A 113188-nucleotide genomic window follows, 5' to 3' on the forward strand; every position below is an offset into this window, starting at 1 on the left:
ATTTACAGACGACGTACACTGACAAGATCGTAGCTTAAGTTGAACAACTTTGTGTAATTAACAATGCTAAAATAACCTTAGTTTATTTGACTAATCGAATGCAATAGTCGTTGATTCTGCTTGAGAACAAAATGAGAAAGTTAAAGAGGAAGAAACAGAAGAAAGAGGGTAGGGTGGTTGGTTTAAATGAAATACTGCCAGTGCCCATTCTTTCACTGAGCCCTGATTGGGAGTGCTGAATATCACATGTTTACAGAATTCTGGATGGGAATAGTTATTAGTAGTTGGATGTGACTGTCACAGGCTATCAAACTGTTTTGTCATTTGAACAAGAGCGGTCACAGACTGCTATATCCCCCGCCTCATGGGGCATTTTTTGTAACGAAAGCCAATCAATGGTAAGGGTAGTTTCTCAGGAACATAAGAAATGCGTAAAATTAAGAAAGGGCAATAACTCTTTCAAAAAAGGTCAAATTGCAAAAGTGCTGCTTCACTTTATGATCATCAGTCTGTGAAAGTTTGGTAGAAATCGCATGAAAAACGTAAGAGGAGTTGCGAAGAAACCAATTTTAAATGTAAAATAAGCAAAGGGCAATAACTCTTTCAAAAATGGTCAAATCTGGAAAGCCCGACAATATGCGCTGCTTCACTTTATGATCATCAATCTGTGAAAGTTTGGTAGAAATCGCATGAAAAACGTAAAAGCAGTTGCGAAGAAATCAATTTTAAATGTAAAATAAGCAAAGGGCAATAACTCTTTCAAAAATGGTCGAATCGGGAAAGCCCGACAATAGGCGCTGCTTCACTTTATGATAATCAATCTGTGAAAGTGTGGTAGAAATCGCATGAAAAAACGTAAGAGGAGTTGCGAAGAAACCAATTTCAAATGTAAAAATAAACAAATGGCTATAACTCTTTCAAAAATGGTTGAATCACAAAAGCCCGACAATATGCACTGCGTCACTATATAGTCATTAATCTGTGAAAGTTTGGTAGAAATCGCACGAAAAACGTAAGAGGAGTTGCGAAGAAACCAATTTTAAATGTAAAATAATCAAAGGGCAATAACTCTTTCAAAAACTCTGCTTCACTTTATGATCATCAATCTGTGAAAGTTTGGTAGAAATCGCATGAAAAACGTAAGAGGAGTTGCGAAGAAACCAATTTTAAATGTGAAATAAGCAAAGGGCAATAACTCTTTCAAAAATGGTCAAATCAGGAAAGCCCAACAATATGCGCTGCATCACTTTATGATCATCAATCTGTGAAAGTTTGGTAGAAATCGCATGAAAAACGTAAGAGGAGTTGCGAAGAAACCAATTTAAAATATAAAATAAGCAAAGGGCAAAAACTCTTTCAAAAATGGTCAAATCAGGAAAGCCCAACAATATGCGCTGCATCACTTTATGATCATCAATCTGTGAAAGTTTGGTAGAAATCGCATGAAAAACGTAAGAGGAGTTGCGAAGAAACCAATTTAAAATATAAAATAAGCAAAGGGCAAAAACTCTTTCAAAAATGGTCGAATCGGGAAAGCCCGACAATAGGTGCTGCTTCACTTTATGATAATCAATCTGTAAAAGTTTGGTAGAAATCGCATGAGAACGTAAGAGGAGTTGCGAAGAAACCAATTTTAAATGTAAAATAAGCAAAGGGCAATAACTCTTTCAAAAATGGTCAAATCAGGAAAGCCCGACAATATGCGCTGCTTCACTTTATGATCATCAGTCTGTGAAAGTTTGGTAGAAATCGCATGAAAAACGTAAGAGGAGTTGCGAAGAAACCAATTTTAAATGTAAAATAAGCAAAGGCCAATAACTCTTTCAAAAATGGTCGAATCGGGAAAGCCCGACAATATGCGCTGCTTCACTTTATGATCATCAATCTGTGAAAGTTTGGTTTAAATCGCATGAGAAATGTAAGAGGAGATGCAAAGAAATGAATGTGGGCCGGACGGACGCACACACACACACACTCACACACACACACACACACACACACACGGAATCGCGCCTACCATTACCATAAAAAGGTAATGAACTGCATCGAACAAAGTTTATCTGTCTGGGCAATATCACAGTATAGTAAATTGCGAAGCGTAACGTCAGTCAAAGCTTCCACAGACTTGAACATAATTCTCCTATGGTTAGTATAAAGAGGACAGATAAGAAGATAATGATACGTTGTCTCCTGAATTCAACACGAAGAGATATGCATTCGTTCCGTAAGCGAGTGTCAATGACCTCTAAGCGGCATTTTGGTTTTGACAAATCCGATAAAAAGTAAGCTTTAAGTAGAAACAGTGTCAACACATCGACGTGTGTGTTCGAAGGCTAGAGATATTGGATGCGTTTCTATGTGATATTGTTGATGCTTTACCGACTGTCTGAGGAACCAAATTTGAAAGATAATCAGGAGAGAGACCATTGTTTACTCTTCTACAAAATGAGAATCTTTGATATATTGCTTTTCAAATTGGATGCTCTTATCTCATCCACTTTGTTAATCGGCAGGAACATAAAATGATTTCTGTTCTGTTTTTGATAGCTCATGTTGCTTGGTAAACATTTTATGAAAGTAATACAACAAGTTCATGCTTATTATTCATAATGAATGGCCTACGATGCTGCATCACGCGTCAACGTAACTATTCCCATTAACCTTCTTGAATCTTCATTAAAAGGTTCTCAATATAATTTAATTTTGAATCATGCAATATATATATAATCAAGTGTCTTAATACTTCTTATGTCACTACAATATACCTTCCTGAGTACTTAAACATTGTTAAACACTTAAACATTGTTAAACAGTGTTCGACTTTCACATGTGCATGATGTTAACCTTAAGATATTATCTGAATATCCTGCACCAATTATTTCAAAGAGTCTTTTTCCAAATAAAGTTCCGAAATTAATCTAATAAATCAGTGTTTTACTAATGTCGATAATTAATTACTGGTCCATATGACGACATAGTTCACAGCTGATGAGTAAATAATTGAATATTTCCCACACGATGACTACATAAGACCCAAACCTGATTACTTTTATATATGGTACTTGAAAGATAACAAAGAGCACACCTAAACATATTCATTTGATTTTAAGAATGACACAATAAGATTATGTTTGAACTATAAGATATGTAAGTAGCACAATGAAAGTAATACTTATTTTTCTACTCGTGACTCGCGTGTCAGCCGATTTTCCCTGCATGTGTTGCCAGATGTTGGATGTATACTCTGGGGTAAATATTTTTTTATTACTGACAAAACGACATGATAAAACGCGCATATGTCTAAGCTATTCGTTGGTAGGATACCGAGTTTTATTTTATGCCAATGCATAGACAGTCTCTCATTGGTCCAGACAGCCCTCGACAAAGCATATACGATAATATTCGGTGGGGAGTTTATTAATCGTTATCTAAATATAGAATGCTATTCCGTTAATAAATTCAATGTGTAGTTTTCCGTTTTTATTCTTAGTTTTCCATTTATTTGTTTGACTAATTTTTGTTGTTAATAAAATTACATCATTTGTTAAATTGATGGGAGAGGAAATTAAGAGGTGAGAGTGGTCTAGTGGTATAGGTGTCCGCCTCTCACCCAAGAGGTTGTGGGTTCGATCCCCACTAGGGGTACTTTCTCATGGCCTCTCAAAAAGGACACAGTACTGGTTTCTGCCCAGGAAACGGACTCGAGAGTGATCTTATAAGCTATCAGCTTTCGTCTCAATCGAGCTAAAATAAATTAGTATAAACCAAATTGATGGGACCTAAATTACGGAGTGACGTAATGATATAAGATTATACTAGCATACAATATATTTAATTTAATAGGATATAATACGAGCCTGTAAGAGTTGGCATTGTTAAAATGAATTGTCATATAACACTTGTTTACTAGTGACACTTGTATATGATCTGACAGACACTGGTTGTTAGTCAAATGGCACGCTAGTCATAATTATTATAGAGTATTATCAGCACTTGTGTTTATAAACTATTTTACGAACCTAGAACCTACTTCGTTTACCTGATATTTATTGAGATTGCTCTATTGAGATTGCTAAACTTATATATAACTTATCCTTAGTGAAAATTGGAATTACTTGATTTTGCTTTATGTGATATAACGACAATAGTAAGCCCGATTTAAATGAGATTTCTTGTAAATGTCTTTAGCCGTCGAGAGAGGGAAAGGTCTTGGGAAGGCTTTGTGACATTGGAATCGATCTGGAATGCAAACCATTGGTGAATGTAACGGTAAACCAATGGACTGCTATTTTATATCAACTGCAGGTAATCTTAAATATTTTCGTCATTATATTCCTTTTTGTTCCCATAAAGAAACGATCATGCTCTTTTTTGAGTAGTTGTTTAGTTTAAGATCAGTAATAACACACAGGTGGTGTTAGATAGTTGGAATATAAGATCGATAATCAAATCGAAATGAATAACCTTAAGATACCAAGTAAATCGAACGTGTGTTTCCATACTAAATACTTGTATTGAAAGTGCATTAATGTTTATTTCAACAATCTTTATGACTAATGTTTTACACAATTGACTCAACATATTCAATGACATAATTTTATATTCAAATTAAACATTTGTAGCATCAATTTGGATTTAAAATTGTATGACTTAACATTTTGTAAATGATAATATACACGTGCATTTAATGTTTTTAAGTATTTGCTTTTTAAGTCCGATGAAATTGATCAGAAATGATCACTTTTGATTAACTTCGATGTTAAACGTAGTCTTACATAAAGTTATATGGTGGTATTAAAACATAACGTGTATTACCATTCAATAGTTAATCGTCTACACATACTTAAATCCAGGTTGCCTATATTCAAGACCAGGTGGGTGTAAAGCAAAGGGACTGCACCGTAATTCCAAAGCTTGGCGAAACATGTACGTCTTCAAACTTATCTTTGTAATCTTAATTAGATCATAAAATACTTTCAAACTGTATATTAAAGTAAATTTAATCAATTTCTTTGACACAAGCCTATTTTAAAAATTCAACATGGCCTACTGCTTCCTCAAAAATAGGGAATGCATATGTCCTATCTCGTATTCTACGTGTTCACGTTAATGCATTACGTTCCTTGGATGTAAGCCGATTAGAGACGCCTAGCGGACGAGTGCCCGTAACAACATTATTGTTAGTTTTAAATAAGACAATAAAAGGCAAAATCTAGTACGCATTTTTGTAGTCATCAATATCTTCAATTCATGTACAACTAGCCTGTAAACAGTAAAATCTCGTTTTTGAATGACGAGGTTTTATATAACTGAACATTTGAAAACCTTTTTTTTCATCATTGTCCGAATTACAGAATTACGCACGTTTCAACACTTTCATGCTTAATCATAGTATGAAACCTTTTGCGATAATAATAATTAATTGATCAACGTTAGTTTATTGACTTTTTGTTTGACTCATGTTTTAAACATTTTTAACGTATACTATGATCAGAGGAATAACGTTCTATTCGGCTTTTCATACATCTACGGTCGAAATTGAAGTAACGACAAGTCTAGCAATACATCAATCAGCAACGACTTCCTCCAGTAAACGTAAGCTGACAACTACAACCACAGCAAGCACAATAGCAACATCAATTACCTTGCCAACGACAACAATGCAATCATTGACAACAACGGCGAGTTCTTCTACAGCTCAAACTGCCTGTAAGTGTATCAATTGTGAAGTTTGAAATGTTTATGTGTACTCTGGCTCTATAGAAAACCATGAACATCACTGTTTCGTATTGCTACGTACTGACGTTAAGTATGTGAGTTGAATCGATAAATGTTGAACCTTCGATTCGGCGCCCATTGAATCTCTTTGAATGTATTTTTAAGATAGCAGAGCAGCAGGTCCGTCATTTATTGAAAATCAATAAAATAAAAGTATAGTAAATGTGGGAAGTCTTGATTTGTGTGTATACTGTGCCACTTGGATTTTTATTATAACTCCTGAAAACAAGAACACGTTTGGTAGCTGCTTTTTCTTGTCTGTAATTTGAGACACAATCAATCATTACAAAATGAGTGATACAGGCTTGGACAATAATACCGACGGAATATAATTATTTACAGTTTTTGTTTTACTAAGTGTTTGTCTACGTTTAATAGCCACGATATAACACAAAATACGTCTGCTGTAGTACCAGAAAATATTATTTTGGAATAGTGATCTCTAAAACACGTAATTCATTGTTTCCGGTTTAAATAGCCAAGACAACATAAGTACCCTTTATGAAATGACCAATGCAACAAAATACCCTTTAAATATCACACATTGTTTGTTTTACACATGTGAACTATCGTATTTCACTTCAATAGTGTCATAAAAATCCAATCATTTCACAATTGGCGAGGTCAGGAGTAAAATATTAGTTCCCTTATGACCACGAGTGAAATAAAAAAAACAATCATACGCTGAAATAAACATTTCTTTGTTTCGTTTGTGCTTATTTTCAAAGATAGAATGGTATTTAACTGACTTTTCTAAATTCGCACTTAATACACAATTTGACTCGCCGATGATTAAACTGTCGTATCAACACCGATGTGGAGAAAAAATTCTCCAAATTGCTTTTAAAACTTTATAATTTTCTCGTGTTTGAGTGCATTCTTTATAAACCTTCATCAATAAACTTTAAGCAATGCATTTATGTCCCTAATAATAAAAGTTTAAACGTTTGTCACTTTCTGTTTAAATCCGCAAATTACGTATTGCTAAATTTTGACGTCATATAACCACATGTGACGTCACCATTCATAAGAAACGAAATTTTAGTATAAGGTTGTGTGTATGTTGTGATTCTTACTAGAGATCATCTCAGCATTAATTTTACTTATGAACCAAATTTAAAGGATCGGATATAATTTGGCCCGCTTACTTGTACATTTTCTGAACTCGTTCAATAAACGACTCGTAGTAGATAATATATATTGTTTTCCTTATTACTGTAATGTCTATGTCTACTTTAACATAGTATCAAGGCGATTGGCGAAGGTGACACTTGTAAAGTCTATGTGAATGCTTATTTTGTGTATGTAGTATTTCATAGTATCATATATATTTAACATATTAAAGCTTTCATGAAACAGGTATTATTGTTCTTCAATTGCACAAAATTGTACGAAATGTGTACAACGTATCGTCATATGTGTTTTAAACAACATACTTGATCTTAATCAGATACATGTACATTACCAGAGAAAACATACTATTCGAGTCTTCACTAAAAATGTTCAAGATGAAAACAAGTATGACTTTTTTTCAGATGCGTACCATTGTTTGGCAACACATGCATCGCATGAAAATGGGACCCTGTTCACGGTCGGTAGAACATGCTACTAGATCGTTCATATACATCACACCTGGTCATATGCGGAATCTGACTGTAAACAGAGAGGCGGGCACCTTGCGCACATATCCGACGGTTATCACCAAACTGCCGTTTACAACGTCGTCAAGCAATACCATGGGGGTAATGTCTGGATCGGTCTACACGACAGAAATCATGAGGAGCATTTTGAATGGATATCAGGTCATTCATACATATAAACTGTTTTTCCAATCTCCTTCATTATTCGTTTGCATGTCTATAAAGGAACTTGGTAGCAATGTAAATGAGCACTAATTCTCAACACATCTTCACAACTAGCAAGTTTTCGCTATTTACATGTCTCTCAAAGTGTCAAAGTGTGACCCATGTCACCCTGTCGGCTTTCTTACTCCTGTATTGTCTCATCCAGTTTGCATATTGCATTTATGGCTTGTTTAGTTACGAAATGTATACATTTTACCACTTGGACCATGTTTTTACCCACAACATTTTGTCATTTATCATCAAACCTTGTTTCAAAGTTTGTGTGTATGGTATTTCCACTCAGAAATCTCGTTTATCCAATTTGAAAACGGTAGGTTCGGTTTTTGTGCAGACAATATATGGAAGTTATCTTCCAGTCATATTTAAGGTCATCTTGCCGTAGTCAATTTAATTGTGACATATTTGATCGTTTCTTTAAAGGAACTGAAACCTTTTCAATGTTTGATATAGGATGACAATGACATGCCTTTGAAATGAGCATGTACAACTGCTTTTTTATTCTAAATATCATTTCTGTGCCTTTCTTCTTATTTCCCAAACAATTTTATGGCAAATAATTCATTTATAGTTTTCATAGGTAATAAAATACTAAATAGCGTTTCTAATTTATTTCATATAAAACCTAGTCATGCTCAAACGTTGCTTGAAGGCATTTCTAGAAATTTTCATATGCAGAAACGATATATCGTGAAGAAGGTTCCGTGTGTGTCCTTTATTCTAAGCGAACAAAATGTAACTCATATTTTTATTTATTAATAAAATGATCTCACTTCGTCGATTTTACTTCAAAGTTGATAAGGCATGACACCATTCACATATAAACATTACAAACATATATGAATGAATTTGATGCTCAAGATATTAAATCATATATAAATATCAAACATGCGCAAACATATATTCTATAGAACAGATCATTACTAACTGTCTGGATGCTTATTTCAAGGTCATCACTGTACACTTCATCAATGTACACTTAAGTTCCTTGATAACGAAATGTATAGTGCATCCTGAATCACATTCGGGTACTTTAAATTAATATTAAATCATCTTCAGTTCAACGTAGATATAGGCAGCTCAATACTTAAGTGTTAGATATTTTTATACAAATGTTATAATCTTAATGCTAGATATTTTTATATCTTTTTTCATTCTTTTTCAATTGATAAAGACCGCCCTACAATCCGACGTCATTTTCATTTCGCAGTTTTTTTTTTGTAATTTTGTATTCATTTATTCTTTATTATATATTCTGAAATGAATATTTATCTAAATTATCATTGATATTAATGTGATTAATTAATTCCAGTGCAAAGTTTACTTCTTAATATTGTAAGCATTTAACACATATCAATAGGAGATCCCGTTACCTATACCAACTGGATGCCTGCACGAAAGGACATTTTCTTCCACGGCGTAGAAGACTGTGTCAGTTCAAATTTAGGACAATATGCAGGAAGGTGGGAAGATGCAACCTGCGAACACACATATGGATACGTGTGCGAGTTTGGTAATATGCTTCATCTCTACCAGGCGTGTTGTAATTTATATATCGATTTTTTTTCTAAGTTTTGTAACGGATTGCAATATTAAATGCATTGCATAATATTACAAAAAATAACAAGTACCAGATTGCGTAATATGACAACAGCTGACCAGTATTTAAGCGTGTTGTATTATACCAGAATACAAGTTCTAGATCGCGTAATATACCACAAGTTTATGAGTACTATATTGCGTAATATCAACGTCTACTAGCTTGCATAGTATGACACAAGTTCAAGTGTATTAGATAGCGCAGTATAGCACCAGTTCGCAAGTACTAGATTGCAAAGTATTTACGACTATTGGATAGTGTAAAATGACAAAGGTTAAGCAGCACTAGATTACGTAGCATGACCCAGTTTACTTGAATTTTAAGGGACTGAGAGCTGCTTTAACATCAATGATTTAGGATATCAAAATATGCTTATCATACTTAGCCTATACGTAATTCATTGTTATATCACAGTTTTAAAAAAAATAAAAAATATAAATGAAGTGAAATGTGTTCATCATTTTCATAATTTCAAATTACATATTAAATGTAACTAGACGTATACATTTGTGTCAACAATAAAAATAAAAATCTCATATTAAAAGTCAAGGTCGCAGATTTAAGTGTATCTTAAACTTGCCTTATCGCAATTCTGTTGCTTCTCGGTTCTTGCAATTATACGAAGGCATAAATCACACTTTTATTTAAAAATATGATGTACGTATACGAATTGAAGTCTAACAGTGTTGTACATGTGCTGGTGAACTAATTTAATATTCAACAGCGTCTACTTTCATTTTTCGCCACTGATATATTGCCCTCTGCAGTTCAATTTGTTAAAGGATAATATTTTGTATGCATGTGTAGACAATTTTGGGAAATAGTGAAACGCATATCAAGTTTGTTTTTCAATGCTTGAATAAAGGTCACAAGATCATATCGAAAGTTTTAAAAGAAAAACAACCAGTCCAAGGAGTATGTTGATTAAAAATCATGCAAAAAACATTCAATATGTTTGACACAAAAGACTGGCATTTAAATTCAGGTGATTAAATCTATTCATGTATTTTGTGCAATAAGTTAATATATGTAAGTAAAATATTATTTAAAAAGAATCTGTTTTAAGTCGATTCAAAGATAGGCACCAACTAGGTGTGTTTAGAAAACAGTATTTACTTACTCATTTGCGTACCGCTCTAGAACAAACAGAATTCAATTCCGAAATAGTACCAGCATTGAGGATTGTGTCATGAAAGATTCAATACGAATATATTTTGTGATAAACATTTGATATCGATATTTTTCCAAACACCCAAAGTCCGTGATGCGGGCCACATATATATTTTAGGAAGTAAGCGTTTTTTGGACAATGATACATAAATGATAATTCAAGCAACTTATGTAAACAAAGACATGTAATACAAACAACTCTATTAAACGTTAGTGATAATATAATTCTAAAGGTTTGAATTACATGAATATAAATAATATATCATATTACAGCTGCTGTTTTGACACCTACTGACTCACATGCAACACCGGCACCGACAACGCCTTCCTTGAAAGGTCTTGAGATTAAACAAATACATATTCTTATTAATTATATTTAAGAACACCTGTAATTTCACAAGCAAATTTAAAATAATTGTATTAAGGAGGAAATTATTAATTCATGATTTTAAAATATGTAATATAATGAATATCAATACTTATTCCAAGGTTTGTAATTTTATTTTTTAGGAGATGTAAACATGTGCCCATCAAACGTCCTGTCATTATCACACCGCTATGGAACGCTATTGGCACAACATGACAGGAGCTGCTACGAACTTCTTCACAATAAAGTCACCTGGGACCACGGAGAAGCCCTATGTCAACAGGGAGGGGGACATTTAGCGAACATTAATAACGCACAGGAGCAGAATTACATACAATCATTCATGATGGCGTATAATTCAACGAAAGCCTTTTGGATCGGTTTAAATGACAGACGAACTGAGGGGCGATTTAAATGGTCTGCAGGTATTTAATGAACGTCTGTGTTGCAAAAATCGTTTAATAAACTTAACATGTAACGATCTATCATATTTTTAAGTGGTAGAATTATGTCATTCGTTTCAAATTCTGCGTGTATATATGCCAACCAGCTGAATGAAAGGCCGTTGCTAATCAGTAACTGCAAGTTGTAACAATTAATTTTGATACTAGAACTTTCATCCAACATTGCACATGTTACCAAATGATATCAATCCAATTTTATAAACATTTTGCCTAGGACATTTAAGACATTTATGATCGTGTAATGTGTTCAATTGACATGAAATACCATTGGGGAAAAATTAACCCCACCTCAAGACATGCCCAGATTGAATTGACATTGTGGGTACAACTTGCGTTTATGTTTACAAGGGTACTTCAAACAGATCTGTCCTAAGTGATATTATATGTTTAATTTTGCCATTTCATCAAAAACTATATAGGAGAAAACACTACAGAAAGAGTAGTCATACGCTTTTACGTAAACCCCGTTCAGTGACACAGGTCCAAAGCCAGAAACACAGAAAAACAACACAAACATCCACAGACCAGAGACACGGAACAACAGCACCTAACTCCACATACAACACACAACATACAGCATCTATAATTCTAGGTGTGTTTATCAAGGATTGTTGGATATCGCCTTGGGACGGGGAGCTAAATGCAAATTTACTGCAGGTTTTACCTAGTTGGTGTGAACAACCTAACACTTATCCAGACAATCGCGAAAAAACGTAGAATCGTAAAAAATAACTATAACCGAAGTATGCATCATCATGAGGAAACTTAAGAATAAAACAAATAATAAAACAGAATACTAGGTAAACAAAAGTACTTCTTTGAATAGGGACGCAAACGTTATCTGTATCCAAAAGAATCCAATTCAGAGAATCTAATGCAAACTTTAAAAAATATGATGTGATCATGGAGTTTCACAATAAAAAGAAACATTGTTCTAACTCTTGGAATAATAAGATCAAAAAAACAATTCAATATTTAATAAATTCTTCGAAATGAAATGACGTATACTTTGAAACATTATGAGTGCACCAAAACGGCTGTAAATAACGGTTTTAAAGATAACACAAATCTGCGTATGTTGAAGTCTGATGGACTGAAAGCTTAAAGCCTCCTCGCTCATAGGCGAAACACCCCCGACGTCAACTTGCGTGTACTGGAGAATAGGACTTGAGTTAATTCGTTACCAAAAGTATATGTCCGTTGTACATCGTTGGTGGTGTTCGTATGGATGTGATTGTGAGCTATTGCGTCAGTTGCGATAAGTCATGTTCGGCGAAATTTTTTGAGCATGTTGAATAAAATGTGGCGATTAAAAATTTCGTCTATCATTCGTTAAAATTCGTTTCAAAACGTTAACCATTCGGAAAGTCTTCGCATAGCGTTCGTCAACTTGCATTAGGTTCGCATGTTATCAGGGCGTCATCAGCTAATTTGCATATCAAGCGATCGAGGACGATCTCATGACGAATCTTTCCGATAGTTTGCGAACTTGTACGAAATGTAGCGAATAATTACGAATTGTAGCTAACTGCATATGAAATTTCATGACAAATTAAAGCGAATTGTGATGATTGGTTGACGTTCAGAAAACGAACGGCAGACGATTGCATACGAATCATAACGAAGGGTAACAACGACCTACGAATCCACGCGAATCAAAACGCATCTAAATGTCTTGAGTAGATTTGACTATCTCAACAGTTTTGTGTACTTTTTGAATTTCATATATAAAAGGAGGAGGCTTAATATCAAGATTATTAGTTATTCCTTCGTTAAAATGGAAGATGCACAACGCCTGATTCTGCAGTACGTGGCTGCTATGGCCCACCAAGAAGTGTTCCAGCAACAACTTAACATCCACCAGTTTATCAGAGTCCGATTTAGGGGGGAGAAGAGGAGCCAGAGCACGTCGCATTTGGAGTAGACCATGGCTGCATCCCGAGAGACGGCGCCAATTTGGCATCTACGATCAGCTCATGGTTGAGCTCAGAAGAGAAGATCCTGGAACCTTCAAAAAAAATCCTCAACATGACAACTGAAATGTATGATGAACTATTCGAGAGGGTCCGCCATCGCCTCTGGAAACAGTACATCTGGTACAGGGAGCCCTTGGATCCAGGCCTCAAGTTAGCTGCCACTCTACGCCACCTGGTTTCTGGTGCCAAGTACTCATACATGCAGTACTCATGGAGGGTCACTGAGAATACCCTCTCTGAAGTAGTTAGAGAAGTCTGTCATGCTATATGTGAGGAATATGTTGATGAGGTAACGACAGCCCCTTCCACACCTGAAGAATGGAAACAACTGGCTGATGGGTTCCTCAAGAAGTTGAACTTTCCTAATTGTGTTGCTGCCATTGATGGCAAACAAAAAGCCATCAGAAAATCTGCCAGCTCTGGTTCCTTATCTTTTAATTATAAGGGTTTCTTCAGCAGCAGCTTACTGGACATTGTCGACTCAGACTACAAGTTCGTTTAGAATTGTTAACTCAAAGTATAATAAAAAATGTATCAAAATATTAAGTTCGAAATATTGATAAAGAAAAGTAAATAAATAATAACTTAAAAATGGTTTCGAAGTCAATTGTAAATAACTTCAGAACTTTGCAAAATTAATTAAATTGAGTCATATCAATAGGAAATGGGTTATATGGTGTTGCAAAAGGTGTTGACCCAGATCAGCCGCCGCGTCTTCGACAATTCCTAAAATAGGGATTGAAGACACAACTATAGTATACCCGACTTTTTGTTTTTTAAAGTATTGGGCTTAGCAAGAGAAGTAATTATACTAAGGGCGTTTTTGTTAATACCAAACCAGTTTCAGTTTTGGTGTCAATGGTCTCAGCAGTTTCGAACTCGGTTTTGATAGTTTGGCTTGAAGTAACAAATGCATGGTTTTGTGTACAGTTTAAACAACATGGCGGAGCTACTACATGTAGTCATTATTTCCAATTATAAATATAACCTTTATCATTTAGCTCATTTGCCCATTGTAAGGCATTGTTATCAAAAGGATTGAGTTTCAACAAACGTGGTTGATCACTTTCCGCCATGTTGGTTTCAAAGTAAACTAGTTTTCGGATGCAACGAACCGATGAAACCGCCTCCGGTAGGGGTTCCAATAGTTTCGAAAATCGGTTGCGGTCTTCGTTAAAAAAACGATAAAACTGGTTTTGGTTTTATTTGAAACTGTAACAACAAATGCACAGTTCGTGGAACCGAAGTAAAACCGAAACCAGTTTATAACCAACAAAAACGCCCTAAGACAAGAAATTCTATATACAAAATTTCTTTAATGAAAAAAAATTGTAATCAACATACATACAATGATACAAAAGCAACACAAACAGTGATCATATACAAAATCTCACTGACAAAGTCGTTAGGTAAAACTACGATGGTGAAAACGCGACAGTACGATGATGAAAACGCGACAATACGATAACGAAAACGCGATAATACGACAGTTCGATGATGATAATGCGATTAACTATCGTGTTTGCACCATCGTACTTTTGCGTTTTCACCATCGTAATATCGTGTTTCTCGTTTTTATCATCATACTGTCGTGTTTTCATCATCGTACTGTCGTGTTGAGCGGGCTGGCCTGTAAGTACAGAAATAATAATTGCATTCAGTTAAATGTTCATAAAATGCAATCAGCTGAATAATGAAATAAAGTATCATAATAATAAACTAGAATGTGCTGTGATAGAAAACTATCTCTGAATCCCCACCCGCGGCCTTGGCCCCAGGGGTCAGAGGCAAACATGAACCTTCTCTTGCAGAGTTCATGGTTGAAAGGAACTCACACACCAAATTTGGTTGGATTCCACCTAACCGTCTAAGAAGAGATAGATGGACAGACGCCGGACCGACAGACGGAGGCGATAACAATATCCCAACTTTTTCTTCGAAAAGGGTGGGGATGATAAATAGTGTTTATAACTCACTTTAGGAGACATGCCTCAGGGGTAGTCGATTAGTGGACTCTATTGTTGGCTGCTTCTGGGAAGTTAACTGCTTCTGAAAGGCTGGCATTATCTGCTGCTGGATATACTGCTGCATATATCTGTTATCTTGACTGTGCCAGGGAAATGCTGCTTGGGTTGGGTTTGGGACTATTCGACAATCTTGTATAGCGTCCGATAACGGCCGGATGCGGAAATACGCTTTCGGAAAGCTTCGGACGGCTTCGGAAGCATGCGCAAAGTTGATCTTTGGTTCGCATGTTTGCGTTCGTAATCGTTAACGGAAAGAACAAAGTTTGTTTGCGCGACCCAACGCATTTTAGTGAAAAACAGTAACCGTTCGTAACACTTCGTAAATCATTCGCAACAAATAGTTCCCCTACGTTTACCTTTCATTACATTTCAAATTATGTTTCAAATTATGTAACAAAATTTCAAACAGTTTCGCTCAAAATTCGCCAGAATTACCAATTTTACCTAATTCGCCAGGCTGCGTTTAATGGATTCGCCTATGTGTGAGGAGGCCTTAAACGCTAGATTTTTGAAATCAGAAGACAAGTACTCTTTGACGAGTTGACTTTATAGTGCTGTTATATCCACGGTTTAAATATTGAGTCTATCTGTCCAACCCGCTTGTGTGGGAGGACATTAAATGAGGAATTATTACAACTGTAGCATATCCGTATATTTTACAGTATTGTTTACAGTTTATAACACATGTACATAGCTCTTCTTCTGGCATTTTGTTTCAGACCAATAAATGGGTGTATTTATTTGTGTGCATAAATTGCTAACTATTTCCCCATTACAGCCTCTGACGTGTGAGATCAAGCTGGAATTAGTGTAATCTTTCGAATGTTCTTTTTAAATCAGCTTACAAATTGTGGTTAGCTATGCTGTCGAGATTCAAAAGTTCGTAGAAGGCGGAGTAATAATTTTTTTTTAGATACGAAGTATATACTTACACCAGCCAATGTTTGGACTGTGTATTGATGTTTTTTTATCAAATTAGTACATGAATGTTTATTGCGAATTCAATAAAAAACGTTTTTGTCTTATATTAGTATTACTTTATTAATTACTGTTAAGATTTACGTAACTGGGTGTATGACTTAAAGCTGCCGAGCCTTATAGCCTTGATGTTTATATAGGGTCGGCCGTAAATTTTCATTGACTATAGTTACAGCAGTCAACACAATTCATTGCGCTCGTAGCAATATGTACAGCTAATGGTTTCACATGCCCCCACTGTTATCCCTCTATCATCGTCTATACAAACCCAGATCGATGCCGATGTTCTGAGCGTCTAGGCTCTTCTTCGGCGCAAGGTTGTATCGGTTGTATCCCGTCAATGTCAAAAGCGACTCTGAACCCCGACGACGGAAAGACTAGATATCTATGAAATGACCAAACGAAAGGCAATGCTTCGAAGGTCACGCAGTGCCACTCTTTTGATGGGTGTTCACTCCGCTTGGTGTTCGCACATATTTGTGGGCCAATGACAATCGAGGATTTATCCTATTTACTGTAGCTCCATAAACTGGATTCTGGTTCCCTTACATATTTATATACAGAATATAACTATCAATTGTGATTGCTAAATCGACTAACAAATAAAGACAAAAGATGCTACTTGCATTCTATATAAAACTTATTTCAGAAATGAATAACACAATAAACAAATGCTATTGCTCATAACTAATCTCACAATATTTGTATACGTTTCACAAATAGGAACTCAGAATAAAACGAAATCAATCTAGAAAATAAACTAAAAAATAGCTACATCTTTGATTTTGTTTTATTGAGTTTTTTTTTATAAATTGTCACTTTATATTAAAAGATGCAACTGTAATAGACGGCATATACCACACCGTCTGTGAAGTGAGCTGTTGCAGTTAAGGAGATGACAGAAGAATACTGATGTTAGACGATTAAAGATATCTCTGTCTTATGAGAAAAATTAATGCTTTCACAAAAAAAGTTAATTTATTATATTTTGCCTAAGAATTGGAACTTAGAAAGGGCCTTTTCATGGTATATTGCAATTCTTAAGACGATATAACAAGAGAGTTATGTTATTTCTAGACAAAGCAAAATCAAATTGTGCTTGAACTTTATATATGTTTTAAACAAGAATTAGGTTGTCCAAATTTAAAAAAAACACGTTATTTTGGGGCGGTTACATATACAAGAATCGACCTTTTAGGTAAATAGTTCAGTGCCTTAGATGTAGAGTCAAGTCAGTCTAACAGACGACTTCTTTCTAAAATGCAACGCAATAAGTTTGTTATTCATGGGAATAATATTATTTATGTTGCATTTCCTCTGTTCCTGGAGAGTTTATGCTGTGCGTCAATTACCATTTGTTCGAAGACATTGTTACTTACCTGGTCATATTTAAGGCGACCCGGTGACGTTCACAAACTGGACACCTGGTCACAGAGACAACTTTGTGAATCACACCGTCGAGGATTGTGTGGTCGTAATACCATACAAAGGAGGAATCTGGGACGACATTCCCTGCGGATCTCAGAGCTTCGTTGGTAGTGACAATGGAGAGACCCATCTCGCCTTTTGTGAATACAGTACGTGTTTTACTTACACCTTCGTTACACAACAAACGTTTACATGATTGATCTAATCTGACACGATTGTAACACCAATAAACGTTCTAAAACTACTCTTTGTTTTGCATTATCTTTATCTTTTTCTATGTCGTCATTTAAATTTATTGCCTTATAAAGGGCAGTAATTATTATGTGTTTGCTATTTTATGACATCGGAGCCAGTGGGGGTGTGCTAGTTGGACGCTGAAGTCAAGAAACTGAAATTTCCGTGTAATTGTGCATAATACACCAATAAATAACCAAAATATCCGTTCACGTCGGATTTTCAAAACAAATGAGTCCTTGTTATGTACGTGCACATGAATAAGGAAATAATCCCTAAACAGGCCACATGTGCGTATAAAAATTACACAATTCCCTTTCAAAAGCGTACGTTTTATGCGCCTATTTTTTTCATAATTATTAAACTCATACTTCATATTGAGTGCATGGGTGCCGAGTACCCAATTTCCAGTACAGCCTTACAAAACTGTGGTTGGTAGTTGATCGGCCGCTTCTGTAAGTTGTAATTTTATGAAATCGAAATTACAAGGAGCAAAGTAGTTCTCATAATATTTCAAAGTATGCTGTATCTAAAATGATGTCAATCTAAAATAACACCGTCTTTCTTGTCAAATAAATACCTTTCATGCAACATTAAGTTGTGCATAACAGAAACGGTTTTTATGAAATTAAATTACACTGAAACTGTCCATACTCATTGTTTTCACATTCAGAAGGGGCCTATTCTTTTTTTTTGTCGAAAATTTAAATATCTACCTGAAGCATGACCATAAAACATACTTGTTAAATTTGGGTTATATCGTTTGACAATATTTTCATAAATTCTTTGATTGCTTTGTCAAAAAACAACAACAGTGCCACCTTTCTATTGATGTCATGGCCAAAGTGTTGGTTATATGTTTACTGGTTCATCCCGTATAATTTAAATGCAAATGAATGATAGCTGTGTTTGGAAAGATATCCGAACTTTCTTACTAGCGCTGTCATCCTGTATATTTCTCAGAACAGATCAGTTGTTGGAAAATAATTATTTTTTTAAAAAACAAATGAAAATATATCAGAAAGCAGAATGATTATGAATCAACTATTGCCTCTTAAATGTGTATACATGTACACTCGAGACCGCACAATGCGCGTTGTTTATGCAGTTAAAGCCAACAATCCAGCATCTATGGAGCGCATCTCAATTGAAAAAAAACCTGATAAATGCAATTCCAATTTCATACTTAGAAATCTTGAACTATCAGTGTAACGATGAACTAAACGGGGTTTACAGTGTCCGTTCAGTCAATTGAAGATCTTTGATAAGTATATGCTTTTTGAATTGGATGCACCTATCTTATCCACTTTGTTAATCGACAGGCAAATAAAATGACTTTTATTCTGTTTTTAATAGTTCATGTTGTTTTTGGTAAAATACGTTATGACAGTAATACAACAATTGCATGCTATTCATAATAAATGATCTACGATGCTGCATCACGCCTCAACGTAACTATTGTCATTAATATAACCTTCTTAAATCCCCATTAAAATTTCTTATCTTTTTTAACTATGATTCATGCAAAATAAATATCATTGATTTAAAGAGTCTTAATACTTCTAATGACACTACAATATACCTGTTCGCGAACTTAGATATTATTTAACAGTGCTCAACCTTCACATGGACATGATTTTAACCTTTAGAAATTCTCTACACAAGGTGGCATATCATCATGTAAAAAGTGTCTGAACAACCTACTCCTATCCTTTTAAAACAAATGCCGAAATTAATCTAATCAATCAGTTGTTCACCAATTAGCTGTGGAATATGTTGTTCACAACTCGGTTAATAATTAATTGTTGGTCTATATATCACAGCTAATAAGTCAATAGTTGTATATTATCAACACAATGACTATATAAGCCTCAGACCTGATTATTCTATATATAAACACTTCAAAGATAACACAAACTACAACGATACATATTCATTAAAATTTAAGAATGACAAAACTACATTATGTTTGAAACATCAGATATGTTTGATAAACAATGAGAGTGATACTTATTTTCCTACTTGTGACTCGCGTGTCAGCGGACTTTCCTTGCATGTGTTGCCAGCTACAGGTGGATGTATACTCTGGGGTAAGCAACTTTTTTTATAACTGACCAAACGACATTGTAATACGAGCATATGTCACAGATATTCAAGGGTTATACAACTTAGAACAGAACTGAAGTTGCTCCAAGTGTTACATTGCTACATGCTAATTACAGGACACTGTTGCCGCATTAGTGTTTATTGTATTTTATATAATGTACCTGACGTGAATTAAATTAAGTTTGCTTCAATCAATTTTTGTTCCTAGAACATGATTTATTTATGGCCTACGATTTGCTATAATTAAAATAAAATCAAGTAAACCTTCTAATTTTATCTATTAATCCTTATTTTTATATAGAATGCCATTCTTTTAATTTATTCAATGCTATTCCGTTTTAATCCTTGTGTTCCATTTATTTTGTGTAACTAATTATTTATTATTTCTAGTCAACGAATTATATTTGCATGATTTGTTATTCATTGAACCTAAATTATCGAGTGAAGTAATAATTTAAGAATATGATGAAGCTTACATATACTATATATTATTCTAATGGATCAACGAGGCTGTAAGAGTTGGAATCTTCAAAATGAACTGTCTTATAATAAACTACTTGTAAAATTGAGGAACTGAATATGATTTGATAAACACTAGCTAAACGTCTCATTCAATGGCTCACTAATCATAGTAATTGTAGAGAATAATCAGCACTTTTTGTGATATAAATAATTATATGTACAGTTTCAAAACAGACTGACCTAGTTTGCTTAAAACTTTGTTTTAGTGACATTTATTAGAGATTGCTCTATTAAGATTACGAAACCTATACATTTCTTATCCTCAGCGGAATTTGGAATTACTTGATTTTGCTTAATGTGATATAACGACAATGGAAAGCCCGATTTAAATGAGATTTCTTGTAACTCAACTCAACTCAATATTCTTTTATTATATCACAGTTTACATTTAAGTAAAAGCATGTGAAAACGCAATATATATATGTTAACACAGGTATAAATATGTGGGTTAATGGCGGCTACACAACAGGTTTAGAGTTTATCATTATACAAAACAAATATAATTAGTAAGTAAGGGGAATGTGGTTAGTTTAAATATTATTATTATTTATTTTTTTATAACAAAACTTTTGTAAATGCCTCTAGCCGTCGACTGAGGGAGTAGTATTAGGAAGGCTTTGCGACAATGGGATCGATCTGGAATGCAAAACATTGGTGAATGCAACTGTAAACCAATGGACTGCTATTTTATATCAACACCAGGTAATCTAAACTATTTTAGTCTGCACATTCCATTTTATTGCCATAAAGTTAATTATCGTGCTCTTATGAATATTTGTTTTGTTTAAGACCAGTTAAAACATATAATTAGATGGTGTTGGGTAATTAAAATATAAGATCGATAATTAAATCAAAATGGATAACCGTAAAATACCATCGAAGTAAATCGAACGTGTGTTTCCATGGGTTCACGTTCATTTATGTTTATTTCAACAATCTCTATGACTTATCTATTACAAATTTGACCGAGATATTAAATAACAGAGTATTATATTCAAATTTTGGCACCAATTTCTTATAATAATATGACTCAATATTTGTAAATGATAATATACAAGTGTTTCTCATGTTTTTAAATATTTTTTAAATCCGATGAAATTGATTAAAACTAATCACTATCGTTTATCTGCGATGGTAGCCGTAATTTTACATGTCAGATCCATGGTAACATAAACGTCATACCTTAAACTCCACACTATTGTCCAGGTGGCCTATATTCAAGACCAGGCGGGTGTAAAGCAAATGGACTGTTTCGCAACGCCGATGCTAGGCGAAACATGTACGTCTTCAAATTAATCTATTTCATCTTAATTAGTTTCAAACTGAAAATTAGAGTAATTTTAAAATCAATTTCTTTGACCCAATCCTATATTAAAATTCGACATTGCCTATTGCTATCTCAAAAATCTAAGGGAATGCAGATGCCCTATTTCTTAATGTACGTTTCCACGTTGTTACATTAATTTCTTTGAATGTCAGCCTATTCGAGACGGCTAGCGGGTATTCGCCCGTAACAGAATTATTGCTGATTATAAATAAGAAAATAAATGGCAAAATCTTGTATGCAGTTTTTTAATTCATCAATATCTTCAATACATGTACAATTAGCATGTTACAATAAAATTTCGTAATTGAGTGACGTTGTTTTATACATCTGAACTTTTGAAAACCTTTTATCTCACTGTACGAGTTATATAATTATGCACGTATTAACATTTTCATAATAAATTATAGTATGATACCGTTTGCGATAATAATATTTAATTGACTAAAATGAGTTCATCGATTAATTTTTTTGCTTTTTGTTGGACTCGTAGTCATTTAATAATGTATACTTTGTTAAGAGGAATAACGTTGTATTTGTTTTTTCATACATCTACCATCGAAATTGTAGTAACGACAGATCTTACAATGCATCAATCGGCAACAACTTCCTCAAGTAAACGTAAACTGACAACTGCAACCACTCCAAGCACAACAGCAACATCCATGACATTACCAACGACAACATTGCAATCATTGACAACTACGATGGAAATGACTTCTTCTACAGCCCCAACTGCCAGTAAGTGTATCAGTTGTTGATCACGAACTTATGCTTTGTACTATGACTCTATGGCAACGCCTGAACATCGCTGTTTTTGTACGTACGATTAATATATTGAACCGACAATTTTTAACCGTGAAGTAAACGCCCATTGAATCATTTTATATTTTCAATCCATCATAGAGTAGCAATATCGTTATTTATTGATAATCGATCAGAAAAAAGTTAATGTGGGAAGTTTGACTATGTGTGCGTTCTCTTTGTTCGGGTATTGTTCAGTTTGGATTCTCATAATCAACCCTGAAAACAAGAACATAGTTGATGGCTGCTTTCTATGCATTTAATCTAAGACAAAATCAATCATAAACAGACGAGTGACGCAGGTTTAGACAGTGACACTGAATGCGCATAAATATCTTGGGTGTAACTTTATGACGAAATTTGGGGCTACGTTTAATTGCTTCAATAGTTCATTACATATGTCAGATGTAGTGTCGGAATTGTTTTTTTTGAAAGAGTGATCACTATTACATGCTATAGCTTGTTTCCGGTGTTATATAAATATCACATATTGTTTGTATAAAGCATGTGTACTATCTTTTTTTTATTTCACGAGTTTCATAAAAACAACACGAGTGGCGAGGCCAGCTCCAGTACTCAATATTGATCGCATCCTTATCCTTAGACATGCCTCAGTGATTCCATTCAGCCTATTGGTCAGCTTAAAATACAGGCCAATCAAAACACTCAGTTTCTAATCTTGATTGTAAGTTTAATCTAAGTTGCTTATTGAAAACAGTCACAGGAGTGACAAATTTGTAACTCTATGATCAGAAGTGAAATGTAATACGATCCAATACTGAAATAAATATTTTTTGTTTCTTGTGTGCTTTTTTCAGAGGTTTAATGACATCTTATTTACTTTCCCCTTTATGAATACCGCTTGGCTAAAAATCTACTTGTTGGAAGCTCCTCAAGCACAGTTTTAATCGCCGATGATTAAAATATCGCATGTACACCGATGTGGATAAATAGTTTTAAAGTAATTATTTTCTAGTGTTTCAGTGCTGTTTTATAAACTTTGATCAGTAAACATTAAGTACTGCATTAATATGATTTGTGTTCCTAATAATAGCAGTTAAAATGTTTTTCACTTTCTGTATTTAAATCTGAAATGAACACATTACATAATTATGACGTCATATAACCATGTGTGACGCCCCTGTTAATAAGAAAGAACGTTTTAATATGATATAGTGTGATTGCTGTGATTCTTACTTGATATCGACTTAACAGATTGTCATTTAATTTTTGATGATTCAATCAATTTTTTTGTGCAAAATGAAAGTTAAATTGTATTAAAGGTCTTATTTTCAATCCGGAATGTCTTTATTTTCTAAAGATAGTACAACTACTTATAGCGGTGAATTTGTTTAGCTTGCACTCAAATACACATGGAACACGGGCTTGTTATAAATCTATTCAAGATATTTTACCATTATTTTCTATATGGTATTTCTGTGGTATACCAGAAAGCAACCTAAGTGACAGGGGTTTAAGAGTAATTTTGCGTAGCAGTTATGAGATGGGATTTGTCATGGAACAAATTAGTATAGAAGTTGTATATAAAACTTGGTGTATCAATACACAGAAAATGAAACGTTTCGATTGGTTTAAATTTTATGCAGAGAGGCACCAAGGTCCAAAAGTCCGTCATACGGCCCTTACACTACCAACCACGCATGTTTTGCTAAAATGTGTTGCCACTACGGGAGAGTTTGCGTCATCGCGGTTAATTGCGACGGTGCGTGTTATCACCACCTTCATCGGCTGCTACCGCGTTCGACTTTCAAAACCAAGCACGCGGAATATCCCCGCGATGTAGCTTACCGCGATATGCAGGTACTTGAACAGGTAACGTTGGTACAAACAGAAGATTCTATATTGTACCGTACTCGCAGAATGGCTTTCACACCAATGCTAGAGTTAACAACCTCATCCCCCAAACTTTATAATTTCAAAAGTTGCTGGTATATTGAGTGTTTGTTATGTAAAGGCGATGAACTTAAATGTTTATGCTAATAAACTATTGAATTGAATTGAATTGTTATAACATTAAATTGTAAAAATCTTTTAGACCAACCAGTCATTTAATATCCATGCGTTTTCAGCTATTAATTACACGGTTACACGCCCCAGTTTTATTAAAGCATGATGGTAAATGAAAAATTAATATTTTATTGACAATACAGTTTTAAATATGTCGCTGTGTAAGCAGGCAAACCAGTATAGAGAATGTAACCAATTATTAGCAAGAGTTTGCCTATGTTTGCCTTGTTATTCACAAAACAACTTCGAAGAAACAACATAAACAGAGAAAATGATCAAAATTTAAATAATTGATTTCAAACAACACCTAAAAGAGGTTTCCGTAATATTTTTTAGTATTTAGCCCAAACCAACAGAATTCATTTCAATGAAATGCCATTTTCAAAAATAGATAATTTTAAACTATGTGGTACTTCAGTTAGTAAATTTCAATGCATGGAACACATCGATACCAAGTTTGTGTCAGTGTTCGACATTTTTTTTTCGCTATTTCATCATACGGATTACAGCCCTTTTTAAGTCTTGAAATTTCAAAACTTGTTTTCCTTCATTGTCTATATGGTCAGCAACTCTTTTTTATTTCTATATCGTCAGCTAACTCGTCAGCACTTTAGTACGTGCCTATCAAAATGGCGTGCGTTTGTTATTGACACGTGGGCTATCACGTGATGTTTTAAGTTGGGGAAACTGTGCGAACATTGAGATCAAAAAAGATCATTGTGTCACGTGATTGAATGATGCGCTTTGAGTGGAAAGTAGTTCTTTGTTTTCGTTTCGATGTTCATTCATATTTGGGCGCAGTGTTACTACTTTAATATTACTTTTATTTAAGTTCAACAAATTAAATGATTAAAACAGATATTGCGTTCTGATTGCTTCTTGCTTTGTCAAATCTAGCTCGGTTATTGGAAACATAGCTTGCAATTTATATAGTCCGCACTATCTTAAACTATATTTTGGTGGTAAAGAGGCAGACGACACTTGTTACTATCAATATGCATTTGATGTTGTGAGTGTCGAGTTTGTGGCTACACTGAAAAAGGTTGAACCCCGTAAAAAAAACTGTGGGCTTTATGCTCATTGCGAAGAAAAGTGAAGATAACTTACCAAAGATAACGTCTGCGGTAAGGAAATATTGCGGCGATGAACAAAATCTGCAAAAAACGCGTCGTTGGTAGTGTATATAGATATTACAAAATATTGGTTTAATGAACATTACACTTCAGGGCGATAAATAATTGAAGCAATGAATGTAAACAACAACAATTGCAATATATATATGAACGAAGTCACAGAAAGAAATATTTTATACCCTTGTAAACATAGTGTTATTACCCTGACTTAATTTATATTATGAATGATTTCAGTCCTGCCCCTGTAACACACATTTGGTATGCCGCTAGTAATATTATCATTCTAAAGGTTTGAATCATATTAATATGATATGTCATATTACAGCTGCTGTTTTGACACCCGTTGACTCACATGCAACACCGGCACCGACAACGCCTTCCTTGAAAGGTCTTGAGATTGAAAAAATACAAATACTTATTAATTGTATTTCATAAGAACTGTAATTTTACAAGAACATTTAAAATAAATGTATTAAGGTATGCAGAGGAAATTATTAATTCAGGTTTATATGTTATTGAAAATATGTAATTTAATGATTTTCAATACTTAATCCAAGGTTTGTAATTTTATTTTTAGGAGATGTAAACATGTGCCCATCAAACGTCCTGTCATTATCACACCGCTATGGAACGCTACTGGCACAACATGACAGGAGCTGCTACGAACTGATGCACAATAAAGTTACCTGGGACCATGGAGAGGTCCTATGTCAACAGGCAGGGGGACACTTAGCGAACATTAATAACGCACAGGAGCAGAATTACATACAATCATTTATGGTGGCATATAGTCCAACAAAAGCTTTTTGGATCGGTTTACATGACAAACAATCTGAGGGAATATTTGAATGGACTGCAGGTAATTTATGTACATCTGTGTTGCAAAGGGCGCTTATTTATTTAAATATGAGACGATCTATCATATTTGAAAGAGATAAACTAAGAACATTGGTTTTCAAATTCGGCATATATATGACCCCCTCTGCCCTTTGGTTAATTTGCCCTGGGAGGTTAAAAGAACCAACGGCCTGGGGTATTTTGTTGATGCGTTTATACGGCAATAGATAAAAGTGAATAATTTGATTAAGCCATAAGTGTCTGTTGAAAACCCTATAAGTCTTACTTATAAATCTTTTAAAATGTATGATGCAAAAAGTACTGCTAAGGTTTAGTTTTTACTGTTATCCTTTATATTTACACCTCAACTTCAATTCCTTAAATAAACTGCCTTTTGGCAATGCGGTTCTCATTCGATGAACGCAGTCTCTTTGGATATGTTTGGATCGCGAATCATCGTATACCAATATACATGAACATTGTTTATTGTTTGTATTATGTTAGCAAGTCCCGTAAAGTATATCATAAAGTATTTATTTATTATATGTTGAATGTATTGTTGCCATTAGTGTTTTAAGTTAACGTTATGATTTTAAGTGGTTGATCTTTTCCCGCGTTATTGTGACATCATTTGATAAACTGTTTCCGGGTATGGTCGGGTCGTTCTATTTACAGAATGGGTGAGAAAAGATTACTGTAACGTTTTCTTAAATGAAATGAAGCATTTTTGTAACAATTCTTGAATGAAATAATGAACTATTGGCATAAATATAAGTAATGAATTGTGAAATTGATGTCTTTATCGGGGATACACAATTGTGCTAGTCGAAGTATGCGTGGAGTCGGACTCCACACACTTTAACCATCCCAACCGTCTAATCATCACCAAATTCGTCAAAATGTATACTTGCATAATACCTTGAACAAGTTCGATTACCAGCCATATCGTTTCAGTCGCTCGAGAGCAATCGCCCTTTAATTGTAGAAATTACCTAAATACGGTCTTGGTCGATCAATAACTTTAGAATCCTTTGCCCAATTATCACCAACATATTGGCCTTGTTTCGAAAGCTATTTCTTTATCAAATCTAAGGCGACCCAGTGACGTACACAAACTGGATACCTGGTCACTCAGACAACCTTGTGAGTCACAACGTCGCGGATTGTGTGGTCGTTGTACCATACAGAGGGGGGATCTGGGACGATATCCCCTGTGGATCACAGAGCATCTTTGGTGACACTGGGGAGACGCACCTCGCCTTTTGTGAATACAGTACGTTTTATTCACATTTTCCACAACAGTGATGATTCTTGCTGTAATATTCACACGATAACATTAACCAAATATAATGATAATGATAATATTAAAAAATGCTTTCTCAAATTTCTTTTGATTGCTTAACTAGTATAGTGTTTTTTTGTCTTTATTTCATCGCTTTAACCAAATGCACTGTAAAGCGCAGAAATTCGTATGTCGATTTATATATATATATATATATATATAAATCGACATACGAATTTCTGCGCTTTTTGTGCGCAATTTTGTGTGTAATTTTTCAGACATCGCGGCTAGTGGTGGTATGCTAGTTGGACGCTGAGTTCAAGACACTGCTATGTCGGTGAAGATGTGCATAATACATCAATAAATAAAAGAAATGCCATTTTTACGTCGGATTTTTAAAATGGATAAGGAAAGAGAACGATACAAATTAAATATATCTCCTCCATTACAGATATACAATTGATACCCTGCATGACTATATTTTCTGATGTCATTTGATTTCGAGGGTGCTAATTGTACGCGAATACTTCTTGTCCCTGGATTTTATTTTAATTTACTGAACGTCATGTTAAACAAACACTCAAAATGACAGAGCTTCCATTATACGTCTAAAGTAACGTCACTTCACCTTATATTTCATACGCTCGTGGTCCATTAAAATGACATAGCAAAGATATATCAGTTAAAACGACCTCCAATTTGTGTTTGCAAATCCTAGATTTCGCAAACTCAAGTACCCTTTAAATACGGTGTAATCGAATACTGGCCTATACTTTAGTTAGAAGGCTTCATTAAGGTATGATTTTGGTGTTTTTTGTTTGCGAAATGTTTTTGGAAGTTTGTCTAATTGACCCGCCAACTTCGGGCCCAGCGGGGTTTTCGCAGAAAAACACGGGGTTTTTCACTATCCCGCGGGATTTTTCTCCCGTTTTTCAAAAGCTGGGGAAAAATCCCGCGGGGTTTCAATAATACACGATTCAAGTTATTTTAGCTCAAAACAACATCTTATATCAAAAGGAGCATTATGCTTCGACACCGGAAGTGAAATAACGCGAAACAAAAAAACCCCGCTTTTCAGTACGGGGTTTTTCTCCTGCGGGATAAAACTCCAAGATTTTACCGATGATGCAAAATCCGTAAAAACCCCACTTCTAAGCTGGTATATTATTGTTATGATGTTAATTATCACTTGTTTAAGGATTTTGAAATACTTGCTTTTTATTAAAAGAACAATAGAAATTTTATGAATGTTTTTTACGGTAGAAAAACCCAGCAAAACCTGTTTTGACTATTTATGATTTAAACGCGATTTTTGCACTTCATTTAAAGCAAAAACAAATGTTACTACATATGTATCTTATATGTTTAATATAACAACCATGTTAGTTATGTAAATGATATTATTAAAGGTAATTTAACTAATTTCGAAACTTATGAAATAGTGTCATGTAACCTTTTAAAAAAATCTTCCTTTTTTAACCGTTTTTAAAAATACTGCAGGAATGAAAATTATACGTGACATTAAAGAGTTGTAGCGTTAAAACGATGATATTGCTTAAAATTGTTTAATTATTGGTACTTGAATCTGACTTTAAACCGGTTTAACACAAACATACAATTACAATAATCAATACAGTACCAGGGTACATGTATCATGCGGTGGAGGTTATATGGGAGACGTTTTCTCATTATTCAATGATAGAGGGGATTCAAAAATGGATAATGTCGTAAAATGACTTATTTGCTACATAATGGTTTAAAGCTGTATATTGGTATAAGATAACTATATGGGAAGGAGTTTTGATATATCTTGGCCGTGATTACTAATATGATTACTATATTGAAACGAAGTGTTGACTATATGGGAGTCAGTTTTGGTAAAAAAGAAAATCCTTACTATATGGGCTCCAGTTTTGGTAACTCAACGAATATATAATCATATAACATAAGACAGTTGATTAAAAGGATTCAGTGTTTGTTAAATGCAATTTATGGGTATACAATTACTATATGGGATCAAGTTTTGGCATCTTAACTGTAGGCTAGGCATTGAAAACACGTTACAATGAACAGCTGAATCAGCTGACTATATGGGAGTCAGTTTTGGTTGACTGCAATTTATGGGTATACAATTACTATAAGGGAGTCAGTTTTGGTTAAATGCAATTTATGGTTATACAATTACTATATGGGAGTCAGTTTTGGTTAACTGCAATTTATGGGTATACAATTACTATATGGGAGTCAGTTTTGGTTAAGTGCAATTTATGGGTATACAATTACTATATGGGATTCAGTTTTTGTTAAATGCAATTTATGGTTATACAATTACTATATGGGAGTCAGTTTTGGTTAACTGCAATTTATGGGTATACAATTACTATATGGGATTCAGTTTTGGTATATTGGGTTTTATGGTTTGAACATGACTATATGGGAGTCAGTTTTGGTATATTGGGTTTTATGGTTTGATCATGACTATTTGGGAGTCAGTTTTGGTATATTGGGTTTTATGGTTTGAACATGACTATATGGGAGTCAGTTTTGGTATATTGGGTTTTATGAGTTGAACATGACTATATGGGATTCAGTTTTGGTATATTGGGTTTTATGGTTTGAACATGACTATATGGGATTCAGTTTTGGTATATTGGGTTTTATGGTTTGATCATGACTATATGGGAGTCAGTTTTGGTATATTGGGTTTTATGGGTTGAACATGACTATATGGGAGTCAGTTTTGGTATATTGGGTTTTATGGGTTGAACATGACTATTTGGGAGTCAGTTTTGGTATTTTGCGTTTTATGGTTTGATCATGAATATATGGGAGTCAGTTTTGGTATATTGGGTTTTATGGTTTGAACATGACTATATGGGAGTCAGTTTTGGTATATTGGGTTTTATGGGTTGATCATGACTATATGGGAGTCAGTTTTGGTATATTGGGTTTTATGGTTTGATCATGACTATTTGGGAGTCAGTTTTGGTATATTGGGTTTTATGGTTTGAACATGACTATATGGGAGTCAGTTTTGGTATATTGGGTTTTATGGTTTGAACATGACTGTATGGGAGTCAGTTTTGGTATATTGGGTTTTATGGGTTGATCATGACTATTTGGGAGTCAGTTTTGGTATATTACGTTGTATGGGTTGAACATGACTATATGGGATTCAGTTTTGGTATATTACGTTGTATGGGTTGAACATGACTATATGGGATTCAGTTTTGGTATTTTGCGTTTTATGGTTTGATCATGAATATATGGGAGTCAGTTTTGGTATATTGGGTTTTATGGGTTGAACATGACTATTTGGGAGTCAGTTTTGGTATTTTGCGTTTTATGGTTTGATCATGAATATATGGGAGTCAGTTTTGATATATTGGGTTTTATGGATTGAACATGACTATATGGGAGTCAGTTTTGGTATATTACGTTGTATGGGTTGAACATGACTATATGGGATTCAGTTTTGGTATATTAAGTTGTATGGGTTGAACATGACTATATGGGAGTCAGTTTTGGTATATTGGGTTTTATGGCTTGAACATGACTATATGGGAGTCAGTTTTGGTATATTGGGTTTTATGGGTTGATCATGACTATTTGGGAGTCAGTTTTGATATATTGGGTTTTATGGGTTGAACATGACTATATGGGATTCAGTTTTGGTATATTGGGTTTTATGGGTTGAACATGACTATATGGGATTCAGTTTTGGTATATTAAGTTGTATGGGTTGATCATGACTATTTGGGAGTCAGTTTTGATATATTGGGTTTTATGGGTTGAACATGACTATATGGGAGTCAGTTTTGGTATTTTGCGTTTTATGGGTTGAACATGACTATATGGGATTCAGTTTTGGTATTTTGCGTTTTATGGTTTGATCATGACTATATGGGAGTCAGTTTTGATATATTGGGTTTTATGGGTTGAACATGACTATATGGGATTCAGTTTTGGTATTTTGCGTTTTATGGTTTGATCATGAATATATGGGATTCAGTTTTGGTATATTACGTTGTATGGGTTGAACATGACTATATGGGAGTCAGTTTTGGTATATTGGGTTTTATGGGTTGAACATGACTATATGGGATTCAGTTTTGGTATTTTGCGTTTTATGGGTTGATCATGACTATATGGGATTCAGTTTTGGTATATTACGTTGTATGGGTTGAACATGACTATATGGGAGTCAGTTTTGGTATATTGGGTTTTATGGCTTGAACATGACTATATGGGAGTCAGTTTTGGTATATTGGGTTTTATGGGTTGATCATGACTATTTGGGAGTCAGTTTTGATATATTGGGTTTTATGGGTTGAACATGACTATATGGGATTCAGTTTTGGTATATTAAGTTGTATGGTTTGATCATGACTATTTGGGAGTCAGTTTTGGTATATTGGGTTTTATGGGTTGATCATGACTATTTGGGAGTCAGTTTTGGTATATTACGTTGTATGGGTTGAACATGACTATATGGGAGTCAGTTTTGGTATATTGGGTTTTATGGGTTGAACATGACTATATGGGAGTCAGTTTTGGTATATTGGGTTTTATGGGTTGATCATGACTATTTGGGAGTCAGTTTTGATATATTGGGTTTTATGGGTTGATCATGACTATATGGGAGTCAGTTTTGGTATATTGGGTTTTATGGGTTGATCATGACTATTTGGGAGTCAGTTTTGGTATATTGGGTTTTATGGGTTGAACATGACTATATGGGAGTCAGTTTTGATATATTGGGTTTTATGGTTTGAACATGACTGTATGGGATTCAGTTTTGGTATATTACGTTGTATGGGTTGAACATGACTATATGGGATCCAGATTTGGTATTTTGCATTTTATGGTTTGAATATGACTATATGGGAGTCAGTTTTGGTATATTGGGTTTTATGGGTTGAACATGACTATATGGGATCCAGATTTGGTATATTACGTTGTATGGGTTGAACATGACTATATGGGAGTCAGTTTTGGTATATTGGGTTTTATTGGTTGAACATGACTATATGGGATCCGGATTTGGTATTTTGCGTTTTATGGGTTGAACATGACTATATGGGAGTCAATTTGGTATATTACGTTGTATGGGTTGAACATGACTATATGGGACCCATTTACCTACATACACTACGACGAATTTCTAATTAACCATCTAGTTTTTATCATATTTTTGGAAAAGTATTCGGAGAAAAATACAAATAAACAAATATAAGGTTAATACGATTTGATTTTGTTTCAATACTTTGTATGCCCATTGCTGCGGCAATTACATTGTCCTCATTGATATAATGTATCTGTGAAGATACTGTTTCGAATAGCTGCCCAAATGTGATGAATAACAATAGTGAGCACTCTGAGATTTGATTGCAGCGGCTTGGCACGTACCTTGCGCTTCAAAAGGTCCCACACGTGCTCGATCGGATTTAAATCCGGACTCTTTGCAGACCATTGGAGTGGTTGCACGTTGTTTGCTACAAGCATAACTTGTGTGCTTCAAGCAGCGTTAAATGGTGCGTTATCCAACATTATACCGCTATTGGCACGGATATGAGGTAGAAAAACCGGACGAATGACGTCATTTTGATATCTCATCGCGTTCATGTTGCCTTGAATGGGTACAATTGGAGTTTTTAATCCAATCAGTTTCAACCCGTGGAATTGTTAACGACTGCTTTTACGTCAATAAGAATCACGTACAGATTAATATAACCAAACATGTTTCTGTCAATATTTTGCACTTATTAACAAAATATAACACATACTGCAACTTTTATAACGACGCGTAACCTAGGCTACCTGGCGGATAGAGGTGCCGGCACAAATTATTCAGACGGATTGCACGACTCAAATCAGAATCAAATACAGTTATAACTACCACTTTGGGGAGGGATGGGTTCGGCAAACACCCCTATCACGTCCCACCATATGTATTTTGCTGGATGCATTTCATTCCCAATTTGGGACAAATTGGTTTCTATAAATATGACGAACATTGTTGACACAATGTACTAGGCTTACAAAATCATAGCGATATTAACACAACAGTACGATGATGATAACGCGACAGTACGTTATGATAACACGACAGTACGATGATAATAACACGACAGTACGGTGATGATAGCACGGCAGTACGGTGATAATAACACAACAGTACGATGATGATAACGCGACAGTACGTTATGATAACACAACAGTACGATGATAATAACACGACAGTAAGGTGATGATAGCACGACAGTACGGTGATAATAACACGACAGTACGGTGATAATAGCACGACAGTACGTTATGATAACACGACAGTACGATGATAATAACACGACAGTACGGTGATGATAGCACGACAGTACGATGATGATAACGCGACAGTACGATGATAATAACACGACAGTATGGTGATAATAGCACGACAGTACGGTGATAATAACACGATAGTACGGTGATGATAGCACGACAGTACGGTGATAATAACGAGACAGTACGATGATAATAACACGACAGTATGGTGATGATAGCACGACAGTACGGTGATAATAACGCGACAGTACGTTGATAATAACGAGACAGTACGATGATGATAACACGACAGTACGATGATAATAACACGACAGTACGATGAAAACTGAATCCCATATACCCAACGTATTTTAATGTATATATGCCTATTATTTGATTACTTATGAAAACTGAATCCCATATAACCAACGTATTTTAATGTATATATGCCTATTATTTGATTACTTATGAAAACTGAATCCCATATAACCAACGTTTTTTAATGTATATATGCCGATTATTTGATTACTTATGAAAACTGAATCCCATATAACCAACGTATTTTAATGTATATATGCCTATTATTTGATTACTTATGAAAACTGAATCCCATATAACCAACGTATTTTAATGTATACATGCCTATTATTTGATTACTTATGAAAACTGAATCCCATATAACCAACGTATTTTAATGTATATATGCCGATTATTTGATTACTTATGAAAACTGAATCCCATATAACCAACGTATTTTAATGTATATATGCCTATTATTTGATTACTTATGAAAACTGAATCCCATATAACCAACGTATTTTAATATGCCTATTATTTGATTACTTATGAAAACTGAATCCCATATAACCAACGTATTTTAATGTATATATGCCTATTATTTGATTACTTATGAAAACTGAATCCCATATAACCAACGTATTTTAATGTATATGCCTATTATATGATTACTTATGAAAACTGAATCCCATATAACCAACGTATTTTAATGTATATATGCCTATTATTTGATTACTTATGAAAACTGAATCCCATATAACCAACGTATTTTAATGTATATATGCCTATTATTTGATTACTTATGAAAACTGAATCCCATATAACCAACGTATTTTAATGTATATGCCTATTATTTGATTACTTATGAAAACTGAATCCCATATAACCAACGTAGTTTAATGTATATGCCTATTATTTGATTACTTATGAAAACTGAATCCCATATAACCAACGTATTTTAATGTATATGCCTATTATTTGGGTAACTTATGAAAACTGAATCCCATATAACCTACATATATATTTAAAATGATTGCTTATAAAAACTGGATCCCAAATAACAAACGAATTCATAAATATGTCTATATTGAGTTAAGAATGCTCAAAACTTGCTTCCATTCTACCAGGAACATATATTTGTTAAAAAAAGAAACGCACAATACCCTGAATTTTGTCGTTGTTGCTTTTGTTTTTTTATTGGGGGCGATTTTTATCAATCATAACGTAAAGCATGTAAACGTGAATACGTGTTTCATTGAAAATGTACCTGAATTCATCTTATATTATTTGTTTCCAATGTGTTTTCTTTTAAACAATAATCTAAATCATGAGAATTTACATGAAGTTCATGTTTGTTTTCAATTTCACCATTCAAAACACCCGCCATACACAACACGAGAACAATTTACGGTAATTAGAACGGTTTACAGTTTTCCAAAATAGACTCCCCTAAATACTCGATTTCGTTTCCCATATAACACTTACCGTATCATGCTGGAAAATTACGAATGTGTCAGACGAATTATTTTGTTTTTCATAGAAGATAAACAAAATCATCGAGCTTTGCAGAACGATGAATCAGAATGACTGAATGCAAAATGGATATATCCCTAACTTCCATGGTAAGTCATATATATTTTATTCTATTGCATTTTTGTGTGGCTTGTTGAATATGTTACTTTATGTATCAGCTAAGAACACAGGTAGATCTACTTGACACAAACAATTTTAATAAGAATATCTTAATACACTTATCCCATATATAAGGCGATTATTGATTATGTGACTTGCACCTGTGGCTAAGAAGTAGGACAACTCTTGGTTATGCACCAGTCAGTTGTAACTGCTCCCCCCCCCCCCAGTCCAGGGAATGGCAGGGACTTTGACTTTCGGTCCAGCTAAGCCCGGGCAAAGGCCCATTTTCCCCAGCTAACCCCGGTATACACCCAGTCTCGGGTAATCATGGCCTCCCCAGTTCCGGAGAATAGAGAGGACTTTGACTTTTTGTCCAGCCAAGCCTGGGTAAAATCCTTGTCCTACAGGGACGAATTGCCGGTAAAATCCCTGCCAAATGATCCCGTACCCCAAGGACCCTAGGTAAGGCCTCCGGTAATCACAGCCTTCCCAGGTCCGGAGAAAAGCGGGGACTTTGGCTTTCTGTCAAGCCCAGGTAAAGTCTTGTCCTGCGGGGACAAACTGCCGATAAAATCCCTGCCAAATGATCCCGTACCCCAAGTAGTCCAAATAATTGTACGTTGACAGATTTTTTTATGATTTTTGATATGGCAAATCCTTAATGTACAAATTGTTTTGTACCAAAAGTGGGTAGTTGTTCCGGGTTAAAGCATATTGCGTCCATTAAATATCATAAAAACAAGTAATATTACCAGATTATGTTATTTTATATTAGTTCCGTACACAAAAAATAAGTATCCAACGAATAATTATGAGTTTGACGGTCTATCTCGAAGCTTGTCGGATGTGGCCTACTTATTACGATTGTGTCGAGTTGTTCCGTTTGGCATAATTGTTGTCTGTGTCAGTCAACTTTCATTTTATTGGAAAGGTAAATGTGTTTTAATGCATTTAATGCTTGTTTTGTGCAAAATAATTTCTTTTACATGTATGGTAAATTATGAATATAAACCTTTATGATCAATTTCAACCATAAAATACTGCACTTAATACAATTTCAATATTTTTCAAACACCTCTGGTTTTTACACAAACCCGTTTAGACATTAGGGATTGGAAGAAACCCGTATAACACGTCTATTATTTTAGACTTGTACCCCAAGGACCCTAGGTAAGGCCTCTGGTATTCATGGCCTCCCCACTCTCCTAAAAAAACGGTGAGAAAAAACAACATTATTATTAAAAGTATTTATTCTTTTCATGAAAGTCTTTTGCCTGTAATTGCGCATTCAACATCCTAATGCAATATAAACTGTCATGATCTGCCCCCAGATTTCAGATTTAGTAAGCTTCTTATGACACAGACAACAGTTTTGCCTATATATGATCTGCAGGTTGGCGCATGATTATTATATATTAATGGCATATTTAGCTGACTGCAGTGGTCAAAATTGACACCAGCCCAAATTTTATTTAGCAGGGCTTGATAAAAAAATTAATGCCAAGCATTAGTGTTAGAAGTCGGGCTTGTACCTTCAAAAGTCTAATTGGATAACTGACTCAGTATGTGCATGTTTTGACATATTTTTGTTACTGTTTGGACTTTCTGGTAGCATAGTTGTGCTTGTTAGATGTAAATTCTTCCCTCAGAAAAAATCCATCCATGGTGTGTGTTTTTCCATGTAAATGTCATTATAACTATAACTATAGTATATGTCACTGTTATATTGGTCTAAATAACTGTTTCAAAGATGTGATTACTTTCAATGTACCTGTCCTCAGAATTATTAATTTGTAAGTTGTATACATGAATGTAATGTCTGTTCGTGAATAACTGTTCCCATGGGATGTATCTCTTCATTGTACTAAATGTCCTTATAACTCTTACTATAGTATATGTCAGTGTAATGTTCGTCCTTGAATAACTGACCCCATGGCACGTGTCTTTGTAATGTACCATACATTTTAGAATGACTATTATGATTATTACTATATATTAAAAGTCAAATGTAATGTCCGTCCCTGAATAAATGTCACTGTAGTGTCATTTTTTGTTATAAAGTACATTTTAGAATAACTATTTATACTATATTGTATGTAATTGTAATGCTTGTCCCTGAATAACTGTCCCCATGGTGAGATTCTTTGTAGGTACATTTGAGAATACCAATTTCTGGAGTGTGTGTCAATGTTATGTCCGTCCCTGAATAACTGTCACCATTGGGTGTGTCATTACAATGTACATGTCAGAATTACTATTACTATAGTATAATGTCATTTAGTCAATGTATGTTTGTCCCTGAATAACTGTCCCAATGGTTCAATTCTATGTAAAGTAAATGTCAGGATAATTATTAGTATATGGTTATTGTCAAGTGTGATGTCTGTCCATAAATAAGTCTCCTCATGGTGTGTGTCTTTGCAATGTTCATGTAAGAATAACTATAACTATAGTGTATGTCAATTAAGTCTAGTCAATGTAACATCCATCCCTGAATAACTGTCCTCATGGCGCTTGTCTTAAAATGTTAATATGTCAAAATAACTAGTACTTATAAAAGTGTATACATCAATGTAATGTCCGTCCCTGAATAACTGTCCCCATGGCATTTGTTGTTACAATGATAATGGCAGAATAACTATTCCTATAATGTATGTCAATGAAATGTCTATCCCTGAAATCCCTGTCCCCATGGTGTGTGTCTTTACAATTTTCATATCAGAATAACTATTTTTATAGTGTATGTCAATGTAATGTCCGTCCCTTATTAACTGTCCCCATGGGGTATGTCTTTGCAATGTTCATAAATTTCAGAATAACTATTTCTATATAGTGTATGTCAATTTAGTGTGACAGGCCCTGATTAACTTTCCCCATAGTGTGTGTCTTTCAGGGTTCGACACTAACAGTAGTCCGGTAGTCCGAGACTACCAGATTTATGGTCGGACTACAAGACATTTTAAGTCAATAGTCCGTCGGACTACTAGAAGAAAGTAAATATCACATCAGTTAATTGAGCATAAAATCTTTATTACGCTTAAACTTGTGTAAAACGTGATGTCAAGAAGCCGATTATCACCGGTAAACACTCATTGTAAAGCTTGCCGAAGATGGCCGAGCAGTTCCGGACAACATGGACTGTTAACCGAATTTCAAGCGCATTTCGTATAGCCTTTCGATTAATTTTTAAACCAGTCAGTAGAATGTCTTTATTTAGAAAGGGAAAAACCCTTTTCACACTCTATGATGTGTTTTAATCGTCAGACATGTGCACCTCTGCTTAAATGTCAGCAAGGTAGATTTGGGTCCAAGTGGCAGATTTTCTAAATCCCTTGCATTTTCAGTCAAGAACAATGAAAGATACGATGCAGATAAACACTTGACGGTTGTTACTATTTTTAAATTTTCTGAAAATACAACATGATTATTATGGTTTAGGGTATTGCCAAATGTCAGTGTTTATTTAAAGCAAACAGAAGGAACATTATGTCTGGCTTATGAAATCTTTTAAACTGGCTTTTAGAAGAACAGCTGATAAGTTAATCATACTGCCAAAACAGGTATAATGCAGTGTAAGTGCAGACGATGACAGAGTTGTGTGCTTTAATTTTCGCGCCAAAATGTAACATTTTATACATTGAAGCTAGGGCCAATAACAATTGACACCACGCCGATAGCGATAAGGCTACACCTACAGTGTCACATGACCTCTTAATTAAGGACCTCCGACAAATACCCAGAAGCAGACGATAATAATACAAAAGTTATAAATGACAACCAGATAAAAAATGCATGGAACATGGTAAAACATAGCAATAAAACCAAGTATAACATTAAATAAGTTCATTATTATTAATTGTATGCAATGTATAACTCAGGTAGAATAATGTCTAGACTTTAAAATATTTTTTTTCTAAATAACATCGGAATTTTGTTACAGTACAATAACAGTCTCTATTTTAAAACTCAAATAAAGGGAAACAAAACATGTATTAATTTCCTATCCGAAAATCAACAAAAAAAGATGTTTGTATAGATCCATTGTCAAAACTCAATGGATTTCGCTGTTTTTCTTCCTTTTTCGATTCAGAATCACCTGTTTTATACAAGTGTAATGCATTATTATCATTATTTATATAACTACCTTATTGTTTCTCTCAATGAATAATTTTCCGTTTTAAATGAATTGCAAAACTGTTCTAACAATCAGCATAGAAATTTTGAAACGACCATAGTCATTATACATGCAAAGGTTTTTACTTTGATTTGCGTCATTTTAAAATATGATTTTGTTTTATCTATACGTATATACTTTTTGTGACCTTAAGCTATATATCAGATATTCAATTAAATTTAATAAAAAATGTAACTCTCATAAATTGAGGTGTCTTTTTCACTAATATGTCAAACAAACTTAAATGCAAATTTATATGCCTCAGTTTTAAAACTTTTCGCACAATAAGGAGACAAATTTCAAAATCAAACTAAATCGCAAGATATCATCAATATTGTACACTAATTCTCATAATGATATTTCTTATTTTAAGGCTATTAAAACGGAAATATACGTATATTATGTACGTTTACATTAAGACATTTTGAGAATTGAATTAGTCTTACTAAACAGTCCCTTGTTATCAATTATAATTTTAGCAGCATAAAGGGAAAATGTCAGTATTTCGGATTTCTTAAACTGTCTTTACTATCTCTCAATTATGAGACATAATTTGTGTTAAATATATATAACAGCGTAATTACACTACTGTTGATATGTGAGGATTGTCGGAGGTCATGGCGGATAGCAACGGCAACTGATAAGCCCTGCCTAATCTGGACGCTAGTTTGAGTGACAGGCAGCGTCATGTTAATTGTTATCTTACTCCCATACAAAAAATAATTAATAACACTTTCGGAATTTATTTCATCATGTTTTTTTAAGTATTATATGATATGTTGTTTAGATTAACAAAGAATACTGAATAGTTGGATGCCAATAATCAAATATTGCTTATCAGTAGGATGTCTGTCATTTGTGCCATAACTTAGCAACGATCTCAGTCGAGGTGTTTTAGTGGCAAGTGATTTATTGCAACATTTTCCTGAAAGTGACAGATTATGGGGTATTTTAGCATGGTTTTTAGATTTTTAATCTGAGGTATTTTAGCATAGTTTTTAGCATTTTTTTGGTTTTAAAATTAAATTTAAAGGCCAAAAATTGTTTTGAAGAATGTGGAAATTTTAAGATTGAGACAGATAAAAATCATGACCAATCAAAGGGTTATACTGACAATGTTCTAAGAAGGCTAAGTCTCACAAAACACTGAAGGAATCCGTTGCAGGCTTGCATTTTTATGGACTACCAGAGTTTTTGCTGGACTACCCAGATTTGGGATCCAGTAGTCCGAGGGACTACCTTGTGAAAAATGTTAGTGTCTAACCCTGTCTTTGCAATGTTCATTTCAGAATTACTATTTCTATAGTGGTGTTAATGTAATGTCCGTCCCTGATTAACTGTCCCCATGTAGGGATTCTATGTAAAGTACACATCAGGATAATTAATTACTGTATTGTATATCAGTGTTATGTCTGTCCCTAATTAAGTCACCTTAAGGGTGTCTGGTGTGTGTCTTTGCAATGTTCATGTCTGAAATACTATTAGTATAGTGTATGTCAATGTAATGTCTGTCCCTTATTAACTGTCCCCATGGGGTATGTCTTTGCAATGTTCATAAATTTCAGAATAACTATTTCTTTATAGTGTATGTCAATTTAGTGTGACAGGCCCTGATTAACTTTCCCCATAGTGTGTGTCTTTGCAATGTTCATTTCAGAATTACTATTTCTATAGTGGTGTTAATGTAATGTCCGTCCCTGATTAACTGTCCCCATGTAGGGATTCTATGTAAAGTACACATCAGGATAATTAATTACTGTATTCTATATCAGTGTTATGTCTGTCCCTAATTAAGTCACCCTAAGGGTGTCTGGTGTGTGTCTTTGCAATGTTCATGTCTGAAATACTATTAGTATAGTGTATGTAAATGTAATGTCCGTCCCAGAGTATTACTGTCACCATGTAGCAATTCTGTGTAAAGTACATGTCAGGATAACTAATTACTATATAATTGTATGACAATGTTATATCCCTAAATAAGTCTCCCCATGGATGCACCAGTCAATTGTATCCACGCTCCCCCCCCCCACCCAGGTCCGGGGGTATACCGGGGATAGCCGGAGAAAAGGGCCATGTTTTTACTTTCCAGGTGGTCCCACAGGGCCGGGTGACCGCGGTGGTTTTGTCATAGGGCCAAATTAAGCCAAGATTGGGCCTTATATAGTCTCTGGGGTGCGGGGGCATTTGGCCGGGGTTTAACCATCAGTTCGTCCCCGCAGGGCGGGGATTTTACCCGGGGTCGGCTGGACCGAAAATCAAAGTCCCGGCTATTCCCCGGACCTGGGGGGGCTGTGGTTACAATTGACTGGTGAATTATAATGTCAGTCCCTAAATAAGTCTTCCCATTGGCGTGACTGTCATGGTAATGTACATGTACCGTTAATTATTACTTTAGTATATTATTTTAAAACTAACAGTAGGATGTCAAAATGACTTAATTAATTACACCATGATAAATGATAATATATCATGAGTGGATGGTAGTTACTCTGAAATTGCAGAGCTTAATATTATTTTTTTTAGTTGAAAGATTTTACTATTGTTAAAGTGACTGGTCAATAAACAGAATTTATGATGAAATGGGTTTCATTTTCCTACATGCCTTGGCGAAACAAAATAATCCGCTGAGTTCTCTCCATTCCTTGAAGCTGTCAAATAAGTTCACATTTGGATTATATTTATCTTAAATATATATGTCTAATGTCTACACTCATGCACAATATTTTGCTAAGAATTGGGCGCAAGTCCGCTAACGCGTTCACAGGGGGTACTTTGAATGACTGGGGAATAGCACAGTAGCGCCCCTAGTGTGCCTCCTTGTTTTCAGTTCCTACTGAAAGATTACTGTTGGTCAGCCTTAGAGTATTTGAGGTTGGCTGATGTAGTTTTTTCAACAGTCAGAGACTTCTGTTCAGGATTTCCACTCCTTTATTCTAAGAATAGTGTTCCTTTTAAATCAGCGATAACAAATAACACAATTGCAATTGCAAATCCAGTATGATTTAAGTCTATTTCATGTATAGTTATATGAATTTTTCATATGTGGCAGGTCTATTTTAGAAGTCTTTTGTTTATAATTGTCTCTGTGGCTGCATTTATGCCACTCTGATCCTGTTGTTGTTGAGATAATGAAGATAAAATTCTCTATTAACAAAAAGTCCACAATTAGAAAATAGTAGGAGAGAACATAATTAAACTTTTCCAAAAAAAATAATCTTAATCAAGATATGGAAAGGGCCCTTATAATAACCTAATTAAACTTAAAATTAAAAACAAAAAGTAAGACTTGTTAATTACTCTAAAATCTAGGTGTTAGATGACATTAAAGCTGCACTCTCACAGATATACCATTTTGACAACTTTTTTTTTGTTTGTCTTGGAAAGAGCAAATTTCTGCCTAGATATCTGCAAATAAATTTATGATTGCTGACAAAATCAGATCGTAGATTTTCACATTTTTCTGTTTGAAAAATTGATGTTTTTTAAGGAAAATGCATATTATATCATTTTTGGATTTTTTGTTAGTAGTTTTATTTATATAACTGGTTCCATGGATTTTTGCAAAAATTGGCTGGTTCCAAGGCAAACAATAAAAAGTTGTCAAAACGTTCAATCTGTGAGAGTGCAGCTTTAAGTGCACTGTACAAAGAAAGCTGGTAAAAATAATGAATAAACACTTAAAGCAAAATTATGTTTAAACTGGGACCAATAATATGTTATCTTACTCCCAGGTTTAAACAATTGCATATAATAACAATAATTATAGTTTTGTCTGGCTTTTCTTACACAAATAGAAACTAATTTTTTAATCAAACAAAAGACATTAAAACTGCATATCCAGAATATCCTTGAAATAATATCAAAATGCCAAAATAAAATGTACCAAAAAAAACAAAAAACATCTGAATTAAATAACAATTAGCCACTTTAGCAAAATGGAGAATTATACATTTAAGATATTCACATAAAATTCACCTCAATTTTTCCTTTCCATATGATTATATATATTTCTTATTTTTTTCCCTCTTTGCTATTAGCCTATAAATCAACATGACCATAAGCAATTATTTTAATCAATTCTGTGAAATGCTATGAAATTGAAGTTCAATTCTAAATTGACAGTCATGTATCTCTTCCAATATTATAAGGATTTATATTTTAAGCATAATTAAGGAATATGTATTTTGATCAATTAAAGTGCATAACTGCAGATTATGTTTATTATCTTAAATAAATTATAAGCCTATTCATAATCATATTTATAGCACCATTTTCAGAATAATGATTGTCACATTAACCAGGCTTTCCCTGTATAAAACTGTCATTCATAAAGAACATTAAAAGGCAATTTTAACTCAGCCAATCAGATGTCAAAAACAGTGAAAGGGGCAATGTCAAGTCCAGTGAAAGGGGCGGAGCTAAGATAAATACTGACATGAAATGTATATGGATCTTACCAACTGAGGAACTATTTTGATTTTCCTCATTTGCTTGTAATAAAAATTAAACTTTTACATTGATACAAATTTATCAATATATTATTGAATATAAAAGTGAATTATAAAAGCAAAATAATGACACCAAACATGACACATCTTGCATAAAGATTCGCATTTTGATAAACTTCCTGGAATTGTTATAATCAAAATACCTTGCACCAATATATCAAATCCTACTCCCACACAATGCAATGTAATAAAGTAAAAATATATACAGTATGCAGCAAAACTGTCTTCAAATTAAATCCTTGATTAGGCGAAACAAATATTCTTAGTTTCTACTAACATCCCCCAAAAAAGGGTAGATAGGTAGGCATTACTTTTTTTTGGACGACCATAATTTTTTAGCAAACTAACCTGTATCAGGGTATTATTTTAGGTCTCTGAAAAAAACGCATTTTGATCAAAACGCCAAAAAAAAAATAGGAAGAAAAAAATAAATTCAGATGGGTGTAAACAAAGATTTGTATAGGCCTTATTATGTCCATATTATCATATCAGTGATCAAAATAATCACAAGCCCACAAGCCCTGCAAATGTAAAGTTCTTTCTTGGCTGTCAGGGGCCCAGGGCCCACTTCAACTCTTGATTTATGGTAGGTTCTGTTGAAAGTGTTTGAAGCAAAATACTAGTTTAAAAATATTGGCTTTGAAGGTCTCCATAGTAACACTTCTAAACCTAACAAATGGAGTGAATTAGAGGGTTAATTGGGGGTAATAAAACACATCTTGATAGTGACAATTTAAGTTTTAATCTTTCAAGTGGTGGTTCAACTAAGGAGGGATATATATATATATATATATCCTGTAACATTCTAAACTTTAGCATAAAATGTTAACTTAAATTTAATAAGAAAAAATATAATTAAAATGTGAAACTTTTTTGTCATTTAAAAAAACTTGTCACAGCTTCACATTCTCTTATTTTTAAGGCCTTCGACATATTTGAGTGGGATCCTGAAACAACCTCTGACACAACAACTTAATTTACAAGAACAACCCTGCGTATAAGAACTACAATACTTCTGACAAAAACAAACAAAAGCAACTCCAGATTTATGAACAACTCTGATTACTAGAACATGAACACCAACCCCATCTTCAAGAACAACAACTTCAACCCCACAACATCAACACTTCCTGCAGGGACAACTACAAAAACATCGGCTTCAAGAACAAATTCATCCTAAACACAAACATCAGCAACAACAGCTACCCGAATAAAACTACTCGAACTACAAGAACACCAGCAACACACTCTTTAAGAACACCAGCATCATCATCTTCTTCTAGACTTGCAAATGCAACAAACACCAAAGACAAAGTTGAATGGTATGTATATATGAATGCAAAGTTTTGACATACACATGTATAAGATATAGTTATTTGTCTTATTCCATAAATATGACCTACTCATTAGAACGTCATTGATTAAATTATGTAATTGAATAAAACTAAACAATCAATTTGCTATCATGGATTCTTTAAGTCAATGAGCATATGACTTTTTTTATTGTCTTTTTATTTTGTTAATGTCTCAAAAAACATTATTGAAGTATTCAACAATATATTTTGAATAGGCTTTTTTTATTGAAGATTATGTTCTGACATGCAACATAACCTACTTTATTTGTGTGCAATGTAGCCATAAACTTAAAGGGACTAGACACCAGGTTGGCAAGTACAGTATTTCTTCAAAATAAGCCTAGAACTGTCGATGTGATCATTTAGAAGGCTGATAATACAAAAGGGTTATTAGTACTGTGTTTTGATCCGGGAGGTTGTATTTAACTTGAGTGGATTTTTGCAGATTCGGATTTCACAAGGCACAAGCCTCCCGGATCAAAACGCCATACTAATAACCCTTTTATTATATATATATACATTACTAATTTACTTGTTACATCACTTAAAAGCCACATGTTTTCATAATAAATGTCATTTTAAAGGGTCTGTCTCACAGATGATGAAATAGCGAAAAAAACAAATTGTCGAAAAATGACATAAACTTGGCATCGATGTGTACAATGCATTGAAACGTACTAATTGAAGTACCACATAGTTTACAATTTATTTAAGTTATTAGCAGTTACTTAGTATTTTTCCATTATAAAAGATTACTGGGTATGTGTTCAAGGTAGAATTCATTCAATCATGCGTGATTGGCTAGAAGGTGTTATCACGTGAAGTTGGACTTCAATTTTTGCGACGCGGGTTTGACCCGTTCTCCGACACAATCTTTTTTTTTTACATTTTGGTACTTTTTCTACAGAAAAAACTTTTTTGTGCAAATCTGTGACACAGTCCCTTTAAGGACACATTATTTTGTTTTATGACATCATTTTAACATCACGCAATGACACTTGTAAAGTTGTTATGACGTGACGTCACAAGAGTTGAAAACGGCTGTAGTGCACTAGAGTGGAATACAGACTACTTTTTTTTGCGATATGTATTACGTGTGGATAAATGATGGGTATATAATAAATAATTTTACATGATTAAAATAAACAGAGCAATCATTTGACTATCTCATTTGGGTTTCATTGTGTAAAAATAGTGAATTAAGTTTTCCAAGTTTATATTATATCCATTTATGAATACAGATAAATATACTGATGCTTTTTTAAACTTACTGGGATATTATATGTGGTAAACACACCCCAGAAAGTTTCATATCGACAATATGTGCAAAAGCTGTGAAATTATGTCTTTAAGCAATGTTATATAGCTATTAAAGTAAGATTAAAAGTTATACACTAGTACTAGTATATCAATTGTATGTAAGTTTTTGACAGTTATCTATTTTTTTGCAATTGTATCATCTGGTGTCTAGTCCCTTTAATAAACTCTGTTTGAATTAAATTCATACATTATTGAAAAAAATGACAAGCAGCAATTGTCATCACTTGATTGTTATCCTTGCCTTGGGGTTAAGTTTTGCGTTCAGGTCAGTTACATGAAAACTATCAAAGTTGTCACTTTGAAACTTGGGGAACTTGTACATCTTATACCCTTCTTCACATTATACCCTAAAGATATTGAGTCTCACCTGTTTTAAGGGTAAAAAACGTGAATTTTGGTTGATTTTGAGAAATGGACACTAAGCTAATCTTCATAGAAAATGAAAGGATTATGCCTTCAATATATCAAACTCATTTAGAAGGGAATGGGGAGGATGGGGGATATTTTAGTATTTGTGGACTATAGTCTAATTATTTTAAGTTTAATAAAATAATGTGCTTAGAAGACGGCTTACAAGCAAACTATCAGAGCTATCACTTTTAAACATTGGAATATTCACTTTCAAATGTACAATATGAAATAAATTTACAATAAAAGGATATAATCAGACGAGCGTTCAGAACCCGCAGGTGGTGCTCTTGTCATATGCCAAATGTGCTGGTATAAACAAGTGCCATTTTTGTGTGAAATTAAAATTTTCCTTTCTAAAATTGCAGGCTAACTTCAATGGAGAGGACAGAGTAATGGCAAAAAGACGATCATTTTAAAGAGAGGAGGAAGAGGGATATGTAAAGAGTGTTCTGAGGCCAGGATATCAGCAGTGCGTTCAGTCAGGCGAGCGTTTTGTATCTCTGTTGCAACGCAGCGCATATACGTTAAGCGGGAAACCAAACAGCAAACGTTCGCCGCAAACATCTTTCATCTTTACTGAACGCGTTGCAGATTCACGATTGGGGAGGGAGGGGGGGGGGGGGGGGGGGCGGTGGAACAATTTTCGAGAATTATTGACATACATGTGTATAAATATATATATATCATGGTAGGAACTGTTTGCCTTGTCAACTGTGACTTAAATATTTAGTTCTTGTGTCAGCCTGTGCTTATCTCAAATATTAAATGACATTTTTTTGGTTTGTTTGATAGACATGATAATTATATAACTATTAAATATAAATGGCAACAATTATAGATAAAACATTGTAACTCAGGTTAACTTTATAATAGATAATTAATTGTTTATATGCAATATATATTAAAGGATGCATATTTCTTTTATTCTTGAATCTATTTTTTGTGTTTTTTTTTTCATATATCGAAAATATTTTTCATGAATGTGGGTTTTTAATTCTTTGTCAGTCTCAGAAGAATTAAACAACTTGTGTTGAATTTATTTGCTAGACTGAAACTAGGCTGTTAATATTGGTCAGACTAATTGAATCAGAGAATAATATGTACAGCTAATCGGATTACTGACCAATAGAGTGAATTTGGTCAATGATGTATGACCCTAAGATTAAGATTGACTTAAAGCTGCACTCTCACAGATTGAAGTGAACTTCTTTATTTTTTGGCTTGGAAAGAGCCAATTTATGCGGAAATGCATGAACAATAGTGTCATAAGACTGCATACTTTCTTATTTAAGTTCAAGAAGTGATGTTGAATGCCATTACATTAATTTTCGAACAGAAATCTACAAATCTGCGATCTGATCTTTTGTCAGCAGTCTGATTTGCAAAAAAGAATGTAGAAATTTGCTCATTTAAGACAAAAAAATAGAACAGCTGTCAAAACCGTAAATCTGTGAGTGTGCAGCTTATTTGCATATTTTGAACTTATGTTTCTTCATTCGTTTTTTTCATTTTTAAAGTTATTATCAATTTAGATCTTAGAATATTGTTTTTATATTGATTTATAAATATATAACAGTATTATACTAATATCAAAGTAAATTTGTACTGGCCAATTTTAAATGGACAGTTAAAGCTGTACACTCACAGATATACAATTTTTACAACTCTTATATTTTTGTCTTGGAAAAAGCACATTTTTGCGTAAATATCTGTAAACCATTGATAAAAGATTGCTGCCAAAATATCAAATTGCGGACTTTCATATTTATGTTTGAAAATTAATGTTTTATTGCATAAGACATCAATTTTTGAACTGAAATATAAAGATCTACAATCTAATTTTTCAGCAGTCTTATTTAACTGTTTTCTATGGAATTTCGAAAACTATGGCTCCAAAACAAAAAATAAAAAAATTGTCAAACGTTCAATTTGTGAGAGTGCAGCTTTAATAAATGGTTAAATGTTGTTGTTTTTTAATTCTGATTTTTATAATAAGTTGATGATCGCCATGTATCATTGATAAAACATGTAAAAAAAAAAAATCTTGTTTATTTTCCAACGCTGTTTTGCATTTAAATTTGCTCTCCAAAAACTTCGGATATGTGGTTTTAAAATGTGTGTTCATCCTTTATTCAGCTAGTGGATGGAATTCATTAAACTCCTGTATTCAGTACACCATGCAGCTCTTCCAATTGTTTGAATGCAATTATTTCACAGAATCTGATAATAGAGGGACCGGACTCAAGATTCTACATTGCAAGAAAAAGTGAAATCATCAAACTGTTATGTTTCAACAGTGTACAGTGCACTGAATCTTACTTATGTAATCATATAAGTCGAAATTAACTCACTTTGTCTACCATGTAAATCGAAGTAAATTTAGAAATAGCAATCATGTATTTATCTGTATATATGTTTATGTGACCTTTACATGCTTAAAGTAGATATGATAATACTAATAAACGGGAAAATCATTATGTGCTATTGTTTAAAGATTACTTGTCTCAGAGAGAGAGACAGTGATGAAATCTTTTAAACACATTAAATGATGTAATATCAGTCTCATAATAATTGGTATTGATTCGGCTAGGCTTGTTTTGAGGTAATATTGAATATCTTGTTTTTGGATCATCTGGTGTCCAAGTCCCTTTAATGTATGTCTGGGTGGGAATCAGCCACCGGGGTCAGCCACCGGGGTCAGCCACCGGGGCTGAGTAGGCGACAATGCTAGTGCATTGTCTATCATGGGTTTAATCCCCATATTGAACAGTCCCTTATCCATACTGTTTTACCAACCCTTTAACATTCAGTATAAAACATTGTGGACACAGGGTATAGATTACAAAAGTATTACATTAGTATTAAATGGGTTGTGTCACTTGTGTGTGTGTCTATGGGGGAAAGATTTTTGTTAAGCAAAAAAAAAATTGTAGTCATTAATGGTATTTTTCCTAGACAATAAAATAATTATAGATAATTATTAAAGCTGCACTCTCACACATTGAACGTTTTGACAACTTCTTTAATTTTTGTCATGGAACCTGAAAGTGCATTCAAGACTGCTAACAAAAAAATAGTCACAGATTTTTTCTTTATAAGTTAAAATTTTATGTTTCATGCATTTTTCTTGAACCGTAAGAAACGGTTTATAGAGATAAAAGATAAGTTTTCTGACTGAAATTTAAAAATCTGCTATCATATATTTTGACAGCAGTCTTTAACCACTGGTTTCAAGATACCAATAATGGGTAATTCGAAGACAAAAAATAAAAAATCTGTTAAAACGGCAAAACTGTGAGAGTGCAGCTTTAAAATGTTAAGTGGCAGTGAAGGGGAGTGGGGTTTGGGGTTAGTTATCCATTATTTAAACGAAATTATATATCACTTGGTAGTTCTTAAATGAAATTTTAAAGTCTTAAATGAAAGTGATCATGTAGACAATAAATAAACTTGAAGATCACTGATGGCTATAACGGCTGTATATCGACGATGCCGACGGTTACAAACAACTAATTATTAAAATCTGATTTTTTTTTATTAAAAACACATGTTAACTTAATATTATTGACTCAATATAAATATGTAAAACAACTTCACTTCCTTAACAACATCCAACCGCAGGAAATTGAAATGGCTTTTGTCGGTGTTTTTTTTTTTCGTTAAATAGCATTCCTGATTTTTGCTGGGTTTTTCTCCCGTAAAATATGCATTAAATTAATAGATTTCTCAAATGAAAGAAATGACTCTAGAATAGTCATTCAAATTAGTATTTACATTAAAGTAATGTATAAAATCTCAAAAACATAAAGCTTGAATTGATTTCTTTTTTTGCTAAAATGTAGGAATTTTATCCCGCAGGAGAAAAACCCCGTACTAAAAAGCGGTTTTTTTTTGTTTCGCGTTATTTCACTTCCGGTGTCGAAGCATAATGTTTCTTTTGATATAAGATGTTGTTTTGAGCTAAAATAATTTGAATCGTGTATTATTGAAACCCCGCGGGATTTTTCCCCAGCTCTTGAAAAACGGGAGAAAAATCCTGCGGGAGTGTGAAAAACCCCGTGTTTTTCTGCGAAAACCCCGCTGGGGCCCGAAGTTGGCGGGTCAATTAGACAAACTTCCAAAAACATTTCGCAAACAAAAAACACCAAAATCACACCTTAATGAAGCCTTCTAACTAAATTATAGGTCAGTATTCGATTACAGCGTATTTAAAGGGTACTTGAGTTTGCGAAATCTAGGATTTGCAAACACAAATTGGAGGTCGTTTTAATATAAGGGTAAAATTAAAATCTCCGTCTAAAATATTCCGTGGGTTAAAACCGAAATATAACACATTTTAATGCAAGAAATCGATAACTATTTCTAATGCATTTATTGCTCTAGGGTAGGAGAGAATGCGAAACAAGATTTGTACTGCGGGTGTATACTTGTTTTTGAGTGCTTCAAAATCATGGTGTGTCTACAGTCGACAAGTTTAAATCGTCCAGCCGACATCGTCGGCACAGGACTGAATGTGAAAATGGAAAGTGATTTAACATTGTTTTAGATGTACAGTGTGGAGATTTTTTAATTTGGGAAATTAGCTCGTCGTTGGTGCTCGCAAGATAAATCTTATCTGTGTTGCTTTGCGTGTCTTCCGTTTAATGTTTGATGTTTGATGGGCCTTATACATGGTCTCCGTTCAAAGTCAGGAATTGTGGGTAAACAAGAATTGCAAATCCGAATTCAGGGTCTTGGCGCGTGTGAATTTGGTTTGTGGTCACCAAGCCGGACAGGTGTGTTTCTTACGGGTACTTCGGTTTCTCCCACACCACAAGACCACACTCTCGCGATACATCTGACCAACAAGAATGATTGATATAATGTTGTTATAAATTGTTTCACAATCGTTGTAAAATATATAATTATATAAGTTTGAACTTAATACGAACCCACAAATGCGAACGTTTCCCTTTCGGCGGCTAGGTAAAATGGTCCTATAAGAGTGAATAATAAGTGATTTCTTTTTATATTCATTTTTTTTTTAAATGTCACATAGCGTATTGAGTTACCAGTTAAATTCCGTTACCTCCGATGCTTGCGTTTTCAATCTTTTATTCCAGTGTTTGTTCAAACTTCGATATTTGGCGAATGCCGTACATGCTTGGTTGTTTCAATTTCGAAATAAGGATATATAATAACTTCATACTTTGTTTATTTTTTTAACCTTTACTGCTGAGACGTTTCGTTTATCATATCGAAAGAGCAAATAAGAATAACACGCAGATTTATAAAGTGGCAACAGAACGCTTAGTTTTTGAGAACGAAAGAAACAGGTAGAAACATTCTTATTTTTGTTTTTGCTGTATTTCGTAATTGAATGCCGCTGGTAAAATGTTCAGAAATATATCAGATGATATTAGATTTCAATGTAGAATGTCATCTAATTTCAAGAATATTGATAGAAGATATTTGTTATGACAGGAACTGAAAGGGAACACGATATTGCACCGAGACATATTTTTATAACTAGAATGGAAGAAAAAAAAGTACTCGAAATGTCAGTGATTTACCCAACATTCCTATCAAGTTTCATCAGATCATTTTCATTACATTTAGAGGTATATGCCACACGAAATATTTTGCAGGCCATGTTTGTCACGTTAAGTTCCGTAGCTATTGTTAGACAGGGTTAAAAGTAAAATTAACTGGTATTCAATATTGGCCCTAACAGGGTGTAGGTACATAAAATACAAAATGTTTCGGTCAATATTCTATAAAAAAAATTGGTACAACTATTTCAAGATTGACTGAAATTTACAGCAAATCACAGGTGCATACCATCACATACTGACCGAGCTACAAGCGTCCCCAAATTGTTTAGTTCATTGTCACACAGTCAATGACCGTAGCTATTGCTAGACATAGTAAAATGATAAACAAATCACTGGTGCACAAATATCCATGCCAATCAACGTTTCCATGATGGGTGTCGCCTATGTTTGTATCAGTGTTAATGAAGCTATTAATACATATGCTATGACATCTAATCATCTACAACAGTTTGAAACAAATTTTCTGAATGATGCAACATGACTTCGATACACACGTCTTTGCACTCCATTCGTCAATTGTCTACTCTCTTTCAGAATCGGTTTGGTTTTTGAAAGTATGCATGCCGCTTAATATTTGAATTCAATGTCCTTTTGAACAACGTCATAATGATATCAGCCAAGACACATGTTTGTAGGAATATCTTTATAGATGACAGCAGTTCTGGCGTTATCGAGTGCTTGTAAACAAATAAAGCACTGATTAATAATTTCTGATTGATCATAATTAAACTATAAATACTAACAGCGGTTTTGGTCACTATAACCGCGTTTTTATAATTAAATAAACCGTTATAAACAACTTCAACTAACACGTCCACTTTTATTCATCATCAATCATACTTTCGAACTATCTTAGGACGGTAATGTAAAATAACCACAGCCCACAACAAATCATATAGACAGATACAATTATATGCTCAACCGTCATTGTAATAACACAATCAAACGTAACAAAATTTTGAGATTAACAAACTTGTCTTGCAATGCTCGCTGATAATCAGAATCCATCTCTAAACAGGATGGCCCCTTTAGGGTCCATTAGGAAAGTAAACGAGGGGGTATAAGTGGATATTCATAATACATGCTTATAAATCACAATTAAACAACAAATTTCATTTATTGACGCTGTTCAAAACAAATTTTCTGTTTTATAGAGTCCGTCCTGTCTATTGTTGTACACGTACTTCAGGTTTAGCAATTATCGAACATTCGCTGTTGTCGTTCGAAATATCTGCGTACCCTTTATTAAAAGTCAGCGTTTAAACCAAATTTCCAGATGTATATCACGTCATGCAATAGGGGAAAGTGAATAGGTAACGTTTATACTTGATCTCATTTTAGTATACAACAGGAACAGGTGGGTTTCAAATAAATCACAAACGTCCTAAGTCTAGTTTCCCAACTGATAAACATTTATTAATTCGCACTGACATCTGCTTAGATACAGCTGGTTTTGTTTGTCATCAATGTAGACACAATCGGGTTCGGTAACATCTGACGATAATAAAATGCTCGTTTCAGCCGTGTCTATGTCGATTTTGCAAAGAACGTCTGGGTGATATCCGCAAAGATAGATGCTTCCCTTGATTATTTGCATATAAGTTGCCCTTGGGCAAGACATGATTTTGTGCAAATCAATTTCCCGCGCACTCATACAGTTGTGTTCAATAATGATAAGCTTTGGTTTCATTACTTCCGACACCAATATTCTTCCACTCCGGTCAACAGATATGTACCATGGTTGATCAAACAAAACACCAGCAGGGGTGTTTGATATCGTCCTTCTGATCTGACCGTATGTAGACATGAGTTCGATTCTACTGTTCGGGCTTCCAAACGATACGTATAGTGTGTTGTCATGAAACGCCAAACCACGACACTGCATTAGGCCAAGGAGGTCCCTGTCATATGACAACCCGCTACTGCTCAATTTCACGATTATTATTTTTCCTTCGTTGGGAACAGATACCGCAGCGGATGACTCACTTATTGCAGTCACTTCCCAGGGTTTGTCAACGGTATCGATGGGCTCACCAATCAATGTACCCGAGACGACATCAAACAACTTTATACATCTATTTGCTAGGTCAGCAGCTACAATGTTCCCACTTACAACATCAAACCCAGTTATCGATGGCTTTTCGGTATCAGATTTAGCTGTAACGATTATCTGCTTTAATTGTTTTATGTTCTCCGACGATTCACCGGTCCGTAACCTGAAACAAAGGATAAGGTATTTCTCAAACTTCCGTAACGTATGTTCTGCAAAAGGTATATTGAAGGTAACGAATAATTCAGAGTATTTAAATGAAACGCAACGGCAAAACGATTACCTGGCAGTGATTCTCTTCCTGACATTGACCGGTCTTCTAGGATAGTCTGGGGGAACAAATAACGCATTTGTTATGAGATCATTGAAAAGTGAAAAATAGCAAACACAATAATGTTATCAAATACGTACAGGGAAGTTTATCGCCCTACATAAAATTTTTTACAAGGATTATTATCCCATTACATTTACAAACACTGACAGCGATGTATATCGCCTTACACCAAACAAAATGTTTAGACAAGATTTATATTTAAACATGAGATAATAGAGAAGGTTTTAAAATGTGTTGTGCGATATGTAAACTTTGGAAGATACCTTTGCATGATGTGACCCGACATGTCAATTGGACGTTTTCATTTCCATGAATAGACTGAACCGCATTTTCGAGCGGTTTAAAAACATTTTGCATCTTTCCATTGTTAATGACAGCGGATATGTTAAATGCTTCTCTCGTATTTCTGCATATTGCTGTTACTGTAACTCCCTTTTCCTTAGAGCACTTTGCAGACACATGTGGTTGCAACTGTTTGGAGTCGTTTGTGCTACCAAACATTTCGGCTCTGTAGCATATCTGGTTAACTATAAAAATATTACAAATAAATAACCGGTAAGATTATCTTAAATTGAAACTGAGAATAGTTATTTTTGTCCAATACTTTTGGGATTTATTTAACAAAATTACACCCAACATTTTGTACGGTCGGAACATACTTTTGGCAAGTTACATTTAAGCAATTTAACGTTTTTAGTAAAATTTCTGACTCGCATTGCAGCACGTATTCAAACTTGATACTTTTATCAAACGATAGTACAGCCTACACTTGAGTTACAATGTATTTTAAATTTGTTAAAAACAGCAAAATATGAGGAATTGAGAATAATATATGTTTACTCCCCGTTGCTGTTTTTGTAGTTAAAACGTTTTTGAAAACACAAATTAAGACATCCTGCAATGATTTCCGCGAAATGTAATGCGAAAGTTCTAGCATGAAAAGATTATATATTTTATCGTATGGCCTTGTTATGATCGAATTGTGATTATAATGTGTCTTAATACATTCTAATATTGGAGTTAATGGTTTTCTCTTTTTGACATGCTTTTCTTATAATTTATGAGCTTTTTGTTTAAGTCTGTTTAATGTTAAAGTCATATGCTTAAAGATTAACAAACCAAATTTCTAAAAAGATCATTATTTTAAAGTGTCTACTTTCACTTTGATTACAGATTCATTTAGCACTGGTGTATTGAACTCTTGAGCATTCCCTTTAGGCAGACGGTATCAGGAAATCATCCCAAAACGGGTATGAGGCAGTGACGACACAGTTATATAGGTCAACACATAGAAATGGTCCAGTTGTATCTGTATATATTACGTTTTTGGACTTCCAAAATACCATACCGCTTTCTACAAAAAGAAGGAAAGTTTTTCTTACCAAGTCTGTTCATGCACCGCGTGTAGTCGTCTTTGAACAAAACCAAGCTGAGAGTAAGACTTTCCATTCCATATTTTTGCCTGAGAATTCCTTCAAGAGGTTTCAATTTCTCTGATAATTTTCCCGAAATGCATTCTTCAATCGCTTCAAAAAGACACTTGAGCGAGTTTGGCTTTAATTGCAAACGCACGCATCCCTGTCTAGCTGCAATGGCTTAAGTGAAAACAAGAGTAACTCGATAATAAACAATATCCACTTTTAAACATTAAACTAGAATCCGCGAGTCGGGTGTAAGGCCTGTTGGAAGTGCCATGTTTTCTAATGTAATTCACCATGACCTTGACCGTCAATATATTGTCCCGAACGTCAAATAATATACTAGGTATGACCAATTTGATAGCATGTTACTCTGAAAAGGCATTTAAAAGTTAATGATCCGAAACGACAGTGAACGCCGACGCCGACATGGGCGACGATAACGATAGCAGACAAATCAATTCAAATATATTTCTACCATGCTTAACATGCTACACAAAAATAAACTGGAACACTTCAAGTTCAATGCTTACCTCCAAACGATACAAACGACTGTTGGATTGCATTCCCAAAAACAAGAGGATCAGGGCTTTCTTCTGTTAGACTAATCTGGTTTATACTTGCCACTATATCATCTATCACACTTTGAGGTAATTTACCGTGTTCAAAATTGAGTTCAAAAGAGATATCTGAAAGCAATAAAGTTTTGATATAATTGCAAAGATATTCATATTTTAGATTTGTATTTTTAGAATGTATATCTCTATATTGAATTATACTCACTTGGTGGACTAAACGGATATTTATCGCTCCGTGGTGGTAAGGCCTTGTCCTGCAGATCGTATCCTTGTTGTTGCGCTAAAGGAGTAGTATAGAAAGTAGTATAGAAAACATCCAGAGACGACAAATGAGGCAAAAATATTATGGGCAATCATCTGGCTAGAGACAAAAATGTGTGACAGAACTGTCCTTACATGTATACATGGAACTGAATATTATTTACTTTCAAACACGATTAAATGTTAGACATTCAATAAAATGGCGATGATTTGATTATTCGTTTATTAATCCATCTTTACAGTTAAATTAATATCAACCTTTCCAAACAATCCTTACCTTGTTCTATATCTGTAAAGAAGTGCTGCTCCATCACACTCACTACTCGTGCTATATTCTCGTGTATTTCGTAATTTTCTGTAATGGGGTCAAATATATAAAAGTTCTTTTTTTTAAGTGTTTTGTTTTCACATTAAATGATTATTTAAAATAACCTTGCCTGTGATTGCTATTTCACTTCGTAAAATTATTTTAATGGTTATAATAGATATGATTATAAGGATTAAATTCTGTATACGTATACATGTATGAATGAATGCGTTTTGAAATTAAAACAAGTGTACACTCAAGTTTACGTTGTTCATACAAGTATTTCATACACACCTGCGGTTAACGTTTCCATTTTTTCTCGCAACCCTTTCTCTGCCTCATGATTACTAATCAGTAAAGGGAGGAAATCTGTATCCTCAATGTTCAGTGATCTTGTCCGACAACGGTCAAGTTGGTCCAAGACGTGTGCTTTCATCGTTTCATTATGAATAGATTCACAGATTTGCATTAAAAGGTTTCTCATTTCATCAATCTGGGAGTCAAACTTCGCATCGTCTATTTCCTCATCAAGTTTATAGTAGAATCTCTGTCTAAGTTCTTTAAGAGCTCTGATCGCCTCAATGATGTCATGTGGAATATATTCATTTTCACAAACATCAAGAAGAATAAACATTATCAGATATTGCTCCCATTGAGTCGAGTCAGTCCTTACGGAAAATCCGGGAAAAAGACGTTTTTCATTCTTTCTTCCCACTAATGTTGATAGAATTTTGCTTTTATTTTCAAACAAAAACTCATCTATTGTCCACTCACTTTCATAATTGGCAGGTTTGGTTTTTTCAATGTATTTTTCAAGCACTTCTAGCAAAACCTTTGAAGACAGTTGAATATAAAGGTAAGCCATAATATTCTGTTTTGTTTCTCCCGACGAAGCCATAATCAAAGGACATTGGTACAGTTTCGGCTGTTATTGTGTCATTTCCTGATATGAATCATTGCTAACACGAGCTACTCGACTTTTCAATGACATTGCTGTTTACACAAGGAAGCGAGTGATAACACTTTATAATTCGTAATTTCATACTTGTTTATTTTATGTCAATGTAAAGGAAGTACTTTAAAAGTGCTTTAAGACGACGAATAGTTGTAAACATTAAGTACACTCACATGTCAAACGATAGTTTTAAACAAAACGGCTTTAGATGCTTACGTTCAGTTCCAGGAGAGAAATTAATTATGTTTCGTATAAATCCTGATTGAATACGCTTGTAACCTGAACACAATATCAATATGAATACCGTCATACGGATTTAAATCAATATCACCCAGAATTTGTGCGTGAATTGATATTTTTTCCAATGATAGCAGTTCTAACGACATTAAAGAAGCACTGATCAATAGTTACTTAAATAACAGGTTTATATGGATTCTTCTCTGCGTCATTGACTGTTAAAATGGACTTTTATCTGCGGTATTGACTCAAATTTTGAGAATTACAATGACACTTGCAAATAAAAATAATTATGCGTATAAGTTGAAAGCTTAATTCCCAAAGAGATATTTAGTCTCCAAAGTTTACTTTCTCAAGTTGTAAACAAATATTTTCACAAAAGGAAACAATATTAAGTTAAAATGAAAACATACACATAAGATTCATTGCAATTCACAGTTCCAGTCTGAATTCACTGGTACTTGAAGTGTTGCATGTCAATGGCTTTCCTGTTGTGAAACATTGAGTGTGTTGTTGATGCTTTACAATATACACCATATACTGCAACAATTTATAAGTATTGAACATTTATTACAAAAGAAAAAAAAAACCTGTTATATGTGATTTGCAGCAATGCCATGCAAAACTTTTTTTATAATGATGTGATAGGAGATCGCAATTATTACAACTGCATCAGGCTTGCATGGATACTAATGTTGTGATATTTATAAAGAATGATTTTAAACATAAATTTTGCCCGTATGATATTAAACGGTGTTGGGGGGGGGGGGGGGGAACAGTAACTCAACGAGACTCACGATTCAACAAAAACTATTTTATAGACACTAAACTATGGTTAAATAACCAAATATATATTTATGCATTGTTGAGGCTTATGCCCTGCTGTGTTCAGTAGCCGTTCTGTAAACGTTACACCGGTTCGTAATAACTGCACACAATCTCAACCCCAAAGTAATATATAGGCATTAGTGCACCAGATTCAACTGGGCGACAATTAAATATCAGACAAAATAAACTATATCAAAATATCAATGAACCATGGAATGTAATCAACGAAAATAAATTGAGAGGTGATAATGAATACATCTAGTTAAACTGTGATAACGTACCAGGAACGATAATAATACACGAACGACCATCTGTACCCTTGATTTACAATGATATAAATTGATATTAAGATCAAACTTTTTAGCATTTTCGAGAAATTTTAAGTATATATATTTTGTAATAAAGCGTTGTGGGGGACCACATTTTCCATGTGCAGAAAAGGACCATATGTTCATGTCGAAAAAAGGCGTTTACAAGAAATTCACTTTTCTTTCACACGAAAAGCGACATGTGACTGTGTTGTATGAGAAAGGAAATCCCAATCTTTCCGAATGTGAGGAATATGATCATATTCTCCACAGATGTGAATAATTATATTAGTGAAAAGTGTGTTTCTACACAAGTTTTTGTTAATATTGCATATTTAAAATATTTTTTCCATGTGCTCGTCATGTAAAGTGTGCTAGTGATGTGTTTTGTAATTGCGACATATACGATTTTTCTTTTTAATGAGAATAATTATTGTTTTCAAAGATGTGGAAAGATACACAATAACAAACTACGACTACGGTTTAACATTTTGAAGTTCAAAATCCAGCAATATGTACAGATAAGCGATGTAAACATGCTCATATTTGGTGAAATTCATTTTGAAGTTGAAATGTAAATAATGCGATTTAAGGTCACATTAAAACCTGCATCGATCACACATTCAAAAAGAAACAAAAAATATGTGTAAAAAATATAGGGTCCTAAAAAGCATAGTATAGTCGCTTACTTCAAATTATAAAGGAAATAGCTAAATTGTCAAAAGTACAGTATAAATATGTATGATACATATATGGTCATAACACAAACCAGCCAATTCGAAAACTAGAGCAAATGCTTATCAAAATTTCAATTATGGATCAACCTTTAAATGACTTGTTCTACAAACTTATATAATGTCACAATATAACTGTCAAAATCAAGCCTCATAACGACGAATCTTCGAAAAATGGATAAACTGTCACACTACAGTATTTTAATCCTTCTGTTTTTCCAATATGCAAGAGGGGACTATAGTTGCATTTGTAATTATAGTGTTGAAAAGAAGGTCTACAGCCATGTGAGTAAATTGTAAAAACAAATTCATTCATACTAGCACAGTTTTGTAAGTTCAAGTTTATTTCATGTATACAACTAAACCATGTTTCGTTATGATGCGTGTCTATTAGGCCTACACCTTGTACCCGTATACATTGCCATCATTAATTTTTGGCAATCGTGTTATCGTGTAATTTCCATTGTATCAGTTCTCGCACTTGTATGTGTACTTATATAGGTATTGCATCTAGTAGGTACGATTTAGTTAAGTATATAAAATGTATATGTAAATGATAAGCAACGGTACCTCTTCGGTACAGACTGAGATTATCCAGTGGAAATGTTAATAACTTTATACAAGCATATCAACACATATTTTGAAGAGTCATATTTACTAGTTTACGTAAAGTAGAAATGATGTCTAATGTAATGGTTCCAAGCATATACTTCTTATCATTGTATCTTTGAGTTCGTGCATTGGCTTTATGGCTCGACTACGCTCTGACACCATTGTCACTTAAAATGTACTCCAATATCATAAGCAATTCGCAAGCACATCCAGATATAATCAGAGATGAAGGAACCGAGTAATATACGAGGAGATCCGGTAACGATTCCTAAGAGATTTGCAAAATGAAATCTTGGTTCTTTAAGAATCTCGTAAAACATCTATACTCCAAATTTCGCAGAACTACCCTTTTTTTGCACCTAACGCCAGTCAAGGTCGTTCGGTATGACGCGGCCGGGGATTGAATCCATTTCGCACCCGAAGGAATGCTCATCCACTAGGCTATCGGGGCAGCGCAAATATGTAGTTCATGTTACCTAAGCCTTCAATACATTCCTTTATTCAAATAATGGTATTATTTTTATTCTCTGTCTACTTTCCATGTTAGGCATCTGCATCCAGCAAGGAAATAGGATCGATGTACGAATTTGACTGCAAGGCGGAGGCAATGCAGTCACAAGATCCGCAATGGTTGGCCATTGAATTTGAGCATCAGGTTTGCTTACATATACCTAGTATATATTTTATGTTAGGTTATATTATTCGAATACGTTGAACTCTAAAATGTATGATGTTTGAAAGTACGTGATTGTATATAAGCACATTGGTTTAGTATATAACTTATATATACATTATATGACAAATGAATACATTTACTACATATTATCATTTCAGTACGGTTATATATTGAAAGACTCAAATATCCAGATACAGACATGCCAAGGAAACGCACCTGGGGTAGATAGAGGTAGCGTCGTAATTATAACGTTTATAGTACTAATAAAACGATTAGTGTTTGAATCGGTACTATTGTTCCGTTATCCAATCCGTACTGATACAATCAAGCTTAAATATTAACAATACAATGAAGACTTCAGGGGAAATCAAATTTATAAAAAAACTGAAAAGATTGTGTATAGATGCACAATACTCAAGGCCAAACTGACACCATACCAGAAACAGTCAACGTCACAAGAAAACAACACAGATTTCAAGTCATTAAACTAACGTTATCATTTGCGTTGGGGTTACCGCTTCGAACCTTATCAGATTTAAAATTAGTTTGTTCTTGTTCAAAACTTGTATGAATGAGTTTACCATCTTGTGTAGATGTGTATTCGATGTTTTATTACAGTTTTATTATTACTATGTATCATAGTAGTGTTATTCTACTTGTATCTCTGATGCTTCAGTTACAACTACAACTACAATTTCAACGACGACTATGACATCTATGACACCATCAACGATCACTTTATCAACAACAAAGGGAACACAAATGACCAGCACTACCACAGCAACAACTACCACAACAACATCAATGTCTTCCAATGCGACAACAATAGGTTTAACAACTTCTCAACCAGCGACCACAACAATGAAAACAACAAATAAGCAAGCAGCGGCTACCAATCCCCAAACAACAACAACTAAACAAACAGCATCGACAACAACATCAACAATACCGACAACATCAACAACACTAACAACTGCAACACCGAAGGTAACGACTGCTACAACGATAACAATGAGAACAACAACTCCATCAATATTGTCGACAACAGCATCAACAATGCCATCAACAGCTACAACAACAAGAGCAACAACAACCGCTACGCCAAAGGCAACAACTGCTATCAAGACCACAATGAGAACAACAGCGCCAACAACATCAACTTCATTTACCACTCATCAGCCTACAACGCACGCAACACATCCCCAATCTGGTTCGTGATTTGTAAATGCAATACGTACATTATGTATATTCCCATCAACCGGCGGTATTGTGTCATTTCTCTGTTTGTTACATTTAATATATAATTCAAAATATCTAAGAAGATGACAAATGTGCATACGCAATATTACTTCATTTATAGGATCATGTCGTATTAAGATGTCATCTTTGAAAGGGTCTTTCCGAGTTTACTGATAGTATCAATTCTCTAAATTTACTTCATCATTCTAGATTATATTTATTTATATTAGCTATTTTGTGATTTAAGCTCTCGAGTCAGTTTCCTGTGTAGAAACCAGTACTGGTGTCCATTTTAGAAGCCATGCGAAAGTAACCGTGTTGTTTTGACCCACAACCTTTGAAAACAAGTATTTCTATAGCTGTCTTAAACACTAAAGATGTTAAAATATTTCAGGTTCCCATGGAAATTGTCGGAATTACATGCACTACGCAGCGAGTGAACACGGAACAATATTTAGTGTGGGGGACAAATGCTACGAGCTTGTCCCAACATTACGTTCGTGGTTTGATGCGGAAAACGACTGTAGGCACAAGGGCGGGCACCTTGCACATATTGGGGATAGTAGCCACCAGCAAGCGATTAACAATGTGGTCCAGCAGTATCATGGCGACCATGGAGTATGGATTGGACTTCACGATCTACAACATGAAGAACATTTCCAATGGACTTCAGGTAAATTTAAACAAGCTTATTGTTTTTTAAGCAATCAATATGAATACTATTTACAGTTGTTTTCGTTTATATGAAGCTACTTTGAAAAGGATAAACAAAGGCAAAATGCATTTTTCTGTAAATCTTGTGATCTTAAAACAAACTTATCGTGCAATTTTACTGAGTATTGTTCTACTTTGGATGATACTTCAACATTTTAATAGTTCAATATAATGTCGACATACTTTTATCACACAGATATAGCAACTTAAACATTAGCTCATTTATTTGCTTTCACAATAAGACAACTAGTACACATTTGCAGAAATGCCACTTTCTTACTCGTTCAGACATTTGGTTTCTTTTCAGCATGGCCTGTACCTGTTTGCTTATAATATGTGACAATATAATGAAACGGTCCGCTGTAGGCGGCGGGTGTTCGTTCATAGTATAACATTCCGTTATAGACGGAAGTACGTTCAAAGTATGTATGTTTACTTGGTTGGTAATATGCAATTGAGCAAAAGCCCGGGCTCCGTGTTGATTGAGAATTTACTGTATATAAAGACCGGTCGACCCCTTCAGGGTTGAGCATGCTTTTCTCTGCAGGGATATGTTGGTGTTTGTTGGTGTCGCACGTTACAATACGCTTACACTCGGTGTTGATAATATCATTTTTTTCAGGTGACCCAGTGACCTACACTAACTGGATGCCTGGCAGGAAGAACCTATTTTTTCATGGCGTGGAAGATTGTGTAGGTCTCGGTGTCCATCAGTACCATGGGAGATGGGAAGATCTTACATGTGGACAGAAGATTGCATATATCTGCGAATTTGGTGTGTGATACTTGTATAGTCTACCTTACCATAATGTATATTTTCGCCTTAGATAACACGACAGGCAAATTCTGGAAATTATTCGATAATAAATATCATAAGGATTATATTAAATCAAGACTATTAATACTTTGACTTATTTTGGAATAGGTATATAAATCAATACATTGTTGTACAAAAAGCAAATACATTTGCAATAACAAACGTAAATATACTTGTAGGTGCTGTTATTCCTACGACCACGTCGACTCATATTGTGAACACCCCACCATCAAACGTCTTAGAAGGTAATTGAATGTTGTTTATATATTCATTATTTGATATCAGACAAAAATAGAGACTGGAGTTGATGTCAACTGTGGCTACATGTTCAAATATTGTTTTGCGATAAAAATGAGTAATTTAAAAAGCTAAGTTGATCTAATTATATAATTAGTAGTCGAAAAGGCAAGCGAAGGTCGAAGCGAATTTAGATCACTGTGTGTATACCACGTGATAAATTACGTCAAATATGCTACTTCGGAAGGCAATATTTTGCTTAAAATAAAGACTTGAAACAAAGATAACTTTTATTTTACTACACCATTTTAAATTAAACAAAGGGCAGTCTATGCCGCTTAAAGCGCCCTGCCTTCGTTTTATAACCGGAGTATAATAAGGTGATTAGTTTTATCAAACACTTCAACAAACCTATTTCCAAAGTAATGTTTTGACAGTGCTCCGTCAGACGGCCGTTTTGTGAAAAGGTTAATCGAAGTGTTTAAGAAACTAAATTCAATCAAATTCTGGTAAAAGACACAAGGGGCTCCGTAAGCGGTGTATACTGCGCTATGTTTCATTTAAAATGGTGAAGAAATAGTGAAGTTGTCTTTGTATAAAGTCTTCATTCGAAGCAAAAAGTTGCCTTCCGACGTAGCATTTATGGCGTTATTTATCACATCGTATACACACACTGTTATTTGTAGTCACAGATATATGCACAAACAGAAATAAATGTTGGTCAAATGTACCAAAGCATGACAGCATATTTCTCAATCAACTTGTTAAAAAACAATGCACAAGTATTTGTATCGGCAAGTACATTCATTCCACATATAACAAAAACATTAAACATAATAAATTCATTTCTGGCATTAGCATGGTACTATTGAAGGCAAATGTATGACATTGTTCCGTTTCAAGACCGTTGAAACTACATTTCATAGCCATTTTAACTTGGATTACCCCAAATGCTCATCATTTATCATTCACGATTGAAAACAGTCGAATGATAGTCGGGGATCTACTTCTGCGCCTTATATAGTAAACGAAATGACAATAAAATAATAGTATTCATTACACTTTTCGTTTGTAATACCGTACATATACGTACCAATTTGCACATTTACTGATATTAAAGTTCGGCTCTTTGTAAAACGCGATGTTGTTGTTATTGCGAAACCTAGGCAAAGAGTGTATTGTGAGCGATTGACAAATGGGATTGTTCATACTATACGCTCTTCAGACACCCGAAAACATTATTATTAGCTTTGACAGTGGGCACAAGTTAGTTAACATTTTCATTCTGTGTGTGTGTGTGTGTGTGTGTGTGTGTGTGTGTGTATAAATAAAGGCATTGAATCTATGTTCAAACATGTAATATATTGAAAATCTGCAGCAACACCTGGGCCCTTTTTGTGTTAAGACTGATTGCAGACACATGAGTTTTGGTGTTGGTTTTCATGCCTCTTTCCAATAAGATATTTGTGACAAATCATATATGTTTAACCTAAGTTCAAACGTTGTTTCATGCATTCATTAATAACGTTCAACATAATCAGCTATGAATACGAATTGGTACTTCACAATTATTAACTAGCAGACAAATATATTTCCAAAGACCATAAACTCACGTCACTAAAATTCCATTTTTGGGCATGAAAATGTTCACTACTAATTAGCAGGTGCGTTATAAAGTCCAATAGGCAAATCGCATTTGAATTCTATATTCAATTTTAGAGTTTTCTTTCAAATTGGTTAAATGAGAGATCGAAGGCGAATTGCGCCAAAAAACAACTTCTTTTTCATTATTTTTAGTGTAGTCAAAATTGTTGTTGTAAATAAGACTGTTTTTTTTTTACAGGAAACAGCAGGCTTTGTCCATATACGGTCCAGCAGTATGCAAGTCACTACAACACTCTCTTGGTACAGCATGGAAGAAGTTGCTACGAGCTGCTGCATAATAAAGTCACGTGGTCTCACGGGGAAAGCCTTTGTGTAAAGGCGGGAGGACACCTTGTCCACATCAACACCGCACAGGAGCAAGCCTACATCCAAGCACTTATGATGAAATACAATCCCAACTATGCAGTTTGGATTGGTCTTCACGATAAAAATGTCGAAGGGCAATTCCAATGGACAGCTGGTAAATGTTGTTTTGTTAAACGGATTTTTATTTTATTTTTAATATTGTATGGTAAGAACACTGCAGTAAAACTAACAACACACATTGCTATATATAAATAAAAGGTTTTTGAGTTGAATTGATACAACACATATAGAAAATTTTGAATTAATCACATTTTAAACGAAATCAATATTTACCTAACACTAATATCCAAATTACATTGTAGATGGATGTGTTTTGTTTTTCTCCCCAGGGGACCCGGTCACGTACACTAACTGGATAAGTAACCACACTGACAACTTTGTGAGCCATAACCTTGAGGATTGCATTGCCCTAATCCCATACAGAGGTGGCGTCTGGGATGATATTCCATGTGGAAACAGCTATTATAACCCCTTCCAAGGTGTACATGACGGAGGAGAGACGCATATAACCCTCTGCGAATATGGCAAGTATTTCGTATAACAATGTGTAACGGAGTTCGTTGCTGATAATCCAGCTATGCTTTCTTTTATTAAAACACTTAGAAATTTGCAATTTTTGCTTCAAAAATCTTAATTAAAAGAGAGTTAACTCTAGTACCGTTAAACACTTTTCGGTAATTTTACGCTTGATTTCTTTTATTTGGCGCTCACATTCATGTTAGAATATAAGTCGCGGGAACGGTCGTCTAATATTTTTGCAGCCTTTTTTTCGGCCAAAATAAAATATATTCCCGACATAATTAGATTCTTACTCTGCTAAATCTATATCGTGTACAAAATCTTTAATGTAACCCATATACAAGCAATGTACTCTTATGCATTTTGACGTTGCTTCGTTTTAACTATCAACTTCAATATGATCATACTTTTATCATCACAACGTTTGCTTTTTGCTGTAATAAGTTACCTTCCCTTCTTTTTTCTAGCTGTTGCAACGTCTACTTCGCTCATTGGGTGAACAAACGACTCCTTCAAGATTGTGTTGGACGAAATAAAATCTTTAATGGCTGTGCTTGGTTATTTCTCTCATTTACTTGAAAAGATTAACTGACCGCTGAAAACAGCGAAAAAAGTTGGTTAGTAATTAACATATTGGAATTAAGAACCAGCTCTTATTATCAAAACTATGCGGTTGGTATGCAAGTGTACATGCAATGGGATATTTTTATATTGTATAGTTACAATTTTGTATGTTATACATCCCATATTAATATGTGTATGTAAAAAAGAAAGGGAATTAACATTTGTGAAAAGTACTTTCACAAAGCATTGTGCGACACAAGAATAAAACAATTCTTCTTTGAGCTTAACAATAACGTCTGAGCAGGGTGTAATTGCAATCATTTCATATGAAATGAACAAAGCACATATTCGATTTCATACAGCGTAAAAATAGTCAATTATCAAATCATTGATTCTGTACTTGAACACCGAAGCTTTTTCTTATACTGCATCAGTACTGGTGTGAAAAACTACAAAAACAATCTCAGTAGCCAAAAGTTTAAACATAAACCACGATTTAATGGCACAGAATAAAAGCCAACAACCTAGAACACAAAAACAAAAAAATCGCAAACAAGAAACATGGAACAACAGCACAAAAATCCACAAACAGCACAGTGCATATATACTATATAAAAACCAAGTAGATAGATCTATGTTTATCAAGGATTGTTAGGTACCGCCTTAATTGGAACGGCCAGTAAAATGTTAATTATTTTCCAATTATCCATCACGCATGTACATGACCATGGGACATGAAATATAAAATTATAATCTTTAAAGAACATGGGAGCTCATTTTTGATTACAAGGAGTCAATCAGACAAATAATAGTCCAAATAATTGTACGTTGACGGATTTTTTTTTAGATTTTTGATGGCAAATCCTTCATGTACAAATTGTTTAGTATCAAAAGTGGGTAGTTGTTCCGATCAGGATTCCGGGTTAAAGCATATAGCGTCTATAAAATAACATAAAAACAAGAAATATTACCAGATAATGTTATTTTATATTAGTTCTGTACACAAAAAATAAATATCCAACTTATAATAATGAGTTTGACGGCTTTTCTTCATTTCATTCTGTCAAAACATAACAATATATACATGGAGGGCACCTGCAAGGCTTTAGGGCACAGTTTTAAATCGCTCGGAACATTTCGACCATTGGCCGAGTTGTTACGATAATAACGAGGTCTATCTCGAAGCTTTGTCGGAGGAGGCCGAGTTATTACGATTGTATCGAGTTGTTCCCCTTCGCATAATTGTTGTCTGTGTCAGTCAACTTTCGTTTTCTTGGAAAGGTAAACAACTTGTTTTAATGCATTAAATGCTTGTTCAGTGCAAAATAACAGTTCACTTACATGGTAAAATATGAATATAACTCTTTATGATCAATTTCAACCATAAAATACTTCACTTAAAACAATTTCAATATTTTTAAAACACCCCCGTTTTTGCACATTCCCGTTTAGACGTTAGGGATTGGAAGAATCCCGTATAACACGTCTATTATTTTAGACTAGACAAATAATGGACACGACTGCACAACGCTGGAACGTTCAGAGCATTTTATTGAAAAATTGGTATACTAAAAATGATAATAATTATGTATTAAAAAACCCCGTTTATTTTGTACTTCATTTTTTTCAGTAAGTTTATGGGCCAAAATTAAACTACATATATGTATTATTATCACATGCTAGTTTGTAAAAGGAACGTTGACTTTGAAAATACACCAGATGTTCCTTTGCCGTTTTGACTCTATCCTCTAAAATACTCTCCTGCAAAGAGGGGTGAAATCGAATTCCCGCCAAACTTCAAAGAAAGGAGAAAAATACATGTGGGTATTTTGATTAAAATTATAGTAGTTAGTTTCTCCTCATAATTATTTCACCGTTCAGATTTGTTCCAAATAATAGATTTTTGCAACCACAGGCGGCAGTTTCGTTGACATGTCGCTGCTGAAAGGGCAGTAACCCTAAAAGCTGCACTCTGTACAGACAGTACGTCAACATGGGTAGTTCTACGGTGGGAACTGTTGGGGTGCAGGACGAAGTGAACCATTTCACAAGTGAACCAGTTCCTTAGTGTACCATTTCAGGACCAAGTGAACCACATATGTATTATATAGTGGCTATTGTGTGATGGCACACTGCCTGAAAGGTGATAATAACTAGTAATTATCGCCATTTGAATGCAAGACTTCACACATTTGCTACACTGTTAAAGATGTTTATTTAGCTGTTAGAAATTGACTTTTAAGCTTCATGACAATTAGTATAGTAGCTATTTTATGATAGTAACATAAATACAAGAGATGCATAAACATTATGATATTTATTACTTGATGCATTCAACATTATTGGCTATTACTAAGGTGTTTAAAAATTCAGTATTTTGTTATTATTATATCATAGGCTCAGATTATCTTTAAAATGCTAGCGAAATGCAGATGGATCCAGCCGAAATGTCATGAAACACCCACACTTATTTGTTTTTGGTACATGACTGAGGTGTAAATAACAAACATAGAGAATTTTTGAACATATATGGAATAAAATTCAACAAAGTAGGATGTATTGATAATATATTCATTATAAGGATTAAATAAAAAGGTATTTTGTTTTTCGTTTTTCTTTTCCTTTTTTCAAAACATTGTTATATCAAAATACATAATTCTAATAAATAAACACTTTGATATGATTAACAATTTATCCATATCATCTATTAAATCATTTATACTCAGGAAAATAAACTCTGAAACATAATATTTCATCAAGAGAATATTCCCTATATAACATATAGATGGTTCACTTCGTCTCACCAAGTGGTTCACTTAGTCCTGGTTCACTTAGGAAGTGGTTCACTTCGTCCTACATTCGAACTGTTGAGTGTAGATTGTTTTGACAACTTTTTTATATTTTGTCTTGGAATGAGCCATGTTTAAGTTAGTGTCTTTTTTAACCAGTTGCTACAGTTTTTGACCACTGTTGTTTACAAAATCTCCTGTGTTTGTTATCCACTTAATTTTTTTCCATCTCAATGACCTTTTGCGATACAGTATCGTCACGGACCTATAAACCATGAACTGGCAACTGCCCCATATCGGTGAAACGATAAATAATAATTTACCCACAATCCTTAGCGCACGCTCGGCAAATATCATAAAATTCCGCCGAATCTCTGATCGGTGATTAACAGCGATCTTCGGTTATTTCCGCCAACTCTGCTAATAATGCCTTGTTCCTTAATGATTTAATTATAATTAATAAATGTGATTTTAATCAGATTCAATTGGACTATTATTAACTCAAATGAAAGTACCACGCATTTGAGTCAATTTGAATTAATGCTTTCCTACATGTATATATTCGGCTGATGTCGGACGTCTCGAAAATGACCACACGGTAAAATCTCGTCATGAAATCCCGCTGCACACATGAGTTTGAGATTATCGCATTAACACAGATGAGAGTTGCCAATCCATGGTTTATAGGTCCATGAGTATCGTCTATTTTCTAGACCGCTAAATGTGAAAAATTGTTGTGGTCCAGTATTCAGTATCTTTAGGTTTCTGAATGGCTTTAGTTTTAGTTTTTGGTCGTCAACGAGTGCAAAGCTTATAGGGCTTTTATATAAACAATTAGTAAGAGACCTAGCCTTTTCATTTTGGAAATTTTAGACAGTGCGTGAAATTCTGTGAAAGGGAAATTTAAGCAGGGCTTTCAATTGACCCGAGCTCCCGGGTTTTGATGCACAGAAATCGTAAACAACCTGAAATTGACGCATCATAAATTTGTAGTATACGTCAGTTTTGACCCTTGAGAATTTCAGTGTGAGAGTCGGTATCATCTGAAAGAAGCCTTAATGCATGATCTCAGTGATTTTTATGCCCCCTTTTGAAAAAAGTGGGGTATATTGTTTTGCACATGTCGGTCGGTCGGTCGGTCTGTCTGTCTGTCGGTCGGTCGGAATACCAAATGGTTTCCGATCAATAACTTGAGAACGCTTTGACCGAGGGACCTCATACTTGGTATGTGTATTGGTCATCACCAGCAGATGAACCCTATTGATTTTGAGGTCAGTGGGTCAAAGGTCAAGGTCAGTGTGACCTTTACATGAAAAACGGTTTCCGATCAATAACTTGAGAACGCTTTGACCCAGGAACCTCATACTTGGTAGGTGTATTGGTCATGACCAGCAGATGAACCCTATTGATTTTGAGGTCAGTGGGTCAAAGGTCAAGGTCAGTGTGACCTTAACATGAAAAACGGTTTCCGATCAATAACTTGAGAACGCTTTGACCCAGGGACCTCATACTAGGTAGGCTTATTGGTCATGACCAGCAGATGAACCCTATTGATTTTGAGGTCAGTGGGTCAAAGGTCAAGGTCAGTGTGACTGTAAGCTGAAAAAAGGTTTTCTGATTGTCCATATTTTATTTAAGTGTCCAAATCCTACTAACAATTTGGCTCCCAAGGGGGCATAAACGGATTTTTATTTTATTTTTAATATTGTATGGTAAGAACACTGCAGTAAAACTAACAACACACATTGCTATATATAAATAAAAGGTTTTTGAGTTGAATTGATACAACACATATAGAAAATTTTGAATTAATCACATTTTAAACGAAATCAATATTTACCTAACACTAATATCCAAATTACATTGTAGATGGATGTGTTTTGTTTTTCTCCCCAGGGGACCCGGTCACGTACACTAACTGGATAAGTAACCACACTGACAACTTTGTGAGCCATAACCTTGAGGATTGCATTGCCCTAATCCCATACAGAGGTGGCGTCTGGGATGATATTCCATGTGGAAACAGCTATTATAACCCCTTCCAAGGTGTACATGACGGAGGAGAGACGCATATAACCCTCTGCGAATATGGCAAGTATTTCGTATAACAATGTGTAACGGAGTTCGTTGCTGATAATCCAGCTATGCTTTCTTTTATTAAAACACTTAGAAATTTGCAATTTTTGCTTCAAAAATCTTAATTAAAAGAGAGTTAACTCTAGTACCGTTAAACACTTTTCGGTAATTTTACGCTTGATTTCTTTTATTTGGCGCTCACATTCATGTTAGAATATAAGTCGCGGGAACGGTCGTCTAATATTTTTGCAGCCTTTTTTTCGGCCAAAATAAAATATATTCCCGACATAATTAGATTCTTACTCTGCTAAATCTATATCGTGTACAAAATCTTTAATGTAACCCATATACAAGCAATGTACTCTTATGCATTTTGACGTTGCTTCGTTTTAACTATCAACTTCAATATGATCATACTTTTATCATCACAACGTTTGCTTTTTGCTGTAATAAGTTACCTTCCCTTCTTTTTTCTAGCTGTTGCAACGTCTACTTCGCTCATTGGGTGAACAAACGACTCCTTCAAGATTGTGTTGGACGAAATAAAATCTTTAATGGCTGTGCTTGGTTATTTCTCTCATTTACTTGAAAAGATTAACTGACCGCTGAAAACAGCGAAAAAAGTTGGTTAGTAATTAACATATTGGAATTAAGAACCAGCTCTTATTATCAAAACTATGCGGTTGGTATGCAAGTGTACATGCAATGGGATATTTTTATATTGTATAGTTACAATTTTGTATGTTATACATCCCATATTAATATGTGTATGTAAAAAAGAAAGGGAATTAACATTTGTGAAAAGTACTTTCACAAAGCATTGTGCGACACAAGAATAAAACAATTCTTCTTTGAGCTTAACAATAACGTCTGAGCAGGGTGTAATTGCAATCATTTCATATGAAATGAACAAAGCACATATTCGATTTCATACAGCGTAAAAATAGTCAATTATCAAATCATTGATTCTGTACTTGAACACCGAAGCTTTTTCTTATACTGCATCAGTACTGGTGTGAAAAACTACAAAAACAATCTCAGTAGCCAAAAGTTTAAACATAAACCACGATTTAATGGCACAGAATAAAAGCCAACAACCTAGAACACAAAAACAAAAAAATCGCAAACAAGAAACATGGAACAACAGCACAAAAATCCACAAACAGCACAGTGCATATATACTATATAAAAACCAAGTAGATAGATCTATGTTTATCAAGGATTGTTAGGTACCGCCTTAATTGGAACGGCCAGTAAAATGTTAATTATTTTCCAATTATCCATCACGCATGTACATGACCATGGGACATGAAATATAAAATTATAATCTTTAAAGAACATGGGAGCTCATTTTTGATTACAAGGAGTCAATCAGACAAATAATAGTCCAAATAATTGTACGTTGACGGATTTTTTTTTAGATTTTTGATGGCAAATCCTTCATGTACAAATTGTTTAGTATCAAAAGTGGGTAGTTGTTCCGATCAGGATTCCGGGTTAAAGCATATAGCGTCTATAAAATAACATAAAAACAAGAAATATTACCAGATAATGTTATTTTATATTAGTTCTGTACACAAAAAATAAATATCCAACTTATAATAATGAGTTTGACGGCTTTTCTTCATTTCATTCTGTCAAAACATAACGATATATACATGGAGGGCACCTGCAAGGCTTTAGGGCACAGTTTTAAATCGCTCGGAACATTTCGACCATTGGCCGAGTTGTTACGATAATAACGAGGTCTATCTCGAAGCTTTGTCGGAGGAGGCCGAGTTATTACGATTGTATCGAGTTGTTCCCCTTCGCATAATTGTTGTCTGTGTCAGTCAACTTTCGTTTTCTTGGAAAGGTAAACAACTTGTTTTAATGCATTAAATGCTTGTTCAGTGCAAAATAACAGTTCACTTACATGGTAAAATATGAATATAACTCTTTATGATCAATTTCAACCATAAAATACTTCACTTAAAACAATTTCAATATTTTTAAAACACCCCCGTTTTTGCACATTCCCGTTTAGACGTTAGGGATTGGAAGAATCCCGTATAACACGTCTATTATTTTAGACTAGACAAATAATGGACACGACTGCACAACGCTGGAACGTTCAGAGCATTTTATTGAAAAATTGGTATACTAAAAATGATAATAATTATGTATTAAAAAACCCCGTTTATTTTGTACTTCATTTTTTTCAGTAAGTTTATGGGCCAAAATTAAACTACATATATGTATTATTATCACATGCTAGTTTGTAAAAGGAACGTTGACTTTGAAAATACACCAGATGTTCCTTTGCCGTTTTGACTCTATCCTCTAAAATACTCTCCTGCAAAGAGGGGTGAAATCGAATTCCCGCCAAACTTCAAAGAAAGGAGAAAAATACATGTGGGTATTTTGATTAAAATTATAGTAGTTAGTTTCTCCTCATAATTATTTCACCGTTCAGATTTGTTCCAAATAATAGATTTTTGCAACCACAGGCGGCAGTTTCGTTGACATGTCGCTGCTGAAAGGGCAGTAACCCTAAAAGCTGCACTCTGTACAGACAGTACGTCAACATGGGTAGTTCTACGGTGGGAACTGTTGGGGTGCAGGACGAAGTGAACCATTTCACAAGTGAACCAGTTCCTTAGTGTACCATTTCAGGACCAAGTGAACCACATATGTATTATATAGTGGCTATTGTGTGATGGCACACTGCCTGAAAGGTGATAATAACTAGTAATTATCGCCATTTGAATGCAAGACTTCACACATTTGCTACACTGTTAAAGATGTTTATTTAGCTGTTAGAAATTGACTTTTAAGCTTCATGACAATTAGTATAGTAGCTATTTTATGATAGTAACATAAATACAAGAGATGCATAAACATTATGATATTTATTACTTGATGCATTCAACATTATTGGCTATTACTAAGGTGTTTAAAAATTCAGTATTTTGTTATTATTATATCATAGGCTCAGATTATCTTTAAAATGCTAGCGAAATGCAGATGGATCCAGCCGAAATGTCATGAAACACCCACACTTATTTGTTTTTGGTACATGACTGAGGTGTAAATAACAAACATAGAGAATTTTTGAACATATATGGAATAAAATTCAACAAAGTAGGATGTATTGATAATATATTCATTATAAGGATTAAATAAAAAGGTATTTTGTTTTTCGTTTTTCTTTTCCTTTTTTCAAAACATTGTTATATCAAAATACATAATTCTAATAAATAAACACTTTGATATGATTAACAATTTATCCATATCATCTATTAAATCATTTATACTCAGGAAAATAAACTCTGAAACATAATATTTCATCAAGAGAATATTCCCTATATAACATATAGATGGTTCACTTCGTCTCACCAAGTGGTTCACTTAGTCCTGGTTCACTTAGGAAGTGGTTCACTTCGTCCTACATTCGAACTGTTGAGTGTAGATTGTTTTGACAACTTTTTTATATTTTGTCTTGGAATGAGCCATGTTTAAGTTAGTGTCTTTTTTAACCAGTTGCTACAGTTTTTGACCACTGTTGTTTACAAAATCTCCTGTGTTTGTTATCCACTTAATTTTTTTCCATCTCAATGACCTTTTGCGATACAGTATCGTCACGGACCTATAAACCATGAACTGGCAACTGCCCCATATCGGTGAAACGATAAATAATAATTTACCCACAATCCTTAGCGCACGCTCGGCAAATATCATAAAATTCCGCCGAATCTCTGATCGGTGATTAACAGCGATCTTCGGTTATTTCCGCCAACTCTGCTAATAATGCCTTGTTCCTTAATGATTTAATTATAATTAATAAATGTGATTTTAATCAGATTCAATTGGACTATTATTAACTCAAATGAAAGTACCACGCATTTGAGTCAATTTGAATTAATGCTTTCCTACATGTATATATTCGGCTGATGTCGGACGTCTCGAAAATGACCACACGGTAAAATCTCGTCATGAAATCCCGCTGCACACATGAGTTTGAGATTATCGCATTAACACAGATGAGAGTTGCCAATCCATGGTTTATAGGTCCATGAGTATCGTCTATTTTCTAGACCGCTAAATGTGAAAAATTGTTGTGGTCCAGTATTCAGTATCTTTAGGTTTCTGAATGGCTTTAGTTTTAGTTTTTGGTCGTCAACGAGTGCAAAGCTTATAGGGCTTTTATATCAACAATTAGTAAGAGACCTAGCCTTTTCATTTTGGAAATTTTAGACAGTGCGTGAAATTCTGTGAAAGGGAAATTTAAGCAGGGCTTTCAATTGACCCGAGCTCCCGGGTTTTGATGCACAGAAATCGTAAACAACCTGAAATTGACGCATCATAAATTTGTAGTATACGTCAGTTTTGACCCTTGAGAATTTCAGTGTGAGAGTCGGTATCATCTGAAAGAAGCCTTAATGCATGATCTCAGTGATTTTTATGCCCCCTTTTGAAAAAAGTGGGGTATATTGTTTTGCACATGTCGGTCGGTCGGTCGGTCTGTCTGTCTGTCGGTCGGTCGGAATACCAAATGGTTTCCGATCAATAACTTGAGAACGCTTTGACCGAGGGACCTCATACTTGGTATGTGTATTGGTCATCACCAGCAGATGAACCCTATTGATTTTGAGGTCAGTGGGTCAAAGGTCAAGGTCAGTGTGACCTTTACATGAAAAACGGTTTCCGATCAATAACTTGAGAACGCTTTGACCCAGGAACCTCATACTTGGTAGGTGTATTGGTCATGACCAGCAGATGAACCCTATTGATTTTGAGGTCAGTGGGTCAAAGGTCAAGGTCAGTGTGACCTTAACATGAAAAACGGTTTCCGATCAATAACTTGAGAACGCTTTGACCCAGGGACCTCATACTAGGTAGGCTTATTGGTCATGACCAGCAGATGAACCCTATTGATTTTGAGGTCAGTGGGTCAAAGGTCAAGGTCAGTGTGACTGTAAGCTGAAAAAAGGTTTTCTGATTGTCCATATTTTATTTAAGTGTCCAAATCCTACTAACAATTTGGCTCCCAAGGGGGCATAAACGGATTTTTATTTTATTTTTAATATTGTATGGTAAGAACACTGCAGTAAAACTAACAACACACATTGCTATATATAAATAAAAGGTTTTTGAGTTGAATTGATACAACACATATAGAAAATTTTGAATTAATCACATTTTAAACGAAATCAATATTTACCTAACACTAATATCCAAATTACATTGTAGATGGATGTGTTTTGTTTTTCTCCCCAGGGGACCCGGTCACGTACACTAACTGGATAAGTAACCACACTGACAACTTTGTGAGCCATAACCTTGAGGATTGCATTGCCCTAATCCCATACAGAGGTGGCGTCTGGGATGATATTCCATGTGGAAACAGCTATTATAACCCCTTCCAAGGTGTACATGACGGAGGAGAGACGCATATAACCCTCTGCGAATATGGCAAGTATTTCGTATAACAATGTGTAACGGAGTTCGTTGCTGATAATCCAGCTATGCTTTCTTTTATTAAAACACTTAGAAATTTGCAATTTTTGCTTCAAAAATCTTAATTAAAAGAGAGTTAACTCTAGTACCGTTAAACACTTTTCGGTAATTTTACGCTTGATTTCTTTTATTTGGCGCTCACATTCATGTTAGAATATAAGTCGCGGGAACGGTCGTCTAATATTTTTGCAGCCTTTTTTTCGGCCAAAATAAAATATATTCCCGACATAATTAGATTCTTACTCTGCTAAATCTATATCGTGTACAAAATCTTTAATGTAACCCATATACAAGCAATGTACTCTTATGCATTTTGACGTTGCTTCGTTTTAACTATCAACTTCAATATGATCATACTTTTATCATCACAACGTTTGCTTTTTGCTGTAATAAGTTACCTTCCCTTCTTTTTTCTAGCTGTTGCAACGTCTACTTCGCTCATTGGGTGAACAAACGACTCCTTCAAGATTGTGTTGGACGAAATAAAATCTTTAATGGCTGTGCTTGGTTATTTCTCTCATTTACTTGAAAAGATTAACTGACCGCTGAAAACAGCGAAAAAAGTTGGTTAGTAATTAACATATTGGAATTAAGAACCAGCTCTTATTATCAAAACTATGCGGTTGGTATGCAAGTGTACATGCAATGGGATATTTTTATATTGTATAGTTACAATTTTGTATGTTATACATCCCATATTAATATGTGTATGTAAAAAAGAAAGGGAATTAACATTTGTGAAAAGTACTTTCACAAAGCATTGTGCGACACAAGAATAAAACAATTCTTCTTTGAGCTTAACAATAACGTCTGAGCAGGGTGTAATTGCAATCATTTCATATGAAATGAACAAAGCACATATTCGATTTCATACAGCGTAAAAATAGTCAATTATCAAATCATTGATTCTGTACTTGAACACCGAAGCTTTTTCTTATACTGCATCAGTACTGGTGTGAAAAACTACAAAAACAATCTCAGTAGCCAAAAGTTTAAACATAAACCACGATTTAATGGCACAGAATAAAAGCCAACAACCTAGAACACAAAAACAAAAAAATCGCAAACAAGAAACATGGAACAACAGCACAAAAATCCACAAACAGCACAGTGCATATATACTATATAAAAACCAAGTAGATAGATCTATGTTTATCAAGGATTGTTAGGTACCGCCTTAATTGGAACGGCCAGTAAAATGTTAATTATTTTCCAATTATCCATCACGCATGTACATGACCATGGGACATGAAATATAAAATTATAATCTTTAAAGAACATGGGAGCTCATTTTTGATTACAAGGAGTCAATCAGACAAATAATAGTCCAAATAATTGTACGTTGACGGATTTTTTTTTAGATTTTTGATGGCAAATCCTTCATGTACAAATTGTTTAGTATCAAAAGTGGGTAGTTGTTCCGATCAGGATTCCGGGTTAAAGCATATAGCGTCTATAAAATAACATAAAAACAAGAAATATTACCAGATAATGTTATTTTATATTAGTTCTGTACACAAAAAATAAATATCCAACTTATAATAATGAGTTTGACGGCTTTTCTTCATTTCATTCTGTCAAAACATAACGATATATACATGGAGGGCACCTGCAAGGCTTTAGGGCACAGTTTTAAATCGCTCGGAACATTTCGACCATTGGCCGAGTTGTTACGATAATAACGAGGTCTATCTCGAAGCTTTGTCGGAGGAGGCCGAGTTATTACGATTGTATCGAGTTGTTCCCCTTCGCATAATTGTTGTCTGTGTCAGTCAACTTTCGTTTTCTTGGAAAGGTAAACAACTTGTTTTAATGCATTAAATGCTTGTTCAGTGCAAAATAACAGTTCACTTACATGGTAAAATATGAATATAACTCTTTATGATCAATTTCAACCATAAAATACTTCACTTAAAACAATTTCAATATTTTTAAAACACCCCCGTTTTTGCACATTCCCGTTTAGACGTTAGGGATTGGAAGAATCCCGTATAACACGTCTATTATTTTAGACTAGACAAATAATGGACACGACTGCACAACGCTGGAACGTTCAGAGCATTTTATTGAAAAATTGGTATACTAAAAATGATAATAATTATGTATTAAAAAACCCCGTTTATTTTGTACTTCATTTTTTTCAGTAAGTTTATGGGCCAAAATTAAACTACATATATGTATTATTATCACATGCTAGTTTGTAAAAGGAACGTTGACTTTGAAAATACACCAGATGTTCCTTTGCCGTTTTGACTCTATCCTCTAAAATACTCTCCTGCAAAGAGGGGTGAAATCGAATTCCCGCCAAACTTCAAAGAAAGGAGAAAAATACATGTGGGTATTTTGATTAAAATTATAGTAGTTAGTTTCTCCTCATAATTATTTCACCGTTCAGATTTGTTCCAAATAATAGATTTTTGCAACCACAGGCGGCAGTTTCGTTGACATGTCGCTGCTGAAAGGGCAGTAACCCTAAAAGCTGCACTCTGTACAGACAGTACGTCAACATGGGTAGTTCTACGGTGGGAACTGTTGGGGTGCAGGACGAAGTGAACCATTTCACAAGTGAACCAGTTCCTTAGTGTACCATTTCAGGACCAAGTGAACCACATATGTATTATATAGTGGCTATTGTGTGATGGCACACTGCCTGAAAGGTGATAATAACTAGTAATTATCGCCATTTGAATGCAAGACTTCACACATTTGCTACACTGTTAAAGATGTTTATTTAGCTGTTAGAAATTGACTTTTAAGCTTCATGACAATTAGTATAGTAGCTATTTTATGATAGTAACATAAATACAAGAGATGCATAAACATTATGATATTTATTACTTGATGCATTCAACATTATTGGCTATTACTAAGGTGTTTAAAAATTCAGTATTTTGTTATTATTATATCATAGGCTCAGATTATCTTTAAAATGCTAGCGAAATGCAGATGGATCCAGCCGAAATGTCATGAAACACCCACACTTATTTGTTTTTGGTACATGACTGAGGTGTAAATAACAAACATAGAGAATTTTTGAACATATATGGAATAAAATTCAACAAAGTAGGATGTATTGATAATATATTCATTATAAGGATTAAATAAAAAGGTATTTTGTTTTTCGTTTTTCTTTTCCTTTTTTCAAAACATTGTTATATCAAAATACATAATTCTAATAAATAAACACTTTGATATGATTAACAATTTATCCATATCATCTATTAAATCATTTATACTCAGGAAAATAAACTCTGAAACATAATATTTCATCAAGAGAATATTCCCTATATAACATATAGATGGTTCACTTTGTCTCACCAAGTGGTTCACTTAGTCCTGGTTCACTTAGGAAGTGGTTCACTTCGTCCTACATTCGAACTGTTGAGTGTAGATTGTTTTGACAACTTTTTTATATTTTGTCTTGGAATGAGCCATGTTTAAGTTAGTGTCTTTTTTAACCAGTTGCTACAGTTTTTGACCACTGTTGTTTACAAAATCTCCTGTGTTTGTTATCCACTTAATTTTTTTCCATCTCAATGACGTTTTGCGATACAGTATCGTCACGGACCTATAAACCATGAACTGGCAACTGCCCCATATCGGTGAAACGATAAATAATAATTTACCCACAATCCTTAGCGCACGCTCGGCAAATATCATAAAATTCCGCCGAATCTCTGATCGGTGATTAACAGCGATCTTCGGTTATTTCCGCCAACTCTGCTAATAATGCCTTGTTCCTTAATGATTTAATTATAATTAATAAATGTGATTTTAATCAGATTCAATTGGACTATTATTAACTCAAATGAAAGTACCACGCATTTGAGTCAATTTGAATTAATGCTTTCCTACATGTATATATTCGGCTGATGTCGGACGTCTCGAAAATGACCACACGGTAAAATCTCGTCATGAAATCCCGCTGCACACATGAGTTTGAGATTATCGCATTAACACAGATGAGAGTTGCCAATCCATGGTTTATAGGTCCATGAGTATCGTCTATTTTCTAGACCGCTAAATGTGAAAAATTGTTGTGGTCCAGTATTCAGTATCTTTAGGTTTCTGAATGGCTTTAGTTTTAGTTTTTGGTCGTCAACGAGTGCAAAGCTTATAGGGCTTTTATATCAACAATTAGTAAGAGACCTAGCCTTTTCATTTTGGAAATTTTAGACAGTGCGTGAAATTCTGTGAAAGGGAAATTTAAGCAGGGCTTTCAATTGACCCGAGCTCCCGGGTTTTGATGCACAGAAATCGTAAACAACCTGAAATTGACGCATCATAAATTTGTAGTATACGTCAGTTTTGACCCTTGAGAATTTCAGTGTGAGAGTCGGTATCATCTGAAAGAAGCCTTAATGCATGATCTCAGTGATTTTTATGCCCCCTTTTGAAAAAAGTGGGGTATATTGTTTTGCACATGTCGGTCGGTCGGTCGGTCTGTCTGTCTGTCGGTCGGTCGGAATACCAAATGGTTTCCGATCAATAACTTGAGAACGCTTTGACCGAGGGACCTCATACTTGGTATGTGTATTGGTCATCACCAGCAGATGAACCCTATTGATTTTGAGGTCAGTGGGTCAAAGGTCAAGGTCAGTGTGACCTTTACATGAAAAACGGTTTCCGATCAATAACTTGAGAACGCTTTGACCCAGGAACCTCATACTTGGTAGGTGTATTGGTCATGACCAGCAGATGAACCCTATTGATTTTGAGGTCAGTGGGTCAAAGGTCAAGGTCAGTGTGACCTTAACATGAAAAACGGTTTCCGATCAATAACTTGAGAACGCTTTGACCCAGGGACCTCATACTAGGTAGGCTTATTGGTCATGACCAGCAGATGAACCCTATTGATTTTGAGGTCAGTGGGTCAAAGGTCAAGGTCAGTGTGACTGTAAGCTGAAAAAAGGTTTTCTGATTGTCCATATTTTATTTAAGTGTCCAAATCCTACTAACAATTTGGCTCCCAAGGGGGCATAAATGTTTCACTAACATCTCTTGTTTTTTTTTCAAAATAATTTTACTGCCTGTGCCTTTTCAATTGGGAAATTAGCGGGAAGAGTCCAAAAATTGGGAAAATTATAACATGGACATTTTACTTATAAAAGGTTTAACTTTCTGCTTTTACTGAGGTTATTATATATTATAAGTGTCCAGGCAGACTTTATAACATGGTGATGCAAGACAGCAATTAACAAACTTGTCTGGCTTTTTATCTTCTTATGATTAACATTGATGATTAATATGAATACTGTACTGAGAAATTCATTTTTTAACTCAAAACAATACTCACAACAACATGTTTACACTGGTTGTTAATTGTGTGGCTGTGTGTTTGATGACTGTGTATTAAGTTTTGCACTCAAATCTAATTGAGTCATTATATATCTAGAACTAAACAGATGAGTACAAAACATGAGGTACTTAAAACACACATAAATGAATTTCATTCGACGCTGTGAAACTGCTGTTGTTTACTGAATACCATACTTCATTGACTCATAATGGCAACAATTGTCGGTTTAAACATGTATTTTGCATAACGAAGTAAAATGAAAATTAAAACCAGAAGCAGAAAAATAACAGTGCGTCCTGCAAAATATTCCCAGCAAAAATAAAACTGATAATAAATATTGGCTATTTTGCGGTTACCAGGACCGGATTTTACCGCATACGAGGACGGATATTATCTGAAAGTTTGCAATAAAAAAATGTATGAAATAGAAGTAACTTCAATGAAATGCGAAATTAACTTTGCAGGTTTAAATTGTAAGTAAAAAGGAACTCAGGAAATAGGGGAAAAATGAATTCTGTTTTTTGGGAAAAACTGGCGATTTTTTGGGAAAAAAGGAGGCTTTTTGGCTGAGGGAAAAGGGCTGATATTCTGCCCTAAAATGAGCCAAAAAAATCACTGGATCTGAATGTTTGTTTAATTCGTAAGAGGAATTAACACCCGAAGTGACAAGTCATTATCGATCTGGAATCTGATCGGTAACTGTGTCAATTAGCAGCATTAAAACTACATGACGCTGAGTACGATGGTTTTGAAAAACAACAATGCTAAGATATATTTTGTTCATTTATTTTAAGTTGTTTTATTATATATCTCTGGTTAATTCAAAAAATATTCTTATAAATTTTTAATGTGTAACAGAGAAATAAACATTTTTCGAGCTTATGGTCTAAAAAGAGTGGGAAAGTCAAAACAGGTGCATGCTAACTTTCTGTAAATTTTTATGAAAGTGAAAGGAGAACTGCCTGAATTGTTGGGTTACATAACGGACATGCATTAAATAAATAATATGTTCTTCAGAGTCAAAACATATTTTTTCAAGTTTCGACTCTGGGATTTTTTTAACCACCTAATAAAGGAAATCAAAGATGAGATATTCTATTAAAACAAAAAGTTATATTAATTATTCTTTGTCGTGCTTGAGAATTTTACAGAATGAACAGTGGATCTAATACAGCAGATCTTTATAAACACTGGGAATTGTTATCATTAGCTCTACTGGCCAAGCTTATGCGATGGTAATGTGTACGTAGTATGTGCATCCGTGCATTCGTGCGTCCGTAAACATTGCTTGTGAACACGATACAGTCTTCAGTTTTTAATGGATCTGGATGAAACTTGTACAGTATCTAGATATCCATTAGAGCTGGGTTCCTTTCGAAAACCAGCCAGATCCGCCCTTGCATGCATAGATTATGGCCCTTGATAGTATAAAAATATGCTATTGTGTAAACAATTGGTTGTGAACACGATACAGTCTTCAGTTTTGATTGTATCTCAATGAAACTTGTACAGTATCTAGATATCCATTATAGCTCGGTTCCTTTCGAAAACCAGCCAGATCCGCCAATGAATGCCTAAATTATGGGCCATGAAAGTTTTAAAGAAATGCTTTCTATTTTTAGCCAGGTCTACATGAGCGAATTCTATTTTTAGCCAAGTTTACATGTACAGGATTTGAATTTAGACTCGCATACTTGCAAAATGCGAGCAACATTTGCAAATTGCGAGTGACTTTTATTCAAGCTCGCAAAATTCTGCGAGTGGCTTTTTCTAGACCACACAATTTTAAAAAGGAAAGTAGAATAAACATGAACTTAACTCCGCTACGTAGTCAAGTGTAAACAGCCTATAAGTGGCATGTTTACACTACCAGTATAAAGAAGACGGTACAGAGTCACGCTCTAGTGAGTTTTCAAAAATAGAACAAATACGGAAAAGGCCGAGTTTTATCTCGAATCTTTCTTGGATGCTCCGAGGCGTTCATAATACAAAGTGAATACAAATGACGTAATCACCTAGCTCAATCATTGGCAAAATTTAGCGCTTTTTTGCAATATATGTAAACCCCATCAACCTTTGAATATATCCGCCCAACTGTCAAAGTGAATAGACTTCGATATATTTTATAGTCCAAAGTATCCACGCTACATTTACTGTTGCTTTTATTTATTTCAAATTATATTGTTATTGATTTTAGCTCGACTATTCGAAGAATATGGAGAGCTATACTACTCGCCCAAGCGTCGGCGTCACCCCTTGGTTAAGGTTTTGCGTGCAAGCACACATAAGTTAATATCTCAGCAACTACTTGAGGTATTGCATTGAGACTTTATACAATGGTACTCAACCATCCAACCTACTTAATTAACCAAGTTTGATAACTCTTACTTTGCATTTAAGGCCAATAATAGGCCTTTATTATTTGACTTAGAAATTCTGGTTAAGGTTTTGCGTGCAAGCACACATAGGTTAATATCTCAGCAACTACTTGAGGTATTGCATTGAGACTTGATACAATGGTACTTAACCATCCGACCTACTCAATTAACCAAGTTAGATAACTCTAGTTGCATTTAATGGAAATAATAGGCCTTTATTATTTGACTTAGAAATTCTGGTTAAGGTTTTGGGTGCAAGCACACATAGGTTAATATCTCAGCAACTAGTTGATGTATTGCATTGAGACTTGATACAATGGTACTCAACCATCCAACCTACTTAATTAACCAAGTTAGATAACTCTACTTTGCATTTAATGCCAATAATAGGCCTTTATTATTCAACTTAGAAATTCTGGTTAAGGTTTTGCGTGCAAGCACACATAGGTTAATATCTCAGCAACTACTTGAGTTATTGCATTGAGACTTAATACATTGGTACTCAATCATCCAATCTACTTAATCAACTAAGTTAGATAACTCTAGTTTGCATTTAATTCAAATAATAGGCCTTTATTATTCGACTTAGAAATTCTGGTTAAGGTTTTGCGTGCAAGCACACATAGGTTAATATCTGTGCAACTACTTGTGGTATTGCATTGGGACTTGATACAATGGTACTCAACCATCCAACCTAATTAATTAACAAAGTTAGATAATCTACTTTGCATTTAATGCAAATAATTGCCCTTTATTATTCAACTTAGAAATTCTGGTTAAGGTTTTGTGTGCAAGCACACATTATTTTAATATCAAAGCAACTTAATACTTGATGTATTGCATTGAGACTCGATACAATGGTACTCAACCATCCAACCTACTTAATTAACCATGTAAGGTAACTCTAGTTTCATTTAATGCAAATAATTGCCCTTTATTATTCGACATAGAAATTCTGGTTAAGGTTTTGCGTGTAAGCACACATAGGTTAATTTCTAAGCAACTACTCGATGTATTGAATTGAGACTTTATAGAATGGTATTCAACCAATTAACGTAATTGAATAACCAAGATATATAACTGTATTTTGCAAATAATTGCCCTTTATTATTAGACTTAAAAAATCTGGTTGAAATTTGTATGTAACCACATTTATGTTACCATCTCAGCACATCATGAATTGCATTGAAATCTAATCTAACAGTGATCCATGCATGTTTGGCCAAAACTTTTCAATCCTTACACTGAAAAGCGGCGGAATAGTCGAGCGCGCTGTCTCTGTGACAGCTCTTGTTAATACTTAATATAGTCAATAAAATCTGTAGCGTGCTCGCCAAATGGGTATTACCTGATGGCGAGGGAAAATATGACCCCCCCCCCCCCCCCCCCCCCACCCCCTTCAAAATGAAAAATGTCAAACACTCAAGATTGATACTTTTTAATATTTATAGTATGTCTTTTATCTACTTTAATTAGACAATATTATAAGGAAATAAAGCAAATAATAAAATTGCAAGTTTATTTTTCATTTTGCAAATTGCCTCTAAAAGCACTCGCAAAATTTGGCAAGTGCTCCTCAAAGTTAAATTCAAACCCTGCATGTACATGTAAATTCAAGTCTAGAGTTAAGGGAGACAATTTGCAAGTCTAGGATTTTGAGAGACAATTTGCTTTTTGCTTCTGCAGTTGATTTTGTGAATTACTCTGCCTTGTTCTTGTTGAAAGCCCAAAGGCCATTTTTTAGCTTTAAGTTCTGTAGTTTGTGCATTCATCTTAACAAAATTGGTTGTGAATGTTGAAGTTATGCACCTGGTGTCATTACTGGCCACACCCAGGGTTCACAGGTTTGGTAAACATAAATCTGGAAAGGTTTGAAAATCTTTTTGTGTGTTCGTGCATCCATCTCAGCACAATTGATTGTGAATGTTTGTTCAAATTGATCAATGTTATCTTAGGATGCCCTTGACTTTGACCTTTTGACCAACTTTTTTTAACTTTTGAAACTACGGAAATTTTTACTCTGAGTACAGTTTTGAAAGCATTTTTTTTTGTCAGATGACTTTTACTTGGCACATATTAAAATAGTTCATGCAACTAATCTGCTTACAATACTTTCTGGGCTCAGATATTGAACATGCTGTCCTAGGATGCCCTTGACTTTGACCTTTTGACCAACTTTTTTTAACTTTTAAAACTACAGAAATTTTTACTATGAGTACAGTTTTGAAAGCATTTTTTTTTTTGTCAGATGACTTTTACTTGGCACATATTAAAATAGTTCATGCAACTAATCTGCTTACAATACTTTCTGGGCTCAGATGTTGAACGTGCTGTCCTAGGATGCCCTTGACTTTGACCTTTTGACCAACTTTTTTTTAACTTTTAAAACTACAGAAATTTTTACTATGAGTACAGTTTTGAAAGCATTTTTTCTTTTTTGTCAGATGACTTTTACTTGGCACATATTAAAATAGTTCATGCAACTAATCTGCTTACAATACTTTCTGGGCTCAGATGTTGAACGTGCTACGTTTTCAGGTAACCCAAACACAAAACATAAACTATATGTCTGTTGCCTTTTACCCATACATACATGCTCTGGATTGATATGACCACAAAAGCCATGCCAGTAGAGCAAAGGCCCTTTTGGGCCTCTTGTTTTTTTTAAGTTTTGGAAACTATTTAATAAAGTTTATATTATTAGGTATCTTGCAATGCCATCTTATGACAGATGAGACCTTTTATTTTATTTACGAAAAAAGACAACAAAATTAAAAAACATTAACGGACAATGACTGTTGAAAAACTGATTTTGACTCTTGAAATTCACACCGCAAGAGTCATTTACTCTTTGGTTTCAGACCCTGTTGAAAGCCCTCTTAAGCATGCCCACTCCCAAAATTTGGAAATTCCGCATGCGAGTTTGAAGACAACTATTGAATGTTATAATTTATTGTGGGTTTTAAAACTGTAATAGCAAATACCAACTCAATGGAAACCTTTCTATATAAGTATATTCATAATATTAGTTCCCTGTTCTTGACATTTTTAAACTTGTCAATTACATAATCAAAGTCTTTGTCACTTAGCTCTGTAGTAGAGATCAAGCTGGGAAGAGGTCAGGGATGTTCTTAGCTTGCTACATGTATTTTTCACCAACTGCTACGTTTTAAAAAAAAAGTCGGTAAAATAACATTCTGACAAGTATTTTGATGAAAAGAGAAGAGTTTTACCTTGTGTTTTTTCACTACCCCACAATCAAACAATGAATGTGATTGCAGTAATTTCACATAAAGGTCAAAGCTGATGTAAAGAAATGATTCCCTAGTGCATGTTGACACTTTTCGGCACTTTCCGTGAGGCCAAATATAAACGAATGCCCTTAGGGGGTATTCAAACAGAATAATTGGAAATAGCCAAAAATTAAACAGAATGCCTCTAATGTTATCCTAAAATATTAAAGAAATTTCCCTAAAATTGTAAATTTCACCTTCTTACAAAGAAGGTTCATGTGCAATTGTTCTTAAGGGTTATCACTGAAAGAAATACTTGATTTCCTTAATGATTTAGTTCTGTGAAGGCAGAAGGGTGCTCATGCTGGTCTTTATGAGGACAGAAAGGTGCTTCCGATACATTATTTTGCAATTAAAACGGCCTAATTGGCAATATCAGAAGTATTTAATTATATTGTCATGTTCCCTAACATACTTTACACACCATGGAAAAAGCCGAGCACTTTATTTTTAAATGCATACAGATTTATGCCAAGTGCATGCAGCAACCATCTCATGCTTTAAAAAATATTGTATGCTTCAATGGTAAGCAATATATCCATCAGTGGTCAGTGGGAAGCAAAAGGCTGGCAAATCTGGTTGCCTGGCTTATCCATGTTTAACTTTTAATATTCATTTTTAGTCAATTCAAAAAGCAAAGTAGTTAATTGCCGTAATATTCTGATCAAAAGGTGTTATTTCAATGTATGGGTCTCATCTTTTTTCAGCTATAACCACCATGGCATCTGCCCATCCAGGTGAGTACAGGGGACCTTGTGGAAGGGGTATTTTTGCCCTCAGGGACTGGACAACCCCTCTGAAAAGGCCCGAACACCTGCGGCTGGCAAAGGTTGTAAATGGTAAGGTGATATTTTACAATAATTTATTGTTTGTATTAAATGTCAGTTCCTCTAGGCAAACAGTTAAAATGTATGCAAGAGTTGGTTTATTCTTTAAGTAACAAACTTCATGACAAAGTCAGTTTATCAGAAAGGCACCAGTTCAATTAACAAACTTATCAGGAAAGAAATGTCAGGAAAACAAACCTACCAATAATTTTCAGTCCAGTATGAGTCCATCATGTTGATTTGAAGATAGGAAAAAGGGCACTTTAAATTCTCTCTCTCTCTTTATATATATATATATATATATATGTAAGCTGTAAATATGCCAAGGCTATGCTAAAAAAAGAAGTCCACATTCAGTAACCTTACCATATTAAAGCATATCATTATTGTATCCAAGACAAGTGCATCTTAAATGTATAACATAAATAAGGAATCCTATTTACAGATGGCCCAGTGTGGAAAGTTGGCCAGCAGCTGATGATGAAGTATAATTACCAAGGTAACGCAGACAGCCCTCTCGGAAAGGAACTGACTGTTGCCTGTAAAACACCCGTCAAATATGTGTCCAGACATGATGAACACTGGATCAATGTGCGGACACAAGAAGGAGATGAGGGCTATGTCCCTTTTAGCTATGTTATGGTAAGAATAAAGTCATGAAAACTCATTGTTGAAAATTATTATTTTAGTAACTGTTGTATATTATGCATTTGATGGGATGGAACTGCCCAAGATGAAAGGCAAAGGGATGGATGGAAAGGAATAGAATTGCCCTTGATGAACGGAAAGGGATGGAAGGAAACGAATGGAACTGCCCAGAATGAAAGGAAAGGAGTGGAAGGAATGGGATGAAAGGAAAGGGATGGAACTGCCCAGAATGAATGGAAAGAAATGGAATGAAAGGAAAGGGATGGAACTGCCCAAGATGAAAGGAAGGGAAGGGAAGAAAGGAAATGTATGGAGCTGCCCAGAAGGAAAGGAAATGGATGGAACTACCTAGAATGAAAGGAATGGAAGGAAGGACAGGGATGGAACTGCCCAGAATGAAAGGAAAGGAATGGAAGAAAGGAAAGGGATGGAACTGCCCAGAATGAAAGGAAAAGAATGGAAGGAAGGAAAGGGATGGAACTGCCCAGAATGAAAGAAAAGGAATGGATAGAAGGAAAGGGATGGAACTGCCCAGGAAGAAAGGAAAGGAGTGGAAGGAAGGAAAGGGATGGAACTGCCGAGAAAGAAAGGAAAGGAATGGAAGGAAGGAAAGGGATGGAACTGCCAAGGATGAAAGGAAAGGAATGGAAGAAAGGAAAGGGATGGAACTGCCCAGAATGAAAGGAAAAGAATGGAAGGAAGGAAAGGGATGGAACTGCCCAGAATGAAAGAAAAGGAATGGATAGAAGGAAAGGGATGGAACTGCCCAGGAAGAAAGGAAAGGAATGGAAGGAAGGAAAGGGATGAAACTGCCGAGAAAGAAAGGAAAGGAATGGAAGGAAGGAAAGGGATGGAACTGCCCAGAATGAAAGGAAAGGAATGGAAGGTAGGAAAGGGATGGAACTGCCCAGAACGAAAGGAAAGGAATGGAAGAAAGGAAAGGGATGGAACTGGAGATGAATGAAAATGGATGAATGGAAAGGAATGAAGGGAAAGGGGTGGAAGGAAAGGAACAGAACTGCCCTGGATGGATGTAAAGGGATGGTCAAGCTTATTTACAATTTTTCAACTGTAAATGTTGCAGTTTTACAATTTATCTCATTTTTAGTTCAACTATTTGAAGAATAAGGAGAGCCATACTACTCACCCAAGCTATGGCGTCACACCTTGGTTAAGGTTTTGCATGTAAGCACACATAGGTTAATATCTCAGCAACTACTAGAGGTATTGCATTGAGACTTGATACAATGGTACTCAATTATCCAACCTACTTAATTAACCAAGTTAGATAACTATAGATTGCATTTAATGCAAATAATAGGCCTTTATTTTATTATTTGACTTTGAAATTCTGGTTAAGGTTTTGCGTGCAAGCACACATAGGTTAATATCTCAGCAACTACTTGAGGTATTGCATTGAGACTTGATACAATGGTACTCAACCATCCAACCTACTTAATTAACCAAGTTAGATAACTCTAGGTTGCGTTTAATGCAAAATAATTGCCCTATATTACGGTATTCGACTTAGAAATTCTGGTTGAGGTTTTGCATGTAACCCCATTTATGTCAATACCTCAGCAAATATGTATTGCATTGAAACTTTAGATATCTATTTCCAACTATCTAACCTACTAAATTAATGAAGTAAGATAACAGGTTTTTGAATATAAGGCAAATTATGGGCCTTTATTATTTGGCTTAGAAATTCTGGTTAAGGTTTTGCGTGCAAGCACACATAGGTTAATATCTCAGCAACTTCTTGAGGTATTCAGGCCTTCCAGCGTTCCTACTTTTTTAACAGCTTCATACTTTTTCCTACTTTTTTTGAAAATAAAGTCCGCAAAATATTAAAGTTTGATCTTTGTGCAAGTTTTATTTGCAGAAAATGAACGAAATATGTCAAACTGGCTGGTTTCTGTTGTTGAAAGGTGTGGCAACATGTTCCAACTTTGACTTGCATCATCTTTTCACTCACACAGTTCAGCAACAGAAACCGACCATGCATCATTCACCAAAATATTCAATGTGGCATATAGAATGGTATGATTTGCTATTAATAATTACTTATTTAACCAAAAATATTCCTACTTTTCCTACTTCTTTGTAAACAATATTCCTGCTATTTCCTTCTTTACTGTCAGAAAACCTCCTACTTTTTTGTTTGTGGCTGCTGGAAGGCCTGGGTATTGCATTGAGACTTTATACAATGGTACTCAACTATCCAATCTACTTAAATAACTAAGTAAGATAACTCTAGTTTGCATTAAATTCAAATAATGGCCCCTTTATTATTCAACATAGAAATTCTGGTCAAGGTTTTGCATGTAACCACTTTTAAGTCAATACTTCAGGGAATACATCATATATTGCATTGAAACTTTACACTCAGGATCCCAACCATTTAACCTTCTTATTTAATCAAGTAAGATAACTCTATCTTTCATATTATATAATTTTTGTCCCTTTCTTATGCGACTTAGAAATTCTGGTTAAGGTCTTGCATGTTAGCACACATAGGATAATATCTCGGCAACTACTTGATGTATTGCATTGAGACTTTATACAGTGGTATTCAACCACCCAAGTTAGTTCAACCAAGTTAGATAACTGTATTTTGCAAATAATAGCCATTTATTATTAGGCTTAAAAATTCTGGCTAAAATTTTGCATGTAACCACATTTATGTATATATCTCAGCACATCATGTATTGCATTGTAATCTTATCTAACAGTGATCCATGCATGTTTCACCAAAACTTTTCAATCCTAACACTGAAAAGCGGCGGAATAGTCGAGCGCGCTGTCTCTGTGACAGCTCTTGATGTCAATAAGAATCTCATCTGTTCATATCTTATCTTGTTTTTGGCTTTACAGGTTGATCCCGAGCAATTGAATTCTCTACCCTGGCTGGAGGGAAAAAAAGAAGCTCTCGTACAACAAGAAGCGGGTAGGTGTTTATGTAGCTTTATGATAGTTGCATACAGTGCTGTTTTTCATGGGAAAAAAGTAGGGAGATATTGTGATAGCCATTGTGCCTGCAGCGTTGTAGTTTAAAAACATTCAGCAATAATACTCTCAAACTGTTAAAAAATGAAACTTGGCACACATGTTACAAGAGACAATACGCTCATGTTCATGTAAAGTGAGGCCCGTGATGTAATAATTGTGGAGTTATGCCCCTAACCAAGTTGAAATATTGGATCAAATGTTCTTATATTAGCCAAGTGTTGGTAGATTTCAAATCCTGGTAAAAAGCTGCCATTAAAATTGTTAGGGTCTAAAAACTAAACATATAATCAGATCAAAGGCCAAGGGTTTGTATCACTCACTTTGTTACAGAAATTCATGTGTTTTTCTGAGTTTTCATTTAATCAACTTTCTTTTATGATTATTCATTTGATTTATTTAAGATCATGATTAACCTTAATCATTGAGTAAAACTGTATGTTTCTTAATAGAGCTTTAAATAAAACCAATGACCTAATGTAGTTATCCAATTACAAATGTTAATACCGTTCTCTAAATAATCAGTTTAGGTATTAAATTGTAAAAGATTTTGGGGAGGTTCAATCACATGATTTCCTTAATTAAGCAATGGAAATTGCTGGGGGAAAATCTGCTTGAAAAAAACACCAAGGTATTTCTTCATTTTTCAGCTGAGTTCAAGCCATACCGTTCAGCATACGCCCCTAAAGGTAACGAAAACAGTTCTGCACAAGACGCAAGCCAGTATTATTGCAGGTAAGTTATTTCAGTTCAAATATACTCTGTTAGACAGACAGTCCAGAATCACACAAAAAAACTTTCAAGGTATGCAAATAGAACATTTTAAAGTGCTGAATGTTATTAAGTACAGGAGGTATTCCACAATGTAACGAAGTTAAAATCTCAGAATGTTGCAAAGTTCTTCATAATGGAATGAAATTTAAATCTTAAAAGAAGTCTTCTTTGTTTAAACATATTTATTTTTACGATTATGAAACAAGCTTACTGCAATTTAATAATATATTAATCACTCTCATTGGCACGATGTTGCTCAAGAGTGTGGTCTTGTGTTGTGGGGGAAAATGGAGTATCTGGAGGAAACGGACTTGTCTGACTTGGTGACCACAAACCAAACTCACATGTGCCCATGCCGGGAATCGAATCTTAGTCGAAGTAATTTTCTTTGCAACATTACATAAAAAGATTTTTAAGAATTAAATTCGTATATCCATCTCTGGTTAACTAGATATTGAAAAAAAATGTCCTGAACTAAAAGTCAGAACTGACAAAAACAATTTTAATTGGGTGAAGACCTAGAAGTGACTCACTCATGTTTTAGGACCAAACATTTTCCCGGTGATGCATCTGAAAACACTTATTATGCCCCCCTTCGAAGGTGATAACGTGACAATGCCTGCACCCATGGCCCTCAATCTTGACTTGGAGGTTGGACCTGACCAGTAGCTGACCCCTATTGTTTTTTGGGCTCAATGGGTCAAAGGTCAAGGTCACAGTGACCTTGAATGGTAAAAGGTTGTTCGAGTGATAACTCAACAATGCCTGCACCCATGGCCTCAAACTTGACTTGGAGGTTGGGCCTGACCAGTAGATGACCCCTATTGTTTTTGGGGGTCATTGGGCCAAAGGTCAAGGTCACAGTGACCTTGAATGGTAAAAGGTTGTCCGATTGATAACTCAACAATGCCTGCACCCATGGCCCTCAAACTTGACTTGGAGAATTGGCCTGACCAGGAGATGACCCCTATGGTTTTTGGGGGTCATCGGGTCAAAGGTCAAGGTCACAGTGACCTTGAACAAAAAAAACTTGTCTTGTGATAACTTGACAATGCCTGCACCCATGGCCCTCAAACTTGACATTTAGGTTTTTGGTGACCAGCTGATGACTCTGGATTTTGAGTTCATAGAGTCAAAGGTCATGACGGTCATAACACACTTTATCCTCACACTTTAATGGTCATAATCTTAAAACAGCAACAAATCAGCTGTCATTTCGGTCCATGCATATTTCATTCAATTGTCCATATAATCCTGACAACATGGCGCTCAGGGGGGGCATAATGTTTGACAAACATCTCTTGTTTATCATTATTTTACTCTAAGATATTGAAATTGCAGAAAAAATACAGTTGTAGTATAAAAAAAGTATTATGGTTTTAGTAGGGTTCCAACCCACACTAGTAAAGTCAAGAAAAAATTAGAAAACAGCCGGCCAGTCTACACAGCAACTGGGTCTTAAACAAAAGTGGTGGATATATTGACCTGTTAAGGATACATCAATAACATCCCGTGATTATGTCAATTAACCAATCACGCAACACCACAGCCATTATTAATTTTAAATAGCATTATAAACGCTATTATTACTGAAAATTGTGGTCTCCAAAGACTGTATTTGAGCAAATATCAATATTTGCAGAAGGGTTCCATATTGTGACCAAACTTTATAAATATATATATATATGAAGAATTATAGAGAATAGAAATACAGTTGGTTCTGAATTTAAGTTAGGGTTCACATATTGTCACCAAACATATATATATATAGTATGTAGGAAGAGTTTATGGAGGACTTCCATGGGTTTACATTTTGGGCCCATAGGGTCAAGGTCTCTTTTACTAGAATTAGAAAAAAACAGGTAAAACTGGATCTCACAAACAGACTCAAGTTCTTGTCAGCCATTGAAAACCTATTTCATGGCATTGTGGTGTTATTTGTTTATTTTTTTATTTTACATTTTTTTATTTATGACTTTACTTAAAAATTAAACATTTAATTTCAGTATATGTGAGAAGCAGCTGAATGGCCCAATACCATACAAGGTCCACCTGAACAGCAAGGCGCATAAAGAAGAAGTGGAAGTACACGCCAGTTAAACAATCAAAAACTTGTTAAAGACACATATTGACCATGTTCCTTTTTATGCCATTTAAAGGTAGAAACATTCATATCCGACATTATATGGATTTACATGTATGATATTCATCCATTTAAATCGAGAATACCCTGACTTATAGGATGGATGTATGGATATGTGATTTCAGCCATTTTAAGCCAGTTTACCCTGACGTATAGGATGGATATATGGATATGTGATTTCAGCCATTTTAAGCCAGTTTACCCTGACTTATAGGATGGATATATGGATATGTGATTTCAGCCATTTTAAGCCAGTTTACCCTGACTTATAGGATGGATGTATGGATATGTGATTTCAGCCATTTTAAGCCAGTTTACCCTGACTTATAGGATGGATATATGGATATGTGATTTCAGCCATTTTAAGCCAGTTTACCCTGACTTATAGGATGGATATATGGATATGTGATTTCAGCCATTTTAAGCCAGATTACCCTGACTTATAGGATGGATATATGGATATGTGATTTCAGCCACTTTAAGCCAGCTTACCCTGACTTATAGGATGGATGTATGGATATGTGATTTCAGCCATTTTAAGCCAGGTTACCCTGACTTATAGGATGGATATATGGATATGTGATTTCAGCCATTTTAAGCCAGTTTACCCTGACTTATAGGATGGATGTTTGCCTTTAGTAGCAATAACAACGTAACGTCGTGACATAACCTTTAAAATGATGTATCACTTTAATATACCACATTAAATTATTATTTTACGTTGTTATTGCTACCTTTAGGCCATTTTTAAACTAGAAATTCTCTTCTAGAATCAATTAATGGTTATATATATTTGGCGATCTGAAGCTAGAGAAATCAATAGGAAGTTATACTTGTCTAATGAACCTTATTAAGTAATATGGTCTATTTTGCTTATAAAGCAGTTCAAGCCAGAAATATATTTGAAATGATATTTGTTCGGATATCTTTGTGATTACAAGCTACATTGCGTAAGAGAGTAAAATTTTATATATAAGTAAAGGTGTTGTACATGTATGCAGTCGATCAGTGAAAGCTAGATATAATATGGACTAGATAGGACTGATATATGTTTGGTTCCAGGCCAGTAAGTAACAGGGTAATTGTATTGAGATGTATGTGACAGCATAGTCTTTTCTTGATACATTGTACTGTCTTTGATTCAGCTATGTAATTATTTGTTTATTTTCAAATGTCTTATACTTGTACCTGATACAGATAAATATAGCTATGTATAGTTTTCTTCTAACTAATTATATTAGGTATTTTGCTCAACATTTGTCGCATGAAAGACATTGTTATCCCCGCCGAACCGAAGATTTAGGGAGTGGGATATAATTTTGGCATTATCTGTCCATTTTTTTTCTCTGGCACCATATCATATAGTGATTTGTCAGAAAATGTTCGAGGTTGTTCAGGAAGTTCCCCTTTATTATACCTTGAGTGCTTGTGAAAGTGGGCCACATGGGGTCAAAAACTAGGTGACTAGGTAAAATCTAACAAAAAATAGGGATTATATTTGGTCCACCTTTCATCAAGCTTAATCAGAATGTTCCCCTTTTTGAACATAAAACTGGGTCACATTCATTTAAAATCTAGGTCACTAGGTCATATCTTACATATTTTGTCTGGTACCATAATATGTAATTGAATGGTCAAATTTAATATGTTCAATTTCCACAGAGTGTAACCTTTGAAAAAATCTCTATTCATTTTAAAAGTGGTTCACATGTGGTCAGAAACTAGGTCATTAGGTCAAATCTTGGGAACACACTGCAGTCAAAATATCTGGTTCAATGTTATTGAAACTTAATCAGAATTTTTTCTTTGATGAAATTATGGACTTGTTAAAAACTGAGTCAGAGTACTTGTCTTGGTCAAATCTTCAAATAGTTGGGAACCAAATATTGGTATTGATTGAATTTTCTTCAAACTGTGGTCAAATGTTCCACCTGATGTAATCTTGGTAGACTGTATAATTGGGTCACACAGTGTCAAAAAGGTCATACGTTAAAATCGTAGAGAAATCTTAATAACAAACAGAGGCTATGTATTCAGTCCAATATTCGTGAAACTTTTAAAATCAGAATATTTGCCTTGATGATAGCTTGGTTTAGTTTGAAACTAGGTCACATTGGGTCAAAATCTAGGTCACTAGTTGAAACCTAAGAAAAACCTTGGGAACATTCTTGAGGCTATATTTTTGCAGTATTTCTGGTTAAATCTTCATGAAACTTTATCAGAATGTTTGCCTTGATGAAATATTTTATTTGTTTGAAACTGGGTAGCTTTTGGTCAAAACTTTGTTTCAAGGTTAAATTTAAATGCTTCACTATAATAATTGTATACAATATTTTTTTTAATTTAAATAAATGCAATCAAACTTATAACTGATATCCAATGTAATTAAAATCTCCATTAATCTGCAGCCATATTACATGTTTCTGTTGGAATATTTAACCAACTAGTGGACAACATATGATAACCATACCATTTCCTTTGCCTAATCTGGCAGGGGATATTAAATAATTATATTTGCTTGTTATACCCCCCAAAACAAAGTTTGGGGGGGTATACTGGAATCGGGTTGTCCGTCTGTCCGTCTGTCTGTCTGTCCGTCTGTCCGTCCGTCTTTTTTTTGTCCGGGATTCATCTTTGTCGTTATTGAACGAATCTTTTTCAAACTTTCAAATATTAATGACCATGATGTAAACCTGTGCCTCCGTGGATTTGGTCAGAATCGCATGATCCTGAGTGGAGTTGTGGCCCCTTAATGAGTTAAATTGGGCAAAATTAGCTTTGTCCGGGATTCATCTTTGTCGTTATTGAACGAATCTTTTTCAAACTTTCAAATATTATTGACCATGATGTAAACCTGTGTCTCCGTGGATTTGGTCAGAATCGCATGATCCTGAGTGGAGTTGTGGCCCCTTAATGAGTTAAATTGGGCAAAATTAGCTTTGTCCGGGATTCATCTTTGTCGTTATTGAACGAATCTTTTTCAAACTTTCAAATATTATTGACCATGATGTAAACCTGTGCCTCCGTGGATTTGGTCAGAATCGCATGATCCTGAGTGGAGTTGTGGCCCCTTAATGAGTTAAATTGGGCAAAATTAGCTTTGTCCAGGATTCTTCTTTGAAGCTATTGAACAAATCTTTTTCAAACTTTCAAATATTAATAGCCATGATGTAAACCTTTGCCTACATGAATTTGGTGGGAAATAAATGTATTGCCTTGTGCGTTCTAGTGATACCATAACTAAGGCCAGGGCAAACAACCTAGACAGGGAAGGGGTGGGGGGTATTCGTTAGCCTTTGGCTTACAGTTCTAGTTAATAATGAAAATGTTTGGTTCAGCTTTAATACATTCTGAAATAGTAAACTGTGAAGTAGGAATATCCTTTGAATTACAAAACCAATATTGATTTGATAAGTCCAGCATTGCTAAATTTTAGACCAATTGTTGCTTAACCTAAATATATAAAAAAAAAAAAAAAAACCTTGTCATACTGAGATATATGTGTGAATATTCATACAACTCATATGTTGTATTTTGCTATCAGTAATACCGTCCTTGGAAGAATCTCATTATTATGAGGTAAAATGTTTCAGAAAAGTTAGTTGACATGGAAAAATGTTGATTTGGTGAGAAATTTATTTGTCCGTAATGAGTGATAATTATTAATAAATGTTGAAGTATATATATGCCAGTATATATTTTTGTACATATCCGTATCCTGATATGGAAGATTCAGGGAACTAAATGCACCCAGGGATCATTGTGTCATGTGATTGTAACTACCTGAGCACAAAGTGCTCATGGGTGAGCTGTTGTGATAGGGGACTGTCTGTCATACATAGTGTTAAGCATCCTTCATCAACATTTTCCTTTAAACAACTTATCCTTTACAGTTGGCCAATTTCATCCAAATTTCAAAGGAATGTTTATTGAAAAGTTCTTTTCGAGACTCCTTTAAAAAGAATGGTTCTATGTAGAACTATGGTTGCAATGGCAACCCAAGGGAAACACTTTGAACATCTTTTGCTTATGAGCAATATAGGTCCACTTTGACCATTTTGTTTAAAATATTGATCATTTTGTCTTGTGTTTTATAGAATTATGATTACATTCTTGAAAAAAGTGAAAGACCAGATCTATTTGACTTAGACTTAGTATAGAACAGTTATGATTTATGTTAATGTTTGGTTGTTACATACTTAACTCTTGTTTTGTGTTCATGTATTTTTGTGTACTTTGCAAACATGTACAGCTTTTATAATGATACATTGTATGTTTAAACTTTTCTTAAGAACACATTTAGAGAAAATAGTTTGAAATGGTTCGTTTTAATTGTTAAATGAATGTAACATTGAGCTCATTGTTTGACCTATGTTAAAGTTACAACGTGATTAACGACATCGTTGTTAACTTGTAAACGTGATCTATTTGATGATGTTCTCACATATACACATATAAACAAGTTGAGCTGAAACATTTCTCTCTAATATTGTTAGAAAATCACAAATGTATCCAGAACGGTGAAAATTTGAAAGATGACAACGATAAGGTTAACAACTTTGTTGACCATACCAGAGTTCTGAACAATCGGCCCATTGTCGGGATGTTTTGCTAGAACTTGAAGCTGAAATGTTGTTAATCAAATTGTGTATTTGTAGTTGCTGATGAAGGTAGATCGCAACTTTTGGCATTCAAGCCTTTTTTACAAATTATTTTACAAATATCTGTAATTTTTTGCTGTGTTTTGTTACTTAATATAACGGTGTTGTTTTGTTAACTTTTCTGTTTTTATTTGATTTTGATGGTCACCAGATTGTGTTCACTATATTATTGTTCATTCAATTGGCTATTATATTGAACTGTAATCCTTCAAATGTTTTAAATCAGGTTTTGTTTCATGTTATATACCAAGTGTTTCATTTCATTGGATCTCGAAATAAATAGTTGACTGGCTTTATAGTTAAATGTTGATGAGACCTCAGTTCCTTTCAAAACCCACTCAGATCCGCCCATGCATGACTGCATTTTTGCCCTTGAGGTCGTCAAAATTGCTTTCATACCGCTTGCGAACACAATCGAGCCTCCATTTGTTATCCGATCTTCATCAAACTATGATAGTAGTCGAATATTGATGCCACCTCGGTTCCATTCGAAAACCAGAAAATTGCTTTAGTTTAGCTTGTGGAAATACTCCAATTATAACCCGATGTTTACAAAACATATACAGTAGTTAGATATTGATTAAATGGCGGGTTTATACGAAAAAAGCCATATCCGCATATGCATGACCCGTTTATCGCCCCTTGTATGCACAAAATTGCTTCTACTGAGCATGTGAACAGAATAGAGCCTCCAGTTTAAATATGATCTTGATCAAACTTGGAAAGTACATAGTAAGGCTTCTAATAAGGTCTCGGGTCCTTTCTTACGATGGCCAGATGCACCCATGCATGACTGGATAATGGCCATTGATATTGGCCACACTTTTTGTAATCAATAGGGACCTTCTATTCAAATTGCATGTTATATCTTAAAATAATGTTATGGCGGCGCCCATAAATGAACACACAATGTTCATAATGAACTACCAGTATGTTGCCTTTTTATTCATGCTCTTGATAGAAAATGACCAAACAAGCCATGCCAGTAAAACATAGGCCCTTGTGGGACACTTTATGTTTAAAAAATCGGCTGTTCAAGATATCAAATTGATACTTTCAACTTCCCCACAAGAACAATACACCATTGTGTGTCAAGGTATGAACTAATGCTTCACTTCCACAGATTGGCCATTTTTACAACTTTTGAGCCATTTTTAGTAGATGTCTGGTAACCAGAGATATAAGACTACTGACAAAAAACAAATCGCAGCTTGTCATATTTATGGCTCTTTGTTTACTTGTAAAAATATATGGTCTTGTTTATAACTTAAAAACTGTTCGAGATAATAAAGTTCAGATATGCTTTACTTGCCCACAGTCATAAAACACTTAAAGCTTCACTCTCACAGATATATCGTTTTTACAAGTTTTTTTTTTATTTTATCTTGGAAAAAGCAAATTTTTGCGTAAATACCTGCAATGCTATAAGATTGTTGACCAAAAATCAGATCGAAGTTTTTCATATTTTCGTTCGAAAATTAATGTTTTATGGCTTAAACCGTTACTAACGGTTTAAGAAAAATGCATACAACATCAATTTTTGAACTTAAATATAAATATCTGCGATATATTTTTTGTCAGCAGTCTTATATCACTGGTTTACATGCATTTTCGCAAAAAATGGCTCGTTTCAAGACAAAAAATAAAAAAGTTGTCAAAACGTTCAATCTGTGAGAGTGCAGCTTTAATGACAAGTTATGTAAATCATACTTAAAATTTGTAAAATTGCCCGCTGTATACCAAGAATTTCTGAACTGTTAATAATTGGTGTGTCAAACGACTGGATTGCAGAACGTCTCGAACATTATATACTTAATAACATGATTTCAAACTGCATACCTTTCAAATTTGATATCATCCGAGGCTCATACCACTCATGTGATGTCTCTTGTTGAAATGATGATTTTGTAAACGTTTGAAAACGTTTATATATTTTTTAAGAATGTATTAAATCTTGAAAACGTACATCTGAAATATTGTCAGTAGGTCTCGGAGGCTTAAAGCGGGATCTCTGTTCTGTTATTTCCGCGACGATACGAGGTGAACATTGGCACTTCCGTCTCAGCGGGAGTTTATTTCTTTGTCGGTCTGTCGGTAAACCAAACCTGGTCCGATTGATAATTAGAGAATGCTTGAGACTAAGGTCCACGGACCCCCTTTGTTGTAATAACGTCACAGTCGTGGTAAACACATACAGTTTTAAACGATTGAATCGAACGATTGATAACCAGATAATACGTGGATCTAGGGTCCTTAAACTTGGCAGGGGAGTTGGTCCTGACTCCTGACAAGTAGATGTCCTCTAGTGATAGTTAGGTCTGTATGTTAAAGGTCACGGTCGCTGTAACCTTGAACACAAAGCTTGACCGATTGATATCTAGTGTTTCCTTGGGCTTTAGGTTCTCAAACTTGTAGGAAGGTTTAATACAAAAACCTTTCTATCGATATAAATGTCAAATCAATGTAAAGGGAATGTTTGGAAACTAGTAGAAACTACTTTTACTAAGTCATTTTTCGGGTTTGTTTGTGCTCATGTGAGCTTGATTGTGACAAAAGCTAATTTAAAAACACTTTCGAGTCCGTTTCCAGGACAGAAACCGGTACTCTGTCGTATTTGGGAGTCCATGATTAATTACCCCGGTTAGGAATCGAGCCCATGACCCCTTGGTCGAGAGAGTTACACCTATACCACTAAAACACATTTAACCTCTGCCATTTTTTAAAACTAATTTCGATCAAACTTCACATAATTGTAGAGCACAATGATAAAATGTGTCATGCATATACTTATCCTCTCACCCGAAATACCAAGATTACACTTTGTGGTCGATGAAGCTTTCGTGGTAAAAATTAGTGTCTCTGTTTTAACTTTATCACAGAATGTGTTGCCAAATATGTTTATTACATAAACAAGGTGTTCTCTTCAGGTTCATGTTTTGGTTATGCACCAGTCAATTGTAACCACGTCTGGTTCCCTGGTCTGGGGAAAAGAGGGGACCTTGACTTTCGATCCAGCCAAGCCCGGATAAAATTCCCGCAATATAACCCCAAACGCCATGGACCCTAGGTAAGGCACAATCCCCGCTATTTTTGACGCGAAAAAATCCCCACCGCATGAACCCAGCCCTGCGGCCCCCCCCCCCGAAGGTAAAAGCACGGCCCATTTCCCCGGTATACCCCGGACTTGGGGGGGCGTCAGTTCAAATGCTGACGTCATATAACCGTTTGACACATACTGCTTTCTGTGTCGTCTGAAAATCAACATTAAACACAGATCAGCCCTAAAATGTAATTCTAAATATTGAATAACGGTCTCTAAGAAATACATTTCCAAAAAGTTTGGAATATTTTTAAAAGCCCGTTGACCTTGACATTGGCATTTCATTTACCTTCAGCCAAAACCAAAGGGTTATCTACTTGCCAAATGCACTCTATCAGATCATGTTCCCGTATCCACGTTATTGTTAAAGCAAAAACAAATAGTTGCCTTTATAAATGGGGTTACAATTAATAGCTTCTTGGACACAAATGCCCCAGTTCAAACCGCTCCAAAATATTGCTATTTCTTATCTATTGGTTTTTTGTTTTGATTATTAAAGTCAATTGAGTTGACTTTACACAATACTGTATTAAAAGTAATCCGTTTCTTTTATGCAACTATCAAGTGTTAACCATTATTGTGTCCCTTTAAAGCGGGCATCGGTGAATGACTACGCTACTTGACTTGTCCCCGTTATTTCCATTATTTTCACTTATTTTATAAAAAAATACTAGTGATGAATGATTAACAAGTAACAACTTACTAGGAATTTGCATAATCTTTTTTTTTAAATTTAAACTTAAACTCTTTTAATTAAACTCTGAGAACGTCTTTGCAACAGTTTATACTTGATGCAAGACGAAACTTTTTTCAATACGATTTGTGCTTTCGAACCCATCAAAAACGTAACGTCAGTATAACGTTGTGTGAAGGTTGTGCATGATAAGGTTATTGTAATAGGATGTCACAACGTTGTCACAAAGTTAGTGCCTAAATGTATTTGTAACTATTTTCCACGTTTTTTTTTTGTTCGTTTTGTTTACCTCACACACCCAATTGCTGAAGTTTTAAATGCAGCAACAATCCAGCAAAAACACATAATGTTGTGAAAAAATTGTAGCAACGTTTCCAATTACGTTGTCTAAAGTTATGCTAAAAAGGTTGTTACATTGCTATGAATGTAGCTAATGTTGTGACATTATAAGTCACTTTGGCAACCATAACACAACCTTCGTCTAACGTTTTTAAAATTGTAATTGACCAGTGACCAAAGCAATTACTGCAACTTTTCGTGAGCATATGGCGGGGTTTTACCATTCGATAATATAGCCGTGGGTTTTTACTTATTATGTCTCCACCTTTCATGGGGAGACATAATGTTTTTGCCCTGTCCATCAGTCAGTCAGTCAGTCCGTCATTCCTTCTGTCTGTACGTCACACTTCGTTTCCGCTTAATAACTATAGAACGCTTAGACCCAGGAATTTCATACTTGGTATGCTGGTTGGTCATGCCTAATAGATGACCCCTATTGATTTTGTTATCAGTAGGTCAAAGGTCACGGTCGCGGTAAACTTGAGGTGAAAAAACGGTTTCCGCTCAATAACTAAAGATCCTTTGGGTCCAGGAACTTCATACTTGGTATGCTAGTTGTTCATGACTAGTTGATGACCTCTATTGATTTTGAGATCAAAAGGTCAAGGTCGCGGTTACCTTCAGGTAAAAAACGATATGTTGGCGGTGAGCTTAAGCTTAAAAATGGTTTCTGCTCAATAACTAAAGGACGGTTGTACCCAGGAACTTCACACTTGATATGCTAGTTGGTCATGACTAGTAGATGTCTCCTATAGATTTTGAGATCAGTAGGTCAAAGGTCAAGATCACCGTGACCTTGAGGTGAAGATACGGTTTCCGCTCAATAACTGAAGAACGGTTGCAACCAGGAACTTTATATTTGGTATGCTAGTTCTCGGATCAGGTAGTCAATTGTCAAGGTTGCGGGGAAATACAGTTTTCGCTCAATAATTAAAGAATGCTTGCACCCAGGAACTTCATACTTGATATGCCAATTGGTCAAAAATCTGATTAATTACTGAAGAATGCTTGCACTTAGGACATTCATACTTGTCAGTTGGTAATGACTAGTAGATGACCCCTAATAATTTTCAGGCCAGTAGGTCAAAAGTCATGGTGACCTGAGGTCAGTAGGTTAAGGTCACGGTCACCTTCAGATGAAAAACAATTTGTTGGTCACCATCCGTCTGTCACACTTCTTTCTGCTCAATAACTTAGGAACACTTGGACCCAGGAACTTCATACTTGGTATGCAGGTTGGTCATGCCCAATAGATGACCCCTATGTTTGTTTATATCTATTCCAGTACAAATTTCAATTAAATCATTGATTTTTTGATTTCTCACACCTATGACCACACAATGGGGGAGACAAGCGATTAACATTAATAATCTTATTAGCTATCGTTCAGTAAAGGATTAAGGTACGCCATTGTTCAAGCAATTTCACGTTTATAATTACTTTTTATACTTTTTATCAATATCTTAATAGTGTTAATAATCTGTGATATCATATTATCATGCTCTTCTCATGTATGTCAAGAAAATGTAACCGCCAGAAGTAAAGGCGATGAACTTGAATGTTTGTGCTAATAAACTATTGAATTGAATTGAATTGGTCAATACATTGTTGATGATAACTCATGTAAACAAGGAACGGAAGTATTATGCTCATTATTACTAGTCAGTATTTAATAAACCTACTACCAGTGCTATCTAAACATTGTCATTAATAATACATTAAACAGACCTCATCAACACAAAGTGATTACTCAATAACAACATATCAAGCCAATTTCATCTCAGAAAACCCTATGGACAAATACACAACATTTTAGATTTTAAACGGTGAAAAGACGCCTTTGTTAGCATGTCTTTTTACTTCGCTGGTTTAACTTTCTTGCTACTGTTGCTGGTCTCCTGTGAAGCAGCGATTGTAGCAAAGAACAGAATAAACTTCCTATAGTACTAAAACTAAACTAAAATGAACAATCGTTGCAAAATCGTTTCAGTTATTTAGTTTTGTAACACTTGATCGTTACACAGGATGCAGCGAACTTAGGTTATCGAATATAGTTCAGACACATAATTTGCAAACTAATTTTAATCAAATATTTAATCTTGCATACCAAATGGCAACCGCATACACAAATGTAACAGCAAAGAAAAAAGGCATTACATCATATTTTTTCGGGCATAAAAAATACATAATTAGTAACATATTGAGCAATATAAAGCAATGACCTTATTACACACCAAACAATATATACATATAAGGCCGCAGCAAACACAAAATAAAACCCCTTACACTCATAAATCAAACACGTCAATTAATTCACAGATTCTAAAGTACACATGCAAACAACATATTTATTTTAAAGCAACCACATAAACACACATACAACACACAGTACAAATATATATATATATATAACAAGAACATAGATAGTTTTGGCTCTACATGTTTAAGGTCAATGCTCACAATACGTTATGATTGGCTTTTCTAATTATTGAATCTCAGTATTGAAAAAAATCGCAGACTCTTTTATATATTTACATACATTTATCAGGTTACAATACTGCGACCCAAAACAAACATTTGATTAAAAAAACGATTTTTTTTTCAATATTGAAATTGACAGAGCCAATCATGATGTAGTGCGAGCAGTGACCTTAAACTATGGAGCCGAGGACTAACCAATAGAAAGTCAACGCGAATCCTGCAATGAATATTCAAAACTAAACAGAATGATCTCTTTAACATGTATGTATATATACGAGGACTGTTTCAAAATATTCGGAAAAGAGCTCTAGTTCACCACTTTATTAAGTACTGAAGATAAATTCTATACATCACATATTGCCGTTTACTCAGTATGTATCATTTTTACCAATTTTAATGAAACATTAATGAAGTTACACGATTTTCCTACTTACTATCAATCACTGAAGTTTCAATAATTCGTTGTGGGTTTTATTTTTAAATTTAAATGCAATGTGATGTTTATCTCATAGGTCAAACTCATTCAAATTTAATGTTGTATATACTTTATTAGCCTTTGTAAATTATTTGCAATAAATAGCTACGTGGCCTCAAATTCCCCATTTAAAATCGCCCAAACAGTAGATAATATATTTTTTTCTGTACATTAATATTTTGCTTTTTGCGTTTTGATCATTAAACCGAAATAAATGAAACATAATATTGCACTAAAATTAAAAACAACAACAATACCCTGAATGTTTGCATCAACCAGTTGTGTGCCCCTATAATGCAATAACTATATAACTGCTTCTATTTCTTTATGCAATAATTGCGTTTTAGAACTAGAGTGACGCATACCTTATGTGCAAAACGGAGGTGGACTATGCGAATCCCGATTGTTTAAAATTGTACACTATTCAGTTTTAATCAAAACCACTAGAGAATGCTCGTAATCTAATGTCAATTGGTTGGAAAAATTCAAGCCATCAAACATGTTTGGATGTAAAAGACATTCTATCTATATCCCACGTATAAGATAGACCGCTGTCGACAGCCGTGCAATGGCTGGTAAACATTGAAATATGTGTTATTGTAACGTGTTCTATGATCAAAAACGTCATTTAGTAAGAAACGCAAAATCTTTTTATGTGCGGAGGGATAAACGTTTACTGTCAAAACGACGTTCCATATTAATTTTAGGTCTCGTCACCATTTCTAAGTTCTCCTGATTTGAGCGCTCCCTATCAAAATGAGGCGTTGTCGCAATTTCCTGCTCTTGCAGCTTCATTCCATCTGGACATTGTCTCGCTTTTCTGCGTATCCTGCACCTCGTTGCGCGCTCTTGCCTTTTCTGATACCAACTCAGAATATCAGATGCAATCGGTAAAGCAAAAATCGAGGCTATGACAAGTATTGCTACAATACCCTCTGGAAGAGCTCTCTGCTCGTATCTACTGAAGTGTCTTTGTCGGTATATCAGTGTCGAATTTTTCGGAATTGTTAGAGTTTTAACAAGCTGGGCAACTTTTTCCTCTAACTCGTCTTGGCTAATAGTCTGGTTGAGTGTATCATGATTACTACTGATCTCGACAGTTTTAAGTTTTGTGGGGATAATTTTAAAATGGCAATTAGTTTTTATGGCAGAAATTCTAGATGTTTTACCCATGTTTTCTTCTATGTAGTAATATATCGGTGCTGTGATGTTCATTCTGCATGTATCGTTCACATCGAAAAAATCAAATGCAACGCATCTGTGATCTTTACAGCAGCTTTGCTGACACAACGATATATTTGATTTGCTTAAATGCTTGGATTTAGGTTTATCGATCAAATACTTGTACCTTGGAATAACGTATTTCGAGTTTGACGAATTATAAACTTTGAAGTTCACTTCTTCTCCTGTTTTGTTAACACATACAAAATTATGTTCTTCATCGCATGGTCTAAAATTATTGTCGATCGTTTTGTTCATGCTGATAACAGAACAGAGTGTCATTGACCAGCTTCTCCATTGTTTTTCCACGTCTTCTGTGCTGTCTGTGTTATTTCCAGCTGGAAGTGACGTGTTGTTATCTTTTGTGTTATCAACATTGTTATACCAACTTACTCTACCGTCCCAAAATGTTAAACTCGACGTTATATTCTTCCCCATAGTAGAGCTGTATATGTAACTCCAAAATCCAGAAGACGTAGGCGATGTTATTAGTCCTTCCAAATAACCATTATCCTTGCATATTTGGTCAGCTTTGAATCGGTTTGCTCTTGTACTCGAAACTACACCAACGCTGTATGCCTCCGTACCAAAGCACGGAACATAAGAGTATTGGCTGCCTTCTGAAGTGGGCACTAGAAGAAACATGCAGAATACGGCAAAAAGGTAACACGGATGCCTCAAGCGCAGATTATCCATGATGGAATGTTTCCACTTTGTTGATACTATTAAAAGATCCTAAGATATATTAATTGTCAACTGTGGTCAAATTATGGTCGTATATAATTCACTTTATTCACTGTAAAGAACCGTCATTTAATATACCGTGCCATTCGTTTAGCTAGATAGTTGACCAGTGGACAAATGCATTATAGCCAATTTTTAGGAACATATGGCTGTGTTATACCAATGGAAAATGTTATCGTGTCCTTTTATTTGTTCACAAATGCAACGTCCGTTTATTGGTCATCTGATTGTTTGATTGACAACTGAGGATTGATCAATTCCTAGTTTATAATAAGACCAACATCAAATACGAACACATTTTATTAACGTACTGTACACGACATTAAATCCGTTTTGTAAAGGGTTTCCGAATTGATTTTCGAGGAATTTCCGTATTTTGTAAAACCAGCAGCATACAAATTATCAAGCCAACTATTCAATGACACTCTACCTTTCATCAAACATTTTATAAAGTATATTTATTTTCCTGTTCAAATTAAAGAACTTGATTTGTTTCTAGAAATGTTTTCCACGATAACAAAAATCAAATAAGGAACTGTTTGTCGACTATGATAAAACTGTAACAAGGAAAGGAATTAAAGTATTATGCCCATTGTTAATATTTGGTATTTAATAAAACCCACACCGAGTTCTATCTAAACATTGTCATTAATATACATGATACAAGCGAATATTCCTGATGAACTTTTAGTGATTACTCAATCACGAATAATGAAAAAGAGACCAATTGTTCTGATGATCTTTTGTTAGCATTAATCTTTCTTTTATTTGAATTCAGTTTTAATTATTTTTCTGTGTTCATCAGTTCCAATGCTTTTTATTTATGTATTACTGTCTTAAATTGATATTGGTTAAACCAGTCACGAATTACTAAGCCAATATCATCTCAGTAAATCTTATTGACAAAAAACCCTATATTTCAGATTTAAAACCGTAAAAGACTGAAATATGGAGAAATATAAATGAACATGTTATCATATTGTAAAGAGTTTTCTTTTTATGTTTTCATTCGTTATTTCTCATAGCAGTAAACAAATCTATAATCGTGAATATCGATGCAGAACGGTAAACAATTGATATCGCATACCAAACTTGCTACTTTATACTGATTTATTAGAAAATGTAATAAACGTTACATGGGCGATGGGTTTAAACCTAGTTTGATTTATTGGCAAGCCTAAAAAAGAAACTGTAAATCTGTTTGATTTCACGGTAAACGTTTAAATGTTTCGTTGTAAACAATTTTAATATTTCCCATTTATGTCATTATGTCCTCTGCATGTCTGTGTTCTAATGTACTCTGCATGCTTTTGTTCTAATCGCATCAGCGTTCTTGTGCTGTAATGTCATCTGCATGTTTTTGTTCTAATGGCCTCGGCATGGTTGTGTTCTTATGTCCTCTGCATGTTTGTGTTCTAATGTTCTCTGCATGTTTGTGTTCAAATGCTCTTTACATGTTAATGCTCTAATGTCCTCTGAATCTCTGTGTTCTAATGTCCTCTGCATGTTTGTGTTCTAATAAAGTCTGCATATTTGTATTCTTATGTCATTTATATGTTGTGTGCGAATGCACTCTGCATGTTTGTGTTCTAATGTCCTCTGCATGTTTGTGTTCTAATGTACTATGCATGTTTGCCTGTTCGTTTTCTTAAGGGTTCTGCATGTTTGTGTTCGAATGCACCCTGTATATTTGTGTTTTAATGTCCTCTGCATGTTTGTGTTCTAATGCATGTTTGTGTTCTTATTTCATCAGCATGTTTTACGGTTTGTAATAAGTATACAGTGAGGTGCATTTTTGTTTC

At 34.5% G+C, this 113188-nt stretch overlaps 7 protein-coding genes and 2 long non-coding RNA genes across 10 annotated transcripts; 8 read left to right on the forward strand and 1 right to left on the reverse strand.

Moving 5' to 3' along the window:
* The first annotated feature begins 13269 nt into the window (after nucleotides 1–13269).
* LOC128246318 (uncharacterized) lies at nucleotides 13270–13719 on the forward strand. The gene has a single exon (XM_052964511.1). The coding sequence runs from the start codon at nucleotides 13270–13272 to the stop codon at nucleotides 13717–13719; it is 450 nt and encodes a 149-aa protein (XP_052820471.1).
* Nucleotides 13720–19821: 6102 nt separating this feature from the next.
* Nucleotides 19822–21754, forward strand: LOC128245441 (uncharacterized). Its single transcript, XR_008263151.1, has 3 exons — nucleotides 19822–19974; nucleotides 21098–21214; nucleotides 21719–21754. It is a non-coding gene; the product is annotated as an uncharacterized LOC128245441 (long non-coding RNA).
* A 797-nt stretch (nucleotides 21755–22551) lies between these two features.
* Nucleotides 22552–28236, forward strand: LOC128246319 (brevican core protein-like). Its single transcript, XM_052964512.1, has 5 exons — nucleotides 22552–22577; nucleotides 26127–26189; nucleotides 26379–26660; nucleotides 27732–27911; nucleotides 28199–28236. The coding sequence occupies exons 3-5, from the start codon at nucleotides 26390–26392 to the stop codon at nucleotides 28234–28236; spliced, it is 489 nt and encodes a 162-aa protein (XP_052820472.1). The 5' UTR covers nucleotides 22552–22577; nucleotides 26127–26189; nucleotides 26379–26389.
* A 7725-nt stretch (nucleotides 28237–35961) lies between these two features.
* Nucleotides 35962–48522, forward strand: LOC128203084 (uncharacterized). Its single transcript, XR_008255855.1, has 3 exons — nucleotides 35962–36142; nucleotides 45760–46159; nucleotides 48289–48522. It is a non-coding gene; the product is annotated as an uncharacterized LOC128203084 (long non-coding RNA).
* Nucleotides 48523–54323: 5801 nt separating this feature from the next.
* Nucleotides 54324–60071, reverse strand: LOC128245456 (uncharacterized). The gene is made up of 8 exons (XM_052963620.1): nucleotides 58760–60071; nucleotides 58436–58513; nucleotides 58103–58177; nucleotides 57853–58008; nucleotides 57284–57496; nucleotides 56165–56428; nucleotides 55851–55896; nucleotides 54324–55733 (listed from the first exon to the last, which is right to left on the reverse strand). The coding sequence occupies exons 1-8, from the start codon at nucleotides 59361–59363 to the stop codon at nucleotides 54908–54910; spliced, it is 2262 nt and encodes a 753-aa protein (XP_052819580.1). The 5' UTR covers nucleotides 59364–60071; the 3' UTR covers nucleotides 54324–54907.
* Nucleotides 60072–61703: 1632 nt separating this feature from the next.
* On the forward strand, nucleotides 61704–69971 carry LOC128246320 (versican core protein-like). Its single transcript, XM_052964513.1, has 10 exons — nucleotides 61704–61812; nucleotides 62687–62794; nucleotides 62974–63046; nucleotides 63492–64025; nucleotides 64449–64727; nucleotides 65391–65543; nucleotides 65765–65830; nucleotides 67666–67947; nucleotides 68183–68377; nucleotides 68840–69971. Exons 2-10 carry the CDS (start codon nucleotides 62717–62719, stop codon nucleotides 68869–68871), a joined length of 1692 nt encoding a protein of 563 aa, XP_052820473.1. The 5' UTR covers nucleotides 61704–61812; nucleotides 62687–62716; the 3' UTR covers nucleotides 68872–69971.
* Nucleotides 69972–70862: 891 nt separating this feature from the next.
* LOC128245517 (mannose-binding protein C-like) lies at nucleotides 70863–75410 on the forward strand. The gene is made up of 3 exons (XM_052963710.1): nucleotides 70863–70933; nucleotides 73622–73816; nucleotides 74279–75410. The coding sequence occupies exons 1-3, from the start codon at nucleotides 70930–70932 to the stop codon at nucleotides 74308–74310; spliced, it is 231 nt and encodes a 76-aa protein (XP_052819670.1). The 5' UTR covers nucleotides 70863–70929; the 3' UTR covers nucleotides 74311–75410.
* Nucleotides 75411–76301: 891 nt separating this feature from the next.
* LOC128245518 (mannose-binding protein C-like) lies at nucleotides 76302–80849 on the forward strand. Its single transcript, XM_052963711.1, has 3 exons — nucleotides 76302–76372; nucleotides 79061–79255; nucleotides 79718–80849. Exons 1-3 carry the CDS (start codon nucleotides 76369–76371, stop codon nucleotides 79747–79749), a joined length of 231 nt encoding a protein of 76 aa, XP_052819671.1. The 5' UTR covers nucleotides 76302–76368; the 3' UTR covers nucleotides 79750–80849.
* Nucleotides 80850–81072: 223 nt separating this feature from the next.
* On the forward strand, nucleotides 81073–102442 carry LOC128245569 (uncharacterized). Of its 2 annotated transcripts, none has more exons than XM_052963765.1 (6): nucleotides 81073–81095; nucleotides 90978–91109; nucleotides 91543–91739; nucleotides 94623–94695; nucleotides 95405–95489; nucleotides 97535–102442. In XM_052963765.1, exons 2-6 carry the CDS (start codon nucleotides 90989–90991, stop codon nucleotides 97626–97628), a joined length of 570 nt encoding a protein of 189 aa, XP_052819725.1. In that variant the 5' UTR covers nucleotides 81073–81095; nucleotides 90978–90988; the 3' UTR covers nucleotides 97629–102442. The 2 variants fall into 2 exon arrangements, with proteins under 2 accessions (XP_052819725.1, XP_052819724.1); XM_052963764.1 differs by lacking the exon at nucleotides 81073–81095 and adding an exon at nucleotides 81611–81634.
* Nucleotides 102443–113188: the final 10746 nt, after the last annotated feature.

The sequence above is a fragment of the Mya arenaria genome, chromosome 9, assembly GCF_026914265.1.
Source record: "Mya arenaria isolate MELC-2E11 chromosome 9, ASM2691426v1".
Taxonomy (NCBI): domain Eukaryota; kingdom Metazoa; phylum Mollusca; class Bivalvia; order Myida; family Myidae; genus Mya; species Mya arenaria.

What these genes read in the sequence shown, in the direction of transcription:
- LOC128246318 (XM_052964511.1), top strand. Translation starts at nt 13,270, where the DNA reads ATGACAACTGAAATGTATGATGAACTATTCGAGAGGGTCCGCCATCGC.
- LOC128245456 (XM_052963620.1), bottom strand. Translation starts at nt 59,363, where the DNA reads ATGGCTTCGTCGGGAGAAACAAAACAGAATATTATGGCTTACCTTTAT. An exon ending in GCGGTGCATGAACAGACTTG is followed by an intron (nt 56,429 to 57,283) that starts GTAAGAAAAACT and finishes ATATTTTTATAG; the next exon opens with TTAACCAGATATGCTACAGA. An exon ending in TCGGGTCACATCATGCAAAG is followed by an intron (nt 55,897 to 56,164) that starts GTATCTTCCAAA and finishes TTGTTCCCCCAG; the next exon opens with ACTATCCTAGAAGACCGGTC.
- LOC128245517 (XM_052963710.1), top strand. An exon ending in TATAACCCTCTGCGAATATG is followed by an intron (nt 73,817 to 74,278) that starts GCAAGTATTTCG and finishes TCTTTTTTCTAG; the next exon opens with CTGTTGCAACGTCTACTTCG.
- LOC128245518 (XM_052963711.1), top strand. An exon ending in TATAACCCTCTGCGAATATG is followed by an intron (nt 79,256 to 79,717) that starts GCAAGTATTTCG and finishes TCTTTTTTCTAG; the next exon opens with CTGTTGCAACGTCTACTTCG.
- LOC128246319 (XM_052964512.1), top strand. Translation starts at nt 26,390, where the DNA reads ATGTGCCCATCAAACGTCCTGTCATTATCACACCGCTATGGAACGCTA. An exon ending in AATATTTGAATGGACTGCAG is followed by an intron (nt 26,661 to 27,731) that starts GTAATTTATGTA and finishes ATCAAATCTAAG; the next exon opens with GCGACCCAGTGACGTACACA. An exon ending in CCTCGCCTTTTGTGAATACA is followed by an intron (nt 27,912 to 28,198) that starts GTACGTTTTATT and finishes GTAATTTTTCAG; the next exon opens with ACATCGCGGCTAGTGGTGGT.
- LOC128245569 (XM_052963765.1), top strand. Translation starts at nt 90,989, where the DNA reads ATGGCATCTGCCCATCCAGGTGAGTACAGGGGACCTTGTGGAAGGGGT. An exon ending in TCTCGTACAACAAGAAGCGG is followed by an intron (nt 94,696 to 95,404) that starts GTAGGTGTTTAT and finishes TTCATTTTTCAG; the next exon opens with CTGAGTTCAAGCCATACCGT. An exon ending in GCAAGCCAGTATTATTGCAG is followed by an intron (nt 95,490 to 97,534) that starts GTAAGTTATTTC and finishes ATTTAATTTCAG; the next exon opens with TATATGTGAGAAGCAGCTGA.
- LOC128246320 (XM_052964513.1), top strand. Translation starts at nt 62,717, where the DNA reads ATGTACGAATTTGACTGCAAGGCGGAGGCAATGCAGTCACAAGATCCG. An exon ending in CGCACCTGGGGTAGATAGAG is followed by an intron (nt 63,047 to 63,491) that starts GTAGCGTCGTAA and finishes CTGATGCTTCAG; the next exon opens with TTACAACTACAACTACAATT. An exon ending in CGCAACACATCCCCAATCTG is followed by an intron (nt 64,026 to 64,448) that starts GTTCGTGATTTG and finishes AAAATATTTCAG; the next exon opens with GTTCCCATGGAAATTGTCGG.